This window comes from Camellia sinensis, unplaced genomic scaffold (assembly GCF_055761805.1).
Source record: "Camellia sinensis isolate YWXY unplaced genomic scaffold, ASM5576180v1 Unanchor14, whole genome shotgun sequence".
NCBI classification, from domain to species: domain Eukaryota; kingdom Viridiplantae; phylum Streptophyta; class Magnoliopsida; order Ericales; family Theaceae; genus Camellia; species Camellia sinensis.
Window position 1 is genome coordinate 5,254,023 of NW_028129020.1, and position 144,179 is coordinate 5,398,201.

Consider the following 144,179-nt stretch of genomic DNA (forward strand, 5'->3'; position numbering starts at 1 on the left):
TTAGAAATTTTTAGAAATTTCACGGGGGCCTTCAAATGTTGTGTCAAAACCATGAGAAAGAGCTAGAAGGTGATTTTTTGGAAACACTTGAGAAGCGCAAACACATATATAAGCACTGATGGTTTGGATGGTTTGCTGTAGGTGTGTGGATATTAGTATGAACACACATTTGAAGACGGTGAAATTGATAGTGAAGGGGAAAAATCCAGTTACTCTTGATCACCTAAGGTGATGAGTAACAACATCCGCTACTACATTCTACCTAAGCGACACCTCGAGTCAAACCCAAAAAGCCCACTGTAGGTATTGCACATCGCATAGTTACTGACCTTTGGTGCATCGTGTTTACTGGTTTCAATCTTTTCATTTCTTCTAATTTCAAGAAAGCCTTTGGGCCGTGGTTGGGGCTGAGGTCGTGGCCATGGATGTGGACGTGGTGGCCAATAATCGAGTTGCTCTGGTTTTATTCATTTGAGCACCTGGCTATGTGAAATCAGTATGTTGTAGGGAGTGTTTGTTAATGATTGCCAGACCCAAAAGATGGCATTACTACCAACTTTTTCATTTTACTGTTAGCTCTGTTTCTTATATATTGAAAGTGCTTCTTTTATATTCTTTGGCCTTGTTATCAAAGTAGTCTTCTATCTCATGACTTGAATGAGCTTTCTATGAAATTATTTGTTTCATCTAATCTATTCATAATGTCATGGTCTATTTTATCTAGTAGAGATCACCATCAGACTTATGTTAAAAGTTTTTGGCCATACAGATGAATGTTTTGAAATTTTCAAAATTAGTTTTCAGACAACTTTCGGCATACCAAAACCGTCCATTATACAAAGAAGTGAGAAAGCGAGGTAATGTAGGGCGAAGTAGGAAGTGAGGTGAAGAGAATGGCGAAAGAATGAAGTAGAACCATCAAGAATCGAAAAAGATATGAAATTCGAAAGATGGCTTGAAAAAAAGTAAAAAATGAGAAGAAAATTCTTTCTTTTTTTTTTTATCAACTTTTGGAACTCTGATAGCAAACAAAAAGAGGAAGAACAAGACGAGTGAGATGTAATACGAAAACTAGACCGTGAGTTGAATCCAACGACGTAAAAATAAGGCGAAACGGAGTTATGACGAAGGAGATAGAAGGGCTTGAAGTGGTGGTTGGTGGTGGTGGTTGTGGTTTGCTGGTATTGGAAATGATGGATCTGCATATTTCTTTTGAAATTTGGGGCCAAAATATAATTTTTTTAACTTTTTTCGTTTCAAATACGACGGCAGAGGCAAAATTGATAGTAACTTAAATATTATCGGGGTACGCGTGAAAATAAGAATAGTCTAAAGGTCATTGAAAATCGTGTAAAAGAATAAAGGTAAAAGTGAAATAATCTCGAATATAAACATATAGGATTCAGCATTCCAGCATAACATTGTTTATCTAGAGCCAGAGGATCACGCACGCAAAGAAACCCTTTGAAAGTTCCAACATAAAAATAAAAATAAAAAGAAAGAAAGAAAAAGGGTGATTTAAACAGACATGTTCCAATTTGAGTAGAGCAATGGCAATTAAAAAGACATGTATTTACTACTTCCTTGGATAAAGGTTATATTCTAAACCCAAAAGAAACAATACAAAAATAAAATGCCTAAAGGGTTTGTGGAGAGGAACTGTTAAATAGCAAGCACACGCAATGCTTGACTTGATATACTAACTATATTTCATTTCATCATCAAAAGAAATGGAAACATAGAAAGTGAAGTGAACAGATTAGTGCAGACTTGGAAAGGTTTATAAAATACTTGTCGACGAGGTTAAATAAAGGATCTTGAGTCTTGTTGATCTATTCTATTGGTATAAAAGAAAAGTCATCTGCAAAACAAGACATGGTAGAAAAGGAGGGAGGACACACACAACACAACACAACCAAACGAACGAGTATCTATCTATAAAGAAATTGGATAAAAAATTGACTTACAAGAATGTTGAGCTTGCCATCGAAGAGAGAGGAGGCTTTATCAAGCAACTGTTGTCGTTGGGATGAAGAAGAAACGTCGCAGACAGAACCAGTGACGGTAAAGCCTTTAGAGGCCCATTCTTGTAAGCAACCACTCAGCTCTGCTTCGTTGCGGGAACATGTGTGCACTTGAGCCCTTAATTCACCTAGTTCCTCCACAACTGCGTGCCTATAAACCACCAAACCAATCAAACCTCCCTCCCTCCATTATTATTATTATTATTATAATATTACAATGTCAACCAATTCTCAACTCTAAATAAATCAACAATTTTTTCTTTCCTTCTACCCGATGATCGAGAATTAAAATTAATTAGACTAAAAAATAAAAAGAGTGAGAGAGAGAGAGAAAAGAGAAGACACCCAATGCCACGAGTGCCACCGGTGACGAGTGCGGTCAATCCCGTGAGACACCACCTCGAATTTATGCTACTGCTCTCCACCTTCGCCATTGTCCTCTCTCTCTCTCTCTCTCTCTCTCTCTCTCTCTCTCCACTCAACTCAAGATTATGATTTTAGGACTTTTTTTTTATTGAAAAAGTCTGGGCACCAGATTGTGATTAGATATGTGTAGTGTAGTGTAGTGTAGTGTAGTGTGATTTTATATATAAAATAAAATAAATTTAAATTATAAAATGATAATTTTAAATAAATTTTGAGTAATTAAATTTGAATTGATAGTATTTTTTTTTTTTTAATCTGTTGGTTTGATTTGTTTTACTTGCCACCCCCTTTGTATGGTGGTGGTTTGGTGAGAGGGAATTAAAAATATGAAAAAAAAAATTATATTTGATTTATAAATTAAGTAATAGTAAGAAATGATAATATATATATATATATATATATATATAAGAAAATAATTTGTTTTTTTATATCTAATTTTAAGTTTGAGCAAGAAATAAGGAGAAATGGTAATAGGGATGATCCTCTAACCAAACCTAGTTCATTTCTCACTAAATTAGTGAGATTTTGTGAAAAATAAATTGATTAGTTATAAAATATTTATAATACTAAAATTATATCTTAAAACACAAATTAAAAAAAAATAATAATATTCATCTCTCACTTGTTCTACTTCTCCACCCATCCAAATATAATAATGAGAAAATATAATATTTTTGTAAAACCTATGTTGTGTGTAGGATTATTTTATTGGATAGATTAGTAATTAAATTAATTTATATGGCTCATTTATTAATATCAAAGAATTAGTTATGAGATGGCATTATATTTTCTATTACTTAGATGGGTAATTTTGTAACTTTGAGAAATTAGGTTAATAAGCTCACTTTGTTGTGGCTTTAAGTCTTGGGAAACAAACAAAACAAAGGTTGGAAATTGCTCCATAGGCAGCAAGGTTTGAGAAGGTAAAAGAAAAAAAGAAAAGAAAAAAAGAAGAGAGGTTCAAGTGAGGCTGCAATAGGGATTGGAGGTAGCACGTTGGGTGATTTTGGGACACCCATTGGTTGAGGTAAAATCTGCTTTTACTGTTGATTATTAAGTTTATGTTGAGGAATTAAACAATCAAATGCATTAAGGGGATTTGGAATATCTATAGGTGTCTACTTAGGCTTTGAAAATTGGGTGCAATGTGTAAGTGTAACTTTGGGTGGGTAATAGAAACTGTACGGGAAAGAAATAAACCTTCTCGTATAATCCTGTTGATCAAGTCTACGCTCCTCCAAACGTAGTCACTTTACTCCCTGAAAACACAAACGTGAGCTAGCCGGCGGGTGTGTGCCGAAAACCTCTCCGATGCCTAAGTCAGCAAAATAGACAAGTAGGCAAGAAGCTCTGTGTATCAAAGTTGTGTGTTACCTCCCCATAGGTGATATTTGTGAGCTTTTATAGGTTCCGTGTGGCACAATCCAAGTAGGACTCTCACTCTTCCATGTAGAGTCCTCCTAGGATTCATACTCCTGAAAGATAATGTTTATCCTTTAACACCCTCCTTACTGCTTAAACCAAGTGAGATGGTTTTACTATGGTCGGATTCCACTATGACCGAGGTAAGCATGGCTTATGCTAAGCCGCAGACTAGACCGAGCTAACTTTAGCTCGGCTCTTCCATTCATTGCTCTTACCCAGGTTTCTCCTAGCGCCAACCATGGTGTGATCAAACCGAGCTATCAAACAGCAAGGTTCTGGCCGAGATAACCTGCATAAGCCAAGACCGGGCTAACTTTAAGTACGGCAACCGGGCTATGTTCAAAGCTTCCTTTAGACCGGAGTAACTTCAAGATTCTTTCGGACCGGAGTAACTTTATACCTCTCTTGGGCCGACGTAAATTACACCTCTCTTGAGCCGGAGTAACTTCATGGCCTTTTTACTCAGTCCTTCGCAACGTGGCCCATAACGGCCCATTACCCAGCTCGGCGCAATTTATAAGTATAAATTACCCTCTCAGAAACAATGGAGTTTTGTATCATGGGTAAGGGCGTGTTTGGCTATAAAGTTGGGTTGAATGGTTTGATCACTTAGATATTGAAACAATACATTAATCTAATATAGTGGGGCTTTTGTGGGTGTATGTAACACGTAAAAATATTAATTTATTTGAGGTTTTATTTGTTAGGTTTGTGTGATTGAAGTGGTGGAGCTTGGTGTTTGGAGTTGGTGTTGGAATATTATTTCTAAGCGTTTGAGGTAAGTAACCCTCTATCACTATTGGTACATTTTTTATTCCTATTGAATCGTTTAAAATTATAAGTATTTATTTATAGCCGTCATGTTCTCTTAAATTAAAATATGGGTCAAGTATAAAACAACATCGAATATTATTATGAAAATTATTTGAATATTTTATAGAACTATTATGAAAATTGTACTAAATGTTTATTCTGAAAATATCGAATATTTTATTTAAAAGTTGTGTATTGTTTAAATTTTGAACATCACTCTAGTCTGACTATGATTTGGACCCTAGCCAATAGGGGTTATTTATTGGCACAGAAACTAGTTTCTTTTGGGGTTTTACCACCGGCCTATATGTGGTTCTAGGTCTTGTCACGGGCTAAGTAACCGTAGTCACCAAGACTTGGGTTTTGTGAATCGCATCATTGAACCATTGAATATCAAACCATCAATTCTGAACAACGAAATTTCGTCGAATTACCTCATTGTCTTTTCAATTAAAATGTATTGCTACACTGTTTATTTTCAACTATAAAGCCATCTTAGAAAATAATTGTTTATTTATTGAATGGTAGCAAAAAATATATTTATTGGTTATCAACTATTTTTTTTTTGTATACTTGATCCAGCTAGCAGTGATGGTTGGTTATTTACTGGACTGTCTAGCTTACCTTTATTTTATTTTTTTCAGATTCTGAGGAGTAGAGCTGCATGGGATTTTTACTTGTAGGAGTGTCGAGAGTAGGACTATGATTTAAGTACTTGAATTATTATTTATTTATTTTTTATTAGTGGATTTGGTGGACAATTTCATATGATAAGAATTATCTATTTTTATGATTTTTAGCATTATGATATTTAAGGATTTAATTTGAGTATTTTACATTGTTGGTTATGCGTTGGACTCTTAGCCTTGCATGCTCACTTAAATGAGTGTGCGGCATTGTCACGGAGCTTGGGGTGTGAAATTTTTTTTTTATTTTTTGACCTATATCACAATCACTTAGTATTTTTTTGAATAAATATCATTTTCCTCCCAAACTATCACGTGTTTTTCACATTGACCCCCATATTTCAATTTAGTACTTGAAGTTTCCACAAATTGATCAATTAGACCCTTGTCATCACATTCCATCTAGAATTGGATGGAATGTGCTGACGTGGCATTTAAAATTTCATTTTACTCCCCAAATTATACCTTAAAAATCAATTTACCCCCAAATTAAAAAACAATTTGCCCCCCCCCCCACATCAGCACATTCCATCCAATTGTGGACGGAAGGTGACGGCAGGGGTCTAATTGATCAATTTGTGAAAAGTTTAGGTACTAAATTGAAATAAGTCGAAGTATGGGGGTCAACATGAAAAACACGTGATAGTTTGGGAGGGAAATGATATTTACTCTATTTTTTTTCACACCCTTCAATCAGCAAACTGTTTTGTCTTCTTTCAACCTTATTACCTATTAATGTTAAAAATATATATATAATATTGACACTCCATAAAGTTTGTTCTTAACACATATTCTCCTCTTGAAGTTTTGAAAATTAGGTCCCTCTTTATGATATTTATGTGAGAATATATTGTGTACATATGGTTGTGTATATATATGGCATTGTGTATATTAAGAATTAGGCACGTATTAGGCAAGATTGTTGTATTTCCTTTTTCAATCATAGATTTAGGGCTATATAATCTGATGAACTCTTTTGTAAATACACAAGTTGAATATACAGATTATTCAGAAACTCTTACATGGTATCAGAGCCTAGTTTGAAACCCTAGCTTGTAGAATCGAAACCCTAGTCGTCGTAGTGGGTTTGCTCCATCTGGTTCTTTGTCTGACTCAAAGGTTTCGTCTGGTTCGAAGACTCTTCGACCATTTGGTTCTTTGTTTGGTTCGTCGATTGCAACTCCTGGTTGCATGGTTTGGTTTCGATCGCAACCCCTGGTTCGTCTGGTTCATCAATTGCACCCCATCTGCTATGCATCGCGACTGTCGCGACCCAAACCCGCCCCTATAGGTTTGGTATCGTAACCGGCCAGTAATCCGAGATTACCAAAGGCCTTCCTGTATAATAAAAAAAAAATTCGGGGCTAGCGGAAGCAATATACAAAAACCCCAATAGTCCAATGAGCTATGCATCTATATGAACAAATATTTACGTGCAAAAACATTAATTTACCCGCATTCAACCCATAACTTATAACTTAACATCTTATACATAACATATGCACATAACAAAAGTGTACTTCACGATCAAAAGCCTGACAACGGCCTTCCAAGCCTAGCCCCAACTCAGAGGCACACAAAATAACTCGGTAAGCTTCAAAACTGTGACTCAACTAAAAACCCCTTCTAGGCTTGCCCTCCAGAACGCTCACCTATACATATATATCTAAATAGTGAGCTAAAGCCTAGTGAATAACATTAAAGTAAAGGGGTTAGTGAACGAATTTCAAATATATCATATCCGTAAAACAAATCATGACACAATCATTCATATCAGTCTCATATCATAACATAACATAATGGTATATCTCATAGAGCATATTACATATCATCTTCCGACTAGAGTAATCGGTTCCGGATACCGATTAAACACATATCACCACAATGAAGTGGCAAACGAGATCTCGTATCACATATATGTCATGGACGCGCAGTTACATGTCATCCCCCATGACTTGGGACTATCTATGGATGCCATAATAGATTCGCAAATATGACATTCGTTCAAATAATCAAAATAACATGTCAGAAATTATAACTTATTGATGATAGCTAAAACATAATTCATATCAACATATCTTTACAGAAATGTTACTCACAGTGGGCTTCCAGAACAGTTGGTCAAGCAGTCCTTGACTTGTGACCTACAATCACAAATATGTATAGCACGATACACAATCATCTTAAACATATTTAGTTCACTTAAGCTTTAAGCTTTTAAATATAGATGACAAGAATTATGAATTAATTAGATTATTGATTTCCTTTAACCTCTAATTAAAACATGTTTAGCCATGTATTAACCAAACTAATTAAATATAAAGACCCTCATCATATACAAACCCTTATTAAGTTCACTAATTACACAATTAAACTTAAATTAGGCTTATACACATTAAATTACAATTATTCAGTCATGTTTAAATTACTGAATCAGAAACTCATAAATATGCACATTTTGCAATTTCAACTCCATTTTCAAGCAAATCAAGGCCCAAATAATTAATATTCATATTTATTTCCATAATCTTAAGCCTAACTCAATTTTAATTGAATTTTATTAATTCTTAATTAAGGCTTAATTTGACTACATCTAATTTTATGAACCTAAATTAGATGTTTAATTGAATTCTTATAAGGCTCTAAATATCAAATTAAACCCATTTCCCAAAATCTATGGAGTTTTCTCTTTAAATCTCATAAACCATGCAAGATATCAAGCATATGAACATAACTTTTATGAATTGATGCCATGCATGTAGACTTCCTACTCAATTTCACCTATTCTCAAGTTAACATAAACCTGTAATTTCATAACTCTATATTTTCATGATCTTAATTTCAAAACTCATGAACATGTAAGGATTCCACAACAATTAGATACATGCATGTCATGTTCTTAAACTAATTCCTACACTTTCTTGCTTATCTTGTTCATACATATATTTTGCTTCCATTTACTCTATAAAGCCACCAATTAAACTTGAATTCTTCTTAATTGAACTTGGATTCCATGGGTTTATGAGTATAACAAGTCAAATTCATAAAATTAGAAGAGAATTCCTAAATTAAGTTGATGAATTTGTGTAGGTCAAAGCTTTTCTCGTTCCATGTTCTTCCTCTTGTTCTTATTTTCTTTCCTTCTTGAACTCTCTCTCTCTCTCTCTCTCAATAACTCTCCAACATAATGCACTCACTCTCTCTCTCTCTTGGTCTCTCTTTTCTTGCTATATTGATGAATAGGCTTATATTTAGCCACCAATCTACTAATATACTTTAGTTAGATTAGATTTAGGCTAATTCATCATATTTAATTAAATTATGCCAATCACAAACTTAATTAAATCAAATTCCCTCAAATTAAATTAATCTTCATCATTTATAATTTTAATGACACTAAATTAAATTATACTAATGTGTATTAAGCTCCACTTCCTATTCAATTATTTAATTCCAACTTATTAAAATTAGCGAATCAGACGGAATCAATTTTTAATTAAACTTTCTAGATAACTTTAAAAATTTCAATTAACATATCCTTGTACTCAATTTTGATTTATGAACCCATTTATGTCATCAATTTCAATTCCAAAGTTGTATTCTCAACAAATAATTTCCCAATTTGGACAAATATGCGCAAATTAAATCATATAATCCGCAATTAACACATGGATAATTCAGATAATTATAATTTGTATTTTTGGGGTGTTACAGCGACTCTCTCGGTTTATCTCAGCACTTCATCACACATTTCTCTCTCTGTCTTTGTGGTTTGGTTTTGACCCCTAGTTCACTCTCTCTCTCTCTCTGTCTATGTGTGTTTTGATTATGAGTACTGATTATTTGACTTAAAAAAAAAAAAAAAAAAAAAAAAAAAAACCCTTATTTCCAATTTTATTATACTTCGACCTGTTTCTCTTTGATCTATTACAATGACGGATACTAAAATTCAAGTCATCAGATGTAAACTTACTAGTGCCAATTATGCTTATTGGGCTAGTGTTATGAAGAATTTTCTTCTTGGTCAGAAAAAATGGGGTTATGTTTCTAGTTCTATTCCTCATCCATTCAACCCTAAAGAAGAAAGATATCTGACTTCCTGTGACACTTGGGATTGTGATAATGCCCAAGTTCTGTCACACCCCAAACTTGTCCCTAAAAGTTTGGGCATGACTGACCCGATAAGGAGTCTCACAACTAAATAAGCACACAACATGAATACCTTATATGGTACGGGGCCTAAACGGAAGCAACTATTAATCTAAAATGACATCCATTGAGCCAGTGTTTAAATGCCAGGATCACAAACATTCATCACATAATCCAACACAAAACATAGCATATATGTAGGTGACAACTATATACATACATACATACATACACAAGCCCAACCCTATAACTGGGGGTATAACTAAAACATTCAAGGGTGAAAGTTATACATGATTATCAACATTTGACAAAAGTGCTAGTGACCCAACGTTATGAGCCATGAAAGGAACTCTACAAAAATACATAAACTCCATTTAACTGATTGGACATGGCAGGGTCGACAAAAGAGCTGCTAGGGCTGGACTAAGACTGACCTTTGAGCTGATTACCTACATAGACATACATAACATAGAGTGAGCGGGGTTCAGTGAATAATAGCATTTAGGCAAGTCATATGAATAAATAAAAATCACATCGTATGTAAGTACATATGTCATATGCTTGTCTTTGTTCTGCATTCATTTCCAAAACAGCCTTGGGCCCAATATTAAACAGAACAGCCTCAGGCCCAGTATCATATAGAACAGCCTCAAGCCCAACATATCAACAGCTGTTTGGAGCATTAGAGGGTAGGTAAAACATCGACATGTACACCACCTCCCTCGACCTTAGGCCATGAGTCATAAATAGTGCAAATCATATTAGGGTCGATGAGACATCGACATGTCACCACCTCCCTCAGCCTTAGGGCTGTCAACATGAAGTAGTTTATATCAAAACAGCCTCAGGCCCAACAATGACAAAACAGAATGACCTCGGGCCCATAAGGATACCATTGCTCAATATCACACACAAGTTTTCCAATTGTTCACCATATGGAGACATAACCATTCACGGGTAACAGTGTACTAACAATAACTATTAGAAGTAAATGAAACATATCACTACATTACTATTACTCAGAGTGCTGTGGGGAAGCAATATTCCTTTCCTGTACGTGACCTACACACAACATGCAACTCATAAATTAGTCTCTTTTCTTTAGTCTTTTCCTTTTTAATCAATATCTGATTCGTTCAACCTTCATTTAATTACAAGCATTTTAAAAGCTTCAAATACACATTTTAGCAATCCCAGAGGGTCAAACAGAAGAAAAGAAGCACACAAAATTTTTCCCCTTGGGCCGCGCGTGCGGAAGTCCTTCGCCACACGTGCAGGAAGGTGGGCCACACGTGCGCCCCGCATGTGCATTTATTTCAAAACCTCAAATTCACACTCCCCTGTTTTCCGCACGTGCGGCTGTGAGCCCCGCACGTGCGGTGGTGCTTCCCGCACGTGCGGCCATGAGCCCCGCACATGCGGTCGCAGCCTCTGTTTTGAGCAATTCAAACCAAGGCAAAAATCCAACAAGGCAACCATATAATAAAGTAGAAAATAGGGAAATGAATGCAATATTATGATATAACATTACAATAAACATGAATCACAAGCTTATCTAGATCATAACCCCCTCCAAATTCATATTCACAACTCAATTTTCTTAGGTTTCTAGCCATATTTGGTTTTCAAATATATATATATATATACATAGATGAATTCAAACATGTAAAACCAAAGAATAAGATGTAATTTTCCTCCATATAGCTCAAATTAATTCAAAACAACCAAATGATAAAAACATCTTTCCAATTAACCAATTATCATACACTTGACCTCAATTACAAACCCTAGCTTGCATGAATGTAAAAGAAGTTCTTACTTAAGTCAATGAGAGAGGCTATTCTAGGTGGGTTATCTACCTTGAGCCCAAATCTCTACAACTCTTCTCAATTTCTTCAATCTCTTCCTTGTTGAAGTCTCTTCCCTTTTTCTTTCTCTCTAGCACTCTCTCATTCTCAGGATATATTTCTTTGTGATGAAAAATTATCAAGTTAAGAGTTAAGGGGTTATTTAAGGATTGACCATAAATTAATCAATTTAATCATTACGAATCAAATTTTTACAAAAATTCATATTATGATCTAAAAATCATGCTCATCACAATTATAAAGTTAATTTCGGATTATCACACTTCTAAGGCTTCCAATTCCTAATCCAAACGTCACAATTTTAACAGATTTTTCACACAATTGACAGATATAAATCCATGGTCATATAATTCACGCAACTAAGCTTAATTTTACTTGGAATTTCACATTAAGCATATAATTACTCATGTAATAAGAGACTGAAGCATACCAGGAAACATATAGGAGGGTTGGGTTATTACACTCTCCACCCTAAATAAGTTTGGTCCCTCAAACTTGTTTTACCTTACGATAGGAATAATTCTGGATATTGGTGTTGCATTTCCTCTTCATTTTCCCAAGTCGCTTTTGTTCCATAATGTTCTTGCCATTCGACTTTTACCATTGGGATTACCCGGTTCCGTAGTTGTTTTACTTGCCGGTCCAAAATTCGAATTGGTTTTTCTTTATAAGTTAATTTATCATCCAAAGTAATTTGGTGGTATTCTATAACATAGGACGGATCTGGGAGGTAACTTCGTAACATTGACACATGGAAGACATCATGCACTTGGCCCATACTTGGCGGAAGAGCAATTCGATAAGCTACCGGACCTACTTTTTCTAGAATTTGGAACGAACCAACATATTGGGGTGTTAACTTACCATTTTTGCCGAATCTTGGGTGCCCCTTCATCGGAGTGACTTTCACAAAAACATAGTTACCTATATCAAATTCCAAATCTCTTCGTCGGTGATCCGCATAACTTTTTTGTCTACTTTGAGCGGTTCTCAATCTTTCTCGAATAGTTTTAATCTTCTCTATCGTCAATTGTACAATTTCAGGCCCCAACAACAATCTATCTCCGATTTCGGCCCAACACCCGGGGGAACAACACGGTCTTCCATATAAGGCTTCATAGGGTGGCATTCCAATGCTCGAATGGTAACTATTATTGTACGCGAACTCCGCCAACGGTAGATGAGTTTCCCAACTTCCCTAGAAGTCCAAAACACACATTCGTAGCATATCTTCTAGGATTTGTATTGTTATCTCAGATTGCCCATCTGTCTGGGGATGAAAAGCTGTGCTAAACTTTAACTCTGCCCCCATAGTATTCTGCAAACTTTTCCAAAATCTCGACACAAATTTCGGATCCCTATCTGATACAATTGAGACCAGAACACCATGGAGCCTTACAATTTCATTCACGTAAATCACAGCAAGTTTATCCGTATTGTACTGAGTTTTCACAGGTAGAAAATGAGCGGATTTAGTTAACTAGTCCACAACAACCCATATAGAGTTCATACCTCGAGGTGTTCGTGGTAAACCTATAATGAAATCCATAGTCAAATTTCCCACTTCCACTCTGGGATTGGAAGGGGTTGAAGCAACCCTGCTGGTCTCTGGTGTTCTGCCTTTACTTGCTGACATTGCAAACATCTCGAAACAAATTCCGCAATTTCTTTCTTCATATTCGGCCACCAAAAGTTTTGCTTTAAATCTCGATACATCTTGGTACTCCCAGGATGTATTGAAAATCTCGAGGCATGTGCTTCTTCCATCAAGTTCTTTTTAACTTCTAGTACATTGGGAACATATAATCTACCTTGAAATTTGAGCATCGAATTTGCAAGATCGAATCTGGGTCTTGGTTTTGTTTCTATCTCACCACAGATCTTCCTTAAAAGTTCATCTTCCATTTGTCATCGATTAATTTCTTCGATTAATGTCAGTTAGGCTGATATTGCTGCTACCAGAGCATCTCGTTCATGCGTTACAATGTCTACATTCATCCTTTCCAATTCACGTAATAATTCCTTCAGTCTCATGAGCAAACTTGCCAAGTTTCCCACACCTTTTCGACTAAGAGCATCTGCGACAATATTGGCTTTACCGGGATGGTAATGAATTTGCAAATCATAGTCCTTAATAAGTTCCAACCACCGTCCCTGTCGCATATTCAACTCTTTTTAGGTAAAGAGATACTTGAGGCTCTTATGATTGGTGAAGATTTCACACGTAGCGCCATACAAATAGTGTCGCCATATTTTCAAAGCAAAGACCACTGCTGCTAGCTCAAGATCATGAGTGAGGTAGTTCTTTTCATGGGGTTTAAGTTGACGAGAAGCATAAGTGATGACCCTCCCATTTTGCATAAGTACGCAACCTAGTCCTTTATAAGAGGCATCAATGTAGATCACAAATCCTTCAATGCCAGATGGTAAAGCAAGAACCAGTGCTGTAGTTAACTTGGTTTTCAATTCTTGAAAAGCAGACTCTCGCTGTTCTGACCATTCAAACAAAACACCCTTCTAAGTCAATTGGGTAAGTGGCATGGTAATTTTGGAGAAATCTTTAACAAACCTCCGGTAGTACCCGACTAATCCTAAGAAACTACGCACCTTGGTCACATTGGTAGGGGTTGGCCAATTCACGATTGCTTCAATCTTGTGTGGATCAACTGAAACACCCTCCTTCGTTATCACATGTCCCAAGAACCCCACCTCATGTAGCCAAAACTCACATTTCTTCAACTTAGCTTACAGTTTCTTGTCTCGGAGTATTTGAAGAATTAATCGGAGATGATTTCATGAACTTCTGCATCTTTCGAATAGATAAGGATATTGTCGATGAACACTACTACAAATTCATCCAAATAAGGCTTAAAAACACGATTCATTAAATCCATAAATGATGCCGGTGCATTGGTAACTCCAAAGAGCATAACCAAGAACTTATAATGACCATATCGGGTTCGGAAGGCAATTTTCTTAACATCCTCAGCTTTGACCTTCAGTTGGTGATATCCGGATCGTAAATCAATTTTCGAAAAGACTTGTGCCCCTTGTAGCTGGTCAAACAAATCATCGATTCTAGGCAATGGGTACTTATTCTTGATTGTTACTTTATTAAGCTCCCTGTAATCCACACACAACCGAAAGGTTCCATCTTTCTTCTTCACGAAAAGAACCGGTACGCCCCAATGAGAAATGCTCGGACGTATGAACCCCTTGTCAAGTAAATCCTGCAACTAAACCTTCAACTCTTTCATCTCAACTAGTGACATCCTATAAGGATTTTTAGAAATGGGTTGAGTTCCTGGCACCACTTCAATTGTAAACTTGATTTCACGATTCACTAACTCTCCTGGTAGCTCTTCCGGGAAAACATCTGGAAATTCACAGACAATTGGGATCATATCAATACACCCATTCGCTGATTGCCCCTTCAAGACACTTCATAAATACCCCTGACACCCTTTTTGTAATAATTTGCATGCTTTCATTGCGGAGATTAAGTAAGGTGGAGAAATCACTCCATGCCCCTTGAAGGTAAACTCTGGCTGTCCCGGAGGTGAAAAATGATTTGCTTAGACATATAATCAATAGTAGCATGATACTCGCTCAACCAGTCCATTCCCAAAACGATATCAAAGCAAGTTATGTCAAGAGGTAATAAGTTGGCATATACCCGGACATCCCCAATTAAGAGTTCACAGGCAAAATAAATAGATGTACAGACCATAGAATCCCCCAAAAGTGAAGACACACACAACACATAAGGTAGTAGTTCCACAGGTCTATTTAAATTTTGGACAAATGTTTTTGACACAAAGGAGTGGGTAGAGCCTTAATCAAACAACACATGAGCAGAGTGACCGTGAATAGTAAATGTACCTGACACCACCGCTGCGGCATTTTGCACGTCGCTTGGAACCAATGCGAACACTCTTCCTTGCCTAGCAGTGTCTTTAACATTGGTGGATTTTGCAGCTGGCTTTGTGCTTGGAGTTGGTGTTGAGCCTGCTGAACTTGTAGTGGTTCTATTCCCGTTTTGCCGATCTCTTTGAGGACAATCCTTTACCAAATGACCCGTTTTGCAACACTTAAAACATGCCCCGGTCACCCGATAACAAGTCCCACGATGTCTCTTTCCACAATCCGGACACGTAGTTGTCGAGTCTCGAGTAGGGGTGGAAGTACTAGAGGTTCCCGAATTCAGTTTCTTATTTGGTGGAGTCGTTGGTCCCTTTTGTACTTGAGTATTCTGCCTTTTTCCCCTCCACTCAGAAACCCTATTCTGAGCAGCAATATTTCCCTCTGCCATGACTACCCTCTCTAACACATCAACATATGTAGGTAACTTCAACACATTGATTCGATTACGGATAGCATTCCGTAATCCCCCTTCGAATTTCCTCATCTTCTTGTAATCCGTGTCCACCATATGAGGTGCAAACCGGGCTAGTTCTATGAATTGGGCTTCATACTCCGCAACAGTCTTGTTCCCTTGTCTCAGAGTTTCAAAGTCAATTACCTTCTTATCTCGCATACACTGAAAGTACTTATCATAAAAAAGTTCTAGAAATCGGGCCCAAGTCAACTCTTAATGTTCAATTCTTGTGAGCATCCACCACCTTCGTGCTTCGTCTTCGAGAGTGAAAGAGGCCAATTGTACCTTCTGAGCTTCAGTGCATGGGAACACTTCAAATAACTTCTCTACACCTAATACCCATGCCTCTGCTTTCATCAGACCAATTCCCCCTTTAAATATTGATGGCTTCATCTTCTTGAATTCTTTCGTAAGAGTGATGGTTCGATCCTCAGCATGATGATCTTGCGCCACAGGCGGAGGTACTGGTGGCGGTGGTGGTGGCGGTTATTGCTGTTGTTGCTGTAGTGTTTCTACCATCTCCATAATCATTCTTTCCATTCTGTCTAGCCGTGCGGAGGTAAAATCCTCCGGATCATCCATCATTGTCCTCACCATGATCTACATAACAATTAATTACAACACACATAAGAGATATACTAGTAGACATGAATAATAACCATTTCAAAAGACTTGTCAGTAGATGTTACATATACAAATCACGTTGCTATCGTTCACTTAATATGCATCAAAAGTACTATGCATGGAACTTAAGTCTTTTCTAGACACCCTGAAGCTCAATGGATTCGTGTGTGAGATAGCAACTCGTGCTCTGATACCACTTGTCACACCCCAAACTTGCCCCTAAAAGTTTGGGCATGACCGACCCGATAATGAGTCTCATAACTAAATAAGTATACAACATGAATACCTTATATGGTATGGGGCCTAAACGGAAGCAATTATTAATCTAAAATGACATCCATTGAGTGAGTGTTTAAATGCCAGGATCACAAACATTCATCATATAATCCAACACATAACGTAGCATATGTGTAGGTGACAACTATATACATACATACATATACAAGCCCAACCCCATAATTGGGGGTATAACTAAAACATTTAAGGGAGAAAGTTATACATTTGACAAAAGTGCTAGTGACCCAACGTTATGAGCTATGAAAGGAACTCTACAAAAATACATAATCTCCATTTAACTTATTGGACACGGTGGGGTCAACAAAAGAGCTGCTAGGACTGGACTAAGACTGACCTCCGAGCTGATTACCTACATAGACATATATAACATAGAGTGAGCGGGGCTCAGTGAATAATAGCATGTAGGCAAGTCGTATGAATAAATAAAAATCACGTCGTATGTAAGTACATATGTCACATGCTTGTCTTTGTTTTGCATTCATTTCCAAAACGACCTTGGGCCCAATATTAAACAGAATGGCCTCAAGCTCAATATCATACAGAACGGCCTCGGGCCCAACATATCAACAACTGTTTGGAGCATTAGAGAGTAGGTAGAACATCAATATGTACACCACCTCCCTCGGCCTTAGGCCATGAGTCATAAATAGTGCAAATCATATTAGGGTCAAACCAAGGCAAAAATCCAACAAGGCAACCATATAATAAAGTAAAAAATAGGGAAATCAATGCAATATTATGATATAACATCACAATAAACATGAATCACAAGCTTATCTAGATCACAACCCCCTCCAAATTCATATTCACAACTCAATTTTCTTAGGTTTCTAGCCATATTTGGTTTTCAAATATATATATATATATATATACATAGATGAATTCAAACATGTAAAACCAAAGAATAAGATGTAATTTTCCTCCATATAGCTCAAATTAATTCAAAACAACCAAATGATAAAAACATCTTTCCAATTAACCAATTATCATACACTTGACCTCAATTACAAACCCTAGCTTGCATGAATGTAAAAGAAGTTCTTACTCAAGTCAATGAGAAAGGCTATTCTAGGTGGGCTATCTACCTTGAGCCCAAATCTCTACAACTCTTCTCAATTTCTTCAATCTCTTCCTTGTTGAAGTCTCTTCCCTTTTTCTTCCTCTCTAGCACTCTCTCTTTCTCAGGAGATATTTCTTTGTGATGGAAAATTATCAAGTTAAGGGTTAAGGGGTTATTTAAGGGTTGACCACAAATTAATCAATTTAATCATTACAAATCAAATTTTTATAAAAATTCATATTATGATCTAAAAATCATGCTTATCACAATTATAAAGTCAATTTTGGATTATCGCACTTCTAAGGCTTCCAATTCCTAATCCAAACGTCACAATTGTAACAGATTTTTTGCACAATTGATAAATATAAATCCATGGTCATATAATTCACACAACTAAGCTTAATTTTACTTGGAATTTCACATTAAGCATATAATTACTCATGTAATAAGAGACTGAAGCATATAGGAGGGTCGGGTTATTACAAGTTCTGACTTGGTTTCATAATTCTGTGGATGACCGTATTGGAATGATGTTTTCCAAATACAGTACTGCTAAGGAGGTGTGGGATTATTTATTAGGTGTGTATCAGAAATCCAACTTCGCCAAACAGTATGAGTTGGAAATAGCTATTCAGAGTGCTCGTCAACGGGATCAATCTATTCAGGATTTTTGTATTGAAATGACAGGTGTCTAGGATCAATTGGCTCTTATGGAACCATCTAGCCTCAAGGCACTAGATACTTATGTTGAGTTTTGGGAGCAAGGTCATTTAGTACAATTCTTAACAGCTCTCTTCCCTCAGTATGAAGCTATCCGTGGTGGTATCCTTCATCAGTCTCCTCTCCTCTCTGTGGATGCTATTGTTTGTGAGTTTCTCTCCGAGGAAACCCGCCTTAAAACAGCTAGTCAGACTCTGTCTCCATCTGTCTTCTTGGCTCTATCTTCTATGGGTCTATTGAAATCCCTTCCTTGTTGATAACATGCTCTAAGAAAATAACTTCATCCAATCAAAATTCACGTTTCTTTAGTTTGGCAAATAATTTATTTTCTCTAAGTGTTTGCAAGGCAGTTCTCAAGTGGTATTCATGTTCAAGTCTACTCTTTGAATATATCAAGATATCATCAATAAAAACCACAACAAAATCGTCAAGGTAAGTCTTAAAAAATCGGTTCATTAGGTCCATAAATGTTGCAGGAGCATTAGTCACCCCAAATGGCGTAACAAGAAATTCGTAATGGCCATACCTTGTTTGAAACGTCGTTTTCTCAACATCCTCTGCTTTTACCTTCAACCGGTGGTACCCAGATCTCAAATCAATCTTGGAAAACACTTGTGATCCCTTGAACTGGTCAAACAAGTTATCAATACGAGGTAAGGGATATTTATTCTTTATTGTCACCTTGTTCAATTCACAATAGTCAATATATAGGCGCAAAGTTCCATCTTTCTTTTTCACAAACAACACTGGTGCACCCCCACGGCGAAGTGCTTGGTCGAATAAACCCTTTGTCCAGTAGGTCTTGCAACTGTTCCTTTAATTCTTTCATTTCAGCAATAGCCATTCTGTAAGGGGTTTTTGAAATAGGATGAGTGCTTGGCACAATATCAATAGTAAACTCTATCTCCCTATCAACCAATTCTCCTGGCAATTTATCTAGGAACACATTTGGAAACTCGCTAACAACAGGGATACTGTTCAATTCAGCATTCACAAATTGTTCGGACAATACATAGCATAAATAACCCTGGCACCCTTTCCTGATTAATTTGCATGCCTTCATTGTAGATATCAAATAAGGTGGAGGTACTACCTCGTTACCCACAAACACAATTTTTTCCTGTTCTGGTGGTCTAAATACAACTTGTTTTGTTACACAATCAATAGTGGCATAGTATTTAGATAGTCAGTCCATGCCCAGGATTACATCAAAATGTCTAAAGTCCAAGGGTAACAGATCTACATACAAAGTAGCATTCCCAATGCACATATCATAGAATCGACATACAGATGTGCACAACACAAATTCCCCGGATAGAGCAGATACACATAACAAATATGGTAATGATTCTAGAGGTCTACTCAATCTAGATGCAAGTGCATAAGTTACAAAGGAGTGTGTTGATCCCGAATCAATTAACACAAAACATCCTGATTGCATATAGAGATAGTGCCTGAGACAACGGCTTCTGTGTTCCGCATATCGCCCAGAACAAGCACAAAGACTCTCCCTTGCCTCGCGGTATCTCCGGTTGTAGTAAGCCTTGTAGTGTTTCCCGATTTTGGGATCGATGTAGTTGAGCTAGCAGCTATCTTCCCACTGTTTTGATTACAATCCTTGGCTATGTGTCTTGTCTTACCACACTTAAAACAGGCCCCTGATATACGGTAACAAACCCCACGATGCCTTTTACCACATTAGTTGCACATTGGGGATGTGTCTCTGAAGAATTCGAGATACTTGAGGAGCCTGTATTCTGTTTTTTTGAAAATCTCTTCCTTGAAAAGAAGCCCTGTCTTTTACTACTTTTCTAGTCGGTTGATGATTTGGCCTGTCTGGCTATATTAGCTTCTGATATTATGGCCCAGTCTAACACTTCGATATAGGTTTCTAGCTTGAGTACATTCACCTTCTCTAAGATATCATCTCCAAGCCCTCTTTCAAAATGTCTTGCTTTTTTGTAGTCGGTATCGACCATATGTGGTGCAAATCTAGCCAATTCAGTAAACTTGGCCTCATACTCAGCTACGCTCATGTTATCTTACTTAAGTCCCATGAAGTCTGACACTTTCCTGTCACAGACACATTGTGGAAAGTATTTGTCATAGAAAATCTCCAAAAATCGTGCCCAACCAATATCTTTATTGCTTTCACGCATTAAATCCACCATCATCTTGCCTCATCTTCAAGAGTAAAGGTGGCTAGCAACACTTTCTGGGTTTCTAGACAAGGAAATACCTTAAACAGTTTCTCTATGTCGGGGACCCATGCTTCAGCCTTTAATGGATCCAATCTCCCATGATACTGTGGCGGCTTTATTTTCTTAAACTCTTTGGTGAAAGCTATTGTTTGGTTATCATTCTGTAGGTCTGGTACAGGTGGTGTTGGAGGTGGAGGTGGAGGGTGTGGCTGCTGCCATTGTTGTTGTTGTCTCAATGTTTCTGCCATATCCTATATCAACCTTTCCATCCTATCCATTCTGGCAGTAGGGGACTCCTCTATTTTATCACCTCTTGTTCTCACCATTATCTGATTAAACTTGCATTATTTATTATACAAAATGTTCACAACTACGCATATACAAAGGAGTACACGTAATCAAATAATTTACAATGCAAGTAATTCACAAAATATACAGCACATAGTCATTCATTTCAAAGCATTTAAGCATATGTTTGATGTCTTCAAGTTCATACCTATCACATGAATGCATCCTAGATCTTTTGTAGACGCTTATTGCTCATTTGGACAAGTGTGTAAGTTATTACTCGTGCTCTGATACCACTCTGTCAATACTCGATCTCGCCCCTAAGGATAAAGTCATAATCGGCCAGTAATCAAGGGATTACCTACGGCCTCAAACAAAATCAGACATATTTTATAACAATAATGGGACCGAACGGAAGCAAACTCAAAAATTTTGTCCGATGAGTTGTGCTTATATGGTAAAACAAACATTCCATAATAACTCACACATATAAACAAAATTAACATCTTATATGTCCAGGAACTTTCGAACATACAGTCATCCAAACAAAAAGCTTATATACATGGTGATCCAACATATTCACCAAGGTAACAAAGAGAAAACAAAAGAAACAAAACAAGTCTCATGCGTGAGACGTTCGGGCTGACTCTACAAAAACTTGACTTCTCTCATGTCTTTCACTAAGGCTGGGATTGAACATCTCTTTACTTACTTACACACATATAAATGAGAGCAAGCGATAGCCTAGTAAATAATATCAAAATAAAGGAGTTACATGAATGAAATTTGTAGCAAACATATCAAACGGCCATAGGCCCATTCGAGTTTCTATCTAATACATCAAATGGCCTCAGGCCCAAATATATCAAACGGTCTCAGGCCCAATTCATTCTTATCAAATGTCCTCGGGCCTTATTCGTTCGTGTCAAACGGCCTTCAGCTCAATCATTCATGTCAAACGGCCTTTGGCCCAATCATTCACGTCAAACGGCCTTTGGTCCAATCATTCATGTCAAGCGGCCTTTGGTCCAATCATTCATGTCAAGCGGCCTTTCGCCAAATCATTCTTGTCAAACGGCCTTTGGCCCAATCATTCTTGTTAAACGGCCTTTGGCCCATCATTCATTTCCATATTCGTATTCATGTGTGTGTTATACCCATGATCATAATCACATTTGTATTCAATTAGTCTTATGCAAAGACTGACATTTAGACTATTCATCCATAATTCAAAATACATATCCATAAGACTCATACAGAAATAACGTTGCGGAAAGGAACGTACTTGAACATATCTTTATTAAGATATTACTCACAGTGATCTGTCGGATGATTTGTCCTTGCGCTTGACCCTACACATTTCATAACACATTGGGTCACGAGCAATTCAATACGTTCTTTAATATATTTATTCCTCTTAGGCCTCTTTCTTATCTTCTTAGTCCATTTACAATGCTCAATGCATGCCTAAGAGTGCTTAGAAATAAAAGAGAACGGAAAACAAATCATGAAACACCTTTTCAAAATTTCTGAAACAAGGCTCTTCGCTCAAGCACACCTTCGGTCGCTCGAGCGGACCCCTTTGATATGCAAAAGTACTGGTTACTTCATTTTTACGCTCGAGCGTGGCCCTGGTCGCTCGAGCCAGAAGTCAAAACATGTGAATGGTTGATCGAGCGCAACTCTTCTCGCTCGAGCGGACATCTCTATCTGCAAAACTTTTGGTTGCTTGCATTCTCCGCTCGAGCGGCAACTCCTTTACTCAAGCGGAGAGGACGAATTTTGGGATTTCCAACAAGCTGTTTGAGCTTCAAATTTGCCTTCCAATTGGTATAACTTGCATGTCATGACCCATAATTCACTTGTACATCTTCTAACATGATACAAATACTAAATTTACAACATTATGAAGCTCAATTCCCATGAATTAATTACATGCATACTTAATTTATACCAAACTTATTTCCAATACTTCAAATTCATGCAACCAAAACCTATACCTCCATGAATTGTGCTTGCATGTGGAATATAACTTCCATTCTCAACTTAAGTGATGCAAAAGATGATCAAAAGCATGAATCTTAATCAAAATTCAACACGGATCATATGTTTCATGCTCAAATACACAAATCCATAGCAATCTTTACATGCATGTTTATAATGACTTCAAATTCAACTTAACTCTTGTTCTTGATTACCATCTAACTTTGAATTCACAAAATTACAAACTCAAACTGATGAATTTATGCTCAATTACTCACTTAGGAGCTTTGATCTTCACAATTTTAGCTAGTTCTAGAGCCTAGCCTTCCAAAACTTGAGTTCTCTTGCAAAATCTTCAAGAATGGCTCCTTTCTCTCTCTGAATTTAGTTCACCCTCTCTCTTTAGAGTGTAGAATCTGATTTGAGCTAAAAAATATAAGCTTAAGCATACTTAGCTCAGTTATATAAGCTTTCCCTAATCACACTTAATTAGAACTAATCAATGGTGCTTAATTAATTCAATTTAAACTAATTAATTTGTTCCGAATCAGTTTTCAATTAAATTTCACCGTAGGCTCTAAAAATTATGCTAATCACAATGGCGTAGTCAATTTCGGTTTTTGTAGCCGATAAAGCCTTCAATTTTTAGTTTATAACAGTAAGTTGAACAAATCTTCCTACGGTGAACAGATATAAGGCCAAAATCACATATAATCATGCAATTAACACCCAAATTCAAATTAATCATATAATCATGATTAATTAACCTAACACAAGACAGGGTTATCACATTATCTTTTCTTCTTCTTTATGTTGTATGCAGGATTGGGTATCCAAGAAGTAGATTGGGACTGGCCGTAGAGTTGGAGATCTCTATGTGGTGGAAATCCTACATCTTCCTCTGTCTACCTCTCCCGTTGCACTTTCATCTTTTCAGTTAGATTCTCAGTCGAGTCAGTTTTATTTATGGCATTCTCGCTTAGGTCATTTGTCTGTTGATCACTTGCAGTCTTTAGCTCAGTCAAGATTGTTACGTAAAGTTTCTCCTAGTCAAATTAATGAGTGTCGAGGATGTAAACTTGCTAAAATGACAACTTTTCCTTTTAATAATAGTACTTTTATTTCTACTTCCCCTTTTTCTCTTGTCCATACTGATGTCTGAGGACCTTCTCACTAAAGGGGGTTCTACGTACTATGTGTCTTTTGTTGATGATTGTACCCGCTATACCTGGGTTTATCTTATGGCTCATAAATCTGACTTTTACTTGATATATCGCACTTTTCAGTCCATGATCACTACACAATTTGGGGCCACAATTAAAATACTCCGATCTGACTTGGGTAGGGAATACTTTAAAACTGAATTCTGTGAGTATTTGGCCAAATTGGGCACCATTCACCAAACCTCTTGTACTGATACCCCTATCCAAAATGATCGTGCTAAGCGTAAACACCGTCATCTCCTTAAGACAGCTCGATCTCTCCTTCTCTCTGTCTCTGTTCCGACACCATTCTGGGGTGAGGCAGTTCTTACCGTTGCTTTCCTCCTGAATTGCAGGCCGACTCCCCTACTCTTCGGTCAATCCCCTTATAAGGCTTTGTATTCCCAACCTCCTAATTATTTCCTTTTGTGTGTCTTTAGATCTGCTTGTTTTGTCCTCCTTCCCCGGAAAGATCGGACCAAACTCAGTGCCTAGTCTGTCTTGTGTGTCTTTTTGAGCTACAGTCATACTCAGAAAGGCTACCGCTGTTACGACCCTATCTCTCGTCGCCTTTATGTCTCCCGTCATGTTGCCTTTCTTAAACGTCTATCTTACTTTTAACTTCCCCCTCTTGCTGCTTCCGTTTCCAAAGAGGATTTGGTTCACATTGACCCATTTCCTTCTGAGGTCCCATCCGATGAGTATATTGCCACTGTTCCTCCTGAGGCCATTCTTACTTCTCCATCTACGTCACCTATGGTTCTTTCTTCTCCTTTGGCTGCTTCTTTCCCTCCGTTATTGGTCTATTCTCGTCACAAGGCTCCCTCCCACCAGTTGTCTCTACTCCTGTTGCTGCTCCTTCTGTTTCTGACGACTCTGATCTTGCTGCACACCGCTATCCTCCTCGTGAGCATTGTCCTCCAAACAGGTTGGGTTGGTCTAATACATGTTTTTCTGCTTCCTATCGTACTTTTTTATCTGCTATTCACTCTTTTTCAAAACCCCAGTCTTACAAGGAGGCCTGTCAGGATCCTCATTGGGTTCAAGCTATGGAGGATGAGTTGTCTGCTTTACAAAAAACTAGTACTTGAGAGTTGGTTCCTTTGCCTGTTGGTAAGAATCTGGTTGGTTGCAAATGGGTCTACAAAGTCAAGACTCATTTTGATGGTTCTCTTGCGTGCTACAAAACTCGTCTGGTTGCCAAAGGTTTCTTATAAGAGAATGGTATTGATTATGAAGAGACCTTCGTTCTTGTTGCCAAAATGACTACCGTCCGTACTTTGATCTCTGTCGTTGTTGTTCGTTCTTGGCCTCTTTATGAGATGGATGTTAAGAATGCTTTTCTTAATGACCATCTCACTGAAGAGGTTTACATGGGTCCTTCTCCTGGCCTTCACCATTCCTCTGGACAGGTGTGTTGCCTTCGGCATGCTCTGTATGGTCTAAAGCAGTCTCCTTGTGCTTGGTATGATCATTTTCAGACTGCTGTTACTGAGCTTGGGTTTCATCCTTGTGCCTAGGACTCTGCTTTATTTCTTCTCCGCACCTCTACTAGATTTGTTGCGTTATTACTATATGTGGATGATATGATCATCACTGGTTCTAACTCTTCTGCTATATCTGAGGTCAAACAACCTCTTTTCTGCATCTTTGAAATGAAGGATCTGGGCCCATTATGGTATTTTCTTGGTGTTGAGGTAGCTTATTCTCCCAAGGGCTATTTTCTCTCTCAGGCCAAGTATGCCAATGAGGTTATTCATCGTTCCGGTCTTATTGACACTAAGATTTCTGATACCCCAATTGCGCTTATTGTAAAGCTCAACATTACTGATGGTGTTCTTCTAGACGATCCTACTCTATATCAAGAGCTCGTGGGTTGCTTAGTCTATCTGAAGGTTACTCGTCATGATCTGGGCCCATTATGGTATTTTCTTGGTATTGAGGTAGCTTATTCTCCCAAGGGCTATTTTCTCTCTCAGGCCAAGTATGCCAATGAGGTTATTCATCATTCCGGTCTTATTGACACTAAGATTTCTGATACCCCAATTGCGCTTAATGTAAAGCTCAACATTACTGATGGTGTTCTTCTAGACGATCCTACTCTATATCAAGAGCTCGTGGGTTGCTTAGTCTATCTGAAGGTTACTCGTCATGATCTCGCCTATGTTGTTCATGTGGTTAGCCAGTTTGTCTCTGCTCCTCGCTCCACACATTGGGCTGCCTTGGTTTGGATTTTTCGCTATCTCCGAGGTACTATATTTCAAGGTTTACTGTTGTCCTCTACTTCATCTCTGGATTTGCTGGCCTATGCTGATTCTGATTGGGCTGGTGATGTTATTGATCGCAAGTCCACATCTAGTTTCTGTATGTTTCTTGGCGATTCCTTGATCTCTTGGAAAAGCAAGAAACAGACTGTTGTTGCTCGCTCTACTGCCGAAGTTGAGTATCGTGCTATGACTCATGCTACTGCTGAAGTTGTCTAGCTTCGTTGTCTTCTCTCTGCCTTAGGCGTCCCTCAGTCTTCTCCGACCTCTCTCTATAGTGACAACCGCAGTGCTATTCAGATTGCCCACAATACTGTCTTCCATGAACAGACAAAACACATTATGATTGATTGTTACTTTGTTCGACAGCATCTGCAGCCTGGCTCTATCTCGCTTCCTTTTGTCACCTCGACTTTGCAACTTACGGACTTCTTCACCAAGACTCACACTACCGCTCGGTTTCAATTTCTTCTTAGTAAATTCTCAGTGTTTTCTGCTAAAACACCTTGAGTTTGAGCGGGGGTATGAGAATATATTGTGTATATATGGTTGTGTGTATATATGGCATTGTGTATATTAGGAATTAGGCACGTATTAGGCAAGATTGTTGTATTAATTTCCTTTTTCGTATTTCCTTTTTCAGTCATAAATTTAGAGCTACATAATCTGATGAACTCTTTTGTAAATACACAAGTTGAAAATACTGATTATTCAGAAACTCTTACAATTTATAGTTGCAATATAATATGCCACATCTGTTAGTCAACAGTTAGATTGATTAATATTATTAAGCCTATATGAAGAAGGGAGATTTAAGTGAAGAGTTTAACCGGAGACTTTCTATAGTGCTTTTAATTATGTGGTTTTGGTATTTTTATGTAATCTCTGGCAGATGACATGTTAATCATCAAGATGATATGATTGCATAATTTATATCCTTTATAATTCTGTTTGGTTTACTTAACAAGTTTGGTGTGTTTAGCCTTTGCTTTTTGTTGTAGCACTAAAATACCAGATCAAAAAGCTTAATTGACATTTTCACACAGAGTCAGCAAGACCTAAGCAGCCAATGTTTCTTGCTTTCTGGGATAGAATGATTGAAATGCTGATCCAACTAATTAGATTATTTTAGTTTTATTGACCAATTTCACAAGGAGTATGATTTCCCAATTCTTTGTAAAATTTTTCTTTTCCAAAAAACAAAAGGTTTAAGAGTTACTTCAGAAATGAAAAAAGATTGGAATCGTTGCTTTGTAAGTTTTAAAGGAATTTTTAAGAAACCCTTAACTGTAAAAACCATCTCGAATTTTAAGCAACACATTTATACCACTTTCTCTTAAATTTTGAAATAAAGTTATCTAATTTTCAGCCTCTAGTAAAATATCTTTGGTCACGCTTCTGTTACTTGTTAATACTGTCATTCCAGTATTTATGTTCTTTGAATAGCATGATCATTTGCTCTTCATATCAAAAATATATATATATTTAAGATCCACCATTCTTCAACTGCATCTATGAAATCTTAAAAAAAAAGACTTGGACGTTTCTGCAAATCTTTTTGTAAAAGAAACCAGACACATCACCTACCCAACATCAATCTTTCTTTATAGAAAGCCCTGAATTGTGTGCTTTTTATTCATGTGGATGAGGCATACATGACTCATCCTCCAACTAAACTTTAGGATGCACCAACTTACTTACCTTTCTCCCCCCTATACATACATTTGCTGAATCCATGGTTAGAAATATCATCACTCTAAGCATCTGACAATCACGCAACATTCATTGGAGCAATAGCAATTTATCGAATATGAAGACACAACAGCTGGCACATGTTTTTGGAACTCCGGTCAGCTCACATGTGGCATATCTGGGTGAGATGACGCCAAAAAGAATTTTACATGACCCTGCTAGTGCTAGTGCTAGTGCTAGCCAATACCAAATTTCCTCTTCTTCGATTGGATCTCTGAAGTTAAAACAGAGTACGTCATTCCATTACTCTAGTCAATAAAGAGCTATTTCTACTTACTAGTATTACTAGTTTTAAATGCTTAAAATAGAGGCAGTGTTTAACAAATTGATTGCTACTAATGTGCAGATCAAGTAGATAGAATGAACAAACTTGGAGGAAAGCAAGACAATCTTGCAAACGGCATCCGAGAGCAAGGTAATATAATTAGTTCTTTTCTAGCAAAATTATTTGATGTCATTTTAACATCTCAATTTGTTTTTCTGCCAACAAGATGGCAGAAAAACTAACTGAAAAGATTTGAAAAACATTGAAACAAAATTCTTTTCTTCTTCATGGCTGTATTAATATTAGTGTCAACCAAACAAACATAGCAACAGGATGATCATGATACGCCTCTTTGTGAGTCTTATATTATTTTGTGAAAATTGCAGTGAGATTAGGGCCCAAGATCACTGAAATTGTGAAGGGGAAACTGAGTTTGGGGGCTAAAATTATTAGAGCAGGCGGTGTGGATAAGATTTTCAAGCACCACTTCAGCATTAGAGAAGGAGAGAAGCTGCTAAAGGCTCCCCAATGCTATTTATCAACAACAGCTGGTCCAATAGCAGGCCTCCTCTTCATCTCCACCGACAAGGTTGCCTTCTGCGGTGACAGATCCATGAAATTGTCTTCTCCAACCGGCGAGTTTGTTAGAATTCGTTACAAGGTGTTGATCCCGGTAGGAAAGATATTGAGGGCCAATGAAAGCCAAAATGTGAAGAGACCATCAAAGAAGCACATAGAAATAGTTACCGTGGACAATTTTGATTTCTGGTTCATGGGATTCTTGAATTATCACAAAACTTTGAAATATCTTCAGCAGCACTTTCACAGGCTCAATACTTCCAACTTGATCAGAAGTGATTAAATAGATGTATTCCACCCCCCAACCCCCCTACTTCATTAGATGTGTATGAATTAGGAGAACAAACTTGTATAAATATTGTAACAACTTTGTTACTTAGGCTTTTCTTCAATGGAAAAAAATTCTATCATCAGTAAATGGATCATTTATTGTGTCTGCTATATATCATTTCAGAATCGTTTGCATTATATATAAAGAATGCAAGGTGGAAAAGGAAACTGGTAAATTGCCATTAAAAATAATTTGAGAAGTACAAAATTCATAATCAACAAAGGATCAGTGGTTTTGCGTTGTGACATTTAGTTATTGCAGATAATCTTGACTGCTGGTTACAGGATTCCCGAATTATCATGACCAGCAATTTTCTTAGGTTTTGTTTGGATTTTGGATTTGAGGAGGAATTTCTGGAGGGGGAAAAATGGAAGAGAATGTGATAAAAATTTAAAAAAATTTCCCCTTTTTTTTTCATTCAGATTATTCTACTAAAATTGACGGAAACTCTCTTTCAATTTCAGTCCCTCATCGCTCATCTTCTCTCCTATTATTCAGTGATCTTCCTCTCAGAGCAATTCTGATTGATACTTTCAAAGAGTTTGTGAGAAGTTTCGCCATTTTCCAGTCCATTTGGTTACAAAAACTTTCCAGTTCTTTCCAACAGAACATTGCTAATAGAATCCTTCTAGTACCCCTCTTATTCTTACTCAATATTTGAAGTGCACTCAATTCAACAAAATCTTAATATTGATACAGTGTTACTATAATTTTTACATTGAACTATATTGTCCAAGATACACAACACTATAAGGAGTCATCTAAATCCTTAAACCTTAAATGTGGTTCTTCTCTTTTAACATATTACATGTTTTGCTAGCTATCTTCACCTAGAACCATGTTTTCTTTCCATTTTGACTATGTTTCAATTTATGTTAATTGAATCGAGTGAACTAGAAAACAAATTTTGAACCAAATCAACACTCGTTAACCTAGAAAGTTCAAGAGCTGAAAAGTTGTTCAACTTGTGGGAAATTCATGCTGATAGGGATATGATGTGTAGATTCTCTTTCCCACTAACAATATAAGCATGAATATATATAATATATATAGTATTAAGACGAAGTAGTGTGCAAGGACGGCCTACAATCCAATCCATTCCACCTCAGGCTAAGATAAAAAGGAATGCCAAAATTGAGGATTGCAATCCAGATATAATGCATTTGAGTGGTTTGATCCTATCAGATTCTGATTTTCTGAACTGTCACTTTACCTCCCAAATTAAGTAACACATGATTGATTTCAAGAGTACTAATTTCATTTCAATTACCTTTGTTTTCCCTCAGTCTCACAATGCGATTGTACAAAAAACTTGAATTCTGGGGTTTCAATCTCAAAGTATGAAATTTACTTTGAATGATGAATAATTGCTTTGGAATTATAATTTGACAACTAAATTCTTATCCAAAATGGCCTGGATTGCACTTATTTCTGTTTTTTGTTTTTTTATTTTTGCTTAGCAGATCAAGGCACCACCCACCATTATTAAGCATATATGAAGAAGGGAGAACTAATTGAAGGGTTTAATCGGAGACTTTCGATAGTGTTGTTAGCTAAGCGGTTATGGTATTTTTTGTAATCTCTCACAGATGACATGTTATTGTCCATCAATCATTAAGATGACATACCACTGCATAATTTATATCTTTCGTAATGCTGTTTGGTTTACTTAACAAGTCTGGAGCCTATAGCCTTTGCTTTGTTCACCACTAACAGTCTAAGAAAAAGGAATGGTGTCGTCACAAAGCCAAATTGCCAGCTCAAAAAGCTTAATTCACACCCTCACACACAGTAGCAAGCAGAAAATGCAAGGTTGAATGATTGAAATGCTGACCCAACTGATTCTACTATTTTACTTGCATTAACCAATTTCGCAAACAGTATGATTTCTTTTTCTTTTTATTTCTTGTTTTTTTCCTCTTTTGTAAAAGGTTCCAAAGTTACTTCAAAAATGAAAAAAGATTGAATGCTTGAATAACTTGATAGTCTTGTGAAACCTTAAAAACAGAAGACTTGAACCTCTCTGCAATTGTTCTTTCTAAAAGAAACCAGTCACACCATCACCTTCCCAACACCAATCTTTCGTTATGGAATTGTGTGCTTTTTATTAATGTGGATGAGGCATGCCTGACTCATCCAACTAAAGTTTAAGATCCACCAACTTACCTTTCTCCCCCTTATAAATACATTTTCTGAATCCATGGCTAGAACCATCACTCTAAGCATCCAACAATCTCAATGTTAGCTTTATCATTATTGTACAGTTAGCTTTATCATTATTAGTTAGACTAGACTAGCTTTAGCTTTATATTATCCAATTGTATAGCTTTTCTTTATCTTTTGCTTTCGGTGGAAATGGTGGTATCCAATGCCCATCTTCTCTCTATAAAGAGAGACTTCATTCTCTTTGAATAAAAAATCAATATACAAAACATTTCAGAGTCTCTCTCTCGCTCTATAGCTTCTCTCACTCTCTCAAAATAATCTTTCATGGTATCAGAGCCCAGTGTTACATTTCTGGCAATTTTCGATTTTGGTGTTTAGTCCCGTACACAGTGGCATACATCAAATCGCTCGGAATTTTCTCACGATTCCAACGGCACCTAGCCCGTTCTCAGAACACCCTCCACGCGCCCACACGCGCCGCCTTTACCTTCTGCGCGTCACCAGCTCCGCCACCACTCTCACACGCGCCCGCACGCGCCATCTGTTGCCACTCACCTCCGCCACGCGCCTCCACGCGCCCACACAACCGCGGCTGACGTCAGCCCTGCCACTCCCGTACGCCGCGCCTGCTATTGTGCGCCTTTCGTGCGCCGCTTCACTACAGTGCACCCGCGTGCGCCAAAACGGCTATTGTGCGCCGCGCCTGCGCCTGTTCGCTACCGTGCGCCGCCGCCTTTCTGCTAACGTGCTCCTCCCTGCACTCTGCTAACGTGCGCCGCTGACATCATCGCTGACATCATCTCTGTCCAGCAGCCTTTTCTGGCTATTTTCGACCTTCCGGACTCACTGGTACACTCTGTTTTACCAAATTTTGATCCTACAGGTCTCTTCCTGTTACTTTAATCCTACTTAACAAGTATTATGGATCGTCTTGACACCTCCCATCCCATTTCCGTTATTCTGAATGGTTCAAACTATGTTCTGTGGGCCCAAGCCATGTCTTCCTTTCTTAAAGGCAAGAAGCTCTGGCGAATTGTCACTGGGGATGTGACTAAACCAATCAAAGACAGTGCCACTACTGAAACTCCTGTTCATACTGCTACATATGAAGACCGACTTGAGGAATGGGACAGTAAAAATTACCAAATCATTACCTGGTTTCGTAATACCTCTGTTACCTCTATCAGTCTTCAATTTGGCCGGTTTCAGCTTGACTCTGTAACTACTCCTGCGAAAGACATCTGGGATTTTTTAAAAGAACGATACCAGACTACTGGTCTTGCCCATCAATATCAACTTCAGAACCAACTTCACCGCATGCGCCAAGAATCCACTCAGTCCATTAATGACTTCCTTTCTCAAATATACTCTGTTTGGGATCAGCTTGCTCTTTCAGAACCAACCTGGCATGACCCCGAAGATGCAGTTTTATTTACTAACCATCGCAACCAGCAAAGGTTGGTGCAATTTCTCATGGCTCTTACCCCCTCTTTTGAGCCCGTACGTGCCTCTCTGCTTCATCGCCATCCCTTGCCCACTCTTGAACAAGCCATTTCTGAGTTGTTATCAGAGGAGACCCGTCTAGGTACTCTTCAAACTCATCATGTGGACTCTGTTCTTGCCACTCCTCCGTCCCGGCCATCATTTACCCAGCGGCCAACTGCTTGCCTCTATTGTCAGAATCGGGGCCTTCCTTCAACCCATCTCCTGGTCAATTGCCCCGTCAGATCCTGCCGCTACTGCAACAAACTTGGTCCTGGTCATCTGCTACAGGATTGTTTTCGCAATCCATCCCGCTCATCCTCCAATAGCCACTCCTCTCGCGGTGGCTCTTCCCGGGGAAGTTTTCATCGTTCCGGCAACCAGTCTCATCACACTGCTACTTCTGCTTCCGGGAATCAGTCTTATCACACTGCTGCTGCTGCTTCCGGGAATCAGTCTCATCACACTGACACTGCCCCCTCTGCAGGGTTCTCTGAGTCACCTGCTCCATCTACCCCTCACTTTTCTCCAACGGATGTAGAGGCCATGCTCAAACAACTTCTCTCCTCATCTGGTACACCTCCTCTTACTGCTTTGTCTGTAATCCCAGGTAACTCTTCTTGGTATTTTGACTCTGCCTGTTGTAATCATATGACCTCCAGTTCTACTATCTTTTCTTCCTTATCTTCATCTCCTCATATTCCCTCAATACATACTGCTGATGGTTCCCTCATGTCTGTTCGTCATGTTGGTACTGTTTCCACCTCTTCTTTATCTCTACCTCACGTTTATCATATCCCTGCTCTTACCTTAAACCTTATTTCCATTGGTCAATTATGTGAACTTGGTCTAACTGTCACCTTTTCTGCTACTGATTGTTTGGTACAGGACCCTCAGACAGGGCAGACTATTGGGATCGGCCGTAAGCGTGGACGTCTCTATGAACTCATTCACCTTCATGTTCCTGCCTCTCCTCAGATTGCTGCTCCTACATCTACTTCCTTATTATCTCCCTTTCATCTTTGGCATTGTCGCTTAGGGCATATTTCTGTTACTCGTTTAAGGTCTTTGGTTTCTAGTGGACAGTTGGGTCATGTAATTCCCGATAATTTCGATTGTATACCCTGTCAACTTGCCAAACAACCTGCTTTATCATTTAATAAAAGTACTTCTGTTTCTCTTGCCCCTTTTGATCTTATACATTCGGATATTTGGGGGCCTTCCCCTACTACTACTATGGGGGGATCCCGCTATTTTGTTGTTTTTATTGATGATTTTTCCCGGTTTACTTGGCTTTTTCTCATGAAAAATAGGTCTGAACTTAAACACATTTATTATCGATTTGCACAAATGGTTCACACCCAATTCTCCAAAACCATCAAAATTTTTCGCTCTGACAATGCTATGGAATATCGGGATTCAGATTTCCTTTCCTTTCTTCAGCATCATGGTACACTGCCTCATCGTTCCTGTGCTGGCACGTCCCAGCAAAATGGTCGCGCTGAACGGAAACATAGGCATATTCTTGACACTACTCGCGCTCTCCTTCTCTCTTCTTCATGTCCTGAAAACTTTTGGGGAGAAGCTGCCCTCACTGCTGTTTACACTATCAACTGTGCTCCTACCCCTGTCATCCATAATCAAACTCCCTTTGAACGTCTGCATGGCACTCCTCCTCCTTACGCCAATCTCCGGGTTTTTGGCTCTGCTTGTTTTGTTCTACTTCAATCCCATGAACACACCAAGCTTGAACCTCGCTCTCGTCTTTGTTGCTTTCTTGGGTATGGCATTGAACATAAAGGCTTTCGCTGTTGGGATCCTCTCTCTAAACGTCTTCGTATCTCCCGCCATGTCGTTTTCTGGGAACACCAAATGTTTTCCTCGCTATCCTCCTTTCACTTACCCGGACTTTCCACTACTGCACTGTTTACTAATCCTTCCATCGATCTTTTCTCTACTGATTTTGATACAGGTTCCTCCTCCATCGAGACGCCCTTGCTCACCCCTGATCCTGTCCAGCCTGCTCTACCTGAAGGTCTACCTCTTGTTGCCACACCTCCTTCTTCACCGACTCTTCCTCCCACCGATCCTCCTACGGGTCGACCCCGCCGGGTAACTCAACCTCCTATCCATCTTCGTGATTATATTGTTGGATCTACTGCCTTCTCTACTTATGAACCTACCTCCTATCGTGAGGCTTGTACTAATCCTCTTTGGCAGCAAGCTATGACTGATGAACTCCATGCCTTGGACAAAGCTCACACTTGGGATCTTGTTGATCTTCCTCCTGGCAAGACTGCAATTGGCTGCAAATGGGTTTACAAAATCAAAACACATTCTGATGGCTCTATTGAACGCTACAAAGCTCGTCTTGTTGCCAAGGGTTTCAACCAAGAATATGGCATTGATTATGAGGAGACATTCTCTCCTGTTGCTCGGCTTACCTCTGTTCGCAGTTTACTTGCTGTTGCTACTGCTCGCCACTGGGGGCTATTTCAGATGGATGTCAAAAATGCTTTCCTCAATGGTCATCTTCTTGAAGAGGTCTACATGCAACCTCCACCTGGGTCCACTTTTCAACCTCATCAGGTTTGCAAACTACAGCGTGCTCTTTATGGTCTCAAGCAAGCGCCTCGTGCTTGGTTTGCTAAGTTCAGTTCTATCATTCATGACTTCGGATTCACATCTAGCTCCTATGACTCTGCTCTTTTTATATGGACTATTTCTCATGGTACTACTCTTCTTCTTCTGTATGTGGATGATATGATTATCACTGGTGATGATCAAGCTGGTATTCTCCACCTCAAACAATTTCTCCACCAACAGTTTGAGATGAAGGACCTTGGTACCCTTAACTACTTCTTAGGCCTTGAAGTCTCTCATGATTCTACTGGTTCCTATTTGTCCCAGGCCAAATATGCATCTGATCTTCTGGCTCGCGCTGGTCTTACTGATTGCAAAACTGCCTCTACTCCAGTTGATCCTCAGACTCGTCTCACTCCTCTCGATGGGACTCTTCTCTCTGATGCTACTCTTTATCGCCAGCTCGTCGGCAGTCTTGTCTACCTCACAGTCACTCGTCCTGACATTGCCTATGCTGTTCACATTGTCAGTCAGTACATGTCGGCTCCTCGCACTCCCCACTATACTGCTCTACTCCGTATCCTTCGCTACCTCAAAGGCACTATGTTCCATGGTCTTCACTTCTCGGCTTCTTCCTCTCTTGACCTACGTGCCTTTTCCGATGCTGATTGGGCTGGGGATCCTACAGATCGACGCTCCACCACGGGATTCTGTTTCTTCTTAGGGGATTCTCTTCTTGCCTGGCGTAGCAAAAAACAATCCCTCACTGCCCGCTCTAGCACCGAAGCTGAATACCGAGCTCTTGCTGACACTACTCAGGAACTTCTCTGGCTTCGCTGGCTCCTTGCTGATATGGGTGTTTCTTCATCTGCTCCTACCCCTCTCTACTGTGATAATCAGAGTGCCATTCAGATTGCTCACAATGATGTTTTTCATGATCGCACAAAACATATTGAGATTGATTGTCATTTTATTCGCCAGCATGTCACCTGTGGAACTGTTCATCTTCTTCCTATTGCTTCCGTCGATCAACCCGCTGATATCTTCACTAAGGCTCATCCTCCTGGCCGCTTCAATGATCTTGTTTCCAAACTCAACTTGGTTGATACTTTCCCTCCTTGAGTTTGCGGGGGGCTGTTAGCTTTATCATTATTGTACAGTTAGCTTTATCATTATTAGTTAGACTAGACTAGCTTTAGCTTTATATTATCCAATTGTATAGCTTTTCTTTATCTTTTGCTTTCGGTGGAAATGGTGGTATCCAATGCCCATCTTCTCTCTATAAAGAGAGACTTCATTCTCTTTGAATAAAAAATCAATATACAAAACATTTCAGAGTCTCTCTCTCGCTCTATAGCTTCTCTCACTCTCTCAAAATAATCTTTCACTCAAAATATTCTGGGAATAGAAAGCAAAGCAGAATCACATCGGAGCAATAGCAATTCATCAAATATGAAGAAACAGCGGCTGGCACATGTTATTGGAACCCTGGTCAGCTCACCGGTAGCATATCCAGATGAGAGGGCACCAAAAAGAATTTTACAGGACCCTTCTACTGCTAGTGCTAATGCGTATAAATTAGATAGGATGGAGAAACTTGAAAGAAAAGAAGACAATCTTGCAAGCATCCGAGAGCATGGTAACTATTTCCTTGCCTCAATTGAGTCTTTGAATAACTAAATTCAAGAATATTATTTATTTTCAAGAAAAAGTACATAGCGTTTTCAAAGCTATGGAAACCTCAATTACCAAATAATAAAATAAAAATAAATAATAGATATTTAGCATTTACTGGTATATGTCATATTAAGCTCTCAATTCTTTAGCTGCCATGAAGATGGCACAAAAATAAACATAAGAAGTTTTGAAATAAACTCTGAAACAGCTGTATTAGTGTCAAGTTGTCAACCAATACACCTCTATGCGAATGCGAGTCTTATTTGATTTTGTGAAAATTGCAGTGAAATTGGGACGCAAGATCACTGAAACTGTGAAGGGGAAACTGAGTTTGGGGGCTAAAATTATTAGAGCAGGCGGCGTGGAGAAGATTTTCAAGCACAATTTCAGCATTAGAGAAGGAGAGAAGTTGCTAAAAGCTTCCCAATGCTATTTATCAACAACAGCTGGTCCTATAGCAGGCCTCCTCTTCATCTCCACTGACAAGGTTGCCTTCTTCAGCGACAGATCCATCAAATTGTCTTCTCCAACCGGCGAGTTTATTAGAATTCGTTACAAGGTGAGTCAACACACATCTATATTTACAGCATTTCCATATTGTTAATTAGATATCAAAGTAGCTAAGTAATGTGTATTGCATACAGGTCGTGATCCCATTAGTAAAAATAAAGAGAGCCAATGAAAGCCAAACTATGAAGAGACCGTCACAGAAGTACATACAAATAGTTACCGTGGACAATTTTGATTTCTGGTTCATGGGATTCCTGAATTATCGTGGAACTTTCAAATATCTTCAACAGGCACTCTCTCAGGCTCAATACTTATAACTCGATCAGAAGTGATTAAACAGATGTATTCCGCCTCCGCCCCTCCTGGTTCACTAGATGTGTGTATGAATTAGGAGAACAAAGTTGTACAATCACAACATTGTAAAAAAATTGTTACTTAGGCTTGTGGTTCAACGGAAAACAATTTTTATCCATCTCTTTATTTCTTTTTAACACATTTGGTGTGAGACTGAAACATGGCTGTTTGTTTCCTATTCTTTTGTTCTAAGCATTAAAAAGAGGTGGTGTGGTGTCAAGAAGCTAAAATGCCACATCAAAATTTTTAAATCACTCACACACACACTAGTTCAAATTCAACAAGTGAAAAATTGTGATGCGCTGATGGGGCAATGATGTTGAGATTATCTTTCCAACTGACTATAAAATTGAGCATGGAATTGGATAATCTTATAACACATCAACACGTACCTACGAACGTAGTAGCATACAAGTCTGGCTTTAGATTTCGTCACTGATTCACTTGGTCATGTATAAATACATTGCTAAATACACAGTTTCACACATCATTCTACACATCTCCTTTGCTGCATACACCTCTGACAGTGGAAGAGAACAATCCAAGGAAGAAATAGACAGCGTTAAGTTCAAGCAATTCATCAAGCTTGTATATATGAAGAACCTCCTAATGAAACATACTATTGGAATTCCAGTGAGCTCGGTAAAATATTCAGTTCAGAAGTCACCAAAAAGACTTTTATGCAATCCCGATAGCCAATACCATATTCCCCCTCCTCCAAATGGATCTCTCAAATTCAAAAAGAGTAAGTCTCTCTCCATTTCTCTCAGGATTAGAGAGTTCTATGTTACTTGCTACTTTTAGATGATTGAAATTAAGACCAGTCTTTGATAATTTATTTTTATGGATGCAGATAAAGTAGGTACAGTGATTGATAAGATGAACAAGCTTGGAGAAAAAGCAGACCATCTTGCCAATGGCATTTAAGATCACGGTAACTACTTCTCAATTCAATTGAGTCTGATAATAATAAATTATCAAGTCTAAAAACGTATAAAAATTGGACTTCTATCTTGATTTAATTTGTTTTTTTGCAAAATTTCAGTGAGATTAGATTCCAATATCTCGGAAACAGTGAAGGGGAAGTTGAGATTGGGCGTAAAAATTCTTAAAGTTGGGGGGATGGAGAGGATCTTCAAGCAGAAATTTAACATTACAGAAGGAGAAAAGTTGCTAAAGGCTTGTAAATGTTATTTGTCAATAACATTGGGTCCTATGCAGGCCTCTTTTTTATCTCAACCTACAAAGTTGCCTTTTACAGTGAGAGATCCATCAAATTGTCTTCACCGAATAGGCAGGCAGTTAGAATCCATTACAAAGTGAGTCAATATAAATCAATGTCTGAATTCATATCCACTCTTGCTAACATATTAGATAAATATATGAGCTAACTAATGTGTATTACATGCAGGTCTTGATCTCACTTGTAAATATAAAGGGAGCCAATGAAAGCCGCAACACAAAGAGACCATCACGTGAAGTACATAGAAATAGATACTGTGGACAATTTTGATTTTTGGTTCATGGGATTCATGAATTATCACGGAACTTTCAAATGTCTTCAACAGGCACTCTCTCAGGCTCAATACAATACTTACAACTCGATTAGAAGTGACTAAACAGACCACCCCGCTAGCTTCGTTAGATGTGTATGCATTAGGATACCAAAGATGTATAATAACAATTTTGTACAAATTGTAACTTAAGGCTTTTGCTTCAATGGAAAACAATTTCTCAGTAAATGGGTTGTTGACGTTGTTTGCTATATATCATTTAACGACTTGATGGTAATTTGCCTAGTTTCCTCCAAATTTGTTTCCCAAGATTGGGAAGTGAAACCAGTACATTGCATGGTGCAATTTATAATTTGAGAGAACACAAAATGCATAATAATCAACAACGGGCCAATCGTCTTCCTCTCCGAGCAATTCTGATTTGCATGTACTTTTTAGTAGTGACAAGGTTCGCCTTTGCCATCCCATTTGGTCACAGAACCTTTCGAGTTCTTGCCAACAAAAGATTGCTAAAACCATCCTTCTATTCATGCAAAACTTTCTAAAATCTTCCCCATGAACTTGAAACATTTATTATTCTTATACCCAACAACATGAGTGATAAACTTATGCACATTCATTATGTACCCATATAATTCAACATATTACATAGTTTTTCCATCTATCTTCACGTAAAACCATGTTTTCTTTCATTATAGTATCGTTTAATTTATGTTAACTAAATCGAGTGAACTGGGAAACAAATTTCAAACAAAATCAACGACACTTGCTAACCATGAAATCTCAAGAGCTGAAAAGTTGTTGAACATGTGGAAAATTGTGTAGATGGGGCTATGATGTTGTTTCCACCATAAATTATTTTCTGTCAATTGTGGCCAAATCCAGTCTTGTTGATTGTGGCTTGTCGATTATGGTCAAATCTAATCTCATTGATTATGGCCTATCAATTATGGTCTTTCAATTGAGATCATGAACTATCTTTAAAGTGTAACTATGATCATATTTATTATTATTATTTGTTTTTTGCAGGATATGTGGCAACATCTTGTTTACTTGAAGGTTACTTGGAGGTTAATTGAAGTTGTACAAGATGAGGAGTTTAAAAGACACATGGCAATAATCTATTTCTTTGCAATTAGTTACCTACTTGTAAGGCACCACATTGATGTCATGGAAGAAGAAACTACCGAAGCAGTTATTAAAGGAAACATGTACATGAGCCTATAAATTGGCTATGGCAGATACAAATAAGGACATCAACAAACACCAAGATCAAGGCATATTCTATCATTATGAGTAGTATTTCTAAGTAGTTATGAATTGTAGTTGTGATGACAACTTCAATTTTAGGAGCAAGAGTAGTTGTAAGGTGTTAAGTATTAGTGTGTAAGAGTAGTTATGTCATTTGTTCCTTTAGTCTTTCTTTTATGCAAATCTAACATGGTATCAGAGTTTCATCTTCCTCTTTGAAGATTCTTCTCTTGTTCCTTGTTTCATTCGTTCTTCCCTATACATATAAATAAATAAATAATCCTTCATGGTCGAAATTTGATGGGTTTTCACCCTAGATTTTTATTTTTATTTTTTGATGCGTGTTCGAGTGTTTTTCCAATTTTTGTTGATTCCTAATCAACGGACTGTTATTTGTGGTGAGGGGAAGCCTAGTAGTTCTTTTGATGTGGAGCCTGACATTGGTGGTCGTTTGGACAGGGTTGACCTTAAGACTTATTCTCGGCGTCCAAAAGAGAAAGCTTCCCTTGTGCCACCAGACCCATCATCATCTCTCACGCCAATTCTAGGTAATGCACCTCAGTCTATTTCTCTACCAGTATTTGATAGTCCTACTATCGATGATTCGAGTCTTCCTATTGCTCTTTGAAAGGGGGTTAGGGCTTGTACTCAACACTCCATGTCTAAATTTGTCATATGATTCACTATCTTCTACATATTGTGCTTTTGTTTCGTCTTTGTCTTCTGCATGTATTCCCCAGGGTTGGAAGAAAGCTATAAATGATCCTAAATGGAAAGTAGCTATGATAGAAGAGATGCAAGCTCTAAGCAAGAATAACACTTTGGAGATGGTTCCTCTTCCTAGTGGAAAAAAGCCTGTAGGGTGTAAGTGGGTGTTCACCATCAAGCAGAAAGCAAATGGAACAATTGAACGGTACAAAGCACAATTAGTGGCTAAAGGGTTTACTCAGACATATGGAATTGATTACCAAGAAACCTTTGCTCCTGTAGCAAAGATGAATTCCATTCGAGCTATTCTCTCATGTGCAGCAAATTTGGGATGGCCTTTACAGCAGTAAAATGTGAAGAATGCGTTTCTCCATGGTGATTTGGAGAAGGAGGTATATATGGATGTACCATTAGAATTCTTATCTCAGTCTACAATTAGGAAAGTTTGTAGGTTGAAAAAGGGGTTATATAGTTTGAAATAGTCTTCTCGAGCTTGGTTTGACAGAATCCAGAAGGCTGTGTTGAGATTCGGGTATAAGCAAAGCAATGCAGATCACACAATATGTTCATCAAACGCCATGCAAATAAGGTAACTGTGCTTATAGTATAAGTAGATGAGATAGTTGTGACAGGTAATGATGAGGAAGAAATGACACATCTTAAGATGCTGTTGGCCAAGGAATTTGAGATCAAAGACCTTGGTCCGTTGAGGTACTTTCTTAGGATTGAAGTTACCAGATCTAACAAAGGCATCTTTATTTCTTAGCGGAAGTATATTCTAGATCCTTTTAAGGAAACTGGCATGTTAGGCTGTCAATCTGCTGATTCGCCAATTGAGTCTAATCACCATCTTTGTAGTGGTGTTGGTGAACTTATGGAGAAGGAAAGGTACCAACGACTTGTGGGAAGACTTATATATTTATCCCACACTCGTCCAGATATTGCATATGCGGTTAGGATAGTGAGCCAATTTATGCATGAGCCTCGTGCCCCTCATTTGGATGTAGTGTATCGCATTTTGAGGTATCTTAAATTTGTTCCTGGAAAAGGGATTTTATTTTCCAATCATAGTCACTTGAGGTTTGAGGCATTCACAGATGCTGATTAGGTTGGTTCTATAGATGACAGGCGATCTACCTCTGGTTACTGTGCATTTGTGGGGGGGAATTTAGTCACATGGCGTAGTAAGAAACAAACAATGGTGTCTAGATCTAGTGCAGAGACAGAATACAGAGCTATGGCACATGGTACATGTGAACTGATGTGGCTCCAGTCCTTGTTGAATGATATTGGGTTTGTTTGCAGTGAACCATTGACATTGTATTGTGACAACTAAGCTACCATTAGTATTGTTCACAATCTTGTTTAGCATGATAGAACAAAGCATATTGAGATCGACAGACATTTTATCAAGGAAAAATTAAATAAGGGTTTAATATATATGCCTTTTGTGAAGTCTGGAGATCAATTGGCTAATGTCTTTACTAAGGGTCTTAGTAGTAAGATTTTCCATCCCATTTGCTGCAAGTTGGGTATGAGAGATATCTTTGCACCAACTTGAGGGAGAGTATTAAGTATTAGTGTGTAAGGGTAGTTATGTCATTTGCTCCTTTAGTCTTTTATTATAAATATGTGTAAGGGTGCCTCTATTTACACACCACTTTTCATCTCAAGGCACACCACTATTACTTTAATAAATTGATAAATAAACAATTTGCTCAATACACACCACAACTTTCCATCTTTACCCTTACTCACACACCCCACCCACAATCTTCAATCTTTACCCTCACTTACTCACTCACACACCCCACCCCCATCCACGATCCATCTCCCCCTCCATTCAAATCCAGTGGTGAACAAAACCATTGGTGAAGACTCCTCAAGACGCCGGTGGTGCTCGTTGTCGTCATAGTTGGAAACGACTCCACATTGTAGATATAGTAGGTGAGTATTCTCATTTGGCTTAGATTTTAGGATTTTATAAGTGTTTGGCAGTACAGAGTCGAACTAAGTAGAATTGTTCGACTATTTTTAACCGAACAATTGGTGTTTGTTCGATACTTACAAACCGAATAATTGGAGTATGTTCGACACTATGAAACTGAACATATACAATTTGTTCGGTTGTAGGTAGTCGACCATGGATATATTGTTCGACTCTAGATAATCAAACTGATACAAACGGTTTACCACTCCTCAAGTTCAGGAAAACGAAAAAAAAATAAGAAAATAACATTTTCCTTGCTCCATTGTTTAGTATTGCCAGATGCATCCATCATTGAATCCAATCAAAATCTTCAATAATACATATATTTTTGGTTATTTCTTTAAGGGTTTTTGGTTTTTGTTTTAGGGTTTTTGGATTTTTGAGAGACAAGATACGTAACTAACGTTTGAGATTCTTGATGTGTATTATATTCATTGTTGTCCTTTATGGTAATTATACAAATGTTGTATATCATAGCCCTTTGCCCTTTATGATCATTTTACCTAAGGTTAAAATTGTAATAAAAAATAAACTAATTAATGGTTTGCCTTTGTCCTTTATGATCTTTTTAAGGGTGTTGGTGATCTTATGGAGAAGATAAGGTACCAACAACTTGTGGGAAGACTTATATATTTATCCCACACTCGTCCAGATATTGCCTATGCTGTTGGGATAGTGAGTCAATTTATGCATGAGCCTCGTGCCCCTCATTTGGATGCAGTGTATCGCATTTTGAGGTATCTTAAATTTGTTCCTGGAAAAGGGATTTTATTTTCCAATCATGGCCACTTGAGGTTGGAGGCATTCACAGATGCTGATTGGGCTGGTTCTATAGATAACAGGCGATCTACCTACAGCTACTGTGCATTTGTGGGGGGGAATTTAGTCACATGGCGTAGTAAGAAACAAACAATGGTGTCCAGATCTAGTACAGAGGCAAAATACAGAGCTATGGCACATGGCACATGGTACATGTGAATTGATGTGGCTCTAGTCCTTGTTGAATAATATTGGGTTTGTTTGCAATGAACCATTGACACTGTACTGTGACAACTAAGCTGCCATTAGTATTGTTCACAATCTTGTTCAGCATGATAGAACAAAACATGTTGAGATCGACAGACATTTTATCAAGGAGAAATTGACTAAGGGTTTAATATGTATGCCTTTTGTGAAGTCTGGAGATCAATTGGCTAATGTCTTTACTAAGGGATAGTAGTAAGATTTTCCATCTCATTTGCTGCAAGTTGGGCATGAGAGATATCTTTGCACCAACTTGAGGGAGAGTGTTAAGCATTAGTGTGTAAGGGTAGTCATGTCATTTGCTCATTTAGTCTTTTATTATAAGTATGTGTAAAGGTGCCTCTATTTACACACCACTTTTCATCTCAAGGCACACCACTATTCAAGGCACACCTTTAATAAATTGATAAATAAACAATTTGCTCAATACACACCACAACTTTCCATCTTTACCCTTACTCACACCCCACCTATAATCTTCCATCTTTACCCTCACTTACTCACTCACACACCCCACCCCCATCCACAATCCATCTCCCCCTCCATTCAAATCCAGTGGTGAACAAAACCATTAGTGAAAACTCCTCAAGACGCCGGTGGTGCTCGTTGCCGTCATAGTTGGAAACGACTCCACATTGTAGATATAGTAGGTGAGAATTCTCATTTGGCTTAGATTTTAGGGTTTTATAAGTGTTCAGCAGTACAGAGTTGAACTAAGTAGAATTGTTCGACTATTTCTAACCGAACAATTGGTGTTTGTTCGATACTTACAAACCGAATAATTGGAGTATGTTCGACACTATGAAAACTGAACATATACAATTTGTTCGGTTGTAGGTAGTCGAACATGGATATATTATTCGACTCTAGATAATCGAACTAATACAAACGGTTTACCACTTCTCAAGTTCAAGAAAACGAAGAAAAAAAAGAAGAGAAAATAACCTTTTCCATTGTTTAGTATTGCTAGATGCATCCATCAATGAATCCAATCAAAATCTTCAATAATACATATATTTTTGGTTTTTGTTTTAGGGTTTTTGGATTCTTGAGAGACAATATACGTAAGTAACGTTTGAGATTCTTGATGTGTATTATATTCATTATTGTCCTTTATGGTAATTATACAAATGGTGTGCATCATAGCCCTTTGGCCTTTATGATCATTTTACCTAAGGTTAAAATTGTAATAAAAAATAATCTAATTAATGGTGTGCCTTGAGATGAAAGGTGGTGTGTAAATAGAGGACCCTATGCCTAACCCTAATATGTTTGGGAGTGAAAAAATACACACAGCAGCAATTCTCAATTCTCTCTCTTTTCTTCTTCTCATTCTTTTCTTTCTTTTATGCAAATCTAACATAAGGTAATATACTTCTCCAAAATTGTAATCATCGTGTTCTATTCAAGATATTACGGTTCTGCTTTTGTGGCAGTTGTTCTCAATTCAGTTACTTCTTCGTTCTCTCTTTTATTTTCCTGTGTTTACTATTAGAACCTTTACACAGTTATCTGATATATTGTTTGGTTGTTTAGTTAAAATCTTTGTTCAATTCCAGCTTTAGATTTGGACATGGAAACATGTTGAGATGGACCATTGAAAAGCGTTAAAGCATCTTTCTTTAATCTGAGGATAAGATTGATAAGGAATGCCAAAATTGAGGATTGTACTCAAATTCAGATAAGGCATTTGGGTGGTTTAATCCTGTCAGATTGTGAAGTTGTCATCAGTCGCCTTTCCTCCCAAATTAAGTAACACTAGATTGATTTAGAGAACTTGAATTCTGTGGTTTCTTCAATCTAGAGCATCAACATTTTGTTTTTGAGAATGCTGAATGATGTTTCGGAATTCTAATTTGAAAACTAGATTCTAGCAGGAAAATAGGAAATAGACAGCAATAATCAAGATGAAATATTATTGTTTGTTGCGGATCTTGGGCACACCAGGGGACACTCACAAGCAAAAACACAAGACTTTTAACGTGGTTCGGCAAACCGGCCTACGTCCACGGGAGCGATGTTGTTATATATCAACAAATAGAGGAGATTACACACTCTCAACTCACTGTCTCTCTATATAACACACTCTCTCACACTCTCTGATACACAAACAGAATATAGCTCTCACTAGCTCTCTCTGTTTTGTGCCTCTCTCTCAGCAGTGTGTTTCTCTCTATGTTTGCCGTGTTTTTCAACTCACCATCACCATTCCATTTTATACACCAAAACAGAAGGTGGAGGAGGCCTCATGGGTGTGTTGGCTGCCAGCCCAATATTCTCCTTTGTTGCTGGCGTCCAGTTGAAAGCTTTGTCCCACCATGTGAAGACTTCACATGGCCAACTCCATGCTTTCTCCTTTGCCTTCCTTTTACCATGTGGGTTGGCCACCCTTCCATGTGGCTGCCAACTCAATTTGGGTTGATCTCCTACAAATCACCCCCTCAACCCATATGAGGTGATCCATAATAGCACCCCCTGCCTGGAGTGCCCGGCACCCCCTTACTGGGGTGCCATGCAAAGCTTACTTTGCAACTCTTTGAGATGGCATCTCTCCCTTCCATCCAGTCTTGGAGAGATCCCAATATGTCTCTAATTCAGGAGCAAAAGAAACTTTCTTCCCTGGGACATGCTTTGCTGTCTTGGTCTCTTTGCTCTGAGCTGTCTTTAAAATTGGCCGCAATGGCTCCGTTTTGTGCACCTCCGAACTGCCTCCATGCGTTCTTGTACACTTTGGTTGCCATGTCTGCTGGGCCCTATGTCTTTTCTGTGCATGTCTTGTACGTCTTGCCCGGTAAGTGACAGTAGCTCCGTCTGTCACAACCTTCTCCACAAGCCTGTACAGATTCCCCTCCAGTCGTCCATGTAGCATCACCGTATCTCCATGGATGACTTTGAGATTTCCTTTGCTAGATGTAAAGCTATAACCCTTCATGTCTAGCATACTCAAGGAAATTAGATTCTTCTTCAGTCTTGGCACGTGTCGGACTCCATCCAACGTGAAAATTTTTCCATCTTCCATCCTCAGCCGTACTGTTCCCATGCCAACAATCTTACTCACAGTGTTGTTAGCCACTCGAACAATACCTCCATCCTTGGCTTGGTAGGTAGAAAAAGTTTCTTATCCATGCATATATGATATGTGCTTCCGGAATCTAAGATCCAGTCAGGTTTCGTCATACTCGACGAAACTGTAAATGCATACTCATCCTTAGCATTTACTGCAGCAGCGACATTTGATGAGCTCGCCTGTTCCTTGTGTGCCTTGTCCTCCTTGAGCTTTGCACAGTCTTTTATGAGGTGATCCTCCTGATCACAGTAATAACACTTTCTCCTGAAGCCTGACCTTGATTGCGAACGTCCTCTTGATTTGGATCTACCCCGTCTATTATTGGACCTACCTCTGCCTTGCTCATTTTCTGAGGCAACCATGGCATTTTCTTCTGGGTGTTTGCTACTGCTACCTTCCTGTTTCTTCATCGACTCATGAGAAATGAGCGTAGCAATCACCTCATCCAGTCCAAGAGCATCCTTCCCGTACAATAGAGTTGTCCTGAGATGCTCATATGATGCAGGTAGAGAGACCAGCAAGATCATAGCCCGATCTTCCTCCTGGGTCTTGTCTCCAATGGTGTCCAATTCCATTGTGATCCTATTGAACTCGTCCAGATGTTCTGTGAGGTTCGCACCTTCTGGCATTCTAAGTGTATATAGCTGCCTCTTCAGAGATAACCGGTTTGTCAAAGACTTTGACTTGTACCTCATCTCTAACTTTGCCCATAGCTCCGCCGGATCTACTTCACTGATGACTTCCCGGAGTGTGTTGTTCCCGAGATACAACTGAATTGTACTGTTTGCCAATTCCCTCAACTCCTCCCACTTGTCATCCTTCATGTCTTCCGGTTTGTTGGACTTTTTGAGAAGAGCTTTCACCAGACCTTCTCGTGTTAAAATGTTTTTCACCCTTTGCTGCCACAGGGTAAAGTCATTACTGCCATTAAAAGGCTCAATCATGAAACTTGCGCCTTTTCCTACCATTGTAAATTTCTTATCTTTTTAAAGAAATTCCGATTTAAGAATCTGACCGTACGGATGGGTCCGGAATACTCCAAATAGTTGGAACTCACTATTGGATCGCCAAAAACGGACTCCGAATGGCCTAGATCTAGCCAAAAGAGTTTGAATGCCTCCGATTCAAAAACTAACCGTACGGATGTGTCCGGAATACTCCAAATAGTTGGAAATCACTATTGGATCGCCAAAAACGGACTCCGAATGGCCTAGATCTAGCCAAAACAGTTTCAACGGTTCAGATCTGCTGAATCTGGTGCGCCAGAGAAGCACCAGATAATTCCTCCGGACGACGGCTGGTCAACGGCTCAGTCAACGGCGCAGGCGGCGCGGTCAACGGCGGCTTGACAGCTGTTCAACGCGGCTTGGTCAGCGGCTCAGGCTGACTGGGCTGACACGTGGCTGCCACGTGGCTGACGTGTCGGCTGACGTGGTACGCGCGTGTATTACACGCGTCTTCCCCCACTCGTCTTCTTCCTCCGTCAGCGCGTAGGGCGCGTGTATGAGAGTGGGACCACGCGCCGGGTGCCTGAACGGCGCGTGTGGGCGCGTGCCGAGACTGTGACTCACGCGCACACTTCCAGGGGCGCGTGAGGGCGCGTCGAAGCTCCTCTGGGCTCTGTTTTTGCTGTTATGGACTCCTCTCTGGGAGTTCTTCCTCCTGGTATGCTCAAAAGTGGATTTCGACCACTTCGAAATCTGGACACTTTCGGAAAAAACTCGATTTTTCTCCACCTGGGCTCTGATACCAATTGTTGCGGATCTTGAGCACACCAGGGGACACTCACAAGCAAAAACACAAGACTTTTAACGTGGTTCGGCAAACCGGCCTACGTCCACGGGAGCGATGTTGTTATATATCAACAAATGGAGGAGATTACACACTCTCAACTCACTGTCTCTCTATATAACACACTCTCTCACACTCTCTGATACACAAACAGAATATAGCTCTCACTAGCTCTCTCTGTTTTGTGCCTCTCTCTCAGCAGTGTGTTTCTCTCTATGTTTGCCGTGTTTTTCAACTCACCATCACCATTCCATTTTATACACCAAAACAGAAGGTGGAGGAGGCCTCATGGGTGTGTTGGCTGCCAGCCCAATATTCTCCTTTGTTGCTGGCGTCCAGTTGAAAGCTTTGTCCCACCATGTGAAGACTTCACATGGCCAACTCCATGCTTTCTCCTTTGCCTTCCTTTTACCATGTGGGTTGGCCACCCTTCCATGTGGCTGCCAACTCAATTTGGGTTGATCTCCTACATTGTTCTCCAATGGTCAAGATATTAATGTTGTTTGGTTTACCTAACAAGGTTGGTGTGTTATGAATATTTTTAAGAAGGAATGGCCCCCAAAGCTAAATTGCCAGCTCAAAAAGCCTAATTCACACCTTCACACACAGTCAGCAAGACCTAAGCAGGCAATATGGTCCTGCTTTGGAACATTGAATGATTGAAATGCTGACCCAACTGATTCTATTATTTTACCTTCATTGACCAATTGCACAAAGTGTATGGTTTCTGTTTTATTATTTAATTTTTTAATGGTTCAAAAGTGACTTTAGAAATGAAAAAAGATCGAATGCTTGCTTCGCAGGTTTTAATGGAATTTCAAAAGTTACTTTCTCCTAATTTATTTTAAAAAAAATTATCTAATGCTTCACCTCAAATAATGTCTTCGGTCAGGAATTTATCACAAAAGAAGACTTGGATTCTGCAAATCTCTTTTCTAAATGAAACCACACACATGTTCACCTTCACATCAGCAATCCTTCTTTCTAGAATGTTTTTTAAGAGTTGTGTGCTTTTATTCATGTGGATGAGGCACACATGACTCATTCCACTAAGATTTTTAAGAGCCACCAACTTACCTTTTCTCTTCCTATAAATACATTTGCTGAATCTGTGGTTTGAACCCTCACTCTAACCATCTGACAATCCCACAACATTCTTGGAATAGAAAGCAAAAACAGAATCACATCGGAGCAATAGCAATTCATCGAATATGAAAACACAGCAGCTGGCACATGTAGCCTATCTGGGTGAGAGGACACCAAAAAGAATTTTACAAGACCCTGCTAGTGCTAATGCTAATGCTAGAGGATACCAAATTTCCTCTTCTTCGATTGGATCTCTGAAATTAAAACAGAGTAAGTCTCTCTATTACTCTTGCCAATACAGAGCTCAAGAGCTATTTTTTTACTTACTAGTTTTAAATGATTAAAATAGAGGCATTGTTTAACAAATTGATTGTGATTAATGTGCAGATGAAGTAAATTGGATGAACAAACTTGGAGGAACGGCAGATAACCTTGCAAATGTCATCCGAGAGCACGGTAATATAATTATTTATTTTCTAGTAAAATTATTTGGTATCATATTAACATCTCAATTTGTTTTTTCTGCCAACAGGATGGCAGAAAAACAAACTGAAAAGTTTTGAAAACCCAAAGGAAACAAACATTGAAACAAATTTGTTTTCTTCCTCTCAACCAAACCAACATAATAGGAGTAGGATGATCATGATACGCCTCTATGCGAGTCTTATATTATTTTGTAAAAATTGCAGTGAGATTAGGGCCCAAGATCACTGAAACTGTGAAGAGGAAACTGAGTTTGGGGGCTAAAATTATTAGAGCAGGCGGTGTGGAGAAGATTTTCAAGCACCACTTTAGCATTAAAGAAGGAGAGAAGCTGCTAAAGGTTTCCCAATGCTATTTATCAACAACAGCTGGTCCAATAGGAGGCCTCCTCTTCATCTCCACCGACAAGGTTGCCTTCTGCAGCGACAGATCCATCAAATTGTCTTCTCCAACTGGCGAGTTTGCTAGAATTCGTTACAAGGTGTTGATCCCGGTAGAAAAGATATTGAGAGCCAATGAAAGCCAAAACGTGAAGAGACCATCAAAGAAGTATATTGAAATAGTTACTATGGACAACTTTGATTTCTGGTTCATGGGATTCTTGAATTATCACAAAACTTTGAAATGTCTTCAGCAAGCACTTTCTCAGGCTCAATACTTACAACTTGATCAGAAATGATTAAACAGATGTGTTCCACCCCATGGCCCCCCTACTTCACTAGATGTGTATGAATTAGGAGAACAAACTTGTATAAATATTGTAACAACTTTGTTACTTAGGCTTTTCTTCAATGGAACAAAAAAACATAATTCTTATCAGTAAATGGGTCATTGATGTTGTTTGCTATATATAAATTCAGAATCGTTTGCATTATATGTAAAGAATGCAAGGTGGAAAAGGAAACCAGTAAATTGCCGTAAACAATAATTTGAGAAGTACAAAATTCATAATCAACAAAGGGTCAGTGCTTTTGCACTGTGATATTTAGTTACTGCGGATAATCTTGAGGCTGGTTACAGGATTCCTAAATTATCATGAGCAGGAATTTTCTTAGGTTTTGTTTGGATCTTGGACTTGAGGAGGAATTTGTGGATGGAAAAAATATGGAAGGAGATGTGATAAAAAAAAATTCCTTTTTTTTTTTTTTTCTTCATTCACATTGTTCTACTAAAATTGACAGAAGCTCTCTTTCAATTTCTGCCCCTCCTCACTCATCTTCCCTCATATTATTCAGTGATCTTCCTCTCAAAGAGTTTGTGAGAAGTTTTACCATTGTCCAGCCCAGCCCATTTGGTTACAAAAACGTTCCAGTTCTTTCCAACAAAACATTACTAATTGAATGCTTCCAAGTATCCCTCTTATTCTTACTCAATATTTGGAGTGCACTCAAATCGACAAAATCTTAATCTTGATGAAGTGTTACTATAATTTTTACATTGGACTAAATTGTCCAAGATACACGACACTATACGGTGTCATCTAAATCCTTAAATTTTGATCGTGGTTCTTTGTATTTTGCCATATTACGTGTCATTGCTAGCTATCTTCACCTAGAACCATGTTTTCTTTTCATTTTGACTATCTTTCAATTTATGTTGATTGAATCGAGTGAACTAGGAAACAAATTTTGAACCAAATCAACAACACTCATTAACCATGAAAGTTCAAGAGCTGAAATGTTGTTCAACATGTGGGAAATCCATGCCGATGGGGATATCATGTGTAGATTCTCTTTCTCACTAACAATAAAAGTAAGCATGAATATAATATATATATAGTATTAACATGTAGTTTGCAAGGCCGGCTTTAGATTTGTTCTTGGAAACATGTTGAGATGGACCATTGAAAAGTGTTGAAGCATCTTTCTTTGATATGCTCTGTAAGACTAAATTTAATTATTTAGTTATTATGGTAACCCACATGATATGGCAATATGAATTACCGATTTAAAAAGATTATAGTTCTATATCATGAATCACAAGTTATTATCTGATTGGTCAATAGATGTAATAGTTTCCAAATCTTCTACTTTGATGGGCAAGTGAAGTTATAATTATATTAGGAAACTTGTCCTCTCTCTACCTATAAAAGTATATTTAGATACCCATCAATTATTCTGAATATAATGTATTCTAAAGATGGTTAAGAGAGAGAAACTTTTTTCCACTAATATTATTATTAGTTTATGTTCAATCAATTTTGGGTCACTCGAACGTTTCGCATAATTGATCTGGATATGTTATTTATTTTTCGCATTATATTATTATTTGTGAAAATCATGATAGTTCACAATTTTGGATTATGAAGGTTGTTATATCCATAACATTATAAAATTATTTACGTGCCCTGCCCTGGCCTACAATCCAATCACTTCCACCTCAGGATAAGAAGAAAAGGAATACCGAAATTTAGGGTTGCAATCCAGATATAAAGCATTTGAGTGGTTTGATCCTATCAGATTCTGACTTTCTGAACTGTCACTTTTCCTCCCAAATTAAGTAACACTTGATTGATTTCAAGAGTACAAATTTCATTTCAATTACTTTTGTTTTCCCTCAGCCTCACAATGGAATTGTACAAAGAACTTGAATTCTGTGGTTTCAATCTCAAGTATGAAATTTTATACTCTGAATGATGAATAAATGCTTTGGAATTCTAATTTGACAACTGTTAAAATGTATGTATTATTGATTGATGTGTATTGATTGATATGTATATTGTGTATATTACAAGGATTTATATAGGAGAGGATTTGGGAGTAGGTGAAGGTGGTAGTTGAGGTGGTAGGTGGAGTGGGTGGTAGTGGAGGTGGTAGGTGGAGTGGGTGGTAGTGGAGGTGGTAGGTGGAGTAGGTGGTAGTATTTACTTTTACAATTTACATTAACAGCCCCCCTCAAACTCAAGGAGGATAGGCACTAGCCAACTTGAGTTTGGAGGGAGTAACAAAACAGAAAAATAAGCTGACAAATAAAATTAAAAATGGGATAGGAGACAGTGTATGGTTGTGTCAGACCGTTGTAGAAGACACGGTATGGTCGTGTCGGACCGTTGTAGCAGACAGTTTACGGGGTCATGTCGGACCGTTGTAGCAGACACTGTGTGGTCGTGTCAGACCGATGTAGAAGACAGTTTATGGGGTCATGTCGGACCGTTGTAGCAGGACAGTTTACGGGGTCATGTCGGACCGTTGGAGAAGACAGTTTATGGGGTCATGTCGGACCGATGTAGAAGCTGACCGGAATCAATGGGACAGTTTATGGGGTCATGTCGGACCGATGTAAAAGCTGACCGGAATCAATGTCGGGACAGTTTATGGGGTCATGTCGGACCGTTGTAGAAGACAGTTTACGGGGTCATGTCGGACTGATGTAGCAGGACAGTTTACGGGGTCATGTCGGACCGATGTAGCAGAGGTTGTGGTGGTGCATAGTGCGCCATGAGCGACTTATACATGATACTGTGTATAACCCCCCCTCAAACTCAAATAGGTGTGAAGATAGAAACCTATTTGAGGTTGAAACAAAGGGATTGATAAAGCTGACCGGTGTAGAAGACACTGTATGAGTGTGTATATAGGCTGCCCAAAAGATATACATGGATATAGATATCGAGCCCTCAAAAGTCGTGCCCTCAAAAGGCGTGCCCAATCTTTCAAAAGGCGTGCCATCAAAAGGCGTGCCCAGTTTGTCTGGCGTCAAGAGGCGCGCGATGCGCGTGGCTGCCTCGGCTATTTAACCACGACGGAGCTTGAGGCCGAGGCAGAGGCAAAAAACCTGCGAAATCCTCTGAAAAACTCTTCGTTGTGCTGAGAGAGAGAGTCTGTAACACTCTGTTGCGAGAGATATTCTGTAACACTCTGTTGTGCTGAGAGAGAGAGTCTGTAACACTCTGTTGCGAGAGATATTCTGTAACACTCTGTTGCCCAGAAAATGGCCTCGTCTTCCCGGAGTCTGCTCACTCTCTTTCCAGACCTCAACGAGTCAACAAGAGAGAGAACTGGTGCGGTGGCACTGGAACCTCAACCAAGCACCCCGGAGTTTGCTCCGTTGAACTTTCCGATGCGGTCTGTGGAGCAAAAAATTGCGGTGCAGTCGGATGTGGAGGCCAATCAGTATACGTTGAAGTCATGTGTGGAAACCATGACGGTGGTTACAAACTTGTCGCACCGGCTGCAGAGTAGGACAAATGAGGTGCAGCAGTTAAACTCCCAACTGGCTCTGCTCCAACGCATGTATAAGGATGCGCGAGTAGAGATAAGCGTGCTAAGGGCAGAAAACAAGGAGCTGAAGCGGAAGGCCACCGTGATGTTCCGATTTGGAGGGCCGCCATATGCTGCAGTGAAGGAGCAGGGAGTAGTGATCGTGCCCAGTGGAGTGGGAAACACGGAGGCAACACCGGCAAGGACCGCCCAGGACGGAGGCAAGAAGAAAAGACCGGCGGCAGAGTAGAGAAAAATCCCGCCTGTGGATGTGGTTGTTTGGTTTGTTTCGTTTTGTGTGGTCGCTGCAGAAAAGAAAACAAAGCTTTTGTTGTTTTTTTTTTTTTTTTTTTGTGTAGAAATGTGATGGGGGTTAATTCCCTGTCATGAATAAAACGATGTGTGGTGTGTTTTGGTTTATGATTTGTGTTTTTTTTTTTTTTTAAATAGATATGTGATAAAATAAATGAAATTATAAAATCAATGGGGAACAGGTTGGCAGAAGAAAAGTTTAAAAGAAATGTGGGAGAAATGATGAGTGTAATGTGATGATGATAAAAGAAAATAAAAATCAGGAAGAGACATGCCACGTGAGTTGAAGAATAAAAAAATAAAAAAAGGAAAAGGTTGAAAGATTAAAAAACCAGAGGTGCATGTGTGAGTGTGTGGGTCTCTTGTTTATATTAAAAAAACCAGAGGTGCATGTGTGAGTGTATGGGTCTCTTGTTTATTTATTTATTCTTCCAAAACTGAAGAGAGAGGGATGTATGCCGTGTGTGTGAATGGTGTAGCAGTGTAGTGTGGGTCTCTTGAGTGGAATGTTAGAGAGAGAAGAGTGAGTGCCCCCCATGTGGTTCAGCCGAGAGAGAGAGGAGGTGCTGCATGTGTATTTCTTTACATTTTCAACACTCAAAAACAAAACCAGCCGAGAGAGAGAGAGCTCGAGTCAGCCCATCTGTTTGTGTCATAACGTGAACATGATTGATGAAGAAGCTCACCCAATCGTGGTGCGCTTCCTACCTCTTTGTCGGACTTGAGCTAAAAGGAAGCAGATCGGAGAACCAGTGGGACCGGGCAGGAGTAGCCATGAGCGTGGGAGATTCAAAGAGGTGCAAGTAAGGAAGATTATCAGAGTTGGAAGCTCGGTTCAGGAGCTTCTCCGGCGACGTTGCGGCGACGGAGGCGAGCTTCGTGAGAAATGGGTCCTTAGGGTTCACTGGAGGCATCGGAATTTTAGCTCCGTTTCTGCTATTTATGGCACATAGGGTCTGAAATGAACGACGTTTCAAGGACCGTGATGAAGACGAAGAAGGAACTGAAGTAGCCATCGGAGCTCGCAGTGAGGTCGCCATCTTTTCTGAAGAGAGAGATGACAGATTCGATAGATCTAGATTTGGATCTGGATGTGTATCGTCGGTGCCATACATCATCATGTTGGAGCGATGGGGGCGACTGAGGATGTGCAGATCAACAGAGGAGGAAGGCCGATGACCATGGAGGTGGAGTCGCCGAGGAGGACGGACCCATGACCTTACCATTTATCATGGCTGTAACAGTTTCAGACTATGACTTAGATGAAGAGGCTAGTGAAAGATGAAGTTACAGCGGAGTCAGGGTATGTGTAGTGGTCCGGCGGGCGGCCAAGGCGAGGCTGCCGCCCGCCGGTGAAGCAGAATGAACAGGTTCTTAACCCTGCTCTGATACCATGTTAAAATGTATGTATTATTGATTGATGTGTATTGATTGATATGTATATTGTGTATATTACAAGGATTTATATAGGAGAGGATTTGGGAGTAGGTGAAGGTGGTAGTGGATGTGGTAGGTGGAGTGGGTGGTAGTGGAGGTGGTAGGTGGAGTGGGTGGTAGTATTTACTTTTACAATTTACATTAACAACAACGAAATTCTTTTCCAAAAATGGCCTGGATTGCACTTTATTCATTTTTTTTTTTTGTTTTTCTGCTCGGCAGATTAAGGCACTACCCACCATAATTAAGCATATATGAATAAGGGAGATCCAATTGAAGGTTTAACAGGAGACTTTCTATAGTGTTGTTAGTTAAGCGGTTATGATGTAATCTCTCACAGATGATATGTTATTGTCCACCAAATCATTGAGATGACATACCACTGCATAATTTATATCTTTCGTAATGCAGTTTGGTTTACTTAACAAATTTGGAGTCTTTAGCCTTTGCTTTGCTCTGCACGTAACAGTCTAAGAAAAAGGAATGGTGTTGTCACAAAGCTAAATTGCCAGCTCAAAAAGCATTCACACCCTCGCACACAGTCAGCAAGACCTAAGTAGACAATGCAAGATGGAATGATTGAAATGCTGACCCAACTGATTTTATTATTTTACTTGCATTAACCAATTGCACAAACAGTATGATTTTTTTCTTCTCTTTTTCTTTTCTTCTTTTTTTTTTCCGTTTTTCCTTTTTTGTAAAAGGTTCCAAAGTTTCTTCAGAAGTAAAAGATAGAATACTTGAATAGCTTGATAGTTTTGTGAAACCTTAAAAAAAGAAGACTTGAACCTTTCTGCAATTGTCTTTTCTAAAAGAAACCAGACACACCATCACCTTCCCAACACCAATCTTTCTTTATAGAATTGTGTGCTTTTTATTCATGTGGGTGAGTGTTAGTAATGGGCGCCCATGTGGCATGACCATTAAATTTGATTTTGAATCCTTATCCAAATAGGTTTTGATTTTGAAATCAAACCTATTTAGGATAACCACTTTTGAAACAGACGTTATCAGTTTGAACTGATATAGATAGATATAATATATATTAGATATTATCTGTATCTTAACTGATATGGATAGATATTATAATATATTAAATATTTGTTATATGGTTATGGGTAATCCAAGAGAAACAACGTTGAGTCTGTTTCAACCCATATTCTGACTCTCTCCCAAGAAACAACGATCAAGTCAGTTGCACTGTGGTTTGTGTGGGTGATATTCACCATTGTAATATCACCCCACTGCTGGGATTGATTGATCTGATTCTGGAAGCACGTGATTTATCCACGAGGTTCTATCATCAAAAGGTATGATCTGATGATTTTATTCCGCTGCATATTCTGTGTTTTTTTCAGTTTACATTGGTATCAGAGCCTGTTAATGGATATTTTCGTGTTTTCCTCATGTGTATACTTTTATATGTATATGTATATATTATACACATGAATATTTCTAGAAAATTTTTTTTTTTTCAGATTAGGAGCATAAAAATATTTTATTTTTATGATCATTAATGTCATTTTTAAGAGCATAAATGATTTTATTTTGGAAAAAGGAGTCCGGCAGTAAAAAAATCGGAACTGTCAGTACCCTGGAAGGCGGCGTGTGGCCTTCACGCGCCACCACGCCGAAGCCACGCGCGCCCACGCGCGCCCACGCGCCTACACGCGCCGGATGCCATGCTGACGCGCCTGCACGCGCCATCACGCGCGCGTCGGCGGTGCTGTCCACGCACGCGCGCCGTCCGCGCCCGCACGCGCGCCGCGTGCTGGAGCCGCGCGCCGAGCCGATCCTTGAGCCGACTTGCGCTGAGCGGCGCCGAGCCGAGCCGAGCCGTTTTCCGCGCTGGCTTGGCTCTAAGGCTCTGTTTGTTTGTTTTTTAATTCTAAATTGCGTTAATTGGCCATAATGTATTCGTTATAGCTTTGTTTTAAGCATGGTTGGTACCCTTAGACTCAGAATTAATTTTTCTATATTCTGTAAAATTTTGAAAATTTTACGAAAATATTTAATATTTTTCCTGTGTTAATAATGCATTTTTTTTGCTTTAAAATGCATCTGGTGTTGCATGATTAATTTTCTGGGGTTGAAATTTTTATTGTGGACTTCTGAAATGTTTTAATATCTTCTGGTAATATTGTCTCATTTTATCAGTTTCTGGATTTTTTATTTCTAATTTTATGTGTATTTATTAGTCATTTAAAATTCCAGAATATTTCAGAAAAATTTCAGAAGATTTCAGAACAATGTACATTTTAATTATGGCATAATCTGAATATTGTTTCTGTTTACTAGTTTCTGGATTTTTTATTTCTAATTTTATGTGTGTTTAATTAGTTATTTAAAATTCCAGAAAATACCAGAAAATTTCAGGATGATGTACTTTCTGTTATGGCATAATTTAAATATTGGATACAGCATATTTTTTTTTTTTGGGTTTGTAATATGTTGTAATTAGAAGAGCATGTTTATTTATTTATTTATTAGAATTCCATTATTAAATAAATATAGCATGAGTTATTTGTAGATTTACATTAAAATGCTATTGTATGGAATTTATCATGCTTTGTATATGCCATAGTCAGTGGGAGGTTATTCGGTTGAGAGAAATCTTTGTAGATTAACTCCCGAAAACCAATATTTTGCGCATAAATTAAACTAAATTTTGGATAATTGTCACTTGTGGCGCAAGAGATGATTACGAGCATAGCGGATTGTCGATCTTGCGACTTGTGTAATATTGTCACTATTTAATTTAGATTTTTGCGGCAAAATTATATTATGCTAATCAAATTAATCCCAATGCGAATTTCTCTCTAAATTGATTTAGCTTATGAAAGTTAATTTGGTTGACCTAAACTTAGTAGAGATGTTCAAATGTGAACAAACTAATCCCATTCTTTAGATGAGCAAAAGTCTTGGAGACTTTAGGTCAAACCTTAATTGAGCCAAAGTAAGGAAACATGACTCAAAGTCGCCGTGTTTTTGTTGCCTTGTTTGGCACAATAAAAACTAATGTGTGCGCTATAGTTAGCGGCACGCTACATAGTTTTGGTTGGCAAGTTTTGGAGTTATGAAATTAGTAAGCCCTCAATAGATCTGTATATGATCTTGACTAATGAGTTGCGCGGATTGACTTTGTAATTTGACTTGTAAATAATGTTACATCATTGGATGAAGTAACATTCAAGAGTCACGTCATCCAAGAAATGCGAGCTTAAATAAATTAGTCATTAAGTGTAAGACGAGTAGCCAGTATGAGCAGTGTTTTGCTCTCTACCCAATTATTGGGAGTGGATTGAGCGAAATTTCATGCACTATAATAGTGTGCGTTGAAATATCACGTGAAGTTAAAAGATTAGCGCTTAGAAGCTGCAAAATCTATTAACACTGAGTGAAAAGATTAGCGCTTAGTGGCTGCAAAATCTATTAGCATTGCCAACTTGTCTAAGTGTGGACACTTACTGTTTCCACACTTGAGTGTGAAACATGGATGAGGTGCTTCTTTGTGTGATTCCTTTACTAGGCTAACGTTTTGAATAACATTTACCACTAAGCGCAAACGTTGCAGCATAGTAATGAAAAGGTTAAGGCTGACAAGGTTGTTATGACTCTAAGAATTTAACGCATCGCTTGTAAGAGCATTGTGTTGAATTAGACTCTTTAGCCTAATTCGCGCTTAAGTTACTTCAGGAGCTATCATAGTTGATAGCTTATTCTCTCCTTCTTGTGGATAGTAGAATTTATTGCAAGTAACTATGAAGCGAGAAATAGAGATGGCAACAGGAGTATCGTCATCTTTCAACTAGATGTATTAAAGTGTATGGAGAATAAAATTGACTTGAAGATGCAGGGGATTAGCACTTACTAGTTAAATTTGCGACTTAGGCGCAGTTGATATCTCCATGACATCCTTTTTATGATCTAGTGAATATGACTTAGTCGTGAGTCATTACCTAGTTGGGCCTAAACCTTTAAAACTTGTCTTCGAGAACTCACACATTAAGATGATTGGAATTAGTTTATGACATTGGTCATGAACCAGTGGCTTATTATACTTAATCACATTAATGAGATGATGACACGATGGTTTGAGTAGGCCTTCTCGGGCCCACTCGCTTATGACATCCTGCTCTCATGTGAATATGTAACTTTGTTCGCAATGGGTGCGCACAAGTAAGTAGGAAAGCCGCAGAAGGTCATTTGTTTTGGCGCATTTAGTCCACTATGGTATTTTGTGACTAGATATGTGTGAGGGTATGATAGCTAAGCCTCAATCTCGACACATTTATAGATTACGATACGCATCTGAGTCAAGACTATTTGATCTCCCATAAGTCAAAAATTTTTGAGATGATTTTTGACATTGCACATATAAGGTCGAGATCAATTAGATAAGAGTTTTTTGTGCTTTTAGTTTTGACCAAGGTGGCGAGTATCTATTTGAGTTATTTTTTCAGAAAAACTCTGTGAAGAGAGATGGATGCTTAGAACATTGATTATTCCTAGTACTCAACAACACACTGGTGTAGTAGAGATAAGGAATTAAATATTGTTAATGTTAGGTAGATAATGGCGCAAAATGTTTCCCAATTGGGAATTGCACTAGTTTGTTGCCTATATCCCTAACTAAGTGCCCTCCATATCAGTTTTTTACACTCCATATTGAGTAATGGGTTAGCAGAGAGCCATCTATGGGCGATCTGTAACCATTAAACAGCTTATCTTTATTCTACTTCTCATAAGATTGCGAAGTTAAGACCTAGGGTTCTATAGCGCATTATTGTATGCTGTCTTGTAAACACAAAGGGTCGTGTGGCGCATTATTGTATGCGGTCATGCAAACCCTCCGGGTCATGTGCATATAGGTAAGCATCTTTGTGGTAGTGTAACTAAGTCACATAAAGTTTTATTAGTAAAGGTGACGTGAATAGAGTTTTCGGAACTCTATAAGATGGAGAATTCCAAGCATAGCGCTCTATGTAGCCTAGTTGAGAATGGAAAGAAATTTCCAATATCCTAGGGACAGTGGGAGCGATGTGCCTACTAATGGATTACTCCATTAGAGAAGAATACTCTACATTCTTAGTTGCGTGGTAGCAAATGTGAAAATTTTCCACGTCATCACTGGGTGATTGAGAGGGAAACATTCATGATTGCTCCGCAAGATGATAAAGAGCCTAGGATAATGCCTAAGGCTCTAGTCCCCTATTTTTTGAAAGAGGATCAATGTTGCGCAGTTTAAGACAAAGTCTTTGAGGATTAACCATTTTTTATAATTTGGTTGACTTTCTATTATGACGCAAAACTGTTATAAAGTTATGCGTAATTTGGATAGTCATTGTTGAGGCATAAGGCTCGCTAGATACCGAATGGTCGCACCATTGAGGAAAGTGTAGACCATGAGAAGACTTCCTCCTGGGGAGTGAGGTTATTTTGACTTAGGCTATAATTGACATAAGTTCGGAACATTGATTTGTGGACATTGTGACCTGATTTCTCATTAGAGAATTGGATAAGTAGATCCGTAGGGATTTACCTTCTGCTTTTATGGTGAAAAGTTAGGAGCGCAAAAAGGTTGCTGGTTCCAATAAATCTTTTACAGCCTAAAGCAGTTATCCAAACAGTGGTTCTTAGATTTCGTCAAGCCATGATAGGGCAACGATGATCGATGAAGACCACTGAGGCATGATCAATGGTCCAAAAGAAGTTTTTCCTTACTTAGTCATTATGAGCCAGGAATTTATAAGGTAGTCGCCATCTAGGGTGGGCAGTCCTCTATTTTAGATATGATGGACATGGGTGATGTAATTTATATGCTCGGATGTACGATCCTTAGGGATTGTTTTAGGAAAATTCTCGGTTTGTCTTCGATGACTTACATAGAGAATATCCTAGAATGATTCTAGATGCAAAATTGCAAATCCATTGACTTACCTATCGGTAAAAGCCAGAGCCTTAGCTATTGAGTGAATCCTCAGATTGTCTTTGGGAGAAACAGATGACCTATATTCCTTGATCTTTTCTTTGTTGTGGGAGCCTAAAGTACGCTATGTGGGCGTATTCGGCATGATAAGTGTTATCTTTGATAAATGGTTAACTGAGTTGTTCAGACATTGACCTTGCTCATTAGACTGTGGATAAAATGCTTTATTAGAAGCATATTAATTTGCTCCTTGTAAAATTCAATGCGCTAGTTGGGCGCATCTGCGCTAGTTGGGCGCATTAAGAATGAACGCAAATTGGTCACCAAAAATATCTTTAGAGAGGTTATTGCGCAAGAGGTAGTGATCTTAAATCATTTCATGTGAGGCGCACATGGTGGATTCCGTTGTATATACTTATCGCAAGAGGTGCTGATACGGCTTATGTTTGGAATCTATAATTGCGCAAGCTGTGGTCATTTTGTTTTAAGATCGATCACTTATTTTGAGATGATAGGATGTTGACACTATTACGGTTTGTGTCATAATGATTAGCAAATGATGATGTCAGCAGGCAAGATTGGCTCACTCACACGAGCAATCGCCCTTGACGCTTGGGAGCGAGCAAGGATGAGACTGGTGGTTTATTTTTATTCGGAGCCAAGAGAGGCTTAAATCATCCACTATGTATGTCGCCTTGGTTATAACCAAGATGAGGTCGTGTTAAGGACCAAACATGGATGTTAGTACCCACTTTCCATGTTGTGCCTGTTATGATTAGCCAGATGCGAGATCTCATTTGGCGCCTAGAAGGCGAGCAAATAGAGAATTCGGGTTAAGCGCTAGAAAGCGACTAGACTAATATCTGTACGGTGTATCGAGTATGACGTCACTCTTTATGGAAGAGTTACTCCACCGTAGCATGTATTCATACTATATGTGCTTGGCGACCGAGTAATGAGGTGAGAGAATGGATCCCTGCTTCCTCACCGTGTGAGTCTTACGTGTCATTATTGATATGACTTTCATTTATGTACCCTTTTGTGACTTTTGACTATGTCATAAGGTAAGGGGTTGATGTTCTGCTACTTTGGTATGTTGCCTGCGGTCATGCATGATTCGGCCTTAAGGGACATCACTGGGAAAGCGGTCAATCCTAAACTAAATGGCATGAGTGCAAAGGGAAGATCATCTAGTATTACACCACTGTTGTATATTCACTGCCGGCAACTCACATCGCTCTGTATGAGAGGCGAATTGAGTGTGAATATATTGCAAGAATTGAGAGGGTCAAACATGCTCTTTTTGAGGGATTAGAGATGTTTTTTGGACCGGTGTAATTAGATGGGTCTGGGGTATATGAGACACTATTTCTTTTCTTTTTGGGTTGATGTCTCTATGCTGGCTCATTTTGAGTTTCTAGTATAGAGCTCCCACATGCAGGTGTTCTCAGCAGTCGCACGGTGCAGTGGCTAGTATGAGATTGTTCGTTTTTGGGGAGATTGAGATAGAGATGTGGCAGTGTCATGCCAACTCATGTGCGAGTGGGAGATGTTAGTAATGGGCGCCCATGTGGCATGACCATTAAATTTGATTTTGAATCCTTATCCAAATAGGTTTTGATTTTGAAATCAAACCTATTTAGGATAACCACTCTTGAAACAGACGTTATCAGTTTGAACTGATATAGATAGATATAATATATATTAGATATTATCTGTATCTTAACTGATATGGATAGATATTATAATATATTAAATATTTGTTATATGGTTATGGGTAATCCAAGAGAAACAACGTTGAGTCTGTTTCAACCCATATTCTGACTCTCTCCCAAGAAACAACGATCAAGTCAGTTGCACTGTGGTTTGTGTGGGTGATATTCACCATTGTAATATCACCCCACTGCTGGGATTGATTGATCTGATTCTGGAAGCACGTGATTTATCCACGAGGTTCTATCATCAAAAGGTATGATCTGATGATTTTATTCCGCTGCATATTCTGTGTTTTTTTCAGTTTACAGTGAGGAATGAATGACTCATCCAACTGAAGTTTAAGATTCACCAACTTACCTTCCTTCCCCCTATAAATACATTTTCTGAATCCATGGCTAGAACAATCACTCTAAGCATCCGATAATCTCAGAACATTCTGGGAATAGAAAGCAAAGAAGAATCATATTGGAGCAATAGCAATTCATCAAATATGAAGAAACAGCGTCTGGCACATGTTGTTGAAACCCTGATCAGCTCACCGGTAGCATATCCAGATGAGAGGGCACCAAAAAGAATTTTACAGGACCCTTCTGCTGCTAGTGCTAGTGCATATAAAGTAGATAGGATGAAGAAAATTGGAAGAAAAGAAGACAATCTTGCAAGTGGCATCCGAGAGCACGGTAACTATTTATTTGCCTCAACTGAGTCTTAGAATAACTAAATTCAAGAATATATTATTTATTTTCAAGAAAAAGTATGTAGCATTTTCAAAGGTATGGAAACCTCCATTACCAAATAATAAAATATAAATAAATAGATATTTAGCATTTACTGGTATATATCATATTAAGCTCTCAATTCTTTAGCTGCCAAGAAGATGGCAGAAAAATAAACATTTTGAAATAAACTCTGAAACAGCTGTATTAGTGTCAAGTTGTCAACCAATACGCTTCTATGCGAATGTGAGTCTTATTTGATTTTGTGAAAATTGCAGTGAAATTGGGACCCAAGATCACTGAAACTGTGAAGGGGAAACTGAGTTTGGGGGCTAAAATTATTAGAGCAGGCGGTGTGGAGAAGATTTTCAAGAACAATTTCAGCATTAGAGAAGGAGAGAAGTTGCTAAAAGCTTCCCAATGCTATTTATCAACAACAGCTGGTCCTATAGCAGGCCTCCTCTTCATCTCCACTGACAAGGTTGCCTTCTTCAGCGACAGATCCATCAAATTGTCTTCTCCAACCGGCGAGTTTATTAGAATTCATTACAAGGTGAGTCAACACGCATCAATATTTACAGAATTTCGTGTTTTAATTAGATATCAAAATAGCTAAGTAATGTGTATTGCATGCAGGTCATGATCCCATTAGTAAAGATAAAGAGAGCCAATGAAAGCCAAAACATGAAGAGACCATCACAGAAGTACATAGAAATGGTTACCGTGGACAATTTTGATTTCTGGTTCATGGGATTCCTAAATTATCGTGGAACTTTCAAACATTTTCAACAGGCACTTTCTCAGGCTCAATACTTACAACTCGATCAGAAATGACTAAACAGATGTATTCCACCCCCACCACCACCCCCTTTTTCGTTAGATGTGTATATGAATTAGGAGAACAAAGTTGTAAAATCACAACATTGTAAAAAAATTGTTACTTAGGCTTTTGGTTCAATGGAAAACAATTTTTATCCTTTTCTATATTTCTTTTTAACACATTTGGTGTGAGACTGAGACATGGACTGTTTGTTTCGCTTTCTTCTGTTTTATGCATTAAAAGAGGTGGTGTGGTGTAAAAAAGCTAAAATGCCACATCAAAAGCTTTAAATCACTCACACACACCAGTTCAAATTCAACATGTGGAAAATTGTGATGCGCAGATGGGGCACTGATGTTGAGATTCTCTTTCCCAACTGGCTATAAATTTGAGCATGGAATTGGATAATCTTATCATACATCAACACGTACCTACAAATGTAGTAGCATACAAGTCTGGCTTTAGATTCAGTCACTGATTCACTTGGTCAAAAAAAGAGTACTTTAATCATCCTTAAATCTCCGTGACCTACAGTTTTCTCCCTTGCACCTCAACCTCAAGGTATTATAATAAAAAAGAATGTTCAAATTAATGATCACAATCCTGAGAAGAAGAAAAAAAATGAAAAAAAAGAAGAGCATTTTGTGTAGTGGGTATTTCGTCGTCTTGACTATAATTTTTCTACAAGTTATAGTTCTCTGACTCTCAGTTTAAATATTGATTTTTGTTAGAAGACTTCCATTACTGTTTGTTTTATATTGCTCAGTTCCTTTCCATGATTTAAGACTTGAATGAAACTATCACCAAAATGCTGTCAGTAATCTATTGCTCAGTTCTGTTTTCTCATTATATACGTGTGTGTGTATATTTAAATCCACATAATTCTAATTCAATGTTATTAAAATAAACCACATACCCGAATCCTGCAATTCTTAAAAACTTTATGATTTCAATTTCAATTTCCCAAACCCTGAAAAGTAAAAATAATAGCTAAATGTTCAAAAAAAAAAAAAAAACCAAAGGCTTTGAAGCAATGACATGGCTTATTAACTTGACATGCTCCATCAGATCAAATATTATTTATTTATTAGTCATCATGAGATCACCATATAATTTTTATCCTTTTCTTTCTTTCTCTGAACATATTTGGTGTGAGACTGGGATATGGCTGTTTCTCTTTCTTATCAAAGGTGGCTTTAAAAAGGCTTAACTGACTCACCACATGGTCACAGACACAGTCACCACACGGTCACATACACAGTCACCATACGCAAAGCACCAACTAACTGCATTATTTACCCCATTAATTAAACTAACTGCAAAAGGCTGTATTTGTCAACTCCAGCCACTGAAATGACTACAGATGAAATCGAATAATGAAGACTAAAAACTAACTTAAGAAAAGGAAGATGAATAAATTTTCACTCCATGGAATTTCAAGCTAACCATATTCTTAATTTGTTGGATGACCTAAACTTAAAAAATTCCAAAAAATACACACCGCATAACCTTTACTAGGATGACTTCAACCTTTCTACAAGCTAAAAGTTACCAGACACATCATCTATCCAACAATCTTTGTTTAAAAAATTCTCTAAAGAGTTCATAACTGTGCCTTTATTAATGTTGATGTGGCACAGGTGACTCATGCAACTAAAAGTTGAGATCCATCAAACACCATCTAACTTTTCTATGTATAAATACATTGCAAGATACATGGTTTCACGCATCATTCTACACATCTCCTTGGCTTCATACACCTCTGACAGTGGAAGAGCACAATCTGAGGGAGAAACAGACAGCTCAAGCGATTCATCAAGCTAGCATTTATGAAGAACCTCCTGATGGAACATGTTATTGGAATTCCAGTGAGCTCAGTAAATTATTCAGTTCAGAAGTCACCAAAAGACTTTTATGCAATCCTGATAGCCGATACCACATTCCCCCTCCAAATGGATCTCTCCAATTCAAAAAGAGTAAGTCTTTCCATTCCTCTCAGGATTAGAGAGGTCTATGCTACTTACTAGTTTTAGATGATTGAGATTAAGACCAGTCTTTGATAAATGATTTTCATGGATGCAGAAAAAGCAGACCATCTTGCCAATGGCATTCAAGATCACAGTAACTATTTCTCAATTCAATTGAGTCTGATAATAATTGATCATGTCCAAGAACACATAAAAATTGGACTTCTATCTTGATTTAATTTATTTTTTACAAAATTGCAGTGAGATTAGAGTCCAATATCTTGGAAACAGTGAAGGGGAAATTGAGATTGGGCATGAAAATTCTTAAAGTTGGGGGGATGGAGAAGATCTTCAAGCAGAATTTTAACATTAGAGAAGGAGAGAAGTTGTTAAAGGCTTTGCAATGCTATTTGTCAACAACAACCGGTCCAATAGCAGGCCTCCTTTTTATCTCAACCGACAAGGTTGCCTTTTTCAATGAGAGATCCATCAAATTGTCTTCTTCGAGTGAGTCAATATAAATCAATGTCTGAATTCATATCCATTCTTACTAACATCTTAAATAAATATATGAGCTAACTAATGTGTATTAGATGCAGGTTTTGATCCAACTTGTAAAGATAAAGAGAGCCAATGAAAGCTGAAACACAAAGAGACCACAACAGAAGTACATAGAAATAGATACTGTGGACAATTTTGATTTTTGATTCATGGGATTCATAAATTATTGCGGAACTTTCAAATATCTTCAACGGGCACTCAGGCTTTCAATACTTACAACTCGATCACAAGTGACTAAACAAATGTATTCCACTCCCCCGGCCCTGTTGCTTCGTTAGATGTGTATGCATTAGGAGAACAAAGCTGTATAATCACAATTTTGTACAAATTTGTTACTAGGGCTTTGCTTCAATGGAAATAATTTCTCGGTAAAAGGGTCGCTGACACTGCTTGCTATATATCATTTTATGACTTGATGGTAGTATTGCGGATCGGGGGCACACCAGGGAACTCAAACAAGCAATAACACACAAGATTTAACGTGGTTCGGCAAGTCGCCTACGTCCACGGGCAGCGGATTCACTATATTGAACAAAATGGTAAGAATTACAACACTCTCTGTAATTCTCTCTCTCTTTGCTCTCTGTTATCTCAGCTGTACTACAACTCTCCTTAGCTTCTCTATATATAGAGATTACCAATGCTAGAATAATTGAGCTGGCTGCCAGCCCATTTCGGTGGCTTTCCAGATTGAGGCTTCATGGCCTCATGGCCAACTCACATGGCCTCATGGCTTCCCCACCATGTAGCTGGCTGCTACTTTCCTTCACATGGCCAGAATCTGTAGCCAACTCAACAAATCTCCACCTTGGCGAGGATTCTCTTATCCAACATAGTGATCGATCAACACTGCCATGCACCCGAAGGTGCTCAGTTCCGAGAGATGTTGACCAAGTCCAAACAATGTTGGAACTTGATCCCAGAAACTACCTTTGTGAGCATATCGGCCGAATTATCTGCAGTACCAATCTTTTGAAGCAGAATATCCCCTTCATTCACAATTTCTCGGATGAAATGGAAACGGACATCAATGTGCTTGGTGCGGGCATGATGAACCTGGTTCTTTGCCAAACAAATGGCACTCTGACTGTCACAAAACACCTCAACGTGCTTCTGAACAATTCCCAAGTCTTCAATCAACCCATGTAGCCAAATAGCTTCCTTAAAGGCTTCTGTCACTGCCATGTACTCTGCCTCTGTAGTAGACAAAGCCACCGTTGACTGAAGCGTTGACCTCCAACTTACCGGCCCTTTAGCAAGCGTATATAAATACCCTGTTGTTGACCGGCGTTTGTCTAAGTCACCAGCATAATCTGAGTCCACATATCCTTCCAAATTCTGCCCGAGTCGGTTATCTCTCTCGAACTTCAATCCCAGATTGACCGTGCCATGGATGTACCTTAGAATCCATTTCACTGCCTGCCAGTGATTTTTTCCTGGATCATGCATATACCTGCTTACCATACTCACAGCATGCGAGATGTCAAGCCGTGTACAAACCATAGCATACATTAATGCACCACCTGCATTTGCATATGGAACCTGTGCCATATGCTTCCGTTCTTCTTCTGTGCGTGGAGACAACGAAGCACTAAGCTTGAAATGAGGGGCCAATGGTGTACTTACAGCTTTGGTTTTCCCATTGATGCCAAATCTGTCTAACACTTTTTTCAGATACTGGGTTTGTGTCAGACAAACCATGCCCTTCTTCCTGTCTCTCTTGATCTCCATGCCAAGAACTTTCTTTGCTTCTCCCAAATCCTTCATTTCAAACTCCCTTGATAACTGTGCCTTGAGTTTGTCAATCTCCACCTTGCTCGTAGATGCAATCAGCATATCATCTACATATAAGAGCAAATAGATGAAGGAACCGTCGGGAAGCTTACGGAAATATACACAATGATCAAATTGACTTCTTGTGTATTCTGTCTCCATCATGAACCGATCAAATCGCTTGTACCACTGTCTCGGGGATTGCTTCAATCCGTACAACGATTTGTTCAGCTTACAGGCCCAATTTTCTTTTCCAGCAATTTTGAAACCATCTGGCTGGGACATGTATATCTCCTCTTCAAGATCTCCATGTAAGAAGGCAGTTTTGACGTCGAGTTGGGCGAGCTCGAGATCAAACTGTGCAACCAAAGCTAACAATATGCGAATAGACGTGTGCTTCACAACAGGTGAGAATACCTCATTGTAGTCTATTCCTTCCTTCTGAGCATAGCCTTTAGCTGCCAATCTAGCTTTGAATCTGATGTTGTCTCTGCCTGGAATGCCTTCCTTCTTGGTGTAAACCCACTTACACCCAATTGCTTTCTTGCCTTTTGGAAGTTGCACCAACTCCCAAGTCTGGTTCTTGTGAAGTGACCCGATCTCTTCATCCATAGCCTCCTTCCATTTGACATTTTCTGCATTATGCACGGCTTCTTTGAAAGTGCAAGGAATATTGTCTTTAATGATTGGAAGTGCATAGGCTACCATATCGGTCATCCAACTGGGTTGCTTAGTAACCCTTTTTCCTTTCCTGATCGCAATGGGTTCTGATTGTTGCGGAGCCTCTGGATCTTCATTTTCATCTGAACTCTCTTCAGAGCTATCCTCTGAGACTTCTTCAGGATGGTTGATTGGCTGACTAGTCTTTGCTGGAGTCTCAAACTCCACCTGCACTGACTTCTTCAATGCTTCCTCATTTTGTTGAGGATCTGGTTGCTTCAGCATTGCAGACTCATCAAAGGTAACGTCTCTTCTGATGAGAACTTTCTTTGATTCAGGGCACCACAGTCTGTATCCCTTGACACCGTCAGCGAAGCCCAAGAAGATGGCTTTCTTGGCTCTTAGATCCAACTTAGATTCTGTAACATGAAAATATGCTGGACATCCAAAGATACGTAACTGATCATAATCAGCAACTGGGACTCCTGACCATACCTCCATGGGAGTCTTCCCATCTAATGCTGCAGTAGGTAGTCTGTTGACAAGATGACGAGCATAGTTCAATGCCTCGCCCCAAAATGCCTTGCTCAATCCAGACTGTGACAGCATACACCGGACTTTCTCCACCAAAGTGCGGTTCATGCGTTCTGCAACTCCATTCTGCTGCGGTGTTCCAGGAACTGTGAAATGTCTCACTATCCCTGCATTCTGGCAAACCTCAAAGAAGGGATCTGATGTATATTCTCCACCATTGTCAGATCTGAGCTTCTTGATCCGTCTGCCTGTCTGGGTCTCAATCATCTTCTTCCACGTAAGAAAGATGTCTAAGACTTCATCTTTGTGTTTCATTGTATACATCCAAACTCTTCTAGAGAAATCATCAATGAACGACACAAAATAGTGTTTACCTCCCAACGAAGCATTCTTGAAAGGACCCCATACGTCGGTGTGGATGTAGTCTAGAATCTCTTTGGTACGGTGAATTGCAGTACCAAACTTGATTCTTGTTTGCTTGCCCAATACACAATGCTCGCAGAACTCAAGCTTCCCCGTCTTGGCGCCTTTCAACAGGCCTTGCTTTACCAACCCTTGTAAAGCCTTCTCACCGACATGCCCTAGGCGCATGTGCCAAAGTTTGGAAGTGTCTGATGCATCATCTTCTGAGCTGGTGGAGACAGCCACTCTCCCTGTGACTGTAGAGCCATCTAGGAAATATAAATTTCCCTATCGAGTACCCTTCATTGCAACCAATGCTCCTCAAACAACTTTAAGGACTCCACCTTCCATGGTTACTCGGTAACCTTTGGAGTCTAAAACTCCCACTGAGATGAGATTCTTGGTTAGATCTGGTACATACCGTACATCTTCAAGAATTCTGATTGTTCCATCATGGATCTTCAGTTTAATTGTTCCAATCCCCTTTGTCTGGCAAGCTTGGTCGTTGACCATCAGCACAACTCCTCCATCGAACTCTCGTAAGCTCGAGAACCACTGCTTGTTAGGACACATATGGAATGAACATCCGGAATCTATTATCCATTCATCCGACTGGCCATATGATGAAACTGTGAAGGCTCCTCCTTCATCATTATCTCCATCTCGTGCAATATTCACCTTCTCTTCTGTCTTGTCTTTATTTGGACAATCTTTTGCCCAATGTCCCTTCTCGCGACAAGCTGTACACTCGTCTTTTGCAAGACGTCTTTTGTCTGAAGGTTTCCCCCTGGATTTTGAGCGAGACTTTCCTCGCCCGGTATTTCTTCTGTTATTTGTTCTGCCTCTGACTGTTAATGCCTTGGATGTTGAGTCCCTGTTTGCAGACTTATCTTTCCTTCTGAACTCATTGTTCACCAAGGCGTTTGCAACATCAATATACTTGATCTTCTCTTTACCGTACAATAAAGTAGTAGTGAGATTTTGAGCTTTGTCTTCATCAAGGAATTTAACAATAACAGTGCTTTGTCTTCATCACCAACTTGATCATCCAAATTCTTCAAATCCGTAATAATTTTGTTGAAGTTATTTAGGTGTTCGTTCATCGAAATACCTTTAATGTAGTCGAAACGAAACAACCTCTTCCTCAAGTAGAGCCGGTTCTCAATGCTCTTTGTCATGAACTTATCTTCCAGCGCCTTCCAAAGCTTCTTCGCAATATCATATTCTGTAAAGGCATACTTCTCCTCTTTTGCAAGGCAAAGTCGGATGGAACTGCAGGCCAGGAGATTCACCCTCTCCCATTCTATCTCGTCCAGGTCATCTGGTTTGTCTCCCAGAGTGAAGTGCAGGTTCATTTGGACAAGCATATCCTTAACTTCGCATCTCCACATGCCGAAATTGCTGCTTCCATCGAACTTCTCTACCTCGAACTTGGCATGGGACACCGGAGTCCAATGCCTAGAAGTGCTTGTACTGGCTGGATTACTTACGGACTCGGTTGATCTAGATTCTTCCATTTTTTAGAAACTTCAATTCAAAAAACTGACCGTACAGATGTGTCCGAAATACTCCAAATAGTTGGGAAGCACTATTGGATCGTCAAAAACGGACTCCGAATGGCTCCGATCTGGCAAAAACACTTTGGACGGGTTAGATCTGCAGAATCTGGTGCGCCTGAGAAGCACCGGATAATTTCTACGGTCAACGGCTGGTCAACGGCTCGGTCAACGGCGCAGGCGGCGTGGTCAACGGAGGATCGGCGGCGCGGTCAACGCGGCTGACGGCTGGTCAACGCGGCTTGGTCAGCGGCTCAGGCTGACTAGGCTGACACGTGGCTGACACGTGGCTGACACATGGCCTGTCAGTCGGACACGGGGCGCTGACATGGCGCTGACGCGGTGCTGACGTGGTGCCACGTGGCTCGTCTTCTTCCTGGAGACGCGCGTGTGGCGCGTGGGTGAGATTGGGATCACGCGCCGGGTGCCTGAACGGCGCGTGTGGGGGCGTGCCGAGACTGGGACTCACGCGCCAACTTCCAGGGGCGCGTGAGGGCGCGTCGAAGCTCCTCTGGGCTCTGTTTTTGCTGTTCTGGACTCCTCTCAGGGAGTTCTTCCTCCTGGTATGGTCAAAAGTGGATTTTGAGCACTTCGAAATCTGGGCACTTTCGGGAAAAATTCGATTTTTCGCAACCCGAGCTCTGATACCAATTGTTGCGGATCGGGGGCACACCAGGGAACTCAAACAAGCAATAACACACAAGATTTAACGTGGTTCGGCAAGTCGCCTACGTCCACGGGCAGCGGATTCACTATATTGAACAAAATGGTAAGAATTACAACACTCTCTGTAATTCTCTCTCTCTTTGCTCTCTGTTATCTCAGCTGTACTACAACTCTCCTTAGCTTCTCTATATATAGAGATTACCAATGCTAGAATAATTGAGCTGGCTGCCAGCCCATTTCAGTGGCTTTCCAGATTGAGGCTTCATGGCCTCATGGCCAACTCACATGGCCTCATGGCTTCCCCACCATGTAGCTGGCTGCTACTTTCCTTCACATGGCCAGAATCTGTAGCCAACTCAACAGGTAGTTTGCCTAGTTTCCTGCAATTTTGCTTCCCAAGAGCAGGGAAACGAAACCAATATGTTGCTTGGTGCAATTTATGATTTGAGTGAACTACAAAATGCATAATAATCAACAACGGGTCAATGGTTTTGCACTGTGATTTCACTGATCTTCCTCTCAGAGCAATTTCGATTGGCACTTTACAAGAGTAGTGACAAGGGGTTTGACATTGCCATCTGATTTGGTCACTGAACCTTTCCAGTTCTTGACAACAAAAGATTGCTAAAACCATCCTTCTATTCATGCAAAACTTTCTAGAATCTGAAACCCCATGAACTTGGAACATTTATTATTCTCATACGCAACAACATGAGTGATAAAATTGTGCTCACTCATATGGAGCCATAGCATTCAACACATTACATTGTTTTCTTTTCATTTTCTATCATTTAATTTTATTTTAACTGAATCGAGTGAACTAGGAAACAAATTTCGAACAAAATCAACAACACTTGCTAACCTTGAAAGTTCAAAAGCTAAAAAGTCATTCCACATGTGCGAAAAGTGTGCTGATGGGGCTATCATGTGTAGATTCCCTTTCCCACTAACAATGACATAAAAGACATATCTTATCAAGACGTAGTAGAGTGTAAGGTCGGCTTTAGATTTGGACATGGAAACATGTTGAGACGGACCATTGAAAAGCATTGAATCATCTTTCTTTAATATGAGGATAAGATAAAAAGGAATGCCGAAATTGAGGATTGTAATCAAATCCAGATAAGGCGTTTAGGTGGTTTGATCCTATCAGATTGTGATGTTGTCAGCAGTCACCTTTCCTCCCAAATTAAGCAACACTCGATTGATTTCAAGACTACCGACTCCTTTTCAATTAACTTAATCTGTTTTCCCTCACCATGGAAATTTACAGAGAACTTGAATTCTGTGGTTTCAATCTAAAGTATCAATTTTTTGTTTTTAAGAATGATGAATGAGATTTCGTAATTCTAATTTGAGAACTAGATTCTTGTAGGAAAATGGGGATAGAAAGCAATCATCAAGATGACATATTATTGTCCTCCAATCATAAAGATATCAACGCTGTTTGGTTTACTTAACAAGGTTGATAATATTTTGAAGGGAGCTTCTTTTAATAATTCCCCTTCCTAAAATTTTATTCCATCTAATCTATATATATATATATATATATATTTTGACTATTTCATTAAAATACTCTCAATCTTTCATGTCCCATTAATGTTGATATTTAATATTGATTATTATTATGTTTTGGTAGTTTTCATGATCATTCATATTCTCCACATCTTTACTCTAAAAAAATGCATTAACTACACATCATTATTTAATGTTGATATATATTACACACAAACAATTAAACATGATTTTTATCGATTGTCATTATGTTTTAATAGTTTCCATGCATCCAAATGTTGACTGTACATGATGACGTGAATGATTTAGATGACGTGAATGTAAATGTTCACATCAGATGATGTGAACGTAAATGTTCATATCATATGACGTGTGATAAATGTGATGTTAAGGTTCACATTAGCAGTGTATCAAATTACACAACCACAAGCCTCACCTTTCATTTGAATATAAACATGACTATATCGGATGACGTAAATGTTTACATTAGAGAATGTGAATGTGAATGTTCACATTAGAGCACATTGTGATAAAAGTGATGTTAAGGTTTACATCAGATAAGAGAAAATGTTCACATTTTTTTTAATGTGTTATCAATTAAAAATATATTCACATCATATGAAAGAGAATGTTCATATTATTTTTAATGTGTTATCAATTAAAAATATATTCACATCAGATGAGAAAAAATGTTCACATTATTTTTAATGTGTTGTTAATTAAAAATATATTCATATTATATAATAATATAAAATAATAACATCAATGTTATTTAATTTGTGTATGAAATTTTTTATGCCTTGATCATTTTTCTTCTCTCTCCTTCCCTTACATTAAATATCAATATTAAATATAAAGGCATAAGAGTTTAAAAAAATAATGTAAATCAAAAAAAATGACTTTATAGAATAAAATTATAAATACATAGGACTAAGTGAGTTAAAAAATTCATTCATAAACTTCTTAGGTTAAAATACTTATAAATGGGATTTATCAATAAAAATCTCTATTTTTAAAGAGGAACAGCGTCGCAAAGCTAAAATTCCAGCTCAAAAAGCTTAATTCACACCTTCATATACAGTCAGCAGAGCTAAGCAGGCAACATGGTCCTGCTTTGTACGATTGAATTATTGAAATGCTGACCCAACTGGTTCTATTATTTTACTTTCATTGACCAATTGCACAAAAGTGTATGATTTCTGTTTTTTATTTATTTATTTTTAAATTTTTTTTAAAGGTTCGAAAGTTACTTTAGAAATGAAAAAGATCGAATGCTTGCTTCGCAGGTTTTAGTGGAATTTATGAAGTTTCTTTCTTCTAATTTTTTTTTTTTAAAAAAAAAATTGTCTAATGCTTAGCCTCAAATAATATGTCTATGGTCATGCTTTTATTACTTCTAACACTATCATTTCATTTTGTGAATTTATCACAAAAGAAGACTTGGACCTTTCTGCAAATCTCTTTTTATGAAAGAAACCAGACACATCATCACCTTCCCATCAGCAATCTATCTTTATAGAAAGTCTATTTAAGACGTGTGTTTTTTATTCATGTGGATGAGGCAGACATGACTCATTCCACTAAGAACTTTAAGATCCACCAATACCTTTCTCTTCCTATAAATACATTTCCTGAATCCATGGTTAGAATCATCACTCTAAACATCTGACAATCACACAGCATTCTGGGAGTAGAAAGCAAAAACGGAATCACATTGGAGCAATAGCAATTCATCAAATATGAAGACACAGAAGCTGACACATGTTTTTGGAACTCCGGTCGGCTCACATGTGGCATATCTGGGTGAGAGGACACCAAAAAGAATTTTACAAGATCCTGCTACTGCTACTGCTACTGCTACTGCTACTGCTAGCCGATACCAAATTTCCTCTTCTTCAATTGGATCTCTAAAATTAAAACAGAGTAAGTCTCTCCATTACTCTTCACAATAAAGAGCTATTTTACTTACTAGCATTACTAGTTTTAAATTATTAAAATAGAGACAGTATTTAACAAATAGATTGTGATTAACGTGCAGAAAAAGTAGATTGGAAGAACAAACTTGGAGGAAAGCAAGACAATCTTGCAAATGGCATCAGAGAGCATGGTAATGTAATTACTTCTTTTCTAGAAATTTTTTTGGTATCAATATTAGTGTCAACCAAACCAACATAGGAATAGGATGATCATGATACATCTCTGTGCGAGTCTTATATTATTTTATGAAAATTGCAGTGAGATTAGGGCCCAAGATCACTGAAACTGTGAAGGGGAAACTGAGTTTGGGAGCTAAAATTATTCGAGTAGGCGGTGTGGATAACATTTTCAAGCACCACTTCAGCATTAGAGAAGGAGAGAAGCTGCTAAAGGTTTCCCAATGCTATTTATCAACAACAGCTGGTCCAATAGGAGGCCTCCTCTTCATCTCCACTGACAAAGTTGCCTTTTGCAGCGACAGATCCATCAGATTGTCTTCTCCAACTGGCGAGTTTGTTAGAATTCGTTACAAGGTGTTGATCCCGGTAGGAAAGATATTGAGAGCCGATGAAAGCCAAAATGTGAAGAGACCATCACGGAAGTACATAGAAATAGTTACTGTGGATAATTTTGATTTCTGGTTTATGGGATTCTTGAATTGTCGAAAAACATTGAAATATCTTCAGCAGGCAATCTCTCAAGCCCAATGATACACTTCTGTAGTCAAGTACTCTGTACAAATTTTGCTACTTCAGCTTACTTTGCTTCAAAGCAAAGGAACGTATTGATAAATGATATCATTGAGCTATTTGACATTATGGATATCATTATGATTCAATGGTACTTTGCTATGATATAGAATCATCTCCATAATACCGAATGAATAATACCTAGTAAGCTATAGCCTATTTTCCTGGAACGGTGTATGCCAAACTGCTAAGCTGCTGCTTCATTCATTCATTTGGGAGAACCATAAAATTTGTAATCAACAAAGCATCGACCATTTTGCGCTGTGACTGCCATCATGCAACCTACTGCTCACGACCAATTTATGGTGTGTTTTGAAGCTTAGCAATTTCATTTCACTCAAGGGTGCAAAACAAAGTCTTTCAGCATCTGTGCATGCAGTTGGCTGATTAACCATTAGGCTTGACTTTTGGCACTCTAAATTGAAACTATCATACGGCAATGAAATCAAAAGTACCAAATGGACAAGAGAAAATTACACTACCTAAATTGCCTTGTGTAAAAATTAGTGTCAATTTGGTCGAATCAGTGATAGGCACTAGAAGTTTGAACGGATAATTGTCAAAGTTTGCCTCACATGACCATTTTTCAAGGCCAAATTAGTAATTCACCCATTTCTCGCCCCCCACCCTTGAACAGCTTCTTCGCCGTCCCGCTTCCCCCTCTTTCCACATAATACCCAAACTCATAAATTAGAACTACAGTAGCCACTTCTACATAAGTGGGAAAATTTTGGAACCGTTGAGTTCCAACCAACTCCGAAAAAAAGTTTACCCACTCCAAAACCCTAGCACTTTGCAAAATTAGGAGCATGCTAGCAGCGACACCGTAGAGCTGTAAAACAAACCAAGCTGCCAAGAGCTCGAATCCTACTTGAGATACTCAAAGTAAAGTAAGCAAGCCAAGCATTTACCAATACACGGGTTCATATTATTATGCCCAATCCAAATCCACATCTGCAATCAAATTAAAATAACATACCCCAATTTCCAAAGAACAGAAAACTAGCAAGCAACAACGTACAGACAAATAAACAAATCGTTTTTGTGTGATAAATATTAAACAGGCCAAATGTTACAGAATTCTTAAGCCAATACATAACATGGACAAGGGCAGGAGCAGAAGATTTGAGTAGCAATAGCTCACCCAGCCTTGTACTGATCCATTAAGTTTCCAAAGGCAAATGCCCACACAAGCGGCATTTTATCAGAAGAAAATTCTGGCATTGTCAGACCATCCAAACTTAGCCTCACAGTAAAACATCTGGCTCCCCTAAGTAAAATTTACTTTACAACACTTAGGAAACTGCAATCCAGCCTCATCGCAACCTGCCTTTGTGACATGTGGGCATGACCTCACATCAAGGTATTCTAGAGAGTTACATAACTCCAAAAGCATGCCTACCCCAGCCACCGTGATCTTTGGACAGTTACTGACCTTCAAAACCTTCAAAACCAACTTCAATCCATCATTTCCTAATCCCTGAAAAGCAGAATCTGTCACCTCCTCACAGCACCCTACGTCAAGAGCTTCTAAATTTCTGCACTGAGAGAGGATGCAATTCAATGAAGAATCAGAAACATTTAGGCACCAATCCATCCTAAGGTTCTTGAGACTCTGACTACAAGCAGAAGCTAATGACTTTATGGACTCATCAGATACGTCTCGGCAACCACCAATTATAAGAGTTTCTAGATTTTTACAGAATTTGGCTAATGATAATATGGACTCATCTCCAATCTTATAGCAATCTAACAACTTCAGCGTCTTCAGAGAAAATGAACAAGCTTTGGATACACTAGATATCCCAACATCTCCAACATTACTGCATTTATTGATATCTAAAAGCTTCATATTTTGACAACCATCAACAAGAACAGTGAGCCCAAAGTCAGTTACGTTGGTGCATCCTTGCAAACATAACTCCTCTAGATTATGACAGTTCTTGGAAAGAGCTTGCAACACAGCATCTGTAACAAATCTGCAACCAGTAAGATGCAGGCTTCTCAGGTCACGACAGCCCTCAGCAACAGCTGACAACCCCTTGTCTGTTAGCTTTCTACAGTAAGATACATCTAAGTCCTGTAGAGAAGAAAGACCACATCCAATTGCTGATATTCCATTATCTGAAATACCTACAGAACAAGAATAGTATACCAACCCAAATAAGCAACAGTGTAGAAGTTTTGTTTCATTATCATATAAGAAGGGAGTTTAGTTGGGAATGAGGTCAGGTATGCAAAGGACAAAAAGACCTATTGAGTCACATAACACAAACATAATGCTCAAAACAAAAGAGTTCCCATGCAACACATTTCTTTATTATTATTTTATTTATCAGTATTCCCACATTTGTTCTCCATAACCCCAAAAGGGCAGTCCAACAATGGAACTCTTATAAAAACAATAATCAACTTTAGCTCGAATGGTTTGTAAGGGAACCCTACTTTCTCCAAATTTCAGATCATTTTCTTTCGACTAAATATTTTACAAACCAGAGACCATGACCCAAATACTATAAGCCTAAAACAGCTAGATGAAGAAGCTCTATTAACCACAGCAACCCCAAATTCATGTAGCCCCTTACGTTGTTTTAATAAAATATGATAAAATATGACTCACTTCCAACATTTTCCTTTTCTCTTCAACTTTTCTTTTTTATTTATTTATTTTCTAAAGAGAAAGGAGACATGCTAAGTCAACATGAATCTCTCTCCCTGTGATCCACAACATTTCTCAACCAAAGAAGATACCGAAGTTCTTCAAACACCAGCCAATACCAATTGCTCCTATTATTAGAGTCTTTACAGATGTGCAAAATTCTCAACCTTCAGTACATACAGTAATAGAATTTTGAGTTAAGAAATGGATTTCATTTTCATTTAAACTAACTCTTGAACAACCCAGAAGCACATCTACATGTATCTGTAAGGAATCAAACAACTTGTTCCTGATTTAGCATCTAATAGCCTGTGTATAACACATTAATTAATAAGAAAAAAAACACCCTTTAAGCAATCTTCGCATTTCCTAACATAGCATGCCGTGTTATTTTTGATCAACTACAGTACATCTCATAAATAAATGCCCGGAATTAACACCTTCTAATTGTAGTAAATTTTAAGGACAAATTAGTAAGAAAAGTAATTCCAAGGAAATATACTGCTTCCAACCATTGACCAAGAAGAACGTAGTGCCACTAACTTAGGAATCTTTACAGTGAAACCTGACCTCATAGAAGTCAATTATAGCTATTTATCAGACAGAAGACACTGAAGTCTTTTTCAATTACAAGCAATTCAAAACTGAAAACTTAACAAAACCAAACAAAGAGTATCAAATTATCAATACGATACATCATGCCAACACCCAAATTTCACAAACTATCAGTAATTATTGACAAGAGTTCTCACAGCTGACCAAGAAAGTAAAGCAGAATAATTGCATAATGAAGAACTAGTATATAAATTTGCCAAGTACATCATCATCGCATAAGGAACTAATATACAAATACAGACATATATATGCAATTTTGCTAAAAATTCATCAGAAAACAGTGAAAATAAAAGAAACCCATCAAAAAATTGAAACTTGAGCGAAATGTGTAGTTGTTACTTTTGCAATTCCTGAAGGCATATATGTAATTTGGTAAAAATTCATCAGAAAATAGAGAAAATAACAGAAACCCATCAAAAAAAATTAAAAATTGAAACTTGAGGGAAATGGGTAGTAGTTACTTTTGCAATTCTGAAGGCTGAGGACTCGAAGGCAAGTGAAGGAATTAGCAATGACAGAGAGATCAGAGTCGGTGACGCCAGGGTAGAAGGACCTGGAGATAGACTGAGAGAGATCGAGCTCATGGAGGCGAGTGAAGCGAGCGGCCATCTTGCGGAGCATGAGGGGTCCGGCGCGGGCGGCGAGCTTGCGCCGCTCGGTGCTCTGCAAGTGGAGCCACCGCTTGCAGACGAGTCCGAACACTTCCTTGTCTTTGTCGCTCTCAAGCCTCGCCAGTATTGCTCTGAGCTCGTCGTCTCTCAGGGCCTCGTTTATGCAAATTGAAGTCATTTTTCAGAGTAAGGAAACCCTAACCCTAACCCTAGCTAAGTTTCTAATAATCAGAATTGTGATTGGATCGAAGCTGGAAAATGGATTGAAGAGAGAAGATTAGGGCTTGATCGGAAACCCTAATCTGCTCCTCAATGCTTCCTTCAATTTCAATGGCTGATAGAGTTGAGCTAGTGTCAACGTGGAGTCCTAATATATACCCAACCAGCATTTACGCTATGGGTGTGTTTGTTGTGAATGATTAGCGTCTGTGATTGGACTATTAGTTCGATTAAATTAATAATTTATTGTTTGTTTTAATTTTTTTTGTTTTGGATTATTAGGTTTCGTTTGTTTGGAGAGGGATTGAGATTTGTGGTAAAATGAGATTTATTAATATTGTTTTTGTTTTAAGAGATGAGGAGGGGATTGATAGTACGTTTCGGATTAAGATGGGTCTCCCTAAGGAGATTCAGATAGACTTTCAGGACTTTGTATTAAAAAAATAGTTCAGCGGACTATAAATTTTTTTTTATTTATTTTTTATTTTATTTTTTACATGTCGGGTATTTTTTTTGGAACATTAATATTTAATTTTTTTGTATTTTTTGTTAAGTAAAAATCATTATTTTACTTTTTCTGGAAATTTTTATTTTATTTTTATTTTTAAATTTTTTTTTACATGTTGGGCATTTTTTTAAAATATTAATTTTTAATGTTTTTGTATTTTTTTTATTTGTTTTATTATTTTATATAAAAATAATTTAACAATTCCTATAATAACAACTATCATCAAAACAAACACAATTTTACTTAATCCCCTCGCTATCAATCCTCTCACTAACAATTCCCTCACTATTAATCCCCTCACTATCAATTTCCTCCATTCTACTTCTGAAAACAAATGAGGTCTTAGTCCCATATTTGTGGGACTATCCTATCCCATGGGAGGATGGGAATTTCCATGGAATTAGTATCTCATGGGATTAGGCTCTGAAATGTCCATTTTACCCCATGCTATTACTTAGCAAACTATTAAAAAAAAGGTTAAATAGTTTTTTGAACATTTATGAATTATTTTTTTAGTGTTGTTAATTTAAAATTATATATTAAATAAAAAATTTAAATTATAAATTATAAATTTAATTTAATTAAAAATAATAAATTAAAAATTATGGCCTTATAAATTAAATTTTTAAAAAAAATTAAATTTACATATTAAATAAAATTATTTTTTTAGTGTTGTTAATTTAAAATTATATATTAAATAAAAAATATAAATTATAAATTAAATTTATTTAAAAATAATAAATTATAAATTATGGCCTTATAAATTAAATTTTTTTAGTATTGTTGAAAATTTAATTTATATATTAAATAAAATTATTTTTTATTGTCGTTAATTTAAAATTATATATTAAATAAAAAATATAAATTATAAATTTAATTTAATTGAAAATAATAAATTAAAAATTATGGCCTTATAAATTAAATTTTTTTTAGTGTTGTTAAATTATAAATTATAAATTATAGATTACAAATTTAAAATTATGTATTAAATAAAAATTATAAATTATAAGGGTAAAATAGTCTTTTGAATATTTATCCTTATCTAGTTCGTCTAACCAAACATATGATACAAATCCAATCCAACCAAATAGTTTGGGAATAATATATCCCGGAACTAACAGTCCGATAAATTACAATCTCCCCTTATCCAGTTCGTCCAAACAAACACCTTATGTTTGGACAGTGGGATTTCCCTAAAAAAATGATTAATCTATTTTTTCACTTTCATCAAATATGGGAATATAAATATATAAGTGGGTTAATTAGTCATAAATTCAATCCGAAGAGTATAAGGTATTAAGTCCTAATTATTCTATTTTTTTTATTATTTGGTGAGAAGTTGTTGAGAATATTTTATTTCTAATTTTGTCTCTTAATTTTTTTTTATCCGTTGAAATTATTTTCTATATGTTGAATTGAAATTATTTCTTAGCTAATTATTACAATTTGTTTCTATGGCCTATTTGGAAAGTTGGCTATTTTAGTAAATTATTTTAATATGTTAAAATTTTTGTTTTTAGAAAGATTATTGAATTTTTTTATAGTTAAATGTGATATTTGTGAGAAAAAAAAATGAGATGATTATAAATTTAATGTAATATTTTGTCTTATTAATTATTTTAATCTATTTTATCTTTTTATAAATTTTAACTTAAAAAGCTAAATTGTAGTGTTGCCAAACAAGGCACATAATTCATTCCATATTTTAGTTAGGGTAAATTACACTGACACCCCCTGAGGTTTATATTTATTACAGTTCTCCCCTCACCTTTTGAAAATTACATCTCCTCCCTGAGGTTTAAAGTTTCATTACAGATTCCCCCTTCAGCAATTTAATTTTTTTAAATACCAATTTTACCCTCATTGAGTAAATTACATTGACACCCCTCACGTTTTAGAAATTACAATCCCCTCCCTAAGGTTTAAAGTAGCATTATCAATTGCCCTCTCGGTTAGTATTAGTTAGAAAAAAAATTAATTGAAAAAAAATTTGTTAGTAAAGTTTTTAAATTTCTGTTTAAAAACCAACGTAAACTCATTTTTTGAATTTATGTTTTTTCCTCAAATTTACAAACTGAGACAATCATTTATAAACCAAAAAAATTATCAAACAAGTTTTTATGACAATTTTTAAAAATTTTGTAAATATAAATTGAAAACTGAAAACGAAATGGTTACCTGTAGACGTCCCCGAACGTCCCGGGGGAACCCCGTTTTGTTCATATGGGCTCACTACAGTTCGGACTCAAATTGTCACGGTTCTTAATCTGATCTCACAATGTGCAATGTGAGATTGATAAATCACCAAAGAGTCCAAATCCGGCAAATCGTTTTTGAAAACAGATTTTTTTGAAAGAAGTGCCAAACATGGACTGCTTTGCCAAATACAGAGTCGCCACCTAAATATTTTATTTTTGGAGAATTTAGGAAATCCTGACTCGTGCCTAAGGCCACATGTCTGTCATCACCAAAGTTGCCTCGGCTCGGGAACTTGGGTACGATTGGGGAAGGTCACTTCGTAAGCACCCCCGCTCGCTCGATCAAAAATCGGCCTCTACTAACCATGATATCTAGTTTTGAAAACATTATGCGTTCTTATTCCGGTTATTAGCCTAGATTTACTTTGTGATGCGCACAATATACAAGTATAGACTGGATCGCCTGAATTGGAACAAAACATTTCATGTTTGTTTTTTAAAGCGGTTTACTACTCGCAAGTAGGCTAAAAATGCAGATTTTTCCACCCTCGGGTGGGCTTAGAAAAGATGGTTTTGCCACTAGCTAATGGGCTTAAAACTCATAGTCAATGCATTATTCCAATTCAGATAATCCAACCTTCACCCACAGGCATTCAGGCAGTTATATCACATAAGCAGTTAACCTCATGGCAAACATGCTATAATGGCAGTCACTCACACGCATGCAAGGATGCTAAAGTATAAACACTTACTGAGTACTCCGAGCCAAAGAAAGAAGCTAATTAAAAAACATGCATGAATCCTAACTATGCTGAAAATGCCTAATGCAACACATGCAAAAATTCAACTTAAGATAGACTCGGCTTTTCTAAAATGGCATATGAAATGCAACAGATAACATATATTCAACTCGGAATTGAAATACAATGCAGTTAGTATAATGCGCCGAGCCCGGTGCATGCATGACAAATGAATGGATGCAAACATGCGAGCATAAGTATGCTAATTGAAACATGCCCTAATCTAACCATCATAAGCTGGTAAATAAAAGGGAGAAAGAAGTGGGGGTTGGAAGACATACATCACACAAATGCACACTTATTACAACACTGCCCTCGCTCAGAGGGTCCGAATGAATAATACAGTCCAAATAAATAATTACAGTCCAAATGAATAATTAAATATTACAAAATCCTAATTAATTAACAAATTAACTATGAAAGCAATAAACTAGTATGCAAATTCATGGACCGCCTCAGCTTTGTTCCGAATGGTGAAAGATGCATGCTCGAGTTGCCTTGCGCGGAAATCCATTGCGATGCCCCGATTCGCCTCTGTTTGCAATTGATCCCGGAATGTTGTGCAAGGCTTTAGAAAGTTGCTGATTTTTGATTTGATGCAACAGAGAGCAAGAAAGGGGCATGGCAAAGTATTTTCACATATGTATGCACACCTCGATCCTCGTGCCACCAATCACGCATCTCGATGCACGATGGCTGAGGAGTTGAATTGCACGACTCGATGTGAAATGAATGCACGTATAAACACAACAAGACCTAGACTCCATCATGGTTAATCCGGAGTGTCGGCGACCGGGAATTGAAACACGTTTCGTCACTTTGAGTACGAAACGTCCCTCGTTTCCCATGCTTGGACTAACTCCTATCCCAAACACAACGCAAATGAGATGGCATACACAATGCAACTAACATGTAACCTAGCATACGCAATGCTATGGACTAAAAATGGCATACACAATGCACGTGATGTAACATGGCATACACAATGCTCTAACATGCAACTTAGCATACGCAATGCTATAGACTGAAATGGCATACACAATGCACGATGGACTTACACCAACATGAGTAGACCTCAGCCACACTCACATCAGTGGCCATATGATGGAAATGAGACAACCGAAACACATACAAACATTCACGATGCAATGGATCAATCCTAAGGCATTAAATGCCATTCTACCAAAGCATGGAAAATGATGCAATATGGCATACAAACACACAAATTTCAGCTCTGAAACATGATACAAAATGGTCCTGAAACATGCAAACATGGCGCACAATGCAAGCTAGGGGGCCCAGGTACCGAAACTAGTGAAATGCGTTACTCTAGAGGTACCCAAAACAATGCACTAATGGCAAAACCAACCCCAAACAGACCCTAGGCAGGTCTGAAACAGTGGAGAAATGGCCTAAAATGATGGTTCGAAATGCAATGAAATGGAATTCATTCAATGGTCGGTAAATGAGGCATACAAGCCCGAGTCTCAAACACATTTAAAGAGTATAAAACATGACAATATGGCATTCAAACAAGCTCTGAAATATGATGTATAATGGTCCTAAAACAAGAAATACCTTAGTATATGCATGTAATGGACCCCGAAACTCAAAGCTAAGCAAGTGTATTGAACCACAAGTATGCAAAACAAACACCATTCGACCATGAGACCAAAAAACAGAGCTAGGGCAGTCCAAAATATGCACAAAATCAGTGGCAAGGCCAAAAAGAGCTAAAATCAAGGGTCAACAAAGCATGCGAAATAAGCTAGTGAACCATGATTTACACTACAAGTATGTGAAGCACATGAGGGCTCACCGAACCAGACAAAAACAGAAGTATGCCATGCCAAAATATGCCCAAATAACCACTGAAACTCAGTCAATGCATGCAAAAATGAAGTGTTTATTTGGAAGGCCATGAGGTGGATTACTTTACACATACATGATGGACATACAAAGTGGAAAAACTACCTCTAGAAAGAGATTATGACAGCCATAAAACTCACTGAAAATGGCCTGAAATGGGTCAATGAAGCATGCAATGAAAAGTTCCTTTGAAAGGCCTTGAGGAGGATTACTCTACACATGCATGAGGGACACAAAATATGGCCAAAAGGGCTCTGGACAGAGATAAGGCAGACCTTAAAACTAATCAAATAGGGCCTAAAATGTGACTTCACAACATGCAAGTAGGGGCCCCTTTGGAAGGCCAAAAAGGCCAACAATCAAGACAATGAGAGAGGGGGTCACCCCCCTCTGATTTTGGCTCTCAAAATAGTGTGCTAGCCACTGAAAATCCACTAGATTCAGTGGCTATGAGGCCAAACAAAGCATGAAACAAAGGCCTAGATGCAAGGCTCAAAACAAGAGGCAAACAAGCATACAAGGGGGTAGATGACCCCCAATAGAAAAATGTCCTTAACCAAACTTCAAGATGGGCTCAAAACAAGACTCTTTTCAGTTTATGAAAAGTCTCGAAAATGCTTGCAAGCAAGGCTAAGATAGGAAGCAAAATAAGCCTACAAAGAGGGATGCAGCATATAAGGAGGTAGATGACCTCAAACAGAAAAGTGTCCCTAGTCAAAATTCAAGAGGAGCTCAAAATAAGACACTTTTTAGTTTAAGACGAAACCCAGAAATTCTTGTAAATAAGGCTAAAGAATGAAGCAAGATAATGCAAAAATGGGGGAAATGATGACTTACCCTTGTAACACAGCAATGCAGCAAGTTTTGGACCAAGAAGGTGAGCCTTCAACCTCTGAAAAACAGCTCTGGGGTGATTGAATGGATGGTGGAGGTGGTAGGCTATGAAGTGTAGTGTAAATGGCCAAGAATATTAGGGTTTGGAGCTTGAAGAAGAGAGCTATGGAGGGTGGGGTGTATCTATCTCAACCAAATGTTTATAACCCTTGCAAATAGAGAGGGAATGTTTGTTTTATAGAGAAAGAGAGCCAAGGCTTCTTGAAGAAGCCTCAAGAAAGGGTCAAAGCTTCTCAAAGAAGCTTAACCAAAAGGGTCAAGCTTCTCCTTGAAGCTAAGCAAAATGATCAAATCTTCCTTAAGAAGACAAACAAAAGGCTCAAAATCTCGGAGGAAGGGTCAAGTGCTGCACTCAGGAGGGCCAAAAAGGAGATGGTTGGCCGACCAGTTCAAGTGGTCGGTCGACCAGGGTTCAAAAGGGTCAAGGTGCAAAGCTGGTCAGCCATACCAGAAAGGTGGCCTCTCAGATGAGTAGAATACAGCTGTGTGGTGGGAGACCAGAAATTGTGGCGCAAGAGTGAGACAAATCAGCTTTCTAGCAAGGTTCAAAAGGGTCAGAAAGAAAAGCTGGTCGGCCTACCCATATTGGTGGCCTCCCAGGTGAGTACAACACAATGGTGGTATGAGAGACCAGAAATTATGGCCCAAAAGTGAGGAAAATCAGCTTTTTGTCAAAAAATCGGCTGGAGGAGAGAGAAAATGATTTCCAAAAGAATTGCTGGTCTCCCACTATAGTACCACCTTCCAAACAATGAAAATAGGGTCCATACCAAAAATGAACCCTAACCGATGCAAAACGAGGGTTTGGGGGCCAAAATACTCGGCCCGGGGCCCCGAAAACAGGCTGTTAGGTACCAGAAGTGGCGCGCGACCACGAAGGTGACCTTTCAGGCCACAGTGTCCCTCAAAAGAGAGGAAACACGGTGTGTGCCAGAAATCAGAGCAAACGGAGGTAGTTAAGCGGTCCCGAACCGAGGTACACGGCCGACGACTCCGAAAACTGAAAACTGGTCTCCAAACGGGAAAAATGGCCTACGACCACGAAACGTAGCCTACGGTCACTGAGAGATGGTCTACGAGACCTCTCCCTCCCTTCGGGAAGAGAAAACAGAAAAAACAGGACCTGATTCACAAACCGAGGCAAAACATAAAAGAACCCCGAAGTCCGGAGGCAAGGCTCGCAGCCAAGACTCTGAAATTTCAGAACGAGCACAATATGCATCATCACCAAGCGCTTAATCAGTGACGTCTGAGTCTTAAGGTCGGCCAAAAATGGGGTGTCTACATTGCCAAACAGGCTTGATGGTAAAAATGTCGTAAAATTAACAAATAATTAAATAAGTTATCAACGTAAGAAATGACTTATCAAAAGATTCTTAGGCTATGCATGATTTGATTTTTAGAATTTTTTTTAAAACTAAAAAATTAATTTGGTTAAGAAATAAAAAATAAAAAAGTAAAAAATATTATGTGTTTGGTGGTACATAGCCTAAGAATTTAATATTCTTGAGCTATGTATGGTTTGATAATTATTTCTTATTTCTTATTTCTTAATCAAATTAATTTTTAATTTTTAAATTTTGTTTTTTAAAAATCAAACCATACGCAGCCTAAAAATCTTTTGATAAGTCATTTCTTACGTTGGTAACTTATTTAATTATTTGTTTACGACATTTTTACCATCAAGCCTGTTTGGTAACCATTTCATTTTTAGTTTTCAATTTATATTTACAAAAATTTAAAAAACTGTCATAAAAACTTGTTTGATAATTTTTTTGGTTTATAAAAGGTTGTCTCAGTTTGTAAATTTAAGAAAAAAACGTAAATTTAAAAAATGAACTTACGTTGGTTTTCAAACAGAAATTTAAAAACTTTACAAACAAAATTTTTTTTCAATTAATTTTTTTTTAAATAATTTTTTTTTCAATAAATTTTTTTTTCCAACTAATACTAATCGATGGGACAATTAGTAATGCTATTTTAAACCTTAGGAAGGGGATTGTAATTTCTAAAACGTGAAGGGTGTCAATGTAATTTACGTAATAAGGACAAAATTGGTATTTAAAAAAATTAAATTACTGAAGAAAAAAATCTATAATGAAATTTTAAACCTTAAGAAAAAGATATAATTTTTAAAAGTAAAAGAAGAACTATAATAAATATACACTTCAAGAAGTGCCAGCGTAATTTACCCTATTAAGAGTTAGGGTCATGCTTCGGAGCTCTAATTAGAACTCCAAAAGAACAACTCTAATGAGCTGTCAACCAATAAAAAAAAAAATAATGAAGTAAAAGACAAAAAAGAAGAAGAAAAAGATAAATTAGTGATCTATTAAAGCTCTTTTTTTTAAAGATCTAAATCATTTTTGTAAGAGTTATGTGTGTTGGTTAGTAAAGTGGTATAACAACTGTTATACCAACCCTACCATAGAGTAGTGGCATGTGTTAGTTAAGGTGTCTTTTTCCGAGTGAGGGTGCCTCTCGTGCACCAAACATAACAGTATATCCGTGCGATTTTATGGATTTATTTTGGGATTTATTTTAATAATTTAAATTATTGATATTTTAGAATATATTAAGTAAAATATATTTATAAAATATTAAGTTAATCAGATATCGTTAACCTTTTCATTCATTTATATTTATTTTAATATTTTAAATCATAATGTCATTTATTTTTGAAGATATAAATATAAGTGAATGAAAGGGTTAATAATATCCTATTAATTTAATTTTTTACAAATATATTCTACTCAATATATTTTAAAAAATAAATAATTTAAATTATCAAAAACAAACCGTAAAATAAACTCATAAAATCGTACAACAATGTCTGCTGTACTGGCAGCACCCCAAATCCGTTATTTTCAGCTTTGATTTGGATAGTTATGTTCAACCTTCCCAATGGGGTGCCTTAATTAAAAGGCACAACAACAGGGTGTTAGGTTTGTCAGTGGGTCTATTTCAGTTTACTTTAATCATTGAAATTTTATTTTATAAGAATTGGTTTGAAAAATAGGTCTATTTTTTAATTTTTTAATTTGAATAACACTTGAGGGTTCAAAATTTCGAGGCTCGATTGCCTCGAAATTCAAAACGACGTCGTTTTGAATATATATATATATATATATACTTTCTCCTCTCTTTTCTTCTCGCTGAAACAGGGAAGAGAGAAGAGGGAAGAGGGAAAAGAGAAGAAATAGAGAAGAGAGAGGAAGAGAGGCGATGGGCTGGAGGGAGAAAGACGAAGAAGATGGACGATGACAGAGACGATGGGCTGTATAGATCTGTATATACACAGATCTGTGTGTATGTGTACACAGATCTTTGTTTCTTCCCTCTGTTTCTTCCTCCTATCCTTCTTGCTCTGTTTTCTTGCTCTGCTCTTCTCCTTCTTCCTCTGTTTTTTATTTTGATTTTAGATTTTGATTTTGATTTGTGTATATTTGGAATTTTTGTATATATTTTGGTTTTTTTTTTTATTTTATTTTTTGATGTGGATTCTGATTTTATTTTTTATTTTGGGATTGATTTGGATCTTGGTTTTGGATTGTGGAATTTTGTTTGAGAGAAAGAGAGAGGAAACTGCATAGGAAGGCAAGGAAAAAGAAAAAAAAAAAAAAAAACGGGCCATTCAAGCCCAGGTATTTCGGGCTACGTAGCACAACTGTTTTAATTTGGAGTTAAAAAGTTTTATTTAGAATAAGTTTTTGACTTTTTGTGAGAGAAAGAATATAATGATTATGGGTTGAATGTGATGTTTTGTCTTATTAAGCTAAATAGTTTATTTTATCTTTGGGATTTTTTTTTAGGGTCCCTGATATTCAGTTTTTATAGCATAAAGGACATTCAATATTTTCATAATATCTAAGATCCCTCAACATTGATGCAGAGAAATTTCAATTCAGAGAAATTCTCTCCAGAGAAATTCCGGATTTCCCAAAGAATTTCTCTGGGTGCAACCTAGAGAAAATTCAAATTTCTCTCGGTCATTTTAACCAATTTTCTCTAAGTTCAAATTCAAATTCAAATTTCTCTGGATTCGTTTTAACTAATTTTCTCTGGATTGTAAAGACACAACATTATTTTATGAAATGGTTTTGTTCAATGTTCTATGGGTTCAAATTCAAATTCAAATTCAAATTTCTCTGGGTTTATTTTAACTAATTTTCTCTGAATTGTAAAGACACTATTATTTTATGAAATCCAGAGAAATTCCCAAATATTTGTGAATAGAGTCGGAGAAAATTTCTCTGAGTTGACAAATTTCTCTAACTCTATTCACAAAGAATTTCTCTGACTTTGTGTAATATGTAAGCCAACAATACAATTTTTACTAACAAATCCACAAATTTCTCTGGTCCAAAACTAGAGAAATTCTCTCCAAACCAAACAGATCACAGAAATTCTCTGGATTGAAAGCAGAGAAATCCAGAGAATTTCTCTCTATTTGCAGCAGAGTTGTATCTAACTTGGGTATTTCCATCCGAAACGTTGAAAAATGAATTCAGCTTTCATGTTATAAAGACTGTCGGGGAATCATATTTTTCTTCTATACTCTTCTGGTTGCTACTTTGGAAGATTCATGCCCCTCTTTTCAAAACCACAACCCACCATAGTGGACTTCAAAGAGATTTTATACGCAAAATCTTCATCTAGTTTATAATTGATCGAGCCTAAGGGAAAAGTGATTTTACATTTGTAGCCAACCAAACACGAGCATTTTGTTATTAGATTATAAACAAATATTACCCAATGCATTTGGATATAGGTCAACCAAAATCCATCTGTGTATCTCTAATCATATATCTCATCAATGATAAATACGAAGGTGCTACATTTGAACTGAATCAGAAACTACTTTGTTTAGTCTGTACGGAAGCCTTACTTGGATCTAAATATAGCTAAATCTAAAACTAACTGTTCAAACTGATGAGAGGAGGTCAACCTGGTATTAATTCATATATGAATTGGGTTAGTTTGCCAGGTTGGATTCATACCTGCGTTTCTTTTATGAGTTGAGAATGGATGGAAATCTCAGTATCTCATTATGTGTTAGAAGAACAATTTTGCACTTTAAAAAAGCTTCAATGTTGATTTCTTACCTTTGCTTGATAGTTGATACTTGGTGTCCTTTGCAGGCCAACACAAAAATCTTATAACATCTTGCTTGATGCGTTTGCAATCTCAGGAATGGTGGATCAAGCTCGAACTGTCTTTAAGAGCATGCGAAGAGACAGGTAACCTTTCCTTTTTTCTAAATATGATATCATACACTGGGCTTTTCCTTGAACATGTCCTAAACTAAGGATAGAAGTATCATTCTCAGACAGTAAAATTTCATTCTTCCTGAACCCTTTGTCTCTCACTCTTCTCTTCTGTAATATGTTTTTCATTGTTCAGAAGTATAAAGAGCAAGTTAGTGGGAGAGAGATAGATCTAGGGAAGGAGAGAAAGAGAAAAAGCTCTAGGGTTTTGAACTGGTAGTGGAGATCGACAAGAGCGAGAGAAGAGCAGTAGGATAGAGATATCAAATTTCTTTGTGAGGGACCTTAGACATCAAACAATAATATTATAGATTTATTTCATTATCAAAACTAGGGGAGGGACCTTAGATAAATGGGGCACAATAATTATATTATTATATATCATATTTATCTTAAAAAGAGACGAGTCCTAATATAAATAAATGACTTAGATAAGTGGGGGCACAAGGGACAACAAACACATTAGGGAAAACAAACCCCCCTCACATTTGTTTTTCATTTTTTTTCCTTTTTATTTTTATACATTAAGACTTTATTTGGATTATAAATCTATGTAGAAAAGAGAATATTTTAAGAAAAATATTAGAAATAATAAAGCGAAGAAATTAAATCAATTTTTTTTCCCCCTCATTTCTTTCCTTTGATAAATTTTTTCATAAATGCATGATCTAAACAGAATTTAAAGAAATACATTAAGCAACTAAGAGGGAAAATTTGTAATTGCATTTATAAATTCTAAACCCTATACATTAGTTCTCCTATGATTCTGAAAACTGCATACAATTCCCTTGGATTTGTAATTACATTTCAAAAAAAATTCCTTGATTAATACACCGTTAAATAAATTAACAGATTTAATTTGTGTTATCAGTTAATTTGTTGATAATATCTTATAGGAAAAATTAGTGAAATATTCCTCTCTAATTTTGTGTAGTATGAGAGGTTTAAGATGTTTTTTTTTATTAGTCAAGGCCCCTTAATATTTTTACAGAGAAAATTCGACTCAGAGAAATTTTAGTTTTTACAAAGAAATTTTAAAATTTCTCTAAGAAATTAGAGAAATTTCTCTGTGAAAATTAAAATTTCTCTAACTCAGGGTTGAATTTCTTTGAGTCGGGTAAAATTTTTCTGAATCGAATTTTCTCTGTGAAAATATTGAGGGACCTTAACTATTATGAAAATATTATACGTCATTTATCTTATAAAATCTATATATCAAAAACTTAAAAAAAAATTCTCCTATCTTAATTATCTCTCAAATAATGAGAGAGAATATATTAGCTTAGGGTCAAACGAACCCTCAACCCTCAACCCTCATCCCCATTCCCATCCCCATCCCCATCCCCATGACCCACCCTCTTCCTCCAAGTTAAAAAAAAAAAAAAAATGTTTTTACGTTCTTTCCATGGCAAAGATTTTTTCAAAACAAAATTTTTCTCACATTGTTTTGAGAACCTAGAGTCAAAACTCCTACTCATAATTAATGAAAACATATAGACATTCTCGCATTGTTTGAGTACCCAAAGTCAAAACTCCTAGTGAAAACTAATGTGCAAATTTTATGACAACATTCCGATTGCTCAAAAACTTGTCTGCTTTCTTGAGAAACAAAAAAAAAAAAAAAGTGTAGGATAAACACAGCAAAAGGCCATGCAAGTAAATCAAGAACCTAGCTAGAATTAAAACTAAAGTTTAACTTTTTTCACTTTGACCTTTTATATTTCAAGTTTTCCCAATTTACTCCTAAAACTAATTTATGTTCAAAATTAAACAAAAAAATGTCATAATAACTGTCATATACATAAAAAATATATTACTATATTGGAGTTTTAGTTTATGTAAGAGACGTAAGTTATATAAAATAAAATATTTTTATATCACGTGACTGTCAATATATCATTTTCTATTTAATTTTTAACAGAAATTAACTTTAGGAGTAAAATGAGAAAAACTCGAAATATAAAAGCCCAAAGTGGAAAAAAAACAAAGCTCAAGGGCCAAAGAGAAAAATTGGCCAAACAAATTTACCCCATTTGTTAAGATGAATAAGAATAGAATGGCTAAAATCATCATAAAAGTGGATATAACAAAAAGGAATAGTAAAACTAAACTGATATGGAAATCAATCCAACACACACCAACTCCATACTTCTAATAACAACATAATACCAAAGACTGCAAATTTGATGACTCGTTTATGTATTTGATCAATTTTATGACTAGTGAACAACATGAGTATCCAAAAAGGAATAAATAAGGGGAAAAAAAACTAAAAATAGAAAAAGAGGCAATTCTTCTTCCTCTGTTGCATTCACAACCTCTACAAAATGAATTAAATATCATTTGTATATGTATTAAACCTATAGGCCAAAAGAAGAATCAACGAGCTGATCTGCAATCTATTTAGGAAGAATGTTCGCAAGAAGCAAGCACACAGTCATCGAAAAATTGGGTGAGCTGAGTTGAATACAATTTTGGGTCATTTCTGAAATGATCGACATGGGGTGTGGAAACAAAGTTGCAAGCCCTGACCTCATGCCCAGTCCTCCGCTGCTCTTCTATAAAAGACTCCACAGATCCTGCAGGAATCACTCTGTCTGCAGAACTGTAAATATATAACTGCGGACAGCTTGGTTGCCTCAATGTCAACAAGCCCAATACCTCAGAGAGTCTCCTGAAATTTGATGAAAAGATATAGATGTCAATACCAATATCAAGTTCAAAACAAAAGGATGAACAATGAAAAATATTGGTTTCATTAAACATGACACATAATTCAATGGTTGGCCTCATGGATTACAGTGGTGCTACATGCACCAAATAATATACACACTAGTGTACCAAATAGTGTTATGTTATTATTACTGATTCTACCTATTATACAAATTATAAATACCCAAAACCTCTAAAATTATGCCATATCATCTGTTAGTATACTAGTTAGTATATTAATTGGTAGATATAACATTGTTCCATGAATTAACTTCACAGAAGCATATATCAAAATAAAATGTACAACCCTAGTTTAGTTCCCATTAGATAAGGGTCTGGGAGGGGAGTAGATTGGGTGCACACTTCGACATAATTTGCACGAGTGGCTTGCCCTCAAGGTTGAACCCATCACCTTAAATTAGTAGGCCGAATTAAAAAAAAAAAAAAATGGATTTCGATTAATGAAATTTCTGCTACAAATAAATGTAACTTTTACGGGGAAAATTATCAACACCCAAAAAAAAAAAAAAAAAAAAAAACCACCACCAAGGTTTGACTCTTATAATAACAAAATAAATCTGAACTTTTTGATTTATTTTCAATCTGAACCATTTATCTATTTTCATTAAATAAAATCAACAGAAAATTTAATATTTTAGTCATTAAACTCAATGAAAATGGGTATTTTAGACATTTTATGTTCACCTATATTAGGTTCAATGGCTAGTATACTATTTTTTTTTGTCGGTTTTAGTTAACAGAAATAGACAAATAATTCAGATTGAAAACAAATCAAAAGTTCAGGGCTTAGATTGACAAAATTAAAAAATCAGAGTTTTTACCAGGGTCAAAAACTGTTTTTTTTTTTTGTAATTGTCCCAAACATATATTACAATTTTCCAAGCAATTGCAAGTCAAATAAATTTTGCCAAATTTATGGAGAGACAATGATTGCCTACTTCAAGAAGATCAATTACCTATTTATTTTAGGAAGATTCAAAACCACCTCAAAGAACTTCTCCAACACTAATAGCAAAGCTGCTTCAGTCACTGCAGGTCTAGCTTCTGCAACTGTTGTAGCACCAATTGACAAATTCACACCTGGTTCATTTGAGCTTCTGACTCCTTTTGTTGCCACACTATTCTTTTTTAAGAAAGCAGCAGAGAAACCTGAAGCCCAAACCTGTATATAAGCAAATAAGTTTAATAACATTTTCCAGCAAACTCACAAGAAAAAATAAAAGAAGAACATCCTAACTCGGAAGTTCCAGAAAGTGAAATAAACAGTGGGACACCTATCAATCAAAATACCTAAGGCTTTCCTTAACAATCCCTTTGCCTCGAGACAAAAAAGCACCAATCAAAATGGTGAAACTACACCCACAAAAAAAAATCAACCCAAATGGAAAAAAGATACAAATTAAAAGCTTTCATATCTGATGTTGTTTTGAGGATATTAGAGTCGCATAAATGTCTAGCAATAAACCCCAAATGGAAAATAAAAGTACAAATTAAAAGCTTTCATATCTAATAATAGTTTTGAAAATACTAGAGTCGCATAAATGTCTAGCAATAAAGGGCACTTTCAATGAGAAGGAAGAGAAAAATAATGAAAGAGCACAAGGATACAGGCCTAAAAGAAAATGAGAGAGAAGACATCTAAAGAACAATCACTGACAGTTCAAAATCTGCAAATGTACATGAGAGAATGCTATTGCTTGGCAAACACCTAGGAGATAAGAAAAAGCGGCAAAACATTTGCCCTTCAATTACAGATTCCTAACTTTCTCACGGTCAACAACTTATTGATCACCTTCAAACAGTCATTATGCATATGGCTAAACAAAATCTTTCACTAGCATTGTATCAATTAACATAATTTTCATAACAATGCGATCTTGTCCAAGCAAAACCAAATTAATTCTCTTAGAGAACCCTTTACTGTGTGTCAAATTAAGACTACCACAAGTACGAGAGATCAACTAGACAATAATACATTTCTTATGTACACTGAGAGCACATCTTATCTTGTCAACAATGAATCTCATACAATTGCAAACATCATTCACCTGTGGATCAGGGGCTGCAACAGGAGCAGAATCCACAATACATCCCTTAATTCTTCCCATTAGAGAAGGATCCTGTTTCTGAAACTTTTCAAGAATAACTCCATATCTGTAAGTCAACCAACCAAACAAATCAAGTAAAACAGTTAAAAGGAAAAAAGAAAAAAATATGGAAGTCATGCATGTGTATGAGAGAGGAGGGAGGAAGCAATGCTCACGTTAACCATCCTGTGTTGCTAAAAGTGTGAAAAACTAGATTCTTTCCATACTCCTCCTCCATCCAATCAGCAAGATGGTTAACAAGAGAGTCTATGTGTTGTTCAGCTTTTCCACCAACCTGGTAACTGAGAATCTCAGCCATGGGAAAAGTAAATGTAATGGCATGAAACCCTCTTGAGGTATACCACTCTGCATATCTGTTTAGATGCTTTTGCTTTGCACCTAACCATCCAAGTAAAATGACTACCGTCCTGGACTTCGCTGATGAACAATCAGCATTACCTGATATATCAACGGCTTTAGGCTCCGGTAGATGCCATCTGTACAGAACCTCTGATGATGAGCTAGAGGTGGGCACAGAATGTGTATATGCAGTTGGTTTTGCAGATTTGGCCAATTCTGCAGACTGATACGAGTTGAGCAGAGCAGGAGTAGAAGCAACAGGAGAACCCAAAAATTTTGGAACAAAGCTACGATCAGAATTGGGAATTGATTGTGCTAAGTTAGGAACAGGTATTGGTATTCTGGTTATAAATGACAAGTTTGCAAGCTTGGAAACTGATATGTTAGACACACATGATGACTTTATTTCTTCTAATGAATCAGAAATAAAAGAATGGGATTTTCCTGAAGAGGAACTAGAATCTAATGATTTGGGAAGCCGCAATTTATCATGAATATCAGCAGAAACAGAAGCTATGGCAACAGCAGCAGCCGCAACTACAGGTCGTTGAAGGATTCCCGACAAGGAACCCATGATTGTGCACAAACTTCACAATTTCTCATACCAGAGCCAAAGAAACGCTCATACACAACAATTACCAACTCGCCAAAAAATAGAAATCCCGAAAAAACTGCAAATTTGAATTCAACAAGTATTATGATGACCCAGCAATCCCAGAACCACCTGCAAGAAACTAGCATATAAATACCCATGAACAAATTTAATAACTTTAGGTCCTACAATATTTTATGTTCATTCATTGACCAACAAAAAGAGCTTGGAATAAACATGAGGAAAACATGAGAAATATAGAAGGCCAAGTCAAACTTGGTGTAAACTGGTTGTTGATTGATAGTATGTGCTTACCTGGTCCAGGGTTTGGGGAATTGTTTCCAATAAAATCGGGCTGTCAAAATCAACACGTTGATTGACAGCCCGAGCAGTGCTAGACACGTATCGCCACCACCGGCTGACCCAAGAACACGTCCTGCAAGAAAAGGAAATAGAAATATAAATCGATTATTAATTTGTGATTCATTTACATAAAACACAAAACAGGGTATATTAGGATTATGAATTAAGAAATACAAATTAAAGAATAAAAGTTGAATAATGTATGGCTAGCGTTCGTCTTCAGGATGTGTCCAGTCCAGGCTAGCACAAACCCAAGAAAATTATTACACCGCTTGTTCTGTCCACCTTTTTTCCCTTGGCTTTAATAATTAGAGATGGTCCTCCAAACCCATGTGGGGCTTCCAAAGTCTGTTCACATGAATGGTAATATGGGGTTGGTTTGGTCACATGAAAAGGGAAAGGGAGGTGTTAAATAGGAGAGCTTCTTAATACACTTACCAATTTTCTTCTCAAAATATAAAGCGGGTGTAAGATAAATTTTTGAGCATATGCCTACCTCTCAAAAGACAATATCATACATTAAAACTTTTAATTGAAAAACCAAAAATTTTAAAATAGAGATCTTAAATTTGAGTTAGTTTCCCACCTAAAAAAAAGTCAGTATAAAAACAAATTCATACAAAAATTAAGATTGTTTGGAACCACTATTCAATCAGTTTTTTAATCTTTTTAGTGGACTTCTTCAATTTTTTTAGGAGCATTAATTGCACCACAGATTTAAAAAAAAAAAAAAAATTTAATTGAAAAGTGTTTAAGCAGCTTTTTTTTTTCGTGTGTCTGTAACGGCTTTTTTTAGTCTCAATTCAATTTTCATCCTCGTAATTTTTTAAAGAAAAATTAAATAAAAATTGAAAAAGACCACTGAAAATGATTTTTTTAACGAGTATGCTAAACGAAAGCGTGTGTTTGAACCAACTTATTATTATTATTATTAGAATTTAAAAATGGAGAAAGCAAACATAGGACAACGCGGACTAATTACGCTCAATTCACGAAGTTGAAACGTAAGATGAGCCGCTAATTAATTGATGTGCCATGCCATCTAGACAAAAAGCAAAGGGGCAAATTCTAAATGACAATTTTGCCCCTTCCTTCCCCTATGTTCCAGGAGGAAGGAGTCATGAATCTGAATATCAATAATCAATCAATCGATATCACTGATTCACGAATTGTCAAATCAAAAGTTGGAAATTGAAATCAGTCTAAAATTGTAAAGGAAAGAGATAGATCGACGACTACAAAACCCTAGAATACAATCACAAATATAGATTTATGTAGATACTTAGAAAACACCACACCTTGTATGCAGCAAACGGAAAGAAAACATGATAATGCTGCATAATCATCAAAACCAAAAAAAAAAATAAAGAAAAAAGAAAAGAAGAAGACAGTTATGTTACCTGAGGAAAAGAGATTATTGAGAAGCTCTTCTGTGCTTTGAAAATAATTTGGATGTAGTTTGGCAGAGAAGAAGATGCCCAAGTTTGTCCTCTTTTCTAGGAGGAGAAGAGAGGAGAATAGAGGATCTTTCTCTTTCTATAATTCTGCACGCAAATAACGCTCTCTCTCTTTCTCTCTCTCTCTCTCTCTCTCTCTCTCTCTCTACATATATATATATACGCATATGATGATCGAGATACATACATACAATACAATGGCATATCTCTCTCTCTCTTCTTGGAATTCTCAACTCTCCCTCCTGCGTGCTTCTTCTGCCACCTTTAAAATTTGGAAAATGATGTGTCAAATTTTTTTTTTTTGTCAAATGAATGATTATGGTTTCGTTTTAGAATATGTTATTTTATTAAGTTTTTAATTTTTTAATTTTTTGAGGGGTTATTTGGGATGACTTAAATAAGTGTATTTTGTTTTAGAATATGTTATTTTATTAATTTTTTAATTTTTTGAGGGGTTGTTTGGGATGACTTAAATAAGTGTATTTTTTGTCTTTTTACGAAAAGATGTGCAGAAAAGTAGAGAGGTGATGTGATAGAAAAAAGATAAAAAATAAAAAGATGGATTATTTTGGATATGCCAAACTTGGCCTAAATATGAAAAAAAAAATAGTATATTTAGAATAATTTTTTATGAAAAGATGTATAAAAAGTAAAAAAAAATTAAATCTTTAATTTTTTAATATAAGTTGTTCGACTTTTTTTTTTAGTGACTTTTTGACTTTCAAACTAAAAAGTGATATTGTCAAACGAGATCTGAATGTAATGTGGAGTCAACACTTAATGAATGATTAAAGTGTAGACTCCACACCTATGTGAGATATTTAGTCATTTATTTAGTAAAAAATTTAGGTTCCGTTTGGTAAGACTTTCTAACTATGATTTGAGAATATGAGTTGTATTTTGAGTTTATATGTTTTGAAATTATGATTTGTGTTTAGAAAATTTGTTTGGTTATGATTTTTGAATAGAGTGTTGAATTGAGTTTTGAATTGAGTGTGAAATTGAGTTTTGAAAGTTTGATTTGACATGTGAAGTAAGAAAATTTGTTTGGTTATGAGTTTTGAAAAGAGTTTTCAAAGCATAATTTAAATTGTTATAACTCATAACAAAACACACTTATTTCACACTATTAAAAATTCTGATCAACACTCATAACCAAACTCTTTTTAAAACTCAATTAAAAAATTTATTATTAACAGAAAATAACATTAATCAATTTTTTAATTGAAAATACTATAAAGGAAATAATTTTTTTTCAAAATAAATATTCAAAAAATTTAAATCATAAATATTTAAATAATTTAAATAATCTAAAAACTTTAATAAGTAAAAAATTAAAATAAATATTCAAAAAATTTAAATCGTAAAAATTTAAATAATTTTAAAATTTAATATTTTAAATTTAAAAACAACTCTACATTCAAATCGTAACCAAACATATAAAACAAAACTCAATTAAGAAATTATTTTTAAAACTCATAACCAAACACATAACTCTAAATTTCGTACTACTTTCACAACTCTGATGGTGTTTGGGAAGTGAGTTTTTATGTAGATTTTAGTAGATGTAGGTTTTTATGAGATAAAAAAGTTTTGGTGTTTGGGAAGATAGTTGGATTTTTATGTGGTTGGATGTGATGTTTGTGAGAGAAAAAGTGAAATGATTATGGGGTTGGATGTGATATTTTGTTTGGATGTGTTTTTTTTGGTTTTGCAAAACTTTTGTCTTTTAGTGGAAAAAATGAGAAAAAAATTTGGGATATGGCTTCCCAAACACCACCTCTATATTCAAATCGTAACCAAATACATAACAAAAAAATTAACATATTTAAAAATATTTTTATAAAATAGAGTTTGAATTTGTTTTATAAAATATTTTAAAAATTAAAAAATTAAAATCGTAATATTTAAAAATTAAAATATTTAAAAATATTCAAAAAATTAAAAAATAAAAAAAAAATCGTAACATCTTTAAATATTAAAATATTTAAAATCCTAACAAAATTAAAATATTGATTTGAATTGAGTTTTGAAAAGTAATAATTATGTTTTGAATTGAGTTTTGAGAAATGGGTATAGAATTATTATTTGAAAGCTCAAAACAAACACCACACTCAAATCAATAGGTGAAACTATAATTTGTGAGGCTTACCAAACGGAGCCTTAGTATCCCTAACATTAATTTTAAAATTTCTTTTCAATCTTATTTTTTAATAACAAATAAATGTTAAAAAGTACATTAAAAAGTGTAAAAAAAAAATATATTTTTTAAAATTTATAATAAAAAAAAATTAGAGTGGCAGTTGTGTCTATGCACAACAATGTTGTACACACAATGGGACTTGTTTGGTACTACTTTGATAATCCAAATTATTTACTTTTTAGAATTGGTCAAATAAAATGCATTTATAAAAATTCAAATTAATCAGACATCATAGTCTTATGATTAAATCAAATTTGAACTTGAAAAAAAAAGGGGGTGAGTGTAATGTTGATTATAAATTTGAATACAAATGTTATTTGATGATAGGTTTATCAATATTTAATCATCTCGATTTTTTAAAAGAATATTTTACTGAGCGTATCGTAAAAAGTAAATAATTTAAATTATTAAAATAAGAGTTGAAATGAATCTCAACATATGTACATCAATGATTGCTATGCTTCGAATTATTAAATATTTTACAAAATACTCATGTGGTTGTGAGACTCATACGATCCCACATCCATGGGTCCTACACCTAAGTGAGTATTGTGTACATATGTCTCACATTATTTTTACACTCGTGTGAGTATTGCGTAATGTGTGAGACTCACACCACATATTACAAATTTTAAATGGATTATCAAATATTCTGTTGTTTTTACACTTATGTGAGTATTGCGTAATGTGTGAGACCCACACCACATATTACAAATTTTAAATGAATTATCAAATATTCTATACAACACTCACCATTGATGTGGACCTACACACTACATCTTGAGTCCTACAAATATTGTATAGTGTGGATCCCACACACATATAAGTATTAAGTAAAATGTTTAATAATTCATTTAAAGTCTTTATTATTGTTCTTTAAATAATCTACGAAAGTTTAAAAAACAAATGAATCGGATTAATAAGGTAAGATTATGTAACCTTTATTAGGTAATGTTTGGTAAGTTGGATTTTAGAATTTTTTTGGTTAAAATTCATAAAAAATTAAAATAGGCTAAAATAATTAATAAGATAAAATGTCACATCAAATCCACAATTATTTCACTTTTTCTCTCACAAATATCACATCTCATTACAAAAAAATATAACTATCTTCCCAAATATAAAAATTTTAACTTACTAAAATAATCAAAAACTAAAATAACTTACTAAAATAACAACTTTCCAAACGTCCACATAAAATCAAGTAATTGTGGTGTCTTATACAGTTAATGGTTTAAACACGCGATGCATTTTTAATTTGAAAATAAGTAACTGAGAGGGTGATTTATGATCAGGAGTTGGGCCGAGGTAACGGCCGAGCAGATTGAGAGCCCGACGGTGCATGGGGCCGAGATGATTGACCATCCGCCAAGAAGTGGGCTGCCAGAACTTGGGCCGGGCAGAACTTGGGCTAAGTGTGAGCCGCCCCGGCCCAAGAAGGAGCTCGGCTAGATAACGCTTGGTTCAACCGAGCTGCCTGATCAGGGGATGGCTGAAGCTAGACAAGCTGAGTGACCGGCGCCCGGAAAGGTGTGGTCAACCGAGGAGACTGTTTGACCGGCAGGAAAGCCGATCAAAGGAGGTACCCGGGCTAGGCTCTGCCGGGATGTCGCCTAGCCCGGCCCTCCATGTGTTTATCCGGTTAGGCGCTTGAGTATGAAGCATGGCATGGCCGTGGTAGAGCAGCTCGGCTGCCGAGCTCCAGGTGTGAAGTCAGGCAGTTGAGATTAGGTGATGATCGGCAAGGTTTACGCTGACAGATGGGATAGCAGAGCCACGTGTCAGGAGATGACTGGGAGTGGGTATGGGGCTCAAAAGGTATATAAGCATGTCTGCGCCCCCCATACGGGACACGAACATCTCTGTAAGGAATTCTTACACTAAAACACTCTCTCCCTTCTCTCTATCCATCCTAAGGTGTGTGCTAACTTGATCGTCGAAGGGTTTTTCCGGCCACACACTGCCGGGTATGTGAGAACCCGAATATAAAAATTAAGTAAATAATTAAATAATAATATTACAATCTCAAATATTTTTGTGGTGAATTCTAAGGTGCAAATTAAATATTATTGGAGGATGTTTTAATTAATTTTAAACTTAAAATAAATTTATGGTGAAAGCATTTAATTTAGAGGCAAGATTTATTATAAAAAAAATATATATATAGAGAGAGGAGGGTGTGACTTAAACTCTAGACCACAAGGTTAATATATAAGACTCCTACCATTTGAGTTACATATAACTTATACATATATTTTGTATATTTATTTATTTATTTGACCTATGTGTGCCCACTACTAGTATAAAATAAACACAAACCCTACTCTATTATTTGTTCACCGCATAGGGCAACAACACAGCAGCCACGGGAGAAGGTTTGAGAGAAGGAAAAAAAGAAGAAGATGTTGCAATCAAAGAACTTTTGGGTGTGTTGTGTTGTGTGTGATCATCAAAGGTTAGCCCTCTTAGGTTTTCTTCTCTTCTTTCTTTGTTCTATCCTTATTCTATAATTATTTTATTCATTCATGGAGAGGTTGTAGGTTTATGTATTGTGTATATAGATATCCTATTAAGAAACTTGAGGAGCTAAATTTATGTGTAAAGATTGGGTGTAATTTTCAGTCCAAAAAATTCTGCACAGAATCGCAAACTTTAAAAATCAAGAAACCATATCAAATGGATGAATTTTAATCTGAAATTTTTACAGTAGATCAATTACACATTGAATTGCATATCTGAATTTTTTCATAATTTTTGGGAGTCTAAATCCATATAAATTGAGGTATTCAAATCTGTCCAGGAAACCAGTCCGAAACAGTAAATTCGGGATTTGTTGTTCTCTTTGGGTATAAATCCAAAAATTATCAAATTAGTGTCATTAGAACCGGTTACGAGACTAGTTTCGTATGTTTTTGGCCTTGCATTGATTGCTCGTGTATATTAAGAGAACCGTCAATTTCTTTTAAGTGCTACAGAAAACAACCTGTTTGGATATAATTAATTGTAGAAAATTATTTTGATAAGCAAATCAAGTGAAACCAATTGGGTTTGAAACTTAGGATATATTAGATCATATCTGGAGGTTATTAGAATTTTTCGAATAGCGTGGAGTGGGTTTTGAAATTTTCAAAGTTAGCGAATAGATTGGGAAAACTAGTTTAAAACACTGTTTTATCTTAAAGTTATTTTTAGTTAAGTTTCGATCGAAACCTATGTCTTGGGTGATTTTAGACCTTGAAGAACATGAACTTAGGTAATATTTAAGAGTAACGGTGAGTTGGGTTGAGCCGTGTTAGTGCGCTTTAGTTTGGGGTTACTCAGTTCGTATTCTTTAGTATTTTTAAATTAGCAGTGACGTGTAGTTTTCATATTGGTTCAGGGCACTAGTTGGACTTTCATACTCTATTCGAGGATTACATTATTTCATTCCAGGTGAGTAGTTTCATGCTACGTATTTTTATAAATGTTCCCCTACCCTGAACTGTTGGAAAATTAAATTGTTGTTTCAAGACTAAACTGTTTTGATAAATTATTATATTATCAATTGATTCAAATTATTTCTGAAACATGTGTGAACTTGGCATACTGTAAACTATTTGTTTTGGTCTCATGTTTATAATGATGAACCACCATGTTTTGCGAAAACTGATGTGTATTGATTATTGGGACCATGTGTGTATTTAGTCCAGGGAAATTATTCCACTGTGTGTGGTGACTCTGGCCACTAGGGAACAGATCCGGGTTGGGCCGTGATGACTCTAGTGCTCAACGATTGTAAGGAAAAGACCTTTAAAAACAACTAGGTGACCTTCAATCGGATCGTCTTTGAGAAAAGGCCCAGGTGCCACCCTGAGGATGACTCTTAGTTCGGTATTGGATCCAACGGGGCTTATAGCCTGAGAAATGTGTGGCAGATTATTTGTTTTTATTGGTACCCAGAAAATTATTGGTGTTCATGTTATAATCTGTTTTAAGTGAAAAATGTCGTTTATCATGTTCTTGCGAGACATGAGTATTTTAAGTGTTGAATTGTGGAACCTTCTTTTTGAAACAGATTGTATTTACCAAACTGTATGCCAATCTAGTTTCTGTGATATATATCTTATTTTGGAATTGAACCCTGTTTTCAAAACTGTATTTACTATCCATGTTGCTACTCACTGAGCTATCAGCTGACTTAGTTGTTACCATTTCCAGGTGTTAGAAGGACTTAGAGTGGACTCATGGCGTAGCGGGGACTCAATTGCATGGACCTCTAGGGCATTCCTTTAGTTTCGAGTGTTATGTCAAGTTTGTGCATATTTATATTTATTCTTATCGAAGTTCATTTAGGATTATTTTTGATAGGTGGGTTGTTTATATCCCATAAGTTTGGATGGTTTTTTATTACGGTTGATTTTGCCGTTTATAATTGTGACATGTCTGGATTGAGTTTTGGTTATTTATTATTAGACTATTGTTCAGTTGTTCAATGTGATTAGATTCGTGTTTAGGCTTACGTGTGCCTTGGGCTAAGTCCCTGTGGGCCACGGCCGGTCATGCCCGGATTTGGGGTGTGACAATTGTGGTATCAGAGCTGTAGATTTATCAAGTTACATACCTTGCATTTCATCATTTAGACGAGGTCCAAGTCCCTATAGTCCTTAGTAGTGTTTGGCTTAGTTCGTTTTGTTTAAACTTGTGTTGAATCTTTCTTGATTTAATTTTGGAGATTAAGAGTTAGTACCTATATATCTATTTGGATTGTCTATTCCTGGTGAGCCTTTGATGTTTGTATTACCTTGTCTACTCCATTAGGTGGAACAATAGTATTAGGAGAAATAGTAGTATTGGGAGATGTTTGTAGATCTTGTGAGATAAAGATGGATGGTAGGATTTTTCCAGCGGATTTGATTTCTTTAGAGATGAATGATTTTGATGTGATTTTGGAGATAGATTTGTTGACGAAGCATCATGCTTCTATTGATTGTTTTAGAATGGGGGTAGTTTTTGCTATGTTGGGACAACTTGAGTTTTTCTTTCAGGGGGATAGGAAATGGTCTTCTATCTGTTTTACTTCTTTCCTTTAGGCTAATCGAATGTTAAGTAAAGGGTGTCATGATTATTTACCTTGTGTGGTGAGTATCGAACAACCAGAGTAGAAGTTAGAGGAGTTTCCTGTAGTAAGTGATGTGTTGATGTTTTTCTAAAGGATCTACCTGGTCTTCCTCCAGACCGTGAGGTCGAATTTTCCGTTGACTTGACCCCTAATGCAACACCTATCTCTAAAGCACCCTATAGAAGGGCACCATTGGAGTTGAGGGAGTTACAAACTCAGTTATAGGAGTTGTTAGACAAATGTTTAATTAAGGCTAGTGTTTTACCTTGGGGAGCACCAGTGTTGTTTGTGAAGAAGAATGATGGGTCTATGAGGTTGTGTATTGATTATAGAGAACCAAACAAAGTCAAAGTGAAGAATATGTATCCTTTGCCACGTATTGATGACCTATTTGACCAATTGTAGGGAGTTCAAGTATTCTCTAAGATTGACTTGAGGTTAGGCTATCACTAGTTGAAAGTAAGGGATGAGGATTTTCCTAAGACTGCTTTTAGAACCCGTTATGGGCATTATGAGTTTTTGGCGATGCCTTTTGGTCTCACAAATGCAACAGCCGCATTCATGGATTTAATGAACATAGTATTTAAACCCCAACTACATAAATTTGTGGTAGTGTTTATTGATGACATCCTAATTTAATCGAGTAAGAAGGAGCATGAGCAGCATTTGAGGATAGTACTGCAGATCCTTAGGGAGAAGAGATTGTGTGCAAAATTTAAGAAGTGTTAATTCTAGTTGAGCAGTGTAATCCTTTTTGGGTCATGTAGTGAGTGAAGATGGGGTATTTGTGGATAGCATGAAAGTGGAAGCAATTATTGATTGGCCACGACCTACTTCTGTGACAGAGGTACGTAGCTTTCTAGGGCTTGCTGGATATTATAGACAGTTTGTGGAGGGATTCTCCCGTATGGCTTTGCCATTTATAAATCTCACTAGGAAAGAGGTAAGTTTGAGTGGAATGATAATTGTGAGTGTAGCTTCCAAGAGTTTAAACAAAGGTTGATATCAGCTCCAATCCTTGTCTTACTTACAGGTGGTGGTAGTTTTGTGATTTATAGTGATTCACGATAGGGTTTAGGATGTGTGCTCATGCAACATGGGAAGGTGATTGCTTATGCGTCATGATAGTGGAAAGTACATGAGAGAAATTATCCTACGCACGACTTGGAGTTAGTAGCAGTGATTTTCGCTCTTAAGATTTGGCGACATTATTTACGGAGAGTCATGTGAGATTTACATTGATCATAAGAGTTTGAAGTATATTTTCACACATAAGGAATTAAATTTGAGGCAAAAAAAATATATATATATATATATATATGGCATGAGTTGTTAAAAGATTACGATGTGAATATTTTGTATCATCCGGGAAAGGCAAATGTGGTGGTAGATGCCTTGAGTAGGAAAGTAGTAGTCGAAGATGTAGCTGCTTTGTCTATTGAGAGTTGTTTGGTGAAAGACATGAGAGGTTTGAGGCTTGAGGTTGTTACGCCTGGTGATAGGGCTTATTGTAGTCAATTGAAAGTTCAGCTGACCTTGAGAGAACGGATTCGTATAGCACCGGAGATTGACCCCCAGTGTGAGCGTATTAAAGGAGAGATGGCAGAGGGTAAGCATATAGACTTTGTGGTTAGTGATAATGGGTTGCTTAGATTCCGTGGCTGAATTTGTGTTCCTGCTGGTGGTGATTTGAGGAAGGAGATTATGGTAGAGGCACATTGTTCTAGTTATAGTTATAGCATTTCATCTTGGAAGTACTAAGATGTATCGGGATCTTTATGAACATTTTTGGTGGAATGGTATAAAGGGAGATATTGTAGAATTTGTGGCTCAGTGTTTGGTGTGTCAACAAGTTAAAGTAGAATATTAGAAACCTGCGGGGAAACTACAACCCTTGCCTATACCAGAGTGGAAGTGGGATCATGATACCATGGACTTTGTGTGTGGTTTACCTCGTACTAGTAGTAATCATGATGCAGTTTGGGTAGTTGTTGATAGATTAACCAAGTCAGCACATTTTATTGCAGTATGGATGACCTATTCTCTAGCTCAATTTGCACAGTTGTATGTGAAGGAGATTGTTAGATTGCATGGTGCACCTGTGTCAATAGTGTCAGATCGGGACCCTCGTTTTGTGTCTAAGTTTTGGGGTGCGTTACAGTCAGCTATTGGTACTTGGTTAAATTTTAGTTCAGCTTATCACCCTTAGATAGATGGGGTATCGGAGAGGACTATTCAAATCCTTGAGGATATGTTGAGGGCTTATGCTTTGGAGTGGAGAGGTAATTGGGATGATTATTTGCCGCCCATGGAGTATGCGTATAATAATAGTTATCATTCTAGTTTGGGAGTAACTCCTTATGAGGCTTTGTATGTGAGGAAGTGTAGGTCTCCTTGTGTTGGTATGAGGTTGGTAAGAGGCAAATGTTGGGACTTGATTTGGTGGAGGATGCTATACAGAAAATTATAATCATTAGAGAGAGATTATTGACTGCTCAGAGTAAACAAAAAAGTTATGCTGATCATCATAGGAGAGATTTAGAGTTTCATGTGGGGGATATGGTATTCTTGAAAGTATCACCATGGAAAGGAGTCATCAGGTTTGGAAAGGAATGAAAGTTGAGTTCTAGATACGTTGGACCATTTGAGGTATTAGAAAAGGTTAGTGAGGTTGTGTACCGTGTTGTTTTACCCCCTAGGTTGGTAGGAGTGCATAATGTGTTTTACGCGTCTACGCTGAGGAAATATGTGCACAGTCCGTCGTATGTGATAGATTATGAGCCGCTTCAGATTAGAGAGGATTTTTCGTATGAGGAGATGCCTGTTCAGATTTTGTATTCAGAAGAGAAAATGTTGCGTACAAACGCCATTAAATTGGTTAAGGTACTGTGGCGTAATCATCTAGTTGAAGAGGCAACTTGGGAACGCGAGGATGAGATGCGCAAGAAGTACCCACATCTATTCTCATGATTTACTCAGGTTAGTTTCGAGGACGAAACTTTTTTTTAGGAGGGGAGAATGTGAGAACCCGAATATAAAAATTAAGTAAATAATTAAATAATAATATTACAATCTCAAATATTTTTGTGGTGAATTCTAAGGTGCAAATTAAATATTATTGGAGGATGTTTTAATTAATTTTAAACTTAAAATAAATTTATGGTGAAAGCATTTAATTTAGAGGCAAGATTTATTATAAAAAAAATATATATATAGAGAGAGGAGGGTGTGACTTGAACTCTAGACCACAAGGTTAATATATAAGACTCCTACCATTTGAGTTACATATAACTTATACATATATTTTGAGGCACGAGCAATTCAGGAAGTGCACTATCCTCGGTGGATTTCCAACACAGTAGTGGTGCCTAAGAAGAATGGGAAGTGACGAGTTTGTGTCGACTACAAGACAGTCAACCGAGCTTGTCCCAAAGACAGCTTCCCTTTGCCGCTCATTGACCAGCTGGTGGACTTGACGGCTGGACACAATAGGCTCAGTTTCTTGGATGCGTACCGCGGCTATCACCAGATCGCCATGCATGGGCCTGACCGAGAGATCATCTCCTTCACGACTCCAAGGGGACTCTTCTGCTACCGAGTCATGCCTTTTGGTTTGAAAAACGCCGGGGCAACCTTTCAAAGGATGGTGACCAAAATGTTTGCTCCTTTGCTTGGCCGGACAATGGAGGCTTATATCGATGATATGGTGGTAAAAAGCCGACATGAGGCAAACCATTTGTCTGACTTAGCCGAGATGTTTGCCATCCTAAAGAAGCACAAGTTGCGCTTGAACGCCTCCAAGTGTGCCTTTGTCGTGGGATCCGGAAAATTTTTGGGATTCCTAGTCACGAACCGAGGCATCGAAGCAGACCCTACTCAGATCAGAGCCGTGCAAGAGCTGAAGCAGCCCAGCTCGGCTAAGGACGTGCAGCATCTGGCCGGTATGGCCGTCGCGCTTAATCGATTTATAAGCCGGTCATCAGATCGCTGCCGCCCTTTCTTTCAAGCATTGAAGTCAAAGTTCTCATGGGACGACGAGTGTGACCGAGCTTTGGCCGAGCTCAAGGACTATTTGTCTTCTCTGCCGCTGTTGGTTACACCAGAGCCGGGTGAGGAACTCTACCTCTACCTTGCCGTCTCCCAGCACGCAGTCAGTGCGGTGCTAGTCCGGGCTGAAGGAATCAAGCACCTCCCAATTTTTTATGTCAGCAAAACTTTGTTACCGGCAGAATCGAGATACTTGCCATTGGAGAAGCTTGCTTTGGCCTTGATGATGGCTTCGAGAAAATTGGCGCACTATTTCCACGCCCATACTATCGTCGTACTGACCGAGTTTCCCCTCAAGGCTTTGTTTGAACGCGCGGACTTTTTGGGCCGAATTCTTAAGTGGGCAGTCGAGTTGGGACAGTTTGATGTGAAGTTCCAGCCGCGCACCGCTATCAAAGCCCAGACCTTGGCAGATTTTGTCGCCGAGTTCTCACCTAGCACTCATTCGGTATGCCCGGTCGACATTACCGAGGCAGCTGATGAGATGCACGCGATGCCAACCGAGGTACAACCAGTTGGAGGAGGTAGCGCCGCGGAGTTTGCACGCACCATCGAAGTTCCCTCAGTTTGCATGGTCATACCACCCGGTGCTGCGATGACGGAGTTATGTATCACCGACCCATCCACTCTGTCCGGTCCCGCATCACCACGGGGGGAAGAAATTGAACCACACCGCTCAGAACCTGATGATTCGCCTATGGACTTGAACATTACAGATCAACTTACCGAGTCCGATGTCGAATCATCAAGGGGGGAAGGAACGGATCCACACAGCTCAGAACCTGCGGCCGGCTTAACACTGCAACCTGATGATTCGCCCACGGACTTGAGCCTTACAGAACTTGCTGAGTCCAGTGCCAAATCACCAAGGGGGGCTGGAGTGGAACCGGTTAACACAGAACATGAAACCGCACAGCCGAGCAGTTTTGATTCCGTTGCCCTTCGCAACTCTCAGGACCCATCAGACTGCTGGAAGCTTTTTGTGGGGGAAATGTGGAAGCTTTTTGTTGATGGAGCGTCCAACCGTCATGGGCCGACCTAGGTATCGTTCTTATCTCCCCGGATGGCCTAACCATTGAACACTCTATCATGCTTGGCTTCCCAGCATCTAACAGCGAGGCTGAGTACGAGGCACTTCTCGCCGGGCTCAAGAGCGCCATTCAAATGAAGGCTGCCGAGCTCCTAGTATACAGTGATTCCCAACTTGTGGTTAACCAAGTCTCTGGGATTTATGAAGCAAAGGACGACAGGATGGCGAAGTACCAAGCTCTGGTCAGGGAATATATCAAGCAGTTTGAGGCAATTAGAGTCCAACAGATTGGCCGGGAAGAAAACAGCCGAGCTGATGAACTGGCCGGTCTCGCTTCCATGGTGGATAATACTTCTCCAAACCCTCTTTTGATTGACTTCCTTCCGCGGCCAAGCATTGAACACACCGAGCAGACAGATGTACTCTGCGCCGCGCTTGGTCCTTCCTGGATGGACCCTTTGATCTTGTTCCTCAGAGATCGAACTCTTCCAACTGACAAGAAAGACGCACACAAAATTCGGGTGAAGTCAGAGCGGTTTTGGCTCTCTCCATCTGGCGCGTTATATAAGAAGTCCTTCACTGGTCCTTATCTAAAGTGCGTGCACCCGAATAGTGTGGAGGCCTTCTTGTACGAAATTCATGAAGGCATTTGTGGCAGCCACATAGGAGGCAGGTCCTTGGCCTACCGTGCTATTTCACAGGGATACTGGTGGCCGTGCATGCAGGCAGATGCACAAAAATATGTCCGCAAGTGCGAAAAATGCCAGAAATTCGGCCATCAGATCCACCAGCCTGCCAGGGAACTTCTTCCCCTCACCAGTCCTTGGCCCTTCGTTATGTGGGGGCTAGATATAGTGGGACCACTGCCAACAGCACCGGGCAACCGGAAATTCTTCATCACGGCCACAGATTACTTCACAAAGTGGGTTGAAGCTGAGCCCTTGGCCACCATTAAAGAGAAAGACGCGAAGCGGTTTGTCTGGCAGAACGTGGTCACGCGATTTGGCGTCCCCAAGATTTTGATCTCTGACAACGGCACCCAATTTGACGGTCGCCTATTTCGAGGATTTTGTGAAGATTTGAAGATAGAATTCTACAACTCCACCCCGGCTTACCCGCAGTCCAATGGTCAAGCCGAAGCATCGAACAAGACTATACTGGATGGGTTGAAGAAACGGCTGGAAAAGGCCAAGGGCAAATGGGCCGAGGAATTACCTAGCATCCTTTGGGCATACCGAACAACCCCGCGACGTTCTACCGGGGAAACTCCATTTGCTTTGGCTTACGGCATGGAGGCGGTCATACCTTTGGAGGTTGGAATGCCCACCCTTAGAAGCGAGAGTTTTGAGCCCGAGCTGAACGCCGAGGCAATTGCCTTGGAACTGGACCTAGTGGAAGAGCGTCGGGAGAAGGCCCTCATCCATGTGGCCGCCTACCAACAAGAGCTCTCAAAGAAGTATAACAAGACGGTGCACCCCAGACCGTTCAAAGTTGATGATTGGGTTTTGAGGAAGATTATGGGCAACACCCTGGTGCCAGAAGAAGGCAAACTAGGGGCAAATTGGGAAGGACCCTACAAGATCACCGGTCTGGCGGGCAAGAGGGCTTACCACTTGGAGGATTTAGATGGAAGAGCAATACCCCGGCTGTCACGACCCAAACCCGGCCCTATGGGTTTAGCACCGTAACCGGCCAGTAATCCGAGATTACCGAAGGCCTGCTGAACAGTAATACAGTGAAACAGAGTACAGGGCCTGGCGGAAGCCAATACAGTAAATAAATAGTGTCCATTGAGCTGTGACAGTCTGTATGCAAAAAGGCTTTCATACATTATACAAAGACAGTACAGAACAGTATACACAATATTCACATCCATTTAACTAGGGACTCAACCCCACATAACAGTACAGAAAACATTCCGTCTGTACAACACAGTATACAAAATTAACAGTCACACAGTACAGGGACCTAATCCCTGTATAACAGTACAGTAAACAGTCAGTCTATACAAAACAGTGAAACAGTACAAAAAGGGGGAAATTCTAAAACACCCCTAAGCCTTAACAGTAGGCTCGGAACCTCGCAGTGAGGCACAAAGGCTGGCTTGACAAAACTGGAGTAACCCTGACGCCTCTAGCTGCGGTCTGGTGCCTGTACACCTACATATATATATGAGCAGTGAGCTAAAGCCCAGTGAATAACATAAAGCGTAAAGGGGTTTAGAATGAATGTCCTTACAGTAATGAAAACAGTTCATTTCAATCAGTAATTCAGTTGCTCAGTACAGTAAACAGTCATATGTGGTACATCCATTAGCATAACAGTAACAGTAGGTCTTAAAAGACCGAACAGTAATGATGGCCATCAGTCAGTAAACAGTAGTGGTTCCACAAGGAAACCGACAGAGATCTCTGTGACAGTAACAGTAACAGTAAACCGTAGATACTAAGGATGCCACAGTACAGTTCAGAAATAAAGGACATACATTCATTCAGTAAATAATACCAGTTCAGTAAACAGTTCAGTTCAGTATTCAGAAGATAATCAGTTGAACATATCTTTACACAATTGTTACTCACAGAGTTCTGGGCTACAGTATGCTAGAGCGTGTCTCCCCAGTTGCCAACCCTACACAGTTCACAGGTTGAACACACTAAGCTACACAGTTGGGAAATCTCATAACTTAATCCCTAATTTGCCTTGGTGTGTTCTACAATGATATCCTCATCAAGGTGCCTTAAACTAGGCCTAAGAATGCCTAGGATGGGATGAGGATGCAAAAATACACTTAGAAAACATTTCGCAAAGTTTGCTGAAAATAGGAGCCTCGCTCGAGCGAGACTTTCTACGCTCGAGCGTAAGTCCAAAATCAAAGGCTTCGCTCGAGCGAGGAATCCTTCGCTCGAGCGGTCTGCAAAACAGTAAAAGTACTGGATGCTGAAATTTTACGCGCGATGGTCGCTCGATGGTCGCTCGAGCGGAGCCCTGGACAAAGGTGCTCGCTCGAGCGGGGAATCCTTCGCTCGAGCGAGGAAGCCAAATCTGGAATTTCCAGATTTGCCTCTCAAGCTCAAACCAAGCATTCAACCACTCCAAACTCGACCTCTTGGGCCCAAATTCTGGAAAACATCATTAAATTCAATGTATAACAAGTTTCAAAGCTCAATTTATGAATTCAAGCCCCAAAGGTGAGTCAATTAGAACCATATTCAAACCCATTTTCAAGAATATGAAGAACATGCAAACATGCAAGGATTTAAACCAAATCAAAGCTTCAAAGCTTGTTCAAATGAGCTCATTCTTTTCAAAACAAGATGAAAACATGGACATGCATGTAACCATTTACCATGAATTCAACTCAAAACTCATTAATTCAACCATGCATGCAAGAAATGAGCTTCAATTCACCATTAATGACCCAAATCATGACTTAGTTCTACAATGAAGCATGAACCATGCAAGAACTAGTTCAATAGCATCAATAAGAAGATAAGATCCTTACCTAGAGCTTGAATTAGAAGACTAGGAGCTTAAATATGCAATCTATACTTCAATTCCTTCAATTCTCCAAGCAAAACCCAAGGTAGATGTCACGACCCAAACCCGGCCCTATGGGTTTAGTACCGTAACCGGCCAGTAATCCGAGATTACCGAAGGCCTGCAGAACAGTAATACAGTAAAACAGAGTACAGGGCCTGGCGGAAGCCAATACAGTAAATAAATAGTGTCCATTGAGCTGTGACAGTCTGTATGCAAAAAGGCTTTTCATACATTATACAAAAACAGTACAGAACAGTATACACAATATTCACATCCATTTAACTAGGGACTCAACCCCACATAACAGTACAGAAAAGATTCCGTCTGTACAACACAGTGTACAAAATTAACAGTCACACAGTACAGGGACCTAATCCCTGTATAACAGTACAGTAAACAGTCAGTCTATACAAAACAGTGAAACAGTACAAAAAAGGGGGAAATTCTAAAACACCCCTAAGCCCTATCAGTAGGCTCGGAACCTCGCAGTGAGGCACAAAGGCTGGCTTGACAAAACTGGAGTTACCCTGACGCTCCTAGCTCCGTTCTGGTGCCTGTACACCTACATATATATATGAGCAGTGAGCTAAAGCCCAGTGAATAACATAAAGCGTAAAGGGGTTTAGAATGAATGTCCTTACAGTAATGAAAACAGTTCATTTCAATCAGTAATTCAGTTGCTCAGTACAGTAAACAGTCATATGTGGTACATCCATTAGCATAACAGTAACAGTAGGTCTTAAAAGACCGAACAGTAATGATGGCCATCAGTCAGTAAACAGTAGTGGTTTCACAAGGAAACCGACAGAGAATTCTGTCGCAGTAACAGTAACAGTAAACAGTAGGTACTAAGGATGCCACAGTACAGTTCAGAAATAAAGGACATACATTCATTCAGTAAATAATACCAGTTCAGTAAACAGTTCAGTTCAGTATTCAAAAGATAATCAGTTGAACATATCTTTACACAATTGTTACTCACAGAGTTCGGGCTACAGTATGCTAGAGCGTGTCTCTTCAGTCGCCAACCCTACACAGTTAACAGATTGAACACACTAAGCTACACGGTTGGGAAATAACATAACTTAATCCCTCATTTGCCTTGGTGTGTTCTACATCTATATCCTCAACAAGATGCCTTAAACTAGGCCTAAGAATGCCTAGGATGGGATGAGGATGAAAAGATGTACATTCAAAAGCATGTTCAGAATTTTCAGAAAAACAGAGTCACGCTCGAGCGTATGCTTCCCCGCTCGAGCGGACATGCAACAAAGGTACACGCTCGAGCGTAAACTTTCCCGCTCGAGCGTACTGTGAAAATACTGGACGGGTGAAATCTCCGCTCGACGCCCGCTCGAGCTTGAGACATGACTTCGCTCGAGCGCCCAATACTCCGCTCGAGCGGACTGTAAAACAGTGCAAGATGCTGGAAGCTCGATTTTCCCACTCGAGCGGCACTTCCCCCGCTCGAGCGGACAACTGAAATCTGGAAATCCCAGATTCGATCTCCAGGTCTAAAACCAAGCTCAAAAACATCAAAACCAATCCTCTTGGGCCCATTTTCTGGAAAACACTTAAAAACACATAGGATATCATGTTTCAAAGCTCAATTTTTAAGAAATCAAAGCCCAATGGTGTTTAATTCAAACCCAATTTCAAATCATTTTCAAGAACAATCTTCAAACATGACATGCATGATCTTAAATCGTTTTCAAAGCTTTAATGCTGTTTCAAAAGAGCTCAAACCTTCAAAGATAAGATGAACTCATGGAGTATGACCAAAAGATGGACATGCATGTGAGGTATGGTGAACTACCACCTCAAAACTTCAATATATGTACATGCATGCAACACTTAAGCTTCAATTGATGCTCTCAGGAGCCAATTCTTTTTCAAAACATGGTGAAATCATGGACTTAAACATGATTATGAACATGCACGTAACCTTTGCCATGAAAACAACTCAAACATCTACAATACAAACATGCATGCAAAGATTGAGCTTCACTTCACCATTAATGGACCAATTCATGACTTAGCTCTACAACTAGACATGAACCATACAAGAACCAGTTCAAACACAAGAATGAGAAGATAAAATCCTTACCTAGAGCTTGTATTCAAGGTTTAGGAGTCCAATTAGGCAAATCTCCTATGATCTCTTCAAGCCTTTCAAGCCAATTCTCTAGAACAATTCTCTCTCTCTCTCTCTAACTCTCCTCTTGGGTCGGTTGAGTGCAAGAATGGGAGAAGAAAAGTTTGTTTTGATCAAGCACGTGGAGTGTAATAAGGCTCAAGAGGTGTGAAGTGGTGGCCACTAAGTGGCGAAACGGTAAATAAGTCAACTCTGCAATTAACTCATTATTTAATCAAATTTAATCATACCTAGTCAAATTTCAGATAATTATACCATAAAATTACCTTAATTATGTGGATCATAAAACATCAATCAATTTCTAATTCGGCCGCCGATATGGCCTTCAATTAGCAGTTTAAACATATAAGCATGAACAGATAATCATACTGTCAAACAGATAAAATGCAATTTAACTAACATATACTCAATCAATTCGGTTTCCAATTTCCATCAGTCAGTTCAGTACTTTAATCAGTCCAATTATCAGTCATAATCAATTCAGTTTAACGGTAATCGGTAATCAATCAGTCAGTAATCGGTAAACAGTATGAGGGTTGTTACAGTCTCCCCTCCTTATAAAGAGTTTAGTCCTCTAAACTCGAGTTACCTTCATTCTGGAAGAGAACAGGATTCAGTGGAAACAGTTCAGGATATCTTTTAGCCATGTCATCTTCCCTTTCCCAAGTGGCATACATGCCACCATGGTTTTGCCAGTCAACTTTTACCAGCGAGATCTCTTTGTTCCTCAGTTTCTTGATTCGTCTGTTTACAATCTGTATAGGCCGTTCCTCGTAAGTGTAGTCATCACTCAACACTACGTGGGTAGGCTCTATTACATGGAAGGGATCCCGGAGATAATCTCTTAACATAGAAATGTGGAAAACATTATGCATGTGTTCCATTTCAGGAGGAAGCGCAACTTGATACGCCACCGGATTGATTTTCTCAATAATCTCATACGGTCCGACATATCTCGGCGCTAACTTGCCTTTGACTCCAAAACGAGTCTGGCCTTTCATCGGTGTCACTTTCACAAAAACGTGATCACCCACTTCATATTCTCTGTCCCGTCTTCTGACGTCTGCATAACTTTTCTGTCTACTCTGTGTAGTTTTCAGTCTTTGCTGTATCAGTTTCACTTTCTCAGTTGTTTCATAAATAATCTCGGGCCCAAGCAAAGGCCCATCTCCAACTTCTGCCCAGCAAATTGGAGATCTACATTTCCTGCCATACAATGCCTCGAAAGGCGCCATACCAATACTCGAATGGTAACTGTTGTTGTAGGCGAATTCAACCAATGGCAGATGACTTTCCCAATCTCCCTGAAAATCAAGGACACACATTCTCAGTAAATCCTCCAGAGTTTGGATAGTCCTTTCTGATTGTCCATCTGTCTGAGGATGATAGGCACTACTCAGCCTCAGTTCGGTACCCAGTGCAGTCTGTAGGCTTTGCCAAAACCTCGATGTAAACTTCGAATCCCTGTCAGAAACAATAGACACAGGCACTCCATGCAGTCTTACAATCTCATCAATATAGATAACAGCCAATTTGTCCGCATTATAAATCGTCTTGACAGGTAAGAAGTGAGCAGATTTGGTTAGTCTATCAACAATAACCCAAATTGAATCCATACCTTTTCTGGAGCGAGGCAATCCGACGATAAAATCCATCGTGATATGCTCCAATTTCCACTCTGGTATGGGTAGGGGTTGCAATAGTCCGGTAGGTCGTTGGTGTTCAGCTTTGACCTGTTGGCAATGAAGACATTTGGACACAAAGTCGGCAATTTCTTTCTTCATTCCCGGCCACCAGAAATTCTGTTTCAGATCTTGGTACATTTTCGTGTTCCCCGGATGGATAGACAATTTCGAATTGTGGCCTTCTTGCAGAACTCTTCTTTTCAGTTCAGTATCATTTGGTACACACAGTCTTTCTTGAAATTTCAGTACATTATTCTCAAATTTGAATCCCGGTCTCTGCTTGGATTCTCTTTCCTCGATGATCTTCTTCAAGAAATCATCCAGTTGCTGTTTTTCTTTAACCTCTTCAATCAGTGCCGGTTGAGCAGAAATAACAGCTAAGATTCCACCTTGTTTTCTCAAAACAATTTCAATTTCAGATTTTTCAAGGTCACAAAGCAACTCTTTCTGTCCTGTAAGCAAACAAGCTAAGTTTCCAATCGACTTCCGGCTCAATGCATCGGCAACGGTATTGGCTTTTCCCGGATGGTACAATATCTGTAGGTCATAGTCTTTAATCAGTTCTAGCCATCTCCGCTGTCTCATGTTCAGTTCTTTCTGTGTGAAGAAATACTTTAAACTCTTATGGTCGGTGTATACTTCACATGTCACCCCGTACAGATAGTGACGCCAAATTTTTAGTGCAAACACCACTGCAGCAAGTTCCAGATCATGGGTCGGGTAGTTCTTTTCATGTGGTCTCAGTTGTCGGGAAGCATAAGCAATAACTCTCCTATTCTGCATTAAAACACATCCCAAACCCTTATGAGAAGCATCACTAAATACAGTATAACCATCCGTACCTGAAGGTAAGGTAAGAACTGGTGCAGTCACTAATCGAGTTTTCAACTCCTGAAAAGCAGATTCTCTTTGGTCAGTCCAGTCAAATGATGTCCCCTTCTGAGTTAACTGAGTCAATGGTAGGGCAATTTTGGAGAAATCTTTGACAAATCTTCTGTAATATCCAGCCAATCCCAAAAAGCTTCGGACTTCAGTCACATTTGTTGGTCTAGGCCAGTTCACTACAGCTTCAATTTTCTGCGGATCAACAGAAATTCCATTTTTGCTAACAACATGCCCCAAAAACATAACATGGTCAAGCCAAAATTCACATTTAGACAGCTTAGCATACAGTTTCTGTTCTCTTAAGGTTTGTAGGGCAAGTCTCAGATGATGTTCATGCTGTTCTATGCTTTTGGAATAAATCAATATGTCATCGATAAATACAACAATAAAGTCATCGAGATATGGTTTAAAAATTCTGTTCATGAGGTCCATAAAAGCAGCAGGTGCATTCGTGACTCCGAATGGCATAACTAAAAATTCATAATGTCCATACCTCGTTCTAAAAGCAGTTTTATCAATGTCTTCTGGTTTAACCTTCAATTGATGATATCCGGATCTAAGATCAATCTTGGAAAATACTTTAGCACCCTGTAACTGATCAAACAGGTCATCAATACGCGGTAATGGGTATTTATTCTTTACAGTTACCTTGTTCAATTCACGGTAGTCAATGCACAGTCTCAGTGAGCCATCTTTCTTCTTTACAAACAAAACAGGCGCACCCCATGGCGAAGTGCTAGGTCTGATAAACTTCTTATCCAGTAGTTCCTGTAGTTGCACTTTCAATTCTTTCAGTTCAGTTGGGGCCATTCGGTACGGAGCTTTAGAAACTGGTTGTGTTCCGGGAATTACATCAACGGTAAATTCAATCTCCCTGTCAGTCAAATCTCCTGGAAGATTATCTGGAAAAACATCTGGAAATTCTCTGACTATAGGAATGCAATTCACATCAGTTTTAACACTATCATCAGTAGACACAGTCAGTACAGAACACAGATATCCTTTACACCCCTTTCTAATTAATTTAACAGCCTTCACAGATGAAATCAGATACGGGGGAGGTACTACTCCAACCCCATTAAACACAAATTCAGGCAGACCAGGTGGACGGAAAACAACTTGCTTGGTCACACAGTCAACAGTGGCATGATATTTTGTTAACCAGTCCATTCCCAATATGACATCAAAATGATCAATGTTCAATGGCAGTAAATCAATAAACAGATGCATATCCCCAACAATAATTTCACATGCGGGGTACATATAAGCACATGTCATGGATCCCCCTACGGGTGATGATACGGCTAGCAGATAGTTCATAGGTTCTAAGGGTCTATTCCATTTCCGTGAAAAAGCATGTGATACATAAGAATGTGTAGACCCCGAATCAATCAATACATATGCATTTTGTGTACAAATAGAGAGAATACCTGACACAACGGTCTCGGTATTCTGCACATCTCCCGGTACTAGTGCGAACACTCGGCCTTGCCTCACAGGCTCTTTTCCGGTAGCTTTAGGGTTAGGCTTTGGTGGAGCATTTGATACTGCTGCGCTTGGTGCAGCTCTACCACTGGCTTGTGGAGCAGAGGGGCAGTCTTTAACCATGTGGCCCACCTTGCCACACCTGTAACAGGCTCCAGATATTCTGTAACAGACTCCCTTGTGCTTCTTGCCACACTCAGGACAGGGTGGTATGAATCCACTTCCTTGGCTGGGGCTAGTTGTCAACCCCGTATTCTGTTTCTTGTTGGCTGGGTTGTGCTTGCCTTTCTTGAATTTGAAACCCTGCCTTTTACCATGCCATTCAGTTGTTGGTGTTTCAGATTGTTTCACTGCTGCAATGTTCGACTCGGCCATCAATGCCCGGTCGAGAACACCCACAAAAGTCGGTAGTTTCAAAACATTTATTCGATCCAGAATTGCAACATTAAGGCCACCTTCAAATTTCCTGGCCTTCTTATACTCAGTATCCACCATATGCGGTGCATAACGGGCAAGTTCAGTAAATTTTGTTTCATATTCGGCAACCGACGTGGTGCCCTGTTTCAGTTGCTCAAATTCAGTCACTTTCCTATCCCTGACACACTGTGGGAAATACTTTTCAAAGAAGGACTCCTTGAACTGAGCCCAAGTCATAACAGCATTTGTATCACGGATCAACATCCACCACCTTCTAGCTTCTTCTTGTAAGGTGAAGGTAGCTAACAGTACTTTATTCGCTTCTGAGCACGGAAACACTTCAAATAATTTCTCTGTTTCCAGAACCCAAGCTTCAGCTTTTAACGGTTCAAGGCCTCCCTGAAAGGATGGCGGTTTCATTTTGCTGAACTTCTGGGTCAAAGCAATTATGTCCCCATCATTCACATTCGCATTAAGTTCCGGCTGTACCGGAGGAGGAGGAGGCTGTTGGTTCTGTTGTTCAAGTCTAGCAGTTATCAGTTCTATCATTCTTTCCATTCTTTCCATTCTTGCCTCAGTAGATGAGGACTCAGGTTCATTTGCATTATCCATTTCACTATAAGCAGTTATAACAGTTTTAAACATAAGCGGTCATTTGTTTACCAGTTTAACACATTAGCAGATATTCAGTCATAACATAACCACACACTTTTCAAGTTCATGAAATGCCCTAATCACTTTTCTAGGACACCCTATAGCTCATTTGGACACGTGTGTGCGGTATAACTCGTGGTTAAGTATCGCTCTGATACCACTCTGTCACGACCCAAACCCGGCCCTATGGGTTTAGTACCGTAACCGGCCAGTAATCCGAGATTACCGAAGGCCTGCAGAACAGTAATACAGTAAAACAGAGTACAGGGCCTGGCGGAAGCCAATACAGTAAATAAATAGTGTCCATTGAGCTGTGACAGTCTGTATGCAAAAAGGCTTTTCATACATTATACAAAAACAGTACAGAACAGTATACACAATATTCACATCCATTTAACTAGGGACTCAACCCCACATAACAGTACAGAAAAGATTCCGTCTGTACAACACAGTGTACAAAATTAACAGTCACACAGTACAGGGACCTAATCCCTGTATAACAGTACAGTAAACAGTCAGTCTATACAAAACAGTGAAACAGTACAAAAAAGGGGGAAATTCTAAAACACCCCTAAGCCCTATCAGTAGGCTCGGAACCTCGCAGTGAGGCACAAAGGCTGGCTTGACAAAACTGGAGTTACCCTGACGCTCCTAGCTCCGTTCTGGTGCCTGTACACCTACATATATATATGAGCAGTGAGCTAAAGCCCAGTGAATAACATAAAGCGTAAAGGGGTTTAGAATGAATGTCCTTACAGTAATGAAAACAGTTCATTTCAATCAGTAATTCAGTTGCTCAGTACAGTAAACAGTCATATGTGGTACATCCATTAGCATAACAGTAACAGTAGGTCTTAAAAGACCGAACAGTAATGATGGCCATCAGTCAGTAAACAGTAGTGGTTTCACAAGGAAACCGACAGAGAATTCTGTCGCAGTAACAGTAACAGTAAACAGTAGGTACTAAGGATGCCACAGTACAGTTCAGAAATAAAGGACATACATTCATTCAGTAAATAATACCAGTTCAGTAAACAGTTCAGTTCAGTATTCAAAAGATAATCAGTTGAACATATCTTTACACAATTGTTACTCACAGAGTTCGGGCTACAGTATGCTAGAGCGTGTCTCTTCAGTCGCCAACCCTACACAGTTAACAGATTGAACACACTAAGCTACACGGTTGGGAAATAACATAACTTAATCCCTCATTTGCCTTGGTGTGTTCTACATCTATATCCTCAACAAGATGCCTTAAACTAGGCCTAAGAATGCCTAGGATGGGATGAGGATGAAAAGATGTACATTCAAAAGCATGTTCAGAATTTTCAGAAAAACAGAGTCACGCTCGAGCGTATGCTTCCCCGCTCGAGCGGACATGCAACAAAGGTACACGCTCGAGCGTAAACTTTCCCGCTCGAGCGTACTGTGAAAATACTGGACGGGTGAAATCTCCGCTCGACGCCCGCTCGAGCTTGAGACATGACTTCGCTCGAGCGCCCAATACTCCGCTCGAGCGGACTGTAAAACAGTGCAAGATGCTGGAAGCTCGATTTTCCCGCTCGAGCGGCACTTCCCCCGCTCGAGCGGACAACTGAAATCTGGAAATCCCAGATTCGATCTCCAGGTCTAAAACCAAGCTCAAAAACATCAAAACCAATCCTCTTGGGCCCATTTTCTGGAAAACACTTAAAAACACATAGGATATCATGTTTCAAAGCTCAATTTTTAAGAAATCAAAGCCCAATGGTGTTTAATTCAAACCCAATTTCAAATCATTTTCAAGAACAATCTTCAAACATGACATGCATGATCTTAAATCGTTTTCAAAGCTTTAATGCTGTTTCAAAAGAGCTCAAACCTTCAAAGATAAGATGAACTCATGGAGTATGACCAAAAGATGGACATGCATGTGAGGTATGGTGAACTACCACCTCAAAACTTCAATATATGTACATGCATGCAACACTTAAGCTTCAATTGATGCTCTCAGGAGCCAATTCTTTTTCAAAACATGGTGAAATCATGGACTTAAACATGATTATGAACATGCACGTAACCTTTGCCATGAAAACAACTCAAACATCTACAATACAAACATGCATGCAAAGATTGAGCTTCACTTCACCATTAATGGACCAATTCATGACTTAGCTCTACAACTAGACATGAACCATACAAGAACCAGTTCAAACACAAGAATGAGAAGATAAAATCCTTACCTAGAGCTTGTATTCAAGGTTTAGGAGTCCAATTAGGCAAATCTCCTATGATCTCTTCAAGCCTTTCAAGCCAATTCTCTAGAACAATTCTCTCTCTCTCTCTCTAACTCTCCTCTTGGGTCGGTTGAGTGCAAGAATGGGAGAAGAAAAGTTTGTTTTGATCAAGCACGTGGAGTGTAATAAGGCTCAAGAGGTGTGAAGTGGTGGCCACTAAGTGGCGAAACGGTAAATAAGTCAACTCTGCAATTAACTCATTATTTAATCAAATTTAATCATACCTAGTCAAATTTCAGATAATTATACCATAAAATTACCTTAATTATGTGGATCATAAAACATCAATCAATTTCTAATTCGGCCGCCGATATGGCCTTCAATTAGCAGTTTAAACATATAAGCATGAACAGATAATCATACTGTCAAACAGATAAAATGCAATTTAACTAACATATACTCAATCAATTCGGTTTCCAATTTCCATCAGTCAGTTCAGTACTTTAATCAGTCCAATTATCAGTCATAATCAATTCAGTTTAACGGTAATCGGTAATCAATCAGTCAGTAATCGGTAAACAGTATGAGGGTTGTTACAGTAGAATTCAATTCCTCTCACTCTCTCTCCTCTCTTCCCTCTTGGTCGGCAATGAGAAGGAAAATGGCTGAGGAAATGTTGTTCTTGGCTCAAGTATGTGTGTGGGATAGTGGCCCACTCAATGGCAAAACGGTAATTAAGTCCAACTCTTCAATTGGCTTATTTTAATCTAATTTAATCATACCTAATCAATTTTCAGATACTTATACCATAAAATCACATTAAATATGAGGGTCACGTAACATCAATCGGTTTCAGATTCGGCCGCCGATAAGGCCTTCAAATAGCAGTTTAAACATATAAACATGAACAGATAATCAGACAATCAAACAGATAGAATGCAATTAACTAACATATACTCAGTCAATTCAGTTTCAACTTCAGTCAGTCGGTTCAGTATTTCATTCAGTTCGATTATCAGTTAGTTATCAGTCATTATCAGCTTCGTTTAACAGTAATTGGTGATTAACGATAATCAATCGGTCATAAATCAGTAATCAGTATGAGGGTTGTTACAGTCTCCCCTCCTTATAAAGAGTTTAGTCCTCTAAACTCGAGTTACCTTCATTCTGGAAGAAAACAGGATTCAGTGGAAACAGTTCAGGATATCGTTTAGCCATGTCATCTTCCCTTTCCCAAGTGGCATACACGCCACCATGGTTCTGCCAGTCAACTTTCACTAACGGGATCTCTTTGTTCCTCAGTTTCTTGATCCGTCGGTTTACAATCTGTATAGGCCGTTCCTCGTATGTGTAGTCATCACTCAACACTACGTGGGTAGGCTCTATTACATGGAAGGGATCCCGAAGATAGTCTCTTAACATAGAAATGTGGAAAACATTATGCATGTGTTCCATTTCAGGAGGGAGCGCAACTTGATACGCCACCGGATTAATTTTCTCAATAATCTCATAAGGTCCGACGTATCTCGGTGCTAACTTGCCTTTGACTCCAAAACGAGTCTGGCCTTTCATTGGTGTCACTTTCACAAAAACGTGATCACCCACTTCATACTCTCTGTCCCGTCTTCTGACATCTGCATAACTTTTCTGTCTACTCTGTGCAGTTTTCAGTCTTTGCTGTATCAGTTTCACTTTTTCAGTTGTTTCATACACAATCTCGGGCCCGAGCAAAGGCCCATCTCCAACTTCTGCCCAGCAAATTGGAGACCTACATTTCCTGCCATACAATGCCTCGAAAGGCGCCATACCTATACTCGAATGGTAGCTGTTGTTGTAGGCGAATTCAGCCAAAGGTAAATGGCTTTCCCAATTTCCCTGAAAATCAAGGACACACATTCTCAGTAAATCCTCCAGAGTTTGGATGGTCCTTTCTGATTGGCCATCTGTCTGAGGATGATAGGCACTACTCAGCCTCAATTCAGTGCCCAATGCAGTCTGTAGGCTTTGCCAAAACCTCGATGTAAACTTCGAATCCCTGTCAGAAACAATAGACACAGGCACTCCATGCAGTCTAACGATTTCATCAATATAGATAACAGCCAATTTGTCCGCATTATAAATCGTCTTGACAGGTAAGAAGTGAGCAGATTTGGTTAGTCTATCGACAATAACCCAAATTGAATCCATACCTTTTCTGGAGCGAGGTAACCCAACGATAAAATCCATCGTGATGTGCTCCCATTTCCATTCCGGTATGGGTAAGGGTTGCAGTAATCCGACAGGTCGTTGATGTTCAGCTTTGACCTGTTGGCAATGAAGACATTTGGATACAAAATCAGCAATTTCTTTCTTCATTCCCGGCCACCAGAAATTCTGTTTCAGATCTTGGTACATCTTCGTATTCCCCGGGTGGATAGACAATTTCGAATTGTGGCCTTCTTGCAGGACTCTTCTTTTCAGTTCAGTATCATTCGGTACACACAGTCTTTCTTGAAATTTCAGTACATTATTCTCACATTTGAATCCCGGTCTCGGTTTAGATTCTCTTTCTTCGATGATCTTTTTCAAGAAGTCATCCAGTTGCTGTTTCTCTTTAATCTCCTCGATCAGTGCCGGTTGAGCAGAAATAGCAGCTAAGATTCTACCTTGTCCTCTCAAAACAATTTCTATTTCAGATTTTTCCAGGTCACAAAGCAACTCTTTCTGCCCTGCAAGCAAACAGGCTAAGTTTCCAATCGATTTCCGGCTCAATGCATCGGCAACGGTATTGGCTTTTCCTGGGTGGTACAAGATCTGTAGGTCGTAATCCTTTATCAGTTCTAGCCATCTCCGCTGTCTCATATTCAGTTCTTTCTGTGTGAAGAAATACTTCAAGCTCTTGTGGTCGGTATATACTTCACATGTTACCCCGTACAGGTAGTGACGCCAAATTTTCAGTGCAAATACTACTGCAGCAAGTTCCAGATCATGGGTCGGGTAATTCTTTTCATGTGGTCTCAGTTGTCGGGAAGCATAAGCTATAACCTTCCCATTCTGCATTAAAACACATCCCAAACCCTTATGAGAAGCATCACTAAATACAGTATAACCATCCGTACCTGAGGGTAAAGTCAAAACTGGTGCAGTCACAAGTCGAGTTTTCAACTCCTGGAAAGCAGATTCTCTTTGGTCGGTCCAGTCAAATGATGTCCCCTTTTGAGTTAACTGAGTCAATGGTAGGGCAATTTTGGAGAAATCTTTGACAAATCTTCTGTAATATCCAGCCAATCCCAAAAAGCTTCGGACTTCAGTCACATTTGTTGGTCTAGGCCAGTTCACCACAGCTTCAATTTTCTGCGGATCAACAGAAATTCCATCTTTGCTAACAACATGCCCCAAAAACATAACATGGTCAAGCCAAAATTCACATTTAGACAGTTTAGCATACAGTTTCTGTTCCCTTAAGGTTTGTAGGGCAAGTCTCAGATGATGTTCATGCTGTTCTATACTTTTGGAGTAAATCAATATGTCATCGATAAATACAACAATAAAGTCATCAAGGTACGGTTTAAAAACTCTGTTCATGAGGTCCATAAAAGCAGCTGGTGCATTCGTGACTCCAAAAGGCATAACCAAAAATTCATAATGTCCATACCTCGTTCTAAAAGCAGTTTTATCGATGTCTTCCGGTTTAACCTTCAGTTGATGATACCCCGATCTGAGATCAATCTTAGAAAACACTTGTGCACCCTGTAACTGATCAAAATAAATCATCAATGCGTGGCAAAGGGTATTTGTTCTTTACAGTTACCTTATTCAGTTCACGGTAGTCAATGCACAGTCTCAGTGAGCCATCTTTCTTCTTGACAAACAAAACAGGAGCACCCCATGGCGAAGTGCTAGGTCTGATGAACTTTTTATCTAACAGTTCTTGCAATTGCACTTTCAGTTCTTTCAGTTCAGTTGGAGCCATTCTGTAAGGAGCTTTAGAAACTGGTTGTGTTCCGGGAATTACATCAACGGTAAATTCAATCTCCCTATCAGTCAAATCTCCTGGAAGATTATCTGGAAAAACATCTGGAAATTCCCTGACTATAGGAATACAATTCACATCAGTTTTAACACTATCATCAGTAGACACAGTCAGTACAGAACACAGATATCCTTTACACCCCTTTCTAATTAATTTAACAGCTTTCACTGACGAAATCAAATACGGAGGAGGTACTACTCCACTCCCATTAAACACAAATTCAGGCAAACCAGGTGGACGGAAAACAACTTGCTTGGTCACACAGTCAATAGTGGCATGATATTTTTGTAACCAATCCATCCCCAATATTACGTCAAAATGATCAATGTTCAATGGCAGTAAATCAATAAACAGATGCATATCCCCAACAATGATTTCACATGCAGGGTACATATAAGCACATGTCATGGATCCCCCTACGGGTGATGATACGGCTAGCAGATAGTTCATGGGTTCTAAGGGTCTATCCAATTTCCGTGAAAAAGCATATGATACATAAGAATGCGTAGACCCCGAATCAATCAGTACATATGCATTTTGAGTACAGATAGAGAGAATACCTGACACAACGGTCTCGGTATTCTGCACATCTCCCGGTACTAGTGCGAACACTCGGCCTTGCCTCATAGGCTCTTTCCCGGTAGCTTTAGGGTTAGGCTTTGGTGGAGCATTTGATACTGCTGCGCTTGGTGCAGCTTTACCACTGGCTTGTGGAGCAGAGGGGCAGTCTTTAACCATGTGGCCCACCTTGCCACACCTGTAACAGGCTCCAGATATTCTGTAGCAAACCCCTTTGTGCTTCTTGCCACATTCAGAACAGGGTGGTATGAAACCACTCCCTTGGCTGGGGCTAGTTGTCAACCCCGTATTCTGTTTCTTGTTGGCTGGGTTGTGCTTGCCTTTCTTAAATTTGAAACTCTGCCTTTTTCCATGCCATTCAGTCGTTGGTGTTTCAGATTGTTTCACTGCTGCAATGTTCGACTCGGCCATCAATGCCCGGTCGAGAACACCCACAAAAGTCGGTAATTTCAAAACATTTATCCGGTCAAGTATTGCCACATTAAGGCCACCTTCAAATTTTCTGGCCTTCTTATACTCAGTATCCACCATGTGCGGTGCATAACGGGCAAGTTCAGTAAATTTGGTTTCATATTCTGCAACGGACATTGTGCCCTGCCTCAGCTGTTCAAATTCGGTCACTTTTCTATCCCTGACACACTGAGGGAAGTACTTTTCAAAGAAGGACTCCTTGAACTGAGCCCAAGTCATAACAGTATTTGTTTCGCGAATCAACATCCACCACCTTCTAGCTTCTTCTTGAAGGGTGAAGGTAGCTAACAATACCTTGTTCGCTTCCGAGCACGGAAACACTTCAAATAATTTCTCTGTTTCCAGAACACAAGCTTCAGCTTTTAGCGGTTCAAGGCCTCCCTGAAAGGATGGCGGTTTCATTTTGCTGAACTTCTGGGTCAAAGCAATTATGTCCCCATCATTCGCATTCGCATTAAGTTCCGGCTGTACCGGAGGAGGAGGAGGTTGTTGGTTCTGTTGTTGTTCAAGTCTAGCAGTTATCAGTTCTATCATTCTTTCCATTCTTTCCATTCTTGCCTCGGTAGATGAGGACTCAGGTTCATTTGCATTGTCCATTTCACTATGCGCAGTTATAACAGTTTTAAACATAAGCAGTCATTTGTTTAACAGACATAAACAGTCATTTGTTTAACAGTTTACCACATTAGCATGCATTCAGTCATAACATAACCACACACTTATCATGTTCATGAGATGTCCTAATTACTTTTTCTAGGACCCCCTATAGCTCATTTGGACACGTGTGTGCGGTATAACTCGTGGTAAGTATCGCTCTGATACCACTCTGTCACGGCCCAAACCCGGCCCTATGGGTTTAGCACCGTAACCGGCCAGTAATCCGAGATTACCGAAGGCCTGCTGAACAGTAATACAGTGAAACAGAGTACAGGGCCTGGCGGAAGCCAATACAGTAAATAAATAGTGTCCATTGAGCTGTGACAGTCTGTATGCAAAAAGGCTTTCATACATTATACAAAGACAGTACAGAACAGTATACACAATATTCACATCCATTTAACTAGGGACTCAACCCCACATAACAGTACAGAAAACATTCCGTCTGTACAACACAGTATACAAAATTAACAGTCACACAGTACAGGGACCTAATCCCTGTATAACAGTACAGTAAACAGTCAGTCTATACAAAACAGTGAAACAGTACAAAAAGGGGGAAATTCTAAAACACCCCTAAGCCTTAACAGTAGGCTCGGAACCTCGCAGTGAGGCACAAAGGCTGGCTTGACAAAACTGGAGTAACCCTGACGCCTCTAGCTGCGGTCTGGTGCCTGTACACCTACATATATATATGAGCAGTGAGCTAAAGCCCAGTGAATAACATAAAGCGTAAAGGGGTTTAGAATGAATGTCCTTACAGTAATGAAAACAGTTCATTTCAATCAGTAATTCAGTTGCTCAGTACAGTAAACAGTCATATGTGGTACATCCATTAGCATAACAGTAACAGTAGGTCTTAAAAGACCGAACAGTAATGATGGCCATCAGTCAGTAAACAGTAGTGGTTCCACAAGGAAACCGACAGAGATCTCTGTGACAGTAACAGTAACAGTAAACCGTAGATACTAAGGATGCCACAGTACAGTTCAGAAATAAAGGACATACATTCATTCAGTAAATAATACCAGTTCAGTAAACAGTTCAGTTCAGTATTCAGAAGATAATCAGTTGAACATATCTTTACACAATTGTTACTCACAGAGTTCTGGGCTACAGTATGCTAGAGCGTGTCTCCCCAGTTGCCAACCCTACACAGTTCACAGGTTGAACACACTAAGCTACACAGTTGGGAAATCTCATAACTTAATCCCTAATTTGCCTTGGTGTGTTCTACAATGATATCCTCATCAAGGTGCCTTAAACTAGGCCTAAGAATGCCTAGGATGGGATGAGGATGCAAAAATACACTTAGAAAACATTTCGCAAAGTTTGCTGAAAATAGGAGCCTCGCTCGAGCGAGACTTTCTACGCTCGAGCGTAAGTCCAAAATCAAAGGCTTCGCTCGAGCGAGGAATCCTTCGCTCGAGCGGTCTGCAAAACAGTAAAAGTACTGGATGCTGAAATTTTACGCGCGATGGTCGCTCGATGGTCGCTCGAGCGGAGCCCTGGACAAAGGTGCTCGCTCGAGCGGGGAATCCTTCGCTCGAGCGAGGAAGCCAAATCTGGAATTTCCAGATTTGCCTCTCAAGCTCAAACCAAGCATTCAACCACTCCAAACTCGACCTCTTGGGCCCAAATTCTGGAAAACATCATTAAATTCAATGTATAACAAGTTTCAAAGCTCAATTTATGAATTCAAGCCCCAAAGGTGAGTCAATTAGAACCATATTCAAACCCATTTTCAAGAATATGAAGAACATGCAAACATGCAAGGATTTAAACCAAATCAAAGCTTCAAAGCTTGTTCAAATGAGCTCATTCTTTTCAAAACAAGATGAAAACATGGACATGCATGTAACCATTTACCATGAATTCAACTCAAAACTCATTAATTCAACCATGCATGCAAGAAATGAGCTTCAATTCACCATTAATGACCCAAATCATGACTTAGTTCTACAATGAAGCATGAACCATGCAAGAACTAGTTCAATAGCATCAATAAGAAGATAAGATCCTTACCTAGAGCTTGAATTAGAAGACTAGGAGCTCAAATATGCAATCTATACTTCAATTCCTTCAATTCTCCAAGCAAAACCCAAGGTAGAATTCAATTCCTCTCACTCTCTCTCCTCTCTTCCCTCTTGGTCGGCAATGAGAAGGAAAATGGCTGAGGAAATGTTGTTCTTGGCTCAAGTATGTGTGTGGGATAGTGGCCCACTCAATGGCAAAACGGTAATTAAGTCCAACTCTTCAATTGGCTTATTTTAATCTAATTTAATCATACCTAATCAATTTTCAGATACTTATACCATAAAATCACATTAAATATGAGGGTCACGTAACATCAATCGGTTTCAGATTCGGCCGCCGATAAGGCCTTCAAATAGCAGTTTAAACATATAAACATGAACAGATAATCAGACAATCAAACAGATAGAATGCAATTAACTAACATATACTCAGTCAATTCAGTTTCAACTTCAGTCAGTCGGTTCAGTATTTCATTCAGTTCGATTATCAGTTAGTTATCAGTCATTATCAGCTTCGTTTAACAGTAATCGGTGATTAACGGTAATCAATCGGTCATAAATCAGTAATCAGTATGAGGGTTGTTACACCGGCCATGGAATGCGGCCAACTTGAAACTGTATTATTTTTAAGCTTTTGTTTCCTTTTCTTGTGCAAAGAAATTTTTTGGCTTGCACCACAGTATGTAATTCTTTTTGTCAATTTATAGAAGTAATTTTTAATTTAGCACTTGTACTTTCAATTAATGTTAAGGACCGAGATGATGTGCTCCAGTTGGAAGAGTTGGTGTTTTGTCCAACTTCGGATTCCCAACCGAGATGAAGTGCTCCGGTTGGACGCGTTGGTGTTTTGTCCAACTTTGGATTCCCAACCGAGATGATTTACTCCGGTCGGAAGAGTTGGTGTTTTGGCCAACTTTGGATTCCTAACCGAGATGATTTACTCCGGTCGGAAGAGTTGGTGTTTTGGCCAACTTTGGATTCCCAACCGAGATGATTTACTCCGATCGGAGGAGTTGGTGTTTTAGCCAACTTTGGATTCCCAACCGAGATGATTTAATCCGGTTGGAAGTGTTGATGATTTGTTCAACCTTATTACTACCAGTCGAGATGGTTATTTCGGTTTATGAATTTGTTAATTTGTTCTGCTTAAGTGCTTCAACCGAGGTATGAATTGAGATCGACGAGGTGTTTTGTTCAAACAATGACTTATACCGAGATGCCCTGCTGAACATGGAATTGATTGCAACCGCGCAAACACTTGGCACAATTTGGCTTTTTCATTGATAAGAAAATGAATACATAAGGTGGGGACATAGCTCAGTTACATCAAAAAGCGTTGAAGGTAAAAATACAGAAAAGAAAAGAAAACTAAACTAAGGGGGATAGATTGGTGAATTCATCCTCGCCGGCATCCAGGTTGATGGCTGGACTTGCTTCTTGGGAGCCGGGCTCCTCATTGCCGGGCTGCTCTTGCACCTCGGCCTCCTCCGTCTCAGAATCTATCTCGCCGCCTCCTTCTTCAAGTCCTTCATCGGCCTCAGCCTGCAAAGCGCTGAAGACGTCGTTTGCATAAGGCACGAGGTAGACTGGTAGCGAAGCTGGAGGAGGGTTGGCAAATACGTCGGTGTCAGAGCTCCGGCCAGGTGTTCGCAGGCGGACTTTCAACCGGCCTTGAAGTAGATGTCTTGTGTTGCAAAGACCTGCTTCTTGTAACTCTGCTCGGCCTCGTTAAAACCGGCGTTGTTGGCAGCCCGACAAGCCTTCTTCTTCGACTTCTTCAAGGCGTCCACCTCGGTCTGGAGCTCGTTTTGTTTTTTCTCGGCCGCCTCCAGCTGACCGAGCAGTCTGTTATTGTCGGCGTTGGCCATCTGAAGGGATGACTTAGCCCGGCCTAGCTCGGCCTGGAGGCTCTCCACCTGGCTGGCTGTGTCGTTGGCCTTCTGCCGGAGTCTGTGGATGCGCTCCATGACCAGGTGCTGCTTTTGGATGGCCTGCAAAATTAGAATTTGATCAGAGAAGAAACCGTGCAAACACTTGCGAAAATTGAAACAGAGGATTGAACTTCTTACCTTGGTCATGGACTTCACGGCGGATTTGACCAGCCGGGTGTCAGGGACATGGTCGCTTCCAACCACATCGCTGGGAAGCAGCAAAGCCTTGGAGAGATCGAAGGCGAGTAAGTGCTCCTTGTCTCCCTTGATCGAAGCATTTGCTGGGATCTCCTTTCCCCGGTGCTTCAGCTGCGGCCGCTATGCTGGGATGGAGCTGACCCTGTCGACCGGTTGCTCGGTTGCCAGCTCGGTGATGAGCTCGGCAGAAGGATCGGCCCTTGGTCTTTTGCCCGCCCGGCGTGTTTCTTGGCCAGACTGCCCGGCAGCTGGAGAAGCTAGAGCAACCACGGCGGTGCTCGATTGACCGACAGCCGGGGAACGAGCGACGACACTTGGTATCTCGGCTGAGGTCGCGGTTAGAAGGTTTTTGATTCGACTTCTTTTGGCTATTTCTTGCTCGTCTATTAACCGGATTAACGGGACGTCGGGTAGGGTTGGATCTGGAGGTGGCGAAGGAGCTCTGAGGAAGTCAGTTACTCTACTCCGGCGCGGAGTAGAATATCTGTAAGTCGGTGTGTAGCCGAGTAAGTCGTTGCAATCTCGGTGGGAATACCGAAGCACGGTCCGAATTGCCTCAACGTTGGGAAATTGATAATTGGCTTGCAAGGCTTGGATTACTGCAAAAGAAACAGGAAAACCGGTTAGTTACAGAATAAAGAGTTAGGCTGACCGAGCAAGTTTGAGTGGCTTACACGAAGAACCGAAGTCCTTGTTTATAAACCAGCTCGGCACCTCGGCTGTTTCATAATTGCCCGACACCCAGAAAAAATCGTCGTCGTGCAGATCTTTATCTGGGGTGCCGGTTACAATTTTCTCCTTGCCCGGTCTTATCTTCAAATAATATGCAAGGCCGTCGCCGGTGTGGCCCATTGTGTATTGCCTCAATATCTCGGCTAGACCTAGGTTGGTGCCTAGCCAATTGTTCAATTCATGAACACTGTTGATAATTCTATAGGTATTGGTGGACACTTGTGTGGGTGCCAGCCCGGTGCGGCGAAGGAACTCGGTGATAAGAGGGTTAAGCGGGAAACGGAGGCCCCCTTCGACAATTGAGAGCACGGTGAAGGGGCATTGGTCAAGTCTGCCCCAAGGTGTGGTCTCTTCTTCAGCCAGTTCGAGATGAACATCGGCCGAGATGCCGTAATCCACTCTGAACGCAGCCAGCGCGGCCGGAGTATCCACTAGGAAGCGGAATTTCCCCATTTGAGGCCGGCTTAGAGTATCCCGGCTGAGGGGTTTGGCACTGGTTATTGGATGATGCTCGGTCCTGAGAGCCTCAGGAATGACTGGTCCCCTTGGACTCTGCAGCAAAAGGATGGCAAGTGTTAAGTTTGAGCGCGGTCGCGCAAAGGGAGCTGGACTTTAGCTCGGTCGTTAAGAGTGCCAAACCACCTCTGTTGTCTATTCTTCCTAAGGAGCCCGGTCGCTCAAGCAGACCAGATGTTAGCCCGGTTAAGCGACCAAGTCCTTTTGTTATCTCGATTTTTGCTGGGGTTGGAACAAACATCTTATTTGCTCGGTCGGATTGGTTTTTTGGATCAAAAGAAGACCAAGAGCCCGGTTCGCCCCAGCTCTTCAGTGTTCTTCAGGAAGACGAAGAACACCAAGAACAGTGGGAGATTTGGGACGTTTTCTATGGCCTATGCCCTAATAGCTACATTTTTGTGCCCTAATGTGTGTATTATGAAAGAATATAGTTACAGACGAGTGATCGAAGGTCTTACCTGTGAAGGGCTGGAGCTGTCCTTCCAAGCTCGAAGAATGGCAGTCGAGTATGAGAAGAGATGGCTTGTGCTTTGGATCGTCAGGTAGAAGAGAGGCAGTAGGAGGAAATGGCATTAGGAGGGTCGTGTATATGTAAGCATGAAAGGCCGCCCAAATTCAAAATTCTAGCACGGACGGCGGGTTGGTTGCTCGATGACCAATGGCAGCCCGCCATGTGTCCCTATTTATGGCAATGTCAGTACTGAAGCGACGGGTTAAAGAGTCGAAGAGCCAACCGAGCTACTTCTGAGAAGAGGAAGTCAGCCGTGGCGGGCAACCGGTCAAGTTTGCAAAACAGTTGTTAACCAGTCCGGTTGCCTTCTGGCCTCTTGGAGACCGGAGAAATGTTATCTCGGTCGAAGTGAATAATCCCAGTCACGCTTTCGCGGACGGAATTAAGGGGCAATTGAGAGAGTGATTTATGATCAGGAGTTGGGCCGAGGTAACGGCCGAGCAGATTGAGAGCCCGATGGTGCATGGGGCTGAGATGATTGACCATCCGCCAAGAAGTGGGCTGCCAGAACTTGGGCCAGGTAGAACTTAGGCCAAGTGTGAGCCGCCCCGGCCCAAGAAGGAGCTCGGCTAGATAGCGCTTGGTTCAACCGAGCTGCCTGATCAGGGGATGGCTGAAGCCAGACAAGCTGAGTGACCGGCGCCCGGAAAGGTGTGGTCAACCGAGGAGACTGTTTGACCGGCAGGAAAGCCGACCAAAGGAGGTACCCGGGCTAGGCTCTGCCGGGATGTCGCCTAGCCCGGCCCTCCATGTGTTTATCCGGTTAGGCGCTTGAGTATGAAGCATGCAATGGCCGTGGCAGAGCAGCTCGGCTGCCGAGCTCCAGCTGTGAAGTCAGGCAGTTGAGATTAGGTGATGATCGGCAAGGTTTACGCTGACAGATGGGATAGCAGAGCCACGTGTCAGGAGATGACTGGGAGTGGGTATGGGGCTCAGAAGGTATATAAGCATGTCTGCGCCCCCCATACGGGACACGAACATCTCTGTAAGGAATTCTTACACTAAAACACTCTCTCCCTTCTCTCTATCCATCCTAAGGTGTGTGCTAACTTGATCGTCGGAGGGTTTTTCCGGCCACACACCGCCGGGTAGCTCACCGTTGCTTGCTCGCAGGTGATCGGACATCGACGGAGCTCGGAAGAAAGGAGTACGGGCTTGCCGGAATATTTACTCCCCGTACAGTAACAATATATAAATAGTGATAAAGAGAATTGCTCACACAATGTGTTGCTCAAGTGGTAAGTTTTTTTCCACCAGAGGTAGTGGTCTGAATGAGCTTCGCCCCCTTCCACATAAGATGTCTGGGTTCGGCACTTGGAAAGCCCAACTTCCTTCAGAAGGCTATACTGTACTCCTGTCACAAAGTCCTAAGACCCTTATTGTGGAGTGGGTATAGAGCCCATTGTTACCCGATGAAGGGGTCCCTTCTTTTATATTGAGTTAAATCTCACCATCAACTGACTACACTAGGTCAGGATTTGCGAAAGTTATGATACTCCCATGGAGCTTTTTTTTTTTTCAAAAATAAATAAATAAATAAATAAAAGTGATAAGTGTCTTATTTATGAAACTCATGATCTCAATTTTGAATTCCATTACTCTCTTAATATAATTTTTACATATATACCAATTTTTTTTTGATCGGCAAAGAAAAATTTCATTAAAAAACATGAAATTAGAGGTACAGAAAGACGACAGAAATCGAGAGAGATTCAAGATAGTACAGACTATCCCTACTACTGCTACTCACAACCATCTAACCATCTACATACACACCAATTATAAGAATATTTTGAAAAAATTCAAAATATGAGACGACAACCCCATCACAGTATAAAATAAAATATAGAAAATAGATAGATAATAGTATGGATATTTGACAAATTATAATTTTTTCAAATAAATTATATTAAATTGTGACAATTTTTTTTATACACAATTGAAAACATTTTGTGAAGATAGTTCGCGTGGAGTGACATGCATGCGTTGCGGTGGGTCAATTGTTTTTGTGAAGATTGTTACGCTCTACTTTTCTAACCGTCCACATGAATTAATAAAATAAAATAAATATATCAAATGACATTTGCCATTAATTAATTAATTAATTAATTAATTAATTTTTATATAATTTTGAAAGTAACTTATCTTTTTATGCTGAATATTAACAGGTGCTCATCAGGATGCTTATTAATATTTGTTTTTATTAATAGTAATGAGGTGAATTTTTTTTATATTTATTTTTTCTTCAACCTACTCAATCTCACTCCTAACTTTATTTTTTCTATCCTACCAACCTTGGTGAGATTATTTCTCTCATCCTTGTCTTTGTATTATGGTATTGGACAGGTGGTGATTATTTCTAAAAAAGTAAAGGTCAAGGGAGCTAATATCTAGTTCCATTCCTAAACTTTTACTAACTCGAGAAAAACTCACACATTTCAGCATGGATGCAATGCAAGTGAGGATGGAAGCATTAGACTAAAATAATCATTCCTAATACTAATTGAAAACAAAAATGAATACGTCAAATTTTATAAGTTTTAAGGTCACATAACCCGGTAACATTTTCATTTTTGTATAACAAATAAATAAATAAAAGGAAGGAAAGGGAAGTTTTATTTTGTAAATATTTTGTAGAACGATTTATAAAATGTATTTTTTGTATATGGTTTCCAAAACAAAATATAATTAATATCAAAATTGAGAACTACAAATTAACATTATTATTAATACTATTACTATTACTATTATTTAAAAAAACAAAAGATGAGAAGAAGTAAGAAAGAAAAAGCTGAATCATGTGATATTTAAGACTCAAATCTTGTATAGGATTTAATAGAGAATACTTTATCCGTAGTACTATATGCACTAATTAGTGTATCAACTAGTATTATAACATTATTATTAATCCTATTTATTATACAAATTACAAATACTTAAAACCTCTAAAATGATATCACATCATCTTAATACATTAGTTAGTATACTAATTGGTACATATAATATTATTCATACTTTATTCATTAGATTAACTCCTTATCTTATTATTACACATTTAGAGGATGTTTGGTATGATGTTAATAAATATATTTTTAATTTTTTTATGAAAAAATATATAAAAAAGTAGAGAAGTGATATTATCCTAAAAAGATTTTTTAAAAAAATGTTAATATAAAAGATGCCAAAAAATAGCTTAATTTCTTTAAAAAAAATTTATGTAAAATCTCTCCAAAAAATACTATATCCTCATTTCTTTTTTTGGGTAAGTGCTATATCCTCATTTCCACTCTCTCCAACTAAAGTTAAGTGAAATAGTATCATCCATTATATTCCACTGGAAGATTCTCTGTAAATTCTAAGATCTTGAATATTAAGGTTCATTGCCCTCCAAATTTCACAAAATTCTATTCCAACAAAATTCAATGAAATCAAGAAGAGTGCATTGAAAGATTAAAAAAAACAATGGAATAAGTGCTCTGAGAGCACTAGTTAATGGTGGGAATGAAATAAAAAGTACTTTGGAAAGAGATAAAAAGATTAAAAAAATTATTAATAGTTTCAAATTGTTGGAAATTCAACATCTTCTTTTTCTTTTTTTTATTTCTTTTTATTTATTTATTTTTAATTTCTTGTGATGGAGAGGCACGCATTAGCAAGACTTATTTCAATATATATATATATATTTATTTACTTTTTTATCCTTTGCAAAACAAAATAATAATAATAATAATAATAATAAATAATTTGAAGAATACTAGTCGTGCAAGATATATTTTACTAATTTAAAAAAAAAAAAACTAATTTTCGTTCAATTATTTATTTTATCATTTTCACTATCAATAATACTAAATGCACATAATCAAAATACAAAAAAAACACATATGGGCAAATTACATATACACCCCTCCAGGTTTGGTTAAATTACAGATACCCCCCTGAGGTTTCGGAAATTACATCCCGCCCCCTGAGGTTTGTATTTTCATAACAATTTACCCCCTGAGGTTTATATTTCATAACAAATTACCCCCTAATTTCTTATGCAAATATAGCATTCAGGGGGGAATTCGTAATTTCTCAAACCTCAGGGGGGTATCTGTAATTTTGTCAAACCTGGAGGGGTGTATATGTAATTTGCCCTAAAATGGTATTATGTCTGTGTGATTGAGATATTATTTCGAATGTGATTTACATCACTTCTATGATGAATGTCAACTGTACAAAGTATTTTTACGTGCTCTTTCTATATTCTACTTCTGTGTACTTAATATTATTATTTCAATATTCTTAAAATATTTTTAATATAAATTACAATACTAAATAACACTTGTTAGAATTTGGCATAAAAAGATGATAGAAAATAAAAATGAAAAGCAAAGAAAGAAAGAGAAGGAAGGATAGTTTGTAGAATATCCAACAAGAATATACCCACACAAATATATTCAATATTCACAACCCCCCCCCCCCCATATGAAAAGGTATGGGCATAGAGTCTCAAAGCACATGTCTTTGTTTGGTTCCTTTCGGTCATTTTGTTTGTTTTTGTTTTTGTCTTTTTCACAACCAGAACAACTTTGATCTTTAAACAAGTCTCAAGGCCTCCGCCTCTCAAAACGTATGATATATAAATAACCAAAAAAATAAAAAAAAAACACAAAGTTTGATTGCGTGTAGCAGAACTTTTTAATTATGATTTAAGAGTATGAGTTATATTTTAAATTTGTGAGTTTTAAAATTATGATTTGAGTGTGAAAATTTTATTTGGTAAAAGAATTTTGAAAATAATTTTGAAAAGAGTTTTGAATTGAGTGGGAAATTTTTGATGTGACATTTAATATTTGATACAAAATCTTACAATTCATAACCAAACATACAACTCAAAATTCTATTAAATCACATAAAAAATTTTAAAAAATTCAAAAAATATTTTTTTCGAATATATAAAAATTAACATATCAATTACAAAATATATATATATATATATATATATATATATATATTGCACTGTTCCGGTCAACCGGCCGAACGACCGGTGAGACGTCCGGTGGGACGACCGGTTAGGCCAAATTTCAAAAAAAAAAAAATTAAAAATCAGGCACTTAAACAGAGTTTTCTGCAGAGTTATGAAAAATTAATTCTACATACCTATCCAAAAATATATTCAATTGTGAGAGTAAAAAACTCGTTTGGAAATCGTTCCAAACATAGCCTTTATTTTTTAAATTATATAGTTATAATTATAGATTAATATAACTTTATATATATATATATTTATATATGGATGCTCTACATAAAAATTTAAAAAATAACGGATAAAATCACTAAAATGGGCCATGATGGGCACACTTTAAGACCGGATAGTCTAATCGTTTTTTAGAACTAA

The 144,179-nt window shown here is 38.3% G+C and overlaps 10 protein-coding genes and 1 pseudogene across 13 annotated transcripts in view; 7 read left to right on the forward strand and 4 right to left on the reverse strand.

The window, feature by feature from the left end:
• LOC114308013 (tropinone reductase homolog At5g06060) overlaps positions 1–2,572 on the reverse strand; it is a 5,654-nt gene extending 3,082 nt beyond the window's left edge. The window contains exons 1-2 of the mRNA XM_028253510.2: positions 2,370–2,572; positions 1,968–2,175 (exon numbers count right to left, since the gene is read on the reverse strand). Of these exons, the coding sequence (XP_028109311.2) occupies positions 1,968–2,175; positions 2,370–2,458 (297 nt within the window). The 5' untranslated portion in view covers positions 2,459–2,572. The remainder of the gene's footprint in view (positions 1–1,967; positions 2,176–2,369) is intronic.
• A 10,757-nt stretch (positions 2,573–13,329) lies between these two features.
• On the reverse strand, positions 13,330–16,162 carry LOC145814973 (uncharacterized). Its single transcript, XM_082911936.1, has 6 exons — positions 16,055–16,162; positions 15,274–15,931; positions 14,634–14,767; positions 13,999–14,070; positions 13,660–13,878; positions 13,330–13,545 (listed from the first exon to the last, which is right to left on the reverse strand). The coding sequence occupies exons 1-6, from the start codon at positions 16,160–16,162 to the stop codon at positions 13,330–13,332; spliced, it is 1,407 nt and encodes a 468-aa protein (XP_082768062.1).
• An 11,884-nt stretch (positions 16,163–28,046) lies between these two features.
• Positions 28,047–29,438, forward strand: LOC145814928 (GEM-like protein 4). Its single transcript, XM_082911850.1, has 3 exons — positions 28,047–28,390; positions 28,507–28,575; positions 28,812–29,438. Exons 1-3 carry the CDS (start codon positions 28,219–28,221, stop codon positions 29,285–29,287), a joined length of 717 nt encoding a protein of 238 aa, XP_082767976.1. The 5' UTR covers positions 28,047–28,218; the 3' UTR covers positions 29,288–29,438.
• Positions 29,439–36,897: 7,459 nt separating this feature from the next.
• Positions 36,898–39,826, forward strand: LOC114308936 (GEM-like protein 4). The gene is made up of 6 exons (XM_082911855.1): positions 36,898–37,205; positions 37,528–37,802; positions 37,888–38,852; positions 38,961–39,041; positions 39,153–39,426; positions 39,519–39,826. Exons 1-3 carry the CDS (start codon positions 37,019–37,021, stop codon positions 38,068–38,070), a joined length of 645 nt encoding a protein of 214 aa, XP_082767981.1. The 5' UTR covers positions 36,898–37,018; the 3' UTR covers positions 38,071–38,852; positions 38,961–39,041; positions 39,153–39,426; positions 39,519–39,826.
• Positions 39,827–42,229: 2,403 nt separating this feature from the next.
• On the forward strand, positions 42,230–44,548 carry LOC145814974 (secreted RxLR effector protein 161-like). Its single transcript, XM_082911938.1, has 3 exons — positions 42,230–42,281; positions 42,390–42,532; positions 44,144–44,548. The coding sequence occupies exons 1-3, from the start codon at positions 42,230–42,232 to the stop codon at positions 44,546–44,548; spliced, it is 600 nt and encodes a 199-aa protein (XP_082768064.1).
• A 5,697-nt stretch (positions 44,549–50,245) lies between these two features.
• On the forward strand, positions 50,246–51,839 carry LOC114307985 (GEM-like protein 4). Its single transcript, XM_082911872.1, has 3 exons — positions 50,246–50,807; positions 50,925–50,993; positions 51,227–51,839. The coding sequence occupies exons 1-3, from the start codon at positions 50,663–50,665 to the stop codon at positions 51,697–51,699; spliced, it is 687 nt and encodes a 228-aa protein (XP_082767998.1). The 5' UTR covers positions 50,246–50,662; the 3' UTR covers positions 51,700–51,839.
• A 13,082-nt stretch (positions 51,840–64,921) lies between these two features.
• On the forward strand, positions 64,922–66,318 carry LOC145814939 (GEM-like protein 4). The gene is made up of 3 exons (XM_082911873.1): positions 64,922–65,293; positions 65,608–65,882; positions 65,966–66,318. Exons 1-3 carry the CDS (start codon positions 65,104–65,106, stop codon positions 66,161–66,163), a joined length of 663 nt encoding a protein of 220 aa, XP_082767999.1. The 5' UTR covers positions 64,922–65,103; the 3' UTR covers positions 66,164–66,318.
• A 31-nt stretch (positions 66,319–66,349) lies between these two features.
• Positions 66,350–69,051, forward strand: LOC114307977 (putative GEM-like protein 8). The gene is made up of 5 exons (XM_082911939.1): positions 66,350–66,356; positions 67,862–68,125; positions 68,232–68,270; positions 68,378–68,623; positions 68,710–69,051. Exons 1-5 carry the CDS (start codon positions 66,350–66,352, stop codon positions 68,751–68,753), a joined length of 600 nt encoding a protein of 199 aa, XP_082768065.1. The 3' UTR covers positions 68,754–69,051.
• An 8,129-nt stretch (positions 69,052–77,180) lies between these two features.
• On the forward strand, positions 77,181–78,584 carry LOC145814941 (GEM-like protein 4). The gene is made up of 3 exons (XM_082911874.1): positions 77,181–77,706; positions 77,822–77,890; positions 78,019–78,584. Exons 1-3 carry the CDS (start codon positions 77,523–77,525, stop codon positions 78,468–78,470), a joined length of 705 nt encoding a protein of 234 aa, XP_082768000.1. The 5' UTR covers positions 77,181–77,522; the 3' UTR covers positions 78,471–78,584.
• A 953-nt stretch (positions 78,585–79,537) lies between these two features.
• LOC145814940 (uncharacterized) lies at positions 79,538–82,731 on the reverse strand (annotated as a pseudogene). Its single transcript, XR_014358154.1, has 2 exons — positions 82,245–82,731; positions 79,538–80,642 (listed from the first exon to the last, which is right to left on the reverse strand). The product of XR_014358154.1 is annotated as an uncharacterized LOC145814940 (transcript).
• Positions 82,732–96,322: 13,591 nt separating this feature from the next.
• LOC145788617 (uncharacterized) lies at positions 96,323–101,886 on the reverse strand. Of its 3 annotated transcripts, none has more exons than XM_082911912.1 (7): positions 101,685–101,886; positions 100,570–100,632; positions 100,237–100,357; positions 99,146–100,053; positions 98,931–99,036; positions 97,839–98,044; positions 96,323–96,823 (listed from the first exon to the last, which is right to left on the reverse strand). In XM_082911912.1, exons 4-7 carry the CDS (start codon positions 99,901–99,903, stop codon positions 96,553–96,555), a joined length of 1,341 nt encoding a protein of 446 aa, XP_082768038.1. In that variant the 5' UTR covers positions 99,904–100,053; positions 100,237–100,357; positions 100,570–100,632; positions 101,685–101,886; the 3' UTR covers positions 96,323–96,552. The 3 variants fall into 3 exon arrangements, with proteins under 3 accessions (XP_082768038.1, XP_082768039.1, XP_082768037.1); XM_082911913.1 differs by having other exon boundaries at positions 100,459–100,632; positions 101,685–101,871; XM_082911911.1 differs by lacking the exon at positions 100,570–100,632 and having other exon boundaries at positions 101,685–101,884.
• Between the last annotated feature and the right edge of the window lie 42,293 nt (positions 101,887–144,179).

What these genes read in the sequence shown, in the direction of transcription:
- LOC145814941 (XM_082911874.1), top strand. Translation starts at nt 77,523, where the DNA reads ATGAAGACACAGAAGCTGACACATGTTTTTGGAACTCCGGTCGGCTCA. An exon ending in ATCTCTAAAATTAAAACAGA is followed by an intron (nt 77,707 to 77,821) that starts GTAAGTCTCTCC and finishes ATTAACGTGCAG; the next exon opens with AAAAAGTAGATTGGAAGAAC. An exon ending in AAATGGCATCAGAGAGCATG is followed by an intron (nt 77,891 to 78,018) that starts GTAATGTAATTA and finishes TGAAAATTGCAG; the next exon opens with TGAGATTAGGGCCCAAGATC.
- LOC145814928 (XM_082911850.1), top strand. Translation starts at nt 28,219, where the DNA reads ATGAAGACACAACAGCTGGCACATGTTTTTGGAACTCCGGTCAGCTCA. An exon ending in ATCTCTGAAGTTAAAACAGA is followed by an intron (nt 28,391 to 28,506) that starts GTACGTCATTCC and finishes ACTAATGTGCAG; the next exon opens with ATCAAGTAGATAGAATGAAC. An exon ending in AAACGGCATCCGAGAGCAAG is followed by an intron (nt 28,576 to 28,811) that starts GTAATATAATTA and finishes TGAAAATTGCAG; the next exon opens with TGAGATTAGGGCCCAAGATC.
- LOC145814974 (XM_082911938.1), top strand. Translation starts at nt 42,230, where the DNA reads ATGACACATCTTAAGATGCTGTTGGCCAAGGAATTTGAGATCAAAGAC. An exon ending in ATTTGAGATCAAAGACCTTG is followed by an intron (nt 42,282 to 42,389) that starts GTCCGTTGAGGT and finishes CTGGCATGTTAG; the next exon opens with GCTGTCAATCTGCTGATTCG. An exon ending in GTCCAGATATTGCATATGCG is followed by an intron (nt 42,533 to 44,143) that starts GTTAGGATAGTG and finishes GATCTTTTTAAG; the next exon opens with GGTGTTGGTGATCTTATGGA.
- LOC145814939 (XM_082911873.1), top strand. Translation starts at nt 65,104, where the DNA reads ATGAAGAAACAGCGTCTGGCACATGTTGTTGAAACCCTGATCAGCTCA. An exon ending in AAGTGGCATCCGAGAGCACG is followed by an intron (nt 65,294 to 65,607) that starts GTAACTATTTAT and finishes TGAAAATTGCAG; the next exon opens with TGAAATTGGGACCCAAGATC. An exon ending in TTATTAGAATTCATTACAAG is followed by an intron (nt 65,883 to 65,965) that starts GTGAGTCAACAC and finishes TATTGCATGCAG; the next exon opens with GTCATGATCCCATTAGTAAA.
- LOC114308936 (XM_082911855.1), top strand. Translation starts at nt 37,019, where the DNA reads ATGAAGAAACAGCGGCTGGCACATGTTATTGGAACCCTGGTCAGCTCA. An exon ending in TGCAAGCATCCGAGAGCATG is followed by an intron (nt 37,206 to 37,527) that starts GTAACTATTTCC and finishes TGAAAATTGCAG; the next exon opens with TGAAATTGGGACGCAAGATC. An exon ending in TTATTAGAATTCGTTACAAG is followed by an intron (nt 37,803 to 37,887) that starts GTGAGTCAACAC and finishes TATTGCATACAG; the next exon opens with GTCGTGATCCCATTAGTAAA.
- LOC145814973 (XM_082911936.1), bottom strand. Translation starts at nt 16,162, where the DNA reads ATGAAGCCATCAATATTTAAAGGGGGAATTGGTCTGATGAAAGCAGAG. An exon ending in CATGCACTGAAGCTCAGAAG is followed by an intron (nt 15,932 to 16,054) that starts GTACAATTGGCC and finishes AAGTACTTTCAG; the next exon opens with TGTATGCGAGATAAGAAGGT. An exon ending in TGCCGCAGCGGTGGTGTCAG is followed by an intron (nt 14,768 to 15,273) that starts GTACATTTACTA and finishes GTGAATTTCCAG; the next exon opens with ATGTTTTCCCGGAAGAGCTA.
- LOC145788617 (XM_082911912.1), bottom strand. Translation starts at nt 99,903, where the DNA reads ATGGGTTCCTTGTCGGGAATCCTTCAACGACCTGTAGTTGCGGCTGCT. An exon ending in AGCAACACAGGATGGTTAAC is followed by an intron (nt 99,037 to 99,145) that starts GTGAGCATTGCT and finishes GTTGACTTACAG; the next exon opens with ATATGGAGTTATTCTTGAAA. An exon ending in TTGCAGCCCCTGATCCACAG is followed by an intron (nt 98,045 to 98,930) that starts GTGAATGATGTT and finishes GCTTATATACAG; the next exon opens with GTTTGGGCTTCAGGTTTCTC.
- LOC114307977 (XM_082911939.1), top strand. An exon ending in ATCTCTCCAATTCAAAAAGA is followed by an intron (nt 68,126 to 68,231) that starts GTAAGTCTTTCC and finishes TCATGGATGCAG; the next exon opens with AAAAAGCAGACCATCTTGCC. An exon ending in CATCAAATTGTCTTCTTCGA is followed by an intron (nt 68,624 to 68,709) that starts GTGAGTCAATAT and finishes AATGTGTATTAG; the next exon opens with ATGCAGGTTTTGATCCAACT.
- LOC114307985 (XM_082911872.1), top strand. Translation starts at nt 50,663, where the DNA reads ATGAAAACACAGCAGCTGGCACATGTAGCCTATCTGGGTGAGAGGACA. An exon ending in ATCTCTGAAATTAAAACAGA is followed by an intron (nt 50,808 to 50,924) that starts GTAAGTCTCTCT and finishes ATTAATGTGCAG; the next exon opens with ATGAAGTAAATTGGATGAAC. An exon ending in AAATGTCATCCGAGAGCACG is followed by an intron (nt 50,994 to 51,226) that starts GTAATATAATTA and finishes TAAAAATTGCAG; the next exon opens with TGAGATTAGGGCCCAAGATC.